We start from the raw sequence: 107,471 nt of genomic DNA, 5'->3' as shown, positions 1-107,471 counted from the left end.
CAATGAAGTTGAGAATGTGGCCAATTCCCCATCAACTGTCACCTGTATTAAATGAACTGCTATAGTCAGTCTTGACACAAAACCATGGCAATCTCATTAACATAATAGATAGCCAACACCAGCCCATTTTCTACAAAGGTTTGTAGCTTGAACGTTTTTACAATGATAAATTATTAAAACAACAATACCAATGGCAATCATTACTATTTACTATTATGCCTTACTATTTCTACTCTTTAATACAGCAGTAAAAAATCTCCCTCGGTTTCCAGAGTGTCACCTTCTAAGACACAGGAGTCCCAACTGGAACAATCGTCCTCACACAAGCTGTCCCGGAACAGCAGTTCTCATATAAGCTGCAACCGGGACAATAATAGTGCAGACGCTTCGCAGTGAATCATGAGATTCCATTGTTAGTTCAGTTGGCTAATCTGTGATGCAGGGCAATGGCAACAGTGGGTTCAATTCCTGTACAGGCTGAGGTTGTTCATGAGGACCTGCCTTGCCCCTTGCCTGAGGTGTGGTGATCCTCAGGTTAAATCACCACCAATCACCCTATGGTCATCAGGGTCTATGGTGACTTTACTTTTACCTGTGGATAATCAGTGATTTCCACTGGACAACAATGTGCTAGTGGGAGGGGTGCTGCAGTTATCTTTAGCAATCCTTCTTGAAAGGAAATAATGGCCAGGATACTCACTCCAGGTTATTCCCTAAACACCTCCGTCTGGATCATCGATGAAAATAGTAATTGGCTGGTGTCCCAACACCAGAGACTATGGGGCACCACTCCAAGTAAATTCATGTCTGTTAATTACTTTTTACCTTTAGCAAGCTCTTGAATAAGCAGAACAGATGACAATCCCACACGATTTGATCTTGTCCACCTCTTAGGTGGCAACTTATTAACACGATTCTGAAAGCTTAGGTGGACAATAGTTTAATCTGCTAACCTGTTCAAAAAATCCGATCAGATTGATTAGACATGACCTTCTTTTCTGAAATCCATGTTTAGTGTTTCTGATAGAGTCTTCTCTTTCTCTCAGTCTGTTTAAAGTTAAAGTCACAAGTAGGCTTACATTAACACTGCAATGAAGTTACTGTGAAAATCCCCTAAATCACCACACTCTGGCGCCATTTTGGGTGCACTGAGGGAGTGAATATATATTACATCCTCACAGTTTCCTCTCACTGAGGTTCAGCAAATGAGCCTATAATTGACAGGCTGTCCCTTGTACAATGAGTTGAAGATTGGGAATATTGCAGTGCAGCAGGCTAAGCTCTTTGAGGTACATTGAGGCTCTGCTCTCAGCTTCTCCCGTTGCCTGGTTACCGAGCACTTCCGGCCTGTGTGAATGAACTTCCGGTTAGCAGCTGGTTTCCAGGCAGCTCCCTTTCTACCCGTTTTAAAACTCTTGTGTAAGTCGCTGATTATTTTCCCTCTGATTTAACCCCTCAGAGGTTTCCGCTTGAATGTCTCTCTCGGAGCGGAGTTCGCCTCTGACGATGGAGGCCTCAAGCGCTTGTGGTTTGTGAACGTTATCGCCGCCAAGGAGCCGCGGCCTGGCCTGGCCTGGGCGCCGCGCCCCCTTTACAAAAACGTCCTGAAGCCTCAGTAATTAATCACTCGGGAGTCTTATTCAAATCTGCAGCCCCTCTTGTCCCATTCTCCTCCACCCCCTAATTGGTGACCCACAAAAATAACATTTTAATTCTTAAATGCTCGTTATCGAGACAAACTAACGATAAATATCGTCATTTTATATTCGCCCCGTTTAAGAATGGTTATTTTGAGTATCGCTCTTCACAGCAAATGCGTCCTTTGTGACAAATACAGGAGCCATTTCGGCTCCTTGAGCCATCTCTGCCTTTCAATTGCTTGCTGTACCTGCATGCTTGTTTTCAGTGACTAGTTTACTAGGGCCTTTGAATGTCAACGTTTCCCAGTCTATTACCATTTGAATAGTACTCTGCCATTCTGTTTCAGTGTCTGAAGTGGATAACCTCACATTTATCCACGTTGTACTGCATCTGCTGTGTATTTGTCCACTCGTTCAACTTGTGTAAATCACCTTGAAGCCTCTTAAAATCCTCCTCGCCAGTTACATTCCCACCAAGTTTCATGTCGTCAGCAAACTTGGAAATATTACTTTTGGTTCCCTCATCCAAATCAGTGGATGTGGTGGATTTGGATTTTTGGTCGTGAGTCTTTGGAATTCTCTTCCTCAGAAAAAGATGAAGGCAGAGTCATTGAATGTTCTCACAATCACAAGGGGAAATATCACATGATGCTGCCACCAACTGTAGAGATATTTTAATTTGTCCAGAAATAGTCTCTGAAGCCATTATATATTAATGATTTGGAGGAGGGAGCTGAATGTATTATCTCCAAGTTTGCAGATGATATAAAGTTGGGTGGGAGGGTGAGCTGTGAAGAGGATGCAGAGATGCTTCAGTGTGATTTGGACAGGCTGCATATGTCAGCATCTGCATGGTAGATGCAGTATAATGTGGATAAATGTGAGCTTATCCACTTTGGTAGCAATAATAAGAAAACAGGTTATTACTACTTGAAGGGGTGTAAATTGAGAGAGATAGATATTCAATGAGACCTTGGAGTCCTCATGCATCAGTCGCTGAAAATAAGCGCACAGATGCAGCAGGCAGTAAAGAAGGCAAATGGTATGTTGGCCTTCATAGCGAGAGGATTTGTGGATAGGGATGTTTTGCTGCAAATGTCTAGGGTGTTGGTGAGGCCACATTTGGAGTATTGTGTGCAGTTTTGGTGTCCTTAACTGAGGAAGGATGTCCTTGTTTTAGAGGGAGTACAGTGAAGGTTTACCACGACATCTGTCTCTGTATTTTGCATAAATCATAATAAAACACATTAAAAAAAACTAAATGTGAAATAAGTATCCTCTAAATGGCCTATAAGGAAGAGATATGTTTGGCACAACTTGTGGGGCCGAAGGGCCTGTTTTGTGCTGTAGTTTTTCTATGTTTCTATGTAAATAGGATTCTTTGGGAGGCAAGGGATGAGATTGCAGAGCCTTTGGCTTTGATCTTTGGGTCCTCGCTGTCCACGGGGATGGTGCCAGAGGACTGGAAAGTGGCGAATGTTGTTCCTCTGTTTAAGAAAGGGAATAGAAATGACCCTGGTAATTATAGACCGGTTAGTCTTACTTCGGTGGTTGGTAAATTGATGGAAAAGGTCCTTAGAGATGGGATTTACAACCATTTAGAAAGATGCGGATTAATCCGGGATAGTCAGCACGGATTCGTGAAGGGCAAGTTGTGCCTCACAAATTTGATAGAATTTTTTGAGGAGGTAACTAAGTGTGTTGATGAAGGTAGGGCAGTTGATGTCATATACATGGATTTTAGTAAGGCGTTTGATAAGGTCCCCCATGGTCGGCTTATGATGAAAGTGAGGAGGTGTGGGATAGAGGTAAAGTTGGCCGATTGGATAGGTAACTGGCTGTCTGATCGAAGACAGAGGGTGGTGGTCGATGGAAAATTTTCGGATTGGAGGCAGGTTGCTAGCGGAGTGCCGCAGGGATCAGTGCTTGGTCCTCTGCTCTTTGTGATTTTTATTAATGACTTAGAGGAGGGGGCTGAAGGGTGGATCAGTAAATTTGCTGATGACACCAAGATTGGTGGAGTAGTGGATGAGGTGGAGGGTTGTTGTAGGCTGCAAAGAGACATAGATAGGTTGCAAAGCTGGGCTGAAAAATGGCAAATGGAGTTTAACCCTGATAAATGTGAGGTGATTCATTTTGGTAGGACTAATTTAAATGTGGATTACAGGGTCAAATGTAGGGTTCTGAAGACTGTGGAGGAACAGAGAGATCTTGGGGTTCATATCCACAGATCTCTAAAGGTTGCCACTCAAGTGGATAGAGCTGTGAAGAAGGCCTATAGTGTGTTAGCTTTTATTAACAGGGGGTTGGAGTTTACGAGCCGTGCGGTTATGCTGCAACTGTACAGGACCTTGGTGAGACCACATTTGGAATATTGTGTGCAGTTCTGGTCACCTCACTATAAGAAGGATGTGGAAGCGCTGGAAAGAGTGCAGAGGAGATTTACCAGGATGCTGCCTGGTTTGGAGGGTAGGTCTTATGAGGAAAGGTTGCGGGAGCTAGGGCTGTTCTCTCTGGAGCGGAGGAGGCTGAGGGGAGACTTAATTGAGGTTTATAAAATGATGAAGGGGATAGATAGAGTGAACGTTCAAAGACTATTTCCTCGGGTGGATGGAGCTATTACAAGGGGGCATAACTATAGGGTTCGTGGTGGGAGATACAGGAAGGATATCAGAGGTAGCTTCTTTACGCAGAGAGTGGTTGGGGTGAGGAATGGACTGCCTGCAGTGATAGTGGAGTCAGACACTTTAGGAACGTTTAAGCGGTTATTGGATAGGCACATGGAGCACACCAGGATGATAGGGAGTGGGATAGCTTGATCTTGGTTTCAGATAAAGCTCGACACAACATCGTGGGCCGAAGGGCCTGTTCTGTGCTGTACTGTTCTATGTTCTAAATAGACAAAGATAGTTATATATTGATTCACTTAAACTGAATTCACTGAACTCATGCTTCCAACTGATTAAAGATAACATTTGCAGCACAGAAGTAGGTCATAACAGTTCCGCCAGTGATAATTCATTACAGCTTTCAATTCTAAACTAATTTTCTGGAAGCTTTTATCTTAATTTTCAATTTTCAGTTACTTAACCGCTTCATTTTAAATGATGTGATGAAGCTCTCGGAGTACATAAAAAATCATATCAATACATCTAACTTCCTCTGTTTACCGAGTTTATATTTCCTTCTATTTCTACCCCAAAGTACACTACTTGCATTTCAATACATTTAACAGCCTCTGTTTTCCATTTGCTCACTAGCTAACTTAAATCCTGAAATCTCTTGCATTCTTCCTCACAATTTGCCACACTGTGAAGTTTTCTAAAAAGCCGTTTCAAAATCAGAAAATGCAGTACCATGTGCAGATTACATAGCTTTGTTTTCTTTCAGAAAATAAAACACAAAAATGAGCGAACAGATCAAGTTCATTGTCGAACAGCTCAATAAAGAGCCCTTCAAGAAGACTTTCAACCTAATCACCTTTGACTCACTGGAGCCATTGCAGTTGCTGCAAGTGCTTAATGAGGTTCTGGCTGAGATTGATCCAAAGGTATGTAAGGTGTTGCTGCTGTATCTATTCTGAGTGTTTTAATTCTTAAATGTCTACTTTATTTGAGTGAAATTGTTATGAATACAGAATCTAGAACAGAATTTTATAAACCTTTCCTGTGGGGGCCACATTTCAAAATGTTTCTCTCTCAAGGGATTGGTGAGCAAATTTGGGAACGATAAAGTTTGGCACAACATTAATTACAAAAAAAAGGAAGATATTAAAAGACATGACCTGCTGAGCACAAAAAAAAGAGCAATAAACAAAGATGAATATTAGTACGTGTGTGTCTGGCTTGCTGCCAGTTTGTGGGTGCTCGCTCACTCACTCACCCGCTGATACAGTGGATATGAGTGCCTCGTGGTGTGTATGTGGGAAAGAACAGTACAGCACAGATAACAGGCCCTTCGGCCCTCCAAGCCATTCGTTCGTATCCCTCCATTCCCAGACTGCTCATGTGACTATTCAGGTAAGTCTTAAACGATGCCAGCGGGTCTGCCTCCACCACCCTACTTGGCAGCGCATTCCAGGCCCCCACCACCCTCTGTGTAAAAAACGTCCCTCTGATATCTGAGTTATACCTCGCCCCTCTCACCTTGAGCCCGTGACCCCTCGTGATCGTCACCTCCGACCTGGGAAAAAGCTTCCCACTGTTCACCCTATCTATACCCTTCATAATTTTGTACACCTCTATTAGGTCTCCCCTCATTCTCCATCTTTCCAGGGAGAACAAGCCCAGTTTACCCAATCTCTCCTCATAGCTAAGACCCTCCATACCAGGCAACATCCTGGTAAACCTTCTCTGCACTCTCTCTAAAGCCTCCACGTCTTTCTGGTAGTGCAGCGACCAGAACTGGACGCAGTACTCCAAATGTGGCCTAACCAGTGTTCTATACAGCTGCAACATCAGACTCCAGCTTTTATACTCTATACCCCATCCTATAAAGGCAAGCATACCATATGCCTTCTTCACCACCTTCTCTACCTGTGCTGCCACCTTCAAGGATTTGTGGACTTGCACACCTAGGTCCCTCTGTGTTTCTATACTCTTGATGGCTCTGCCATTTATTGTATAACACCCCCCTACATTAGTTCTTCCAAAATGCATCACTTTGCATTTATCTGGATTAAATTCCATCTGCCATTTCTCCGCCCAATTTTCCAGCCTATCTATATCCTGCTGTATTGTCCGACAATGTTCATCGCTATCCGCAAGTCCAGCCATCTTCGTGTCATCCGCAAACTTGCTAATAACACCAGTTACACCTTCCAAATCATTTATATATCACAAATAGCAGAGGTCCCAGAGGGTAAGGGTAAATGAGAACCCTGAACCCTGATAATGGGAGTTTGCCAGACTTATGGACACACTGTACCCCCACACACTCTCCCCTCACATTCTTTCATGGCAGATGGATGAAGTTTAGTAAGATTTTTTTGTTTAGAGTTCTGTGAACTCAGGGCATAGCCAGCAGGCAAGACTGGTTAATGTTTGAAAAGTGACTAAGAGACTGTGCCAGCTTTAGGTTTATGTAGTTTGTAGCTCTCAGGAAGTTGAAAGATAAAGCCAGACCTACACCTGAAGTAGAGTAAATGCAAAATCCACGGCACATTGGAAGCTGGTAGAGTAAGACAAAGTTGGAAAACAGGAAATAACTGTTTAGATGAAGGCTAAATTAAGAAATCTACAGTAAACCTTTTCAATTAAAGGCAGTTAACGTTTTTGCAATTGAAGTTCGAGAAGTAATCAACTTGGTTACAATTCAAAACCAAGGGTATTTCCTGAAGTTTTAAGCCACTGCTCAGGAGTCGCAGGGATCTCCATGTTTGGGCAGTGGAATCCAGAGCTGTACAGTTGATAAAGAAATTGGTGGATTTCTCAGCCAACAGCTAATGGAAGAACCTCATGAAATCTTCAACCCTAGCAAGTGGCTGGAACACTGAAGAGAAATCAGTGAATTCTGGAGAGCTGCCACATATCGTTTGAGTTTGTCCAAGGAAAAGTGAACGATTTCTGGCTTGGGTCACTGTCTTTGTGGAGTTTGCACATTCTCCCCGTGTCTGCATGTATTTCCTTTGGGTGCTCGGTTTTCTCCCACAGTCCAAAGATGTGCGGGTTAGGTGGATTGGCCATGCTAAATTTCCCCTTAGTGTCAGGGAAATCAGCTAGTGTAAATGCATGGGGTTATGGGGATAGGACCTGGGTGGGATTGTAGTTGTTGCAGACTTTGGGCCAAATGGCCTCCTTCTGCACTGTAGGATACTATGATTCTAAGTCTGTTCCATCATCCTCATTGTTTAGTGCATTTCCCAGTTTTGTATCATTGGCAAATTTTGAAATTATGGCTGGAGTTTTCCAGCTGTTCTCGCTGGCAGGATCTTCATGTGCCGCTGACAGCGAACCCCTGCTGCAGGTTTCCTGGTGGCAGGAGTGTGCATAGAACAGGAAATCCCATTAACAGTGGCAGGATCAGAATATCCTGCTGCTGAAAAATGACGAGCCACCTCTGCCTCTGCTGGGGAAGGGGGGAAAATCCAGCCCTATACCTTTTATACCTAAGTCCAGGTCATTAATACATGTCAACAAGTAGCATTGTTCTAACAGTGACCTCTAGCAAACATCAATGTATTCTTCCTCCACCCTGCAAAACAACCATTTACCTGAACTCTTTGTTTCCTGTCCCTTAACCACGGTCCCTTTGATCCCTTGAACTTTAAATTTTGTAACAAATCTATTACCTGGACTTGTAGCTTTTATTTGTGAAGAGTTCCCAATTATCGTACAAAACCATTTATTGCACAAATGTCATTTCACTTGTCAGAGCATTATACACTGTTTTGACAAAGACTAAAATCAGTGTTGAGAAAATTATTAAATTTGAATAACTTTTTTCCCTTCTCACATCTGTAAACATTGACTTCGATTCTATGATATTGATTGGCCCTCCAATTCTCTCATTCATGTGTGAGGCTAGACAGTTGAGTGTTGGCAGGTTATTCAACTTTAGGGATACGACAGATGAGCCTGAATCTGCCATTACTGGTGTCAACATGTATATCTTCTAACAGTTTTCACTGGGCAACAATCATGAATGGGACCCTGAGCTGATGTTTATCAGCTGGTTTGATCTTAGTCTGGGGCACTGTAGCCAATTGTAGAGCACCTATCAAAATCAATTAACTGACTGAACCAGGAGTGAAAGTTAGGATTTTCGATCCTGTTTGGCTCAGTTACATATTTTCTTTATTAGTTGAAGGAGTGATAATTATGGTTTTCATACTATTTTTACACCATGAAGTAGCCAATAAAGAGAATCGTAGAAAACCCTTAACTTCTCCCCCTTGCTTAATCCCTCCTGCCTCTCAATCCCCCTCCTCTTTTTAATAAGATTTCAGTTAGAGATGTTCTCTGCATTTCAACATTAACATGTAATAACATTAATAATATTCTCTTCTTTGCTGGTAGCATAATATTGACATAAGAGAGGAAGCACCAGATCAAACAACAAAGAGAATGTTCAGCCTTCTGGGAGTTCTCAAATACAAGCCACCTGGAAGTGCTTCGGATATGTGCGTAACATTTTACCTTTCACCTGGGAGTTGAAGAAAATTTATTCTACCACTTTTCTCTTTAGATTTATAATTTCTCTTTGCACTGTTTCCTGGCTGAGAGGTCAGACAAGTTACCTCCATCATTTACCTCTGCAATTGGATGTCTCCTGTACTGTTTAAGGCTATATATTGTATAATTGTTCATGTATTCAGCAGTGGGAGCTAGTCATTGAATAACATTCTAATTCATTCGGTAAAATCTGGCTTTGTAGTCAGTGTTTGTACTCATTGTTCCAGAGGAGCAGCTAGCGTGGTGGTTCAAGTGAGGAGAACTAGTAGGTAAGAGGTATTTTAACTTAGTCTTTTTTTTGGTGGGTTTTTTTTTCTCCAAGGCAGCCGGGAGTGTAAAACCGGAAGTAGGCCCCAGTGAATTTTTTGAGTCGGAGCAAGGGAGGCAGCGAGTGGAACGCGAGACTGCGCAGGCGCCTGATGTCAGCCAGTAGCGTGCGGAAGGTTTAAAAAGCAGGCCGCTCTATCCAGCGGGCAGTGTTGTGAGCGGGTGGCGGAGTGAGAGGGAGCAGAGTGGGATGGCTTTGGCTCAAACAGGCTTCGGCGTGAACAGGCAGAGGCGAGGGTAGGTCCCGGTAAGTTGTTTTTGTTTCTTCAGAGTAGAAAGAATGCCAGGCAGGATGTTGGAATGCTTCTCTTGCAGGATGTGGGAAATCGGGGAGACCTCCAGTCTCCCTGACAATGACACCTGCAGGAAGTGCATCCAGCTGCAGCCCCTAACAAACCGCATTAGGGAACTGGAGCAGGAGCTGGATGACCTCCGGCTCATTCGGGAGAATGAGGAGTTTATAGATAGTAGCTTCAGGGAGGCAGTTACACCAAAGGCACAGAGCACAGGCAATTGGGTTACCATCAAGCGAGGGAAAGGGCAGGCAGAGCAGGGTTCCCCTGTGGCCATTCCCCTCCACAACAGGTATACCGATTTGGATACTGTTGTGGGGGATGCCTTACCTGGGGCAAGCCAAGGAAGCCGGATCTCTGGCACTGAGTCTGGTTCTGCAGCACAGAAGGGAGGGTGGAAGAAGAGGAGAGCGGTAGTGATAGGGGACTCGATAGTCAGAGGTACAGACAGGAGGTTCTGTGGTCGTGACAGAGACTCCCGGATGGTTTGTTGCCTCCCGGGTGCCAGGTTCAGGGATGTCTCTGATCGCGTGCACAGCATTCTGAAGTGGGAGGGTGATCAGCCAGATGTCATGGTACACATCAGTACCAATGACGTAGGAAAGAAGAGTGAGGAGGTCCTGAAGAGTGAGTATAGAGAGCTTGGTAGGAAGTTAAAAAGGGTCGTAATCTCAGGATTGCTACCTGTGCTACGTGCCAGTGAGGGTAAGAGTAGGATGCTCGGGCGGATGAACACGTGGCTGAGGAACTGGTGTAAGGGGCAGGGTTTCAGATTTCTAGATCATTGGGACCTCTTCTGGGGCAGGTGGGACGTGTACAAGAGAGATGGGTTACACCTGAACTACCAGGGGACCAATATACTTGCAGGGAGGTTTGCTAGTGTTATTGGGGAGGGTTTAAACTAGATTTGCAGGGGGATGGGAACCAGAGTGCCAGAGCAGATAGTGCAGCGGGGGTGAAAATAAATGATGTTAATAGTTCATGCAAAATCACAAATAGAAGGGTTGTGTGTGTGGTAATAATCTTCTGAGGTGTGTCTATTTCAATGCCAGGAGTATTGTGGGGAAGGCAGATGAGCTGAGGGCGTGGATTGACACATGGAATTATGACATTATAGCCATTAGTGAAACTTGGCTACAGGAGGGGCAGGACTGGCAGCTCAATGTTCCAGGGTTCCGATGTTTCAGACGTGATAGAGGCAGAGGTTAGAGTTTGTAAAATGTGTTCAGGAAAATTTTCTAAATCAATATATAGAGGTACCAACTAGAGAGGATGCAATATTAGATCTCCTATTAGGAAACGAGTTAGGACAAGTGACGGAAGTGTGTGTAGGGGAACCCTTTGGTTCCAGTGATCATAACGCCATTAGTTTCAACTTGATCATGGATAAAGATAGATCTGATCCTCGAGTTGAGGTTCTAAATTGGAAAAAGGCCAAATTTGAAGAAATGAGAAAGGATCTAAAAAGCGTGGATTGGGATAGGCTGTTCTCTGGCAAGGATGTGATTGGTAAGTGGGAGGCCTTCAAAGGAGAAATTTTAGAGTGCAGAGTTTGTATGTTCCTGTCAGGATTAAAGGCAAAGTGAATAAGAATAAGGAACCTTGGTTCTCAAGGGATATTGGAACTCTGATAAAGAAGAAGAGAGAGATGTATGATATGTATAGGCAACAGGGAGCAAATAAGATGCTTGAGGAGTATAAAAAATGCAAGAAACTACTTAAGAAAGAAATCAGGAGGGCTAAAAGAAGACATGAGGTTGCTTTGGCAGACAAGGTGAAGGATAATCCTAAGAGTTTCTACAGGTCTATTAAGAGCAAAAGGATAGTAAGGGATAAAATTGGTCCTCTTGAAGATCAGAGTGGTCGGCTATGTATGGAACCAAAAGAAATGGGGGAGATATTAAATGGGTTTTTTGCATCCGTATTTACTAAGGAAACTGGCATGGAGTCTAAGGAAATAAGGCAAACAAGTAGGGAGGTCATGGAACCTATACAGATTAAAGGGGAGGAGGTGCTTGCAGTCTTGAGGCAAATCAGAGTAGATAAATCCCCAGGACCGGACAGGGTATTTCCTCGGACCTTGAAGGAGACTAGTGTTGAAATTGCAGGGGCCCTGGCAGATATATTTAAAATGTCGGTGTCCGCGGGTGAGGTCCCAGATGATTGGAGGATAGCTCATGTTGTTCCGTTGTTTAAAAAAGGCTCAAAAAGTAGTGCGGGAAATTATAGGCCGGTAAGTTTGACGTCAGTCGTAGGTAAATTATTGGAAGGAGTACTAAGAGATAGGATCTACAAATATTTGGATAGACAGGGACTTATTAGGGAGAGTCAACATGGCTTTGTGCGTGGTAGGTCATGTTTAACCAATCTATTAGAGTTTTTTGAGGAGGTTACCAGGAAAGTGGATGAAGGGAAGGCAGTGGACGTTGTCTACATGGACTTCAGTAAGGCCTTTGACAAGGTCCCGCATGGGAGGTTAGTTAGGAAGGTTCAGTCGCTAGGTATAGATGGAGAGGTAGTAAATTGGATTGGACATTGGCTCAATGGAAGAAGCCAGCGAGTGGTAGTGGAGGATTGCTTCTCTGAATGGAGGCCTGTGACTAGTGGTGTGCCACAGGGATCAGTGCTGGGTCCATTGTTGTTTGTCATCTATATCAATGATCTGGATGATAATGTGGTTAATTGGATCAGCAAATTTGCTGATGATACAAAGATTGGAGGTGTAGTGGACAGTGAGGAAGGTTTTCAAAGCTTGCAGAGGGATTTGGACCAGCTAGAAAAATGGGCTGAAAAATGGCAGATGGAGTTTAATGCAGACAAGTGTGAGGTATTGCACTTTGGAAGGACAAACCAAGGTAGAACATACAAGGTAAATGGTAGGACACTGAAGAGTGCAGTAGAACAGAGGGATCTGGGAATACAAATACATAATTCCCTAAAAGTGGCGTCACAGGTAGATCGGGTCGTAAAGAGTGCTTTTGGTACATTGGCCTTTATAAATCAAGAGTTGGAATGTTATGGTGAGGTTGTATAAGACATTGGTGAGGCCGAATTTAGAGTATTGTGTGCAGTTTTGGTCACCTAATTCCAGGAAGGATATTAATAAGGTTGAAAGAGTGCAGAGAAGGTTTACAGGGATGTTGCCGGGACTTGAGAAGCTGAGTTACAGAGAGAGATTGAATAGGTTGGGACTTTATTCCCTGGAGCGTAGAAGAATGAGGGGAGATTTGATAGAGGTGTATAAAATTATGATGGGTATAGATAGAGTGAATGCAAGCAGGCTTTTTCCACTGAGGCTAGGGAAGAAAAAAACTAGAGGACATGGGTTAAGGGTGAAGGGGGAAAAGTTTAAAGGGAATATTAGGGGGGGGGGCTTCTTCACCAGAGAGTGGTGGGAGTGTGGAATGAGCTGCCAGATGAAGTGGTGAATGTGGGCTCACTTTTAACATTTAAGAAAAACTTGGACGGGTACATGGATGAGAGGGGTGTGGAGGGGTATGGTCCAGGTGCAGGTCAGTGGGACTAGGCAAAAAATGGTTCGGCACAGCCAAGAAGGGCCAAAAGGCCTGTTTCTGTGCTGTAATGTTCTATGGTTCTCTTATCTTGGTAAGGAAAGAATGACGATCTAATCAGGAATCTTGGCAAACCACTTGTTTTCAAAACCCAGTTTCAGATATATTATCCCCTATTCATATGCTCTATTCATCGTTTGTCATGTACCAATCATCTACTGAGAAGTTGGGCACATGACTAGCTCTGCAAATGATTCCTTGAATTGTGTAAATTAGCCTTCTAGATTATTTTGTTTTGTTTCTTTTTCCTACCTGTAGGGAAGCACATGAGAGAAAACTTTACGACTATAATTAGGTGGCACACTTGAAAAATATTAGGAACATGAAATCACTGGACAGAAAATTACAGGCAATGTGGCTGCAGTTTTCAATTGATGCCGGCTGTACAGGAGATACTGCAAAGTCCATTGTATAATTTCCACTTGCCGCCTCTTCCTGACGTATAGGCTGGCATAAGGAATTGCAGGCACAAGCATTCTATCACTTTGTCTAACAGAGGATTTTTGGAAACTATGTTGAAAATGGTTCCATTTGTGTAATCGAATTCTACATCAATTAAATGTTAAAACGAACTTTTTTAAAAAGAAAATTGCCATTTATTTCTTAATGGATTATTTCTTAATCCATAATTCAGTGCTTGAATGGGCTGTCAGTTAGTTATTGTCAATTTTCTTGCAGAAAGGTCAAGTAAAATGTTGCCTTGCAAATGGGAATAAATACTGATTATAGGCAAGATTATGTTTAGATTATTCAAGGTAAATCATTAATTATTTTGAACTGTCTTGAAAACAAAGATAACAGTATCTTATCACATGTAAATTTGTGTAAAGACATTTAGTTTCCTCTTCAGGTAAATATTGCAACATGTAGGCACAAAGATAATTAAGATTGAGACTTTAATGTGTAGTTGATTGAGAAACTGATTGTCCTTTTGTGAAACTTCCCTCTAGGAGTGCCTTTCGACAGGGTCTGGTTACTGGGAGTAAGCCTATAATTCATCCCATTTTGCACTGGCTTCTACAGCGGACCAATGAGCTTAAAAAAAGAGCATACCTGGCTCGCTTTCTTGTCAAGGTGGAGATTCCTGCTGACTTTTTGCAGGATGATGTGGTGGCAGACACTTATCACCAGGTTTAGTAATTACACCTATAATTTAATTAACATAGATATTTATTTGACAAAGAATAACTTTTCTAAATTTAATATTTTAATCTGAAGCTTGTAAAACATACTGGACATTAACTGGACTTGAACAGTTTCAGATCTTGTTTAATTCTAGAAAATCCTGAAGTTTGGGCAGAAATGTTTTTAAGAATTGTTCTGGTTTTTGTTTGCAGTATGAAGAATTGGTGGAAGGGTTCAAAACTTTGCACAGGGAATGTGAACAGCTGAAGAATTGTGGTTTTTCAACTGCAGAAATAAGAAGGGTAAGTAGGAAATACATTTCTGCAAATGCATAAAGACTTATTTTGCAAAGGCATATGGTAACCTCTTGCATACAAGAGCCTTAAATGCAATTAAATTGAGAACATCAAAGGTAAATAATTCTATTAATATTTGAAGACTAGCTAAACAATTTTGTCATTATTTTCCCTTTAATGGAGCTACTTTGAGAGTGCTGTGACGTAAATTGTCACGGCAACCATTTTGTTCAAGAATGTATGTCTTTGAAGTCATTCTCTCAAGAATAACATTATTCTAGCTGCAGTTATTGAATATTCTTTGCATGGCTTGCCAACTCTTGATTGAAGGTATGATATACACCCATGACTGAAAAGAAAGGAGATATATGTAGTGTCAGCTTGGCTCAGATCGTAGCACTGTTGCCTCTGAGTCAAAAAGTTGTAGATTCTGGCCCCACTCCAGGACTTAATCAAATATTCTTCCCTTAGACTATGTACAAGCAGAAAATGTGGTCCGTGACAAGAATGATACTAATGCAAAACTGAAAAAGAACTGCATTATTGGAGATAACTGTCACAAGATAATTACAGATGAGGGAGGGTATTTATCCCACCTTGAATCATCCATTCAGAAGCTTCTTAAGTTTTGACCTGTTACAGCATTTACTAGTTTCTTAAATGATCCAAGAGATATTTTGTTTCCAGGCATGAAAGTTTATTTCGCCCTTTTAATCACATCTTGGATTTCCGAAAATTAGCATTGATTGTGTCATTTGGAAATGTTAAACTGAGGCTTCGTCTATTTGTCTGTAGACCTTAAAACGAGTAAAAAATTTTTTTTTTAAAGAGATGGCAGTTCTACTGGCTGGCATTACTCCTTCAACTGTTGTCAATGCAGAAAAAGATACATTGTCATTCTTCTGATTATTTGTGGGATCTTGCTGAGCATAAAACAACCATTGTTTTTGTCAATAAAACAATAATGACCGTAACACACAGTATCTAATTGCCTATGAAACACTTTGAGGCTTTGCTGAGATACAGTAAGCTGCAGTGACAAATGTAGTTTTTTTTTCTTTTTACTATCTATGAAATTGAGGGACAGCTAATTATTTTATGGAGGTTCCAGTATGGAAAACCCAGATCCCATTGTGTCTTTTTAACCTGAATATTTGATTTATTTCTCACACTTCTATTTTTATTATGTCATTCTCCTGGCATGTTTCAGACCATTCATATCTCTAAGTCCAGGAAATGGGAAGGCAGCTTATTCTTGGGCCTTTGTCAATGTTACACTCTTGTGTTCAAGGAAATTGAAATCTTCCTCTGCACAATTCTGAATGGAGTAAGAAGTTTAACAACACCAGGTTAAAGTCTGAATGGGCCAGTTAACATTTTTTTGCACCGAATTCATGATTGCATTTTTTAACTTGGTGAAAAATGTAAATCCAAAACTGGTAAAGTTAGATATATAACCAGTTTTAAGCAAGTGCAGAAGCAAGGAAGATCAGGGAGCAGGGGAGAACAAAAGTGAAGGTCGAGTGAGAAGTATGAGAAAGTAAATGATGTGGCATGGTGGTGCAAGGCAAAAGGCAGTGGTCATGGGATAAATAAAGGAGGGAAAATGTGAAAATGAATAGCAAAGTAATCACTAAAGTTGCCATCAGAGGTTACAATCTGAAATTGTTGAACTTCATTGTCCATCTACAACCCTTCTTTCCTGATCTTCCTTGTCTTCTTTTCTGATGATAGGCTATCCACTATAAGCTCTTGACATTTTTTTCTCTTTCTGCAGCTGCTGCTTGATCTGCTGTCTTTCCAGCATTTCTCTGTTTTATATTTTAGATTTCCAACATTCACAGTATTTTGCTTTTATTAATCACACTTAAAGGATAGTGGCGAGCAGCTGCATCCTGTATCTCCATGGTACAATTATTCTTGTGCTGAAATGGTGTGCTACTGCGAAAAGCAAATAGATACAGTAAAGTCCCACAGTATGCAGGGGTTATTTTGCTTCAGAACTTCGCAACGGTGAAATCACAAACAACAAACAAAGATCTATAAAATAATGAGAGGCATAGATCAGCTAGATAGTCAATATCTTTTCCCAAAGGTAGGGGAGTCTAAAACTAGAGGGCATAGGTTTAAGGTGAGAGGAGAGAGATACAAAAGGGTTCAGAGGGGCAATTTTCTCACACACAGGGTGGTGAGGGTCTGGAACAAGCTGCCAGAGGTAGTAGTAGAGGCGGGTACAATTTTGTCTTAAAAAGCGTTTAGACAGTTACATGGGTAAGATGGATATAGAGGGATATGGGCCAAATGCGGACAATTAGGACTAGCTTACGGGTTAAAAGAAGGGGCGGCATGGACAAGTTGGGCCAAAGGGCCTGTTTCCATTCTGTAAACCTCTCTGACTCTATAATAAACATACTTTACAACCAGAGTCAATTAGATAGGTTCCAGTCATCCTAAAATTTGACATGTATGATCAAAGGCAATAAAAACATGGTTTTAATAAATTTACTGGAGACATTGTTCTTGTTTTATTGCTTAATTAAACAATGTAAAATGTGTCCCATTTACAGTACTTTCATTGAGGGTGGATGGAGTGGCTAATGTGGATGTTGATGTGTATTAAAAAAAAGTTCTTTTTGACTTGTTTTACTTTTTCCTTTTCAATTTAGTTCTTGGTAAGAAGCAGTGTTAATCATCCTACAAAAGACAATGCTTCTTTTCATGTTTGTTTCATTGTCTGTCACCTGTTTTTGTAAAATCTTCAGCTGATTATAAGTTCTGCCATTACCTTGGGTGTAAAATGAGCTTTCTTTGACTTTTCTTCCTGCTCCTATTTAAATTCACTTAATTTCATCAATTCTAACAATTCTTCTATCGAGAGTTCCTCTGGCTGAGAGTGAAACAGCACCTCTACTTCATCTGCTGAAGGTCTTCAAATCCCTTCCCTTCAACTTGTTTTGCCAACTCAACAATCTTGGTTACCTCAGCATCCACACTAGTGAACCCTGTGAAATCATTCACAGCCTCAGCTGAACTTTTTTCCAGTAGGCATTTGTAGTTAATTGTCCAACCTCATTCCATGGGTCTTTGATTATCCTTAATGCTGTAAAGATGTTGAATTCCTTCCAGCAATTATGACTGGTCAAAGGATTTGCTTTCACAAGGTTGAGAATGTGGCTGAAACTTCTATGGATGTAGTAAGCTTTAAAGGATGCAATGACCCCCTGGTCCATTGGCTGGATAGGGTGGCATTTTATCTGGGGTAAAAACAAAATGTCAGTGCCTGGATGGCTGTCTTCAAGATGTGGATGCCCTGGTTCATCATCTAGGATGAGTAGGACCTTGGAGGACAAGTTATTTTCCCTCCAACAAGTCCTGACCTATGTAGAAAGCAATTCTCAAACCACTCTACAAATACTGCTGCTGTAACCCAGACATTATTGTTGGCCTTCCATAAAGTGGTATATGTGATGTATTTTTCCCTTCAAGGTTTCAAGGGTTTTCTCACCTATAAACGAATATTAGTTTACAATTAAAACCAACCACATTTGCACATAGGAAGAACGTTAAGCTGTCCTTAGCAGCTTTAAAACCAGGTCCTGACCTTTCAACTGGGGACCTCTGTTGTTGATGCTTTATTTACACATTTAGTAACTTCTCCATTTCTTCCAAGTATGGATCTCTCCTACTCACAAAGGTTAAGCTGGCAGTACAACTACCAGGGACATGAACATTGACTGATATTTTACCTTCAGACTGCCTAATGTACCTCATTGTAGATTTATGACACTGCATCCCTTGCCAGCATGGTAGCACTAGCACTATTTTCCAGTCTATCTAATATTCTCATTTGGGCAAGTACCATCACTCTTTTAGTACTTGGTTCTGACTCACTCATTTTAAATACAGTACTATACAGGCTTAAAGATACAGGCTTAAAAATTGCCCGGATACTGCACTGTGATCAGGAATTAAATCATTTAAAGTTTAAAATTGCAGCAACAAGGAAAGCCCACATTTGATTTTGATGTGACTTGTTATTGTCACATGTATTAACATATAGTGAAAAATATAGTTGCTTGTGCGCTATACAGACAAAACATATCGTTCATTGAGAAGGAAACGAGAGAGTGCAGAATGTAGTGTTACAGTCATAGCTAGGACGTAGAGAAAGATCATCTTAATGCAAGGGGAGTCCATTCAAAAGTCTGACAGCAGCAGGGAAGAAGCTGTTCTTGAGTCGGTTGGTACGTGACCTCAGACTTTTGTATCTTTTTCCTAATGGAAGAAGGTGGAAAAGAGAATGTCCGGGGTGTGTGGAGTCCTTAGTTATGCTGGCTGCTTTGCCAAGGCAGCGGGAAGTGTAGACAGTTAATTGATGGGAGGCTGTTTGCGTGATGGATTTGGCTACATTCACGATCTCTTGTAGTTCCTTGCAGTCTTGGGCAGAGCAGGAGCTGTACCAAGCTGTGATACAATCAGAAAGAATACTTTCTATGGTGCATCTGTAAAAGTTGGTGAGAGTCGTAGCTGACGTGCCAAATTTCCTTAGTCTTCTGAGAAAGTAGAGGCATTGGTGGGCTTTCTTAACTATAGTGTCGGCATGGGGGGACCAGGACAGGTTGTTGGTGATCTGGACACCTAAAAACTTGAAGCTCTCAACTCTTTCTACTTTGCCCCCTTCGATGTAGACAGATGCATGTTCTCCTTTACGCTTCCTGAAGTCGATGACAATCTCCTTCATTTTGTTGACATTGAGGGAGAGATTATTGTTGCCGCACCAGTTCACCAGATTCTCTATCTCATTCCTGTACCCTGTCTTGTCATTGTTTGAGATCCGACCCACTACAGTGGTGTCGTCAGCAAACTTGAAAATTGAATTGGAGGGGAATTTGGCCGCACAGTCATAGGTGTACAAGGAGTATAGTAGGGGGCTGAGAACACAGCCTTGTGGGGCACCGGTGTTGAGGATGATCATGGAGGAGGTGTTGTTGCCTATCCTTACTGATTGTGGTCTGTGAGTTAGGAAGTTCAGGATCCAGTCGCAATTGTATGTCTTTGTTTTCAAAATCATTTATTAGCTGCAAATAAAATAAATATATATTCTCAGAATTTTATTAATATGTCATATCATACAGATTATTGAACCTGATTTATATATGTAGATATTAATGCGTAGAGGTTTCAGTTTGGAAATTAATATGCTTAAGACCTAATGTGTTAGAATGCTTCAATTATATAGGTAATGCATGTTATAATCTTTGTTTTGGATTTACAGGATATAAATGCAATGGAGGAAGAGAAGGATCAACTCATTAAGCGTGTAGAACGTCTACAGAAAAGGGTATGATTCAGTGATCTTGTAAGGATATGGTTTCTTTGGCCACAGTTTGATGCATGTCATATGGAAAAACATAACCTGGATTGAAGCAACATGTTGCCTCCTTAAGGAAGGCATTGGATAACACATTTGAGTAAACTGAGACATGCTGGGAGAGTTGGCAATCTCTACAAGGAGTTGCACATTAAATGCAGGCATGTTGATTTAATTGGTGTGAATTCCATGCTGTCATCTGTAGCTATTTATTGAGGGTAGAAGGAAATATGAACTTGGTAAAAGCAATGTTTACACGTCTTCACTAGGTGGATACAGTATCAAATCATCAGCGGATGTTAGAGATGGCAAGACAGCTTCGAGTGGAGAAGGAGAGGGAAGAATCTTTAACGCAGCAAAAGCAGGAACAGAAAAATCAGGTAATTTATAATGCATATAATATATAAGACATATATGGAAATATGTACTTGATTTCAACTGGTTTCATATGACACTTTTTAATGCTCTAAAGGTGCTATATAAATAAATGTCCTACTGCAATTAGCAAAGGAACGTACAAGTATGAAGCAGCATCAGGTGATTGAAATCATGATTGGAGAGTTTTTCAGCCTTCTGCATGTGGAAAGACAGGTCATAAGGTTAATGTGCATAGGCTGAGTTTAAGTGCAAGATAAAACAGCTGCAGGTGAGAGTGAAAGTATGAGGGTTGTACAGAATGCCATAATTACAGCAGAAAGTACACGGCGTGTGTTATGCTTTGTGAGGTTGGAGAAGGAAGAAGGATTAGAGCTGTGGAGGGATTTTTAAACAAGGATTTTGAATTTAATGGGTTGACTAACAGGGTGCCAATGGAGGTTTTGGCCCAGATTTTGCTGGGGCTTTTGATGGCAAACTGTCAACGTTTGTTTTTGTTACCCTGCTGAAACTGACTGCAACATCAGGATTTAGTTCATGGGAAGATTAACATAGAAATCCTGAAGTCTGTTACTCATTGCTGTGTCATAGGCCCCAATAACAGATCCCGTCCCTGAGCCAGCAAACCGTCAAAATCAGTTGTGGCAAAAAGTTCCCTTTTCTGCTCTCACATCATTGTTAGAAATCCCGTAAAAGATTACATCTTGTACAATCAGGTGTAACTGGGTTTTATAATGGTGATCAGAGTAATAACTAATGCTGAATAACCCATCTGGCCCTGAATGTTTTTATATATTTGTGCAATATTAATAAATATCTTAATCATGATTAATTGCTAGATTTTTAAACTGCATTGTTCAATTTGTAGTTTCCCATGATATTGTAGATTCTACCGTCACCACATGTGTATGTAACAATTTTTATTTAGCTTTACGCAAAATTGTTAGTAAGTTAGTTGACTTTAGTCCTTTTCATTTCCTCGTTGGTTGTTTGTAAGAATTCTTTACTGTGATTGATTACTTGGTCAGTTCTTCAAACTGGAATCTCCCTTAAACTACACCACATCAGTTGCATGTCAAGAGAGTTAAAATTCTCACCACAGAGATCATTAGTTAGCAAGAATTTCAATGAGGTCAGCAGCAAATGTTCCTGTTCGCCACTGACTGTAGGAAATTTCAGTAAGAAGTTTAACAACACCAGGTTAAAGTCCAACAGGTTTATTTGGTAGCAAAAGCCACACAAGCTTTCGAGGCTCTGAGCCCCTTCTTCAGGTGAGTGGGAATTCTGTTCACAAACAGAACTTATAAGACACAGACTCAATTTACATGAATAATGGTTGGAATGCGAATACTTACAACTAATCCAGTCTTTAAGAAACAAAACAATGGGAGTGGAGAGAGCATCAAGACAGGCTAAAAAGATGTGTATTGTCTCCAGACAAGACAGCCAGTGAAACTCTGCAGGTCCACGCAACTGTGGGAGTTACATCCACATGTAGGAAATTTGTCAGGAGGGTATAATTTAACATGAGACATTTAATGTTTGCTGTAAGTGTAAGCCTTCAATCCTTTAACCTCTAATTTCTATTTGAGATCCTGAACAACTGGCTATTGGCTCTTCAAGAAGTAATAAATTGGTCAGCTATTTTCCTAGAATTATGGAATCATAGAATGGTTACACTACTGAAGGAGGCCATTTGGCCCACCATATCTGTGCTGGCTCTTTGAAGGAGACTGCCACTTAGTGTCATTCCGATGTCTTTGGCAAACCTGTCTTCACCACTCTCTCAGGCAGTGTATTCCAGATCAGATCCACTCATTGTGTGATCAGTTTTCCCTCATGTTGCCACTCCTGAATGCAAGCTTTGATTGGCCGAAGCCCGCAATATATTCCTTGTTTGTCTCTTGGCTATGGCAATTATATGACTTGAAGACAGCAGGAAAGTAATTTAAAGCACATTCATAACTTGTCAGAAATATGCCAACCAATTGTACACATGTTTATGTAAGTCATTAGTTGTAAGCTGTGCATATTATAACTTGTTCTAATATTAATTTCTATGATAATGTCCATGAAATATGCAAGTTGTGGAAATAAATCTTATCTGTTTTCAATCCATTTACTATAAAATGAATTTTTAACAATATTATGTTAGACTTCTACGTTATATGTTTTCTTCTGCAGTTATTCCATGAAGAACAAAGGCTGCAAAGAGCACAACAGCAGTTGAAGGACCTTCGACAGGCTTCAGCTGATGCAAAGCCTGAAAGTAAGTGCTATATGAAAGTCCAAATTTAGGAAGCGGTGTCAAAATGATTCCATAGATTTCTTCTGATTGAACCATGTAGATCGTAGAATGCTTGTTTAATAAATGTTCGGTAATTCAAGAGCAGCATAAGATAGAAGCTCTTCGAAGAACAATTAAAGTCCAGATTACCAATCTCCGGATAATGGAGTTAACAGAAAACAGCCTTTTTAAAGTATGCAGGTCGGTTTAGCTCAGTTGGCTGGACAGTTGGTCAGTGACGTAGAGCGATGCCAACAGCACGGGTTCAATTTCTGTATTGGCTGAGGTTATTCATGAAGGTCCACCTTCTCAACTTTACCCCTCACCTGAGGTGTGGTGATTCTCAGCCAGCTGGTGATCATCCTCAGCCTATGGTCATCTGTGACTTTTATGTAAAGTATGTTTTAAGTAATGCTCTTTACCATTAATCTGCCTGTGCAATGAAATAGATTGAACCAAAATTGTAAATGTTCTTTATTTTATCTGATTATATATACTTTACAGCCAATGCATACAGATTGGAAGCGTCTTTGGAGTTTGCCGCAGGGAATAGGATCAGACTACCTCACAAATTTGACATTATCCAGGTTCTCACATTAGAATCATAGAATCCTACAGTGCAGAAAGAGGCCATTCGGCCCATTGAGTCTGCACCAACCACAATCCCACCCAGGCCCTATCCCCATATATTTACCCACTAATCCCTCTAACCTATGCACCCGGGGACACTAAGGGGCAATTTAGAATGGCCAATCAACCTCGCCCGCACATCTTTGGACTGTGGGAGGAAACCGGAGCACCCGGAGGAAACCCACGCAGACACAGGGAGAATGTGCAAACTCCACACAGACAGTGACCCGAGCCGGGATTCGAACCCAGGTCCCTGGAGCTGTGAAGCAGCAGTGCTAACCACTGTGCTACCGTGCACCCTCAAAAAATCCACAATGGTTACACAGTCATCAGTAGACTTTTAATTCCAGATATGTTTTATTGAATTCAAATTCCACCATCTGCTGTGGTAAGATTCGAACCCGGGTCCCCAGAACATTAGTTGAGTTTCTGGGGGAGCTGATGGCCTAGTGGTATTGTCGCCAGACTATTAAACCAGAAACTCACATGAGAAACAGCCACTTGGAGGGCTGTGCACAGCATCAGGCATCAGAACATTGCAGCATTTAAACAGGCCAATTAGTCCACAATGCAAAAGCATTCTTCACTTAATCCAATCCCACTTTCCAAGGCGCCATGGCTCTGTCAGGTCCACTCCTTCTCAGATTTGGTGTAAAAAGCCAACATGACTTCCTAACAATATTTAATAATTGGCTCTGTTCAGACTTCAGGGCAGATAAAGGAAGACAGTATTTTGTGCAAACTAAGACAGATGTGATATTTTATTTCTGCATTGAATACTCAGTAATTTGTTCTCAGGATGTGGGTGATGCTGGCAATTGGTATTTATTGCCCATCCCTCATTATCCTGAAGAAAATGGACCTTGTTTTTTGTTCTGATGTGTTTAGGGTCGTGGTGGTAGAGTTCATGGCTAGATGGGACTGGCAAATTAAACTTGGTGATTTGCTGTAATTCATCCTGTAGTTAGTGCGCATCGCAATAGCTGTGCACCTGTGGTGGCAAGGATGGATATTGTAAGGCTCCCAGTTAAACAAACTGCTTTATCTTGATTTGATTTGATTTATTATTGTCACATGTATTAACATACAGTGAAAAGTATTGTTTCTTGCACGCTATACAGACAAAACATACCGTTCATAGAAAAGGAAACGAGAGAGTGCAGAATGTAGTGTTACAATCATGGCTAGGGTGTAGAGAAAGATCAACTTAATGCAAGGTAAGTCCATTCAAAAGTCTGACAACAGCAGGGAAGAAGCTGTTCTTGAGTCGGCTGGTACGTGACCTCAGATTTTTGTATCTTTTTCCGACGGAAGAAAGAATATCTGGGGCGCGTGGGGTCTTTAATTATGCTGGCTGCTTTGCCGAGGCAGCAGGAAGTGTAGACAGTGTCAATGGATGGGAGGCTGGTTGAACTCTGTTAAGCATCTTGAGTGTTGCTACAACTGCACTCATCCAGGCAGATGATGAGTGCTCCATGACATTCCTGACTTCATTCTTATAGATGATGAACTTTGTTTTTAATTTGTTTGTGAGATGTGAATATCAATGGAAAGTTACCATTCCTTTTTATCCTTTAGAAAGTGGTGGTGAAATATCTTCATGAATCATTGCAATCCATGCTGTGTAATGAAGGTGAACAATTAAATAACTTTGAAGGATCTTCGTTACAGAGCACTCAGTATCTGCCATGTTCATGTAGTCACATTGTGACTAAGTTGGTCCAGTTAAGCTTCTGGTCAGTGGTAATTTCTAAGATGTTGATGGGAGTGACTCCGTGAGGATCAGCGCTGTGCAAGGTCAAGAAACAATGGTTGTGTTTTTTTCTTGTTGGAGATTGTCATTGTGTAGCATGTATGTGGTTTGGATGTTACCTGCCACCTGACAGATAAAACATGGAAGTTGTCCAAGTCCAGTTGTAGGCTGACATGGGCTGCTTCATTGTTGGAATCATTATGAATGGAGAAGAACACTGTGTAGAATTTGTCAGCTAAAGCCCTGCAGAATTTTATAATGTCTAATCACTTTTAGTCAATACTCACTCCCATCTTACTTTGTGGTTAATGTTGTTTATTTCCTGAAAGCTAAGCAGAAAAGGGAGTTGCTTTTTATGTAAATGGAGTCCTGTGCTCAGCCAGCAGAAGGCACAATTGATTCATGTTGTGATAGAAAATTGTTCTATTTCTTTAACCAGTTGAAGAGATCTACCCAGCAGCCTGACTGAGGATTATTGAAATGTTTGCACATTGATAGGTGATGAATCTAAACATACCTGTGTTGCTGCTGAAACTTGTATCTGGTGAAGGCTCAAAAGTTGTAATTATGAGTAATACACTTCTGGACTTTTAGAAACCAAAAGTAAAAAGATTCCAAACAACAATCAGTAACTATCCAATGATGTGCATAGTTTTATTTGAGATTAAAATGTTTAACTCTTAATAGCTGAACTAACTATTCATTTCAGGTTTGATGAAGAGGCTGGATGAAGAAATAAAATTCAACACGTATATGGTTTCAGACAAGCTTCCCAAAGAATTGGAAAGTAAGAAGAAAACTGTTCATTACTTACAAAAAGTGGTAGCAGAACCAGCTATGGGTCACTCCGACCTCAGTGAGCTCGAAGCCAAGGTGAAGTGTGAAGATGATATTACATTTCTTCAAATGTTAATGACAGTATATGCAGCGTATGTGTATGTGCGTATGTACATCTTTTTCTCAGCCCTTTCCTAGATGAGGTGACAACCTTAGTGGCCCATTTGCCTCGGATGCATGTATTCATCACAGCTCAGGAAGCAATCATTCTCGGTCTGTAAGTTGAAAATAGTACATAATGAAAATGACATTTGTGCCACCAAACCTTTGGGAGAAAACCATAACTCATATTGTTGCTCTTGTCAATAATTGTGAAGTTACTATGGTTTTTAAAATTAATTATAGTGGTATTGTTTTTCAAGGAAGGAGAAATGGAAGTGAAAGACATGTAAGCAACTTTTTGTAGTTTCCCTGAGTGGTTAAACACACTATCCAGTTTCATTCTAGCCCATAAAAACAGGGCTGATTTCAGTATCTTGTGTATTAGTCTTTTGTGTTGCACCTCATTGAATGGAAATCTCAACTATATTACATCTACCGAGTCCCCTTATCTACCTACCAGTCACAGTCACATTCTCAAAAACTCTCATAAATTTTTCAAACAGGATTTCCCTTTTGTAAAATAATGTTGACTTGTTATAATCATGCTGTGCTTTTTTAAGTGTGTTATTAAGACTTCCTTGATAATAGATTCTTGCACTTTTCTGATGACTGATGTCAGGCTAATTTTTTGGTGGCCCTTCGTTACTTTCTAAAATATTCTCAATCCTTGGACTTCGTGTTATTGTTTATAACATTATGAACCTCTTTTAATTGAATGCTATTTTATCTTCCTTATTAAGCCCTGGATGAATCTTTCTTGCTGAGTTTTTGTTACTCAATGGAATTAATTTTTGCTGAACGTTGTTTCTTTAGATCTTTCCCACTGTTTATTTACTGCCATACCTTTAAGTCCATTTATGTGATCAATGTTAGCCAGTTGTCCCAAACAAATTGGCTTTATTTAGTTTAAGATTCCTGTTTGTGATTGAAGAATGTTGTTTTCAAACTTGATGTAGAATTCAGTTGTGTTGTTATAACTATTTCCCAGTGGATGTTTTACTGTGACGTTAATAATTAATCTTAACTCATTGGACAATGTCAGATTCATAATAACTATGTTGTGGATCTAACTAGGGATGTTTCTCTAGGATACTGACTCAAAAGCATCCTGCAAACTTATCTTCCAAACCACCTTTACCAATTTGACTAGTTCAACCTATATGAAGATTAAAGTGCCCCACACTATTACATTGTCTTTGTTATAAATTTCCATAATTTTTTAATGCTGTGTCCAACAGTATAATCACTGTTAGGAGATCTATAAACCACTCCCACCAATGTTTTTTTTAAAAATTACTATTCCTAATCTCCACCCATACTGATTCTACTTCCTGATTTTCTGAACCAAGATTCTTTCTCACTGATATTCTGATGTCACCTTATTATCAGGGTTTGCCCTTCTCCTTTCAATTCTGTCTGTCGTTTCAAAATGTTACGTACCCTGAATTTTCTACTTTTATTTCCTACTTTGGCTCTGTGTTGGTGATTAGATCTGAGCCATTCATCTCTATTTGTGCCACTAGTTCAACTGTCTTATTGTGGATACTCTGCACGCTCCACTAAAGTGACTTCAATTTTATTTCTTTACTACTACTCCTGCATGGACTTTACTCTCTGAAACGTTAATGCCATTAAACTCTCTGTCCCTCCTGTCCCACTCAGTCTGCCTTTACCCATAGTGATGTACCTTTCTATTGCCTCAAATTTTATCTTTGGAGTTCTCAATTTTCCTTCACCTGAACCTCCTCCCAATCTGTTAGCTAAAATCTATTTTTCCTTACTCTGTTTGCTAGTACACCCTTATGTTTGCACGCTCTTTCCCTTCTTGTCATGCACTGGTTACCATTTCCACGTTGCTACCCTGCACTATTGCCTTATCCTTTCTCTTTAACTTTTCACATCTTCCCTAATGAGCACCCTCTCCCTCCAATATTGAGTTTAAAGCACTCTCTACAGCCTTAGTTATACAACTGACCAGAACACTGGTTGAAACACAGTTCAGGGGAAATATATCCAACCAATAGATCTCCCTCTTAGTACTGGTGCCAGTGCCCCATGAGTTAAAGCCCATTTCTTCCACATCAATCTTTGAGCCAGACATTCAATTCTCTGATCTTATTTACCTTATGCCAATTTGCTCATGGCTCGGGTAGTAATTCTGAGATTATTACCCTTGTGGTCTTGCTTTTACCTTGCCCCTAGCTGCTCGTACTACCACAATAGAACCTCTTTCTTAATCCTACCTATGTCATTGGTAACCATGTGCACCATGACAAGTGAACCCTTTCCCTCCCACTCCTAGCCTGGAAGTGATGTTCTTAATCTTGCCACCTGGCAGGCAACACAGCTTTTGGGACTCTCACTCTGCTGCAAAGTACAGTATTTATCCCCCTAACTATTCTATCCCTTACTAACAATACATTCCTTTTTACTCCTCCACTTGAATGGCTGCCTGCACTATGGTGCCATGTTGAGTTTGCTCATCCACCTGCAGTCCCTGCTTTCAACCACACAAGCTGCAAGAACCTTGAGCCTGTTGAGCCATTGCAGAGGCTTAGGATCTTCCATTGCTACCTTCTGGATCTCCATACTTGCCTAACTTGGAGTCATACTCTTCTGTCCGTGACCACGGATCAGATTGGAAGTACCTAGCCTAAGGGGTGCGACTGTCTGCTGGAACAAAGTGTCACGGTAACTTTTTTTCCCTCCCTGATGCATTGCAGCGTCCAAAGCTTGGACTCTAGCTCATCAACTCTAAGCCAAGGTTCCTCAAGCTGCAGACACTTTCTGCAGATGTGGTTGCTGAGGATTGTACCGGTGTCCACATGCTATAGCTGCAACATGCCATCTGCCTCACCTTCTTTAGTGTGTTTTATTTGACTAATTATGTCTCAAATTTAGAAATGTCACTCAGCTGTTCTCTGTAGTTATATAAAATAGTTTAATGGTTGTTATATATTTAATGTAATACGTGCATCTCCCACTATTGGTTTGAACTCCAGCCTTTGTTTAGAGGGATAGAACCATAGAAAATTACAGCTCAGAAACAGGCCTTTTGGCCCTTCTTGTCTGTGCCGAACCATTTTATGCCTAGTCCCACTGACCTGCACTTGGACCATATCCCTCCACACCCCTCTCATCCATGAACCCGTCCAAGTTTTTCTTAAATGTTAAAAGTGACCCCGCATTTACCACTTTATCTGGCAGCTCATTCCACACTCCCACCACACTCTGCGTGAAGAAGCCCCCCCTAATATTCCCTTTAAACTTTTCTCCTTTCACCCTTAACCCATGCCCTCTGGTTTTTTTCTCCCCTAGCCTCAGCGGAAAAAGCCTGCTTGCATTCACTCTATCTATACCCATCAAAATCTTATACACCTCTATCAAATCTCCCCTCAATCTTCTACGCTCCAGGGAATAAAGTCCCAACCTATTCAATCTCTCTCTGTAACTCAGCTTCTCAAGTCCCAGCAACATCCTTGTGAACCTTCTCTGCACTCTTTCAATCTTATTTACATCCTTCCTGTAACTAGGTGACCAAAACTGTACACAATACTCCAAATTCGGCCTCACCAATGCCTTATATAACCTTACCATAACACTCCAACTTTTATACTCCATACTCCGATTTATAAAGGCCAATGTGCCAAAGGCACTCTTTACGACCCTATCCACCTGTGACGTCACTTTTAGGGAATTCTGTACCTGTATTCCCAGATCTCTCTGTTCAACTGCACTCTTCAGAGTCCTACCATTTACCCTGTACGTTCTACTTTGATTTGTCCTTCCAAAGTGCAATATCTCTCACTTGTCTGCGTTAAATTCCATTTGCCATTTTTCAGCCCATTTTTCTAGTTGGTCCAAATCCCTCTGCAAGCTTTGAAAACCTTCCTCACTGTCCACTACACCTTAGCATCTTAAGGTGCTAATACACTGTACACTGTCCACTACACCTTAGCATCTTAAGGTGCTTAAGATAGCATCTTAAAACTCACCAACCAATCACACACCTACTCACCGGATTAATGTCTTTGAACTCTCACCAACTACTGGAGGCTGGAAAAAAAGGTTAAAAAGCAGCACCTCCTTCCCACCGGCATCAGATTCCCAGCATTTGTTCTTCGTCACAATCGGGCCTCGTCATCTTCACTCTGTGCTCCCACTCATATAGTTCTATAATTATTCTTGTATGTCATAAGATCCTGTTGCCATATGAAGAAAAGTACTCCAGCTTTTAACAATCCTATTATTAAGCTTCAGATCTCTGTATTTGCTCTATGTTCAACAACCAGAAATAACCTGCTTAATTTCTGTAGTTAGCATTTTGGAATAAACATGTTTCTTTTGTACTGTTCCTTTTCCTACTGTCACACCTCTGAACTTGAAGCTGTATGTACATAGCACAATATTACTTTATAATTTTGGTACAAGAATTTGTGGGGGAAAGGTTGAATGGGTTGAGATTCACACCAGTGGAGTTATAGTGATTCTTGATTGTCAACAAGTAAAGAATTATTACATTTAAGTGATAATTAATAGAGAACAAATTGTTTTACCCTCTCCACTCTAAGTAAATTCCAGTGGCCAGTTCACTCCAGTCCCATCGATATGCAGCTTTCTAACTTATCTTGATCCTACACTCTCCCTGGACATGGTTCCTCATTTTCACACGATCATTTTCTTGCAAAAATGGTTCTACTATTCGAGCCTGAGAACAAAGAAACTGCACAGCAATAATCAGATTTCTCTGTGGCTGTTTACCCTTCTGGAGAATGAAGCACTATCGCAACACGTCCTGCGCTCAACCGTATAAGCTGTGGTTGTCAATCTTCCCTTTTTCATCTGTGTTCAACATATATTGGTCATTCTGTTTGTTTACTGCCAATCAATTTACTTTAGAAAATAAAAATAGAAGGCACAACAGCTCAGACACGTCTGTGGAGGGAGAAACAATGTATCACTCCACCCCGCTTTCCCTGCTCTTGTACTTGCTTAAAACATTAAGCCATCTGTAACTTTTCCATTTCTAATGAACGATCTTTAATCTGAAATGTCCACTTTTCTCTCCCTCTCCACAGATAAGACCTGATATACTGAGTATCTCCAACATTTTCTGATTTTTATTTCAGATCTCCAACATCTGCAGTATTTTGCTTTAGAATCAGTTTAAACTAGACATTCAAAGGAATATGAGATTCCTGAAACCCATCCCAGATGGTTAATTTTAATTTGTTGCTGGTTTACTGACCAGTTTATGCCCTTCTATTGTTAATCCAATCTCTGATATTAATGCCTCACAGAAGAACCTTGAATTCCTTCTATTCACAATGTAGAAAGTTGCTAAACTATTTGCCAGTTTCTGCTTTTCCACTGTCCTGACCAGTTTCCAATATTAGTGCATTGGTATTGGGCATTTCAATTTGTGATTAACTTCTGACTTGGATCAGAAGTTTTAAATTTGAACTTATCACTTCAAATGATTCATAATGCAGGATGGTTAATGTGACCAAGAAGACATGCCCATTTACTCCAATAGTCAATATTGTTACCATGCTAAGCATTTTGAAAAACAGTAAAGCTGAAAGAAATTAGAAGGAAATACAGTTCTTTGCTTAGCATTTAGTACTTTGTAGTGTCGTAGTTGCGAAATATGTATTTTAAAATGTGATTATTCTATGTAAATGAATTTTTGCAAACAGCATCATGTATAGAAGCTTTAAATGATACTGGAATTGCACAGTACGTAACATTTGTAATGTCTCTTTGTAGTCAAAATAAATTCAACATTTTAAGTACTTTTATTGAATAAAAATTGATTATTTAAAACCCAGCATTCTTAGAAACAGTTCATTATTTTGATATCACTGCTTTCAATTTTTAGATCCAGGAGATTAATACACAAATTAACCAACTAATTGAGAAGAGAATGATGAGAAATGATCCAACTGACGACAAACTTTTCCTTTTTCGGCAACAGGTAAGGATAATGTAAACATTATAATGGCAGATGAGCTCCAGGTTGATTCAATTTCTAAAAAAATGTAGTAATACGCATTTGTGTGCACTTATTTTTAGCTATATATGTCACACTTCAAAGCGTCACACATTTCAGATCCAGGCCATCTCAAAAATGGAGAAACCCAGCTGTTGATATGAGCCTGAAATTTGCCAACAGTTACAACTGACCTGTGATGACCCCATGTTTACAATTACCTGGATTTGCCTGTTGGGTCCAGTTACATTCAGGAAATTCTTGAGCAATGGCCTTTAGGGGGCAGGTCAGGTTAACAGATAAGCATCATATCCATGCTCTAGGTACCAGACTGGCCAGGTCCAATCTCGAAGGACAATTATGAATGAAGCTAAAAATTATGTCCATGAAGAAATAGTTGAACTAAGAACAGAAAATTTATAAAAGTTGTTCCCCACACTGAAGCAAATGACAAAATTAAACATCTACAGTAATCAACAACTTCCAAAGTAACATCTAATTTTCACCCAGGCATCGATCATCTCCCGAAAAAAAGAAGCTAAAGCTGAAGAGTTGCAGGAGGGGAAAGAGGAGTTGTCGAACATGGAGAAAGAATTGGCACAGAAAACAAACCAGGCTCGAGATTTTGATGGTACAGAAGTTCTGAAAGGTGATGAGGTAAGATAATTGAAACAAGTGACTATAAATATTTGCAGTGTCTTGGGTCTATTTAATGTTAATGACAAGTGTTGGCAGTATTTTTTCTCTTTATAATCTGTTGCTGAATGTTTAATGATAACTGTGTGTTTTAATTTGATAGATTTCTTGTTTCCTGATGTGGGTGAATCAAACCAACTTCAAGTCAATATTATAATAGGTCCTATAGTACATTTCATTGAGAGTATTTATTTGCTTTGAATGGCAGTGACCCAATCCTTGGTGGACTACTGGCTGTGTTGTGTGATGCTGCAGATTTGTAAAATATTCATTTGTGTCTGTTTATTCTACATTTTGAAATTCCAGTATGTGTAAAAGTGGTTTGAATGGCAGGAGGGAAAAAACAGTGGTAAAAAAATGGAAAATTGGAGGCCAGTCAAGCTGGACACCTCTTCTGGTTATTGATGAAAGTGACACTTGTTAGATGTGGCTGCTCATGTACCATTGCTGAGAGAATGGGTAACACTTTAGACTGGGCAGAAGAATGTTCACACCATTATTATTGGTGTTTGTATGGTTCTGATAGTTTGAAACTAATCAGGATTCACTGATTCAGCAAAATTAACATGTTTAGAATACATAGACCTGGCAAAATTGCCTAGGTTATTCTGTGTAACCTATGCCCTCCTTGTGCTGAGTCTGATGTCTGAAACAATTCGAGATCATTTTAGACTAGGAGGGGGGGATCTTTTAATTTTTCATTCCTAGGTTGTGGCCATGGCAGTCAAGATCAATATTTGTTGCTCACTCCTACCTGCCTTTAAAGGGATAACAGTAGACCTTCCTGATGAGCTGTTACAGTCCATCAAGTGAAGGTACTCCCACAATGCTGTTAAGTAGGAGTTCCAGGATTTTACCCAGTGATTGTGAAAAAATGATGATACATTTCCAAATCAGGATTGTGTGTAACGTGGAAGGGGATTTGGAGGTGATAGTGTTTCTCTGCACCCACTGCCCTTTTCTTTCTAGATAGTGGAGATTTGATATTTCAAAGGGACTGCCAAAGGGGCTACAGTGCTCCTTGAAGATGGGAAATACTGCAGCCATGGTGCACGAGTGCTCGAGGAGGTGGATGTTTATGCTAGTAAATGAAGTGCTGATCAAACAACCCACTTTGTCTTGGATGGTGTCATATTTTTTGAGTGTTCTTATAGGTTTACCCTACCAAGCAAGTGGAGAATATTGCATCACATTCTTGATTTCTGCTTTGTTGGTGGTGGGGAGGCTAAGGGGAGTAGGGAGTTTAGCCTGACAGTATATCCAGCCTTTATGTGCTGTAGTATAGTTGAATTTCTGGCTAATGACGACCATAGAATATCTTGCTGATGGGAAACTTGGGCATGCTTATCCCATTGTAAGTCAATGAATATGGTTAGGCTCTCTCTTGTTGGAGGTAGTCAATGCCTTGCACTTGTGTAACTTGCTGCTTATCAGCCCAAACCTGGACATTGTCCAGTTTTTACTCTGTTCATGTATATAGATGGCTTCAATATATGATGAATTGCAATTGAAACTGAACACTGTGCAATCATTTGCGAACAACCCCACTTCTGACTTTATGATGGAGCAGCTGAAGATGATTCTGCTAGGATTTGGGATTCTGCAGTCACGTTCTCGGGCTTAGGTTATTGGCCTCCAACAACTATAACCAATTTTCTTTGAACCAGGCATGACTCCAGCCTCTGATGCATTTTGATTCCTATTGAATTCACTTATACTATGGCTCCTTGATATCCCACTTGCTCAAATGCTGCCTTGATGTCAAAGATAGTCACTCTCACCTCACCACTGGAATTCAGCTTCTGTCTACTTTGGATCAAGACTGTATTGAGTGGAGCCGAGTGGCCCCGCAGGAACCTAAACTCAACATTGGTGAGCAGGTTATTGGTGAGTACGTGCCACTTGACCACTTGTGGAAGTTTGGGACTAGTAGGATAGCAATTGGGCGGGTTAAATTTTCCTGTTTTAAGACCTGGACTTAGTACTTATCTGGGCAATATTTCATATAGTTGGATAAATTCCATAATTTCAGTTTAGGAAGGGGATTCTTGAACATGTGTCATCAGCAGCACAGCCCACACATTGCTGAGGCCTAGCTCCTTTATTCTGTCAAATACACTTAGCCATTTCTTTACGTCATTTGGAGCGAATCACATTGACTAAGGAATGGAACCTACGATAGTGGGGACCTGAGGAGGAGGCAGAGAAGGATCATCTACTCAGCACTTCTGGCTGAAAATGGTTGCAAATGCTTCAGGCTTGTCTGAGTTCTGCCAGCATTATGGATGGGGATGGGAATGTTCAGAGATCCTCCTCCTGTTAGTTGCTTAATTATCCACTAGTTGCAGAGCTTTGACTTGGTATGTTGGTTGTGAAATCTGATGACAAAAATGCAATTTTATCAACCTGACTTGCATTGATCCAGCATTTCCACTCCTTGCCCACTCAGCACTCCAAGCTGTTTCATAACACCAATAACTTCAATTTATTAATTAAAATTTTGCAATCGAATTGGAGATCTGCAATAGCATCATTGTTCTGTGCCCAGATTTTTTTTTCCATAAGCCTGCTTCTCTTTTTACATTTCCCTTAAAAAATATGATTGTTTCGGCCTCAACTACCTTATCTCAAAATATTCCATGTTCCAACAACTTTGTTGAGAAATTTTTCCTCATCTCTCTCCCTCATCCTTGCTGACCACTTTGACTTGCTTGCTGTGGCTTTAATATCCCTTCTCTCATTGTATGCCTAAAATTGCGTACAATATTTTCACTGTGGCCTAAATATTGCCTTGTTTGCATTTATCATAGCCTCTTTTATCTTGTACTTCCCAATGTATAAAAAGTTGGCTTTTAAGATTTATAAACCTGCATTCACATTATCAAGGTACTATGTATTTACATTCCTAAATATTGTTTTTATGACAATTGGCATATGGCTATTGAATGTAAATGCATTCCCTTAATTTTCTCCATAAGAAGTCTCACAACATCAGGTTAAAGTCCAACAGGTTTATTTGGAATCGCGAGCTTTCACAGCGTCACTCAACTGATGAAGGAGCAGCGCTCCAAAAGCTCATGATTCCAAATAAACCTGTTGGACTTTAACCAGGTGTTGGGAGACGACTTATTGTGCCCACCCCAGTCAAATGCCAGCATCTCCCAAAGTGCGTCACCAGATACACAGCATAGAGTGGTGGTGACAGTTGTTTTCCTGCCCTGGAGAGAACTGTGATGTTCTCCAACGGTTGGTATCCGAACCCGTACCCTTTTTGATATATATTAATGACCTGGACTTGGGTATGTAGGGCATAATGCCAAAGTTTGCAAGTTACATGAAATTGGGAAATTAGGTTTAAAAAGTCTTCAGGAGCCTTAGATTGGTGAAATGGGCAAACATATGACAGATGAAATCTAATGCAAGAAAGTGTGAAAAGCTGCATTTTAGAAGAATGAGGAGAGTCAATATAATTTTAAATGGTACAGTTTTAAGGAGGATGTAGGAACAGAGAGATCTGGGAGATTGCATGCAATAACTTTTGAAGGTGGGAGGGCAATTCATACAGCTGCTTAAAAAGCTTACAGCAGTGGTTCCCAGACTTTTTTCACTGGGCCGCACTTTCGGAATAAAAATTTGCTCGCGCCACACCAAATTTTTTATTGATAAGAAATACATTTTAAAAAAAATAATTGTTCCAAAAGCCTTTCGAAATATTGAACATCCTTGTTTGGCAGATTTCCATGTTTTAACAACAGATGTCTTTTCATCTTGCTTGGGACCATATTGGAATTGGAAAGCTTCTCACCACAGATCAAACACATAGGCCGAGGTACGTTTTCATCTCCAGTCCATGTGAAACTGAGACTCAGATAGCTATCCATATATTGTCGACAAACTTTCTTTTTTGGAAGTTTGCTTGGGCTGGCTACTGGTGTAGAATTAAACGACACTTCTTCAGCACTCTGTTCGAACGGCGATTCTGGATCACAACGTGGACTCAGATCGTCCTCAGCATCACTTGATGCTCTTGCTCTCACTTTGGAAAAATATCTATCCATGTTTAAATGTTTCTTTGATTGTCCTTGAATCTTCCCGCCACACTTGCCATCCTCTCTCGCCGCACCAGTGTGGCGCGCCGCACCCTTTGGGAACCACTGGCTTACAGGATCCTTGGCTTTATAAGTGGTGGACTACTGTGCTCAATTCTGGGCATCATAATTTAGGAATGATGTCAAAACCTTGGAGAGGATGCTAAGGACATTTATCAGAATAGTGCCAGAGGTAAGGAACACCATGGAGATAATGGAAAAACTGGGATTGTTATCCTTAGAATAGAGAAGGTCAAGAGGAGATTTTATAGAGGTATTCAAAATCATGAAAACCTTTGGTAGAATAAATATGGAGTACACAAGTAAGGAATTCTTGCTGAAATTGTAGAGGACATTGGTGAGGCCACACCTTGACTACTATGTACAGTTTTAGCCTCCGTACCTAAAGAAGGATACATTTCACTATCGGGTAGAACAGAATATTACTAGATTGATTCCTGGGATGAGAGTCTGTCCTACGAGGAGAGATTGATTAGAAATGATCCTATGCTCTCTGGAGTTCAGAAGAATGAGGGGTGATTCCATTGAAGCATATAAGGTTCTGAGAGGTTGAGGTGGGGTAGATGCTGAGAGGCTATTTCCCTTGCTGAACTGGAAGGCATAGTCTCAGGAAAAGGGGACAACCATTTCAAACTAGATGAGGAGGAATTTCTTTACTCAAGAGGGTTGTGAATCTTGGAAATTCTCTACTCCACAGGGATGTGGCTGCTTAGTTGTTAAATATATACAAGGCTGAGATTGATAGATTTTTGGATTCTGAGGGTATGGGGGTAGGATGGGAAAGTGGAGTTGAGGTCAAGGACAGCCATGATCTCATTAAATGGCAGAGTAGGCTCAAGGGGTCATATGGCCTACACTAGCTTCTATTTCTTATGTAAAATGTTTTGAGTGGTACATGGCTCAGTAACCAAAGTACACAAACTTGAGGTCAATTAGTCAAAAATGAGAATTTTAAAAATTAATTATGATTTGGAATGCACTGCCTGAAAGAATAGTGGAAGCAATTGTAACTTTATAAATGAAATTGGGTAAATATTTTAAGGGGGATAAAAGCAGGAGCTTAGGACTAATTGTCAGTTCTTTGAAAGAGCTGGCAGAAGTATGATGGTCTGAATGGCCTATCTCTATGCTGTAAAATTCTTTGATTCTCTATATTAAGTTACATGTGCCACCTGTCTGCCCATTCTAGTAATTTGCCCATTTCCTTCTGAACTCCTTTACAATCATTACTGTTTGCCAGTCTTTAAAGTAATCAACACATTTCAGTGCTATGCTCCTTAGGCAATGTGCAAATCATTTGCATATATTTTGAACAAAAATGGACCCACCATTTACCCAAGGATATACCATCTCCAACCATTCTCCAATCTGAACAAAATCAATTACCCCTAAGTTTTCTGTCAGTGAATCAACTTTTCATCTAGGTTTTGTAGCATACACCAGAACCTTTAGAGTGAGCCTTTTGTTAAATACATTAATGAATACCTTATGAAAATCCATAAATGCTACATCCTTTTATTTGACACATAATATTGCAAATGCTGCTTTCTCCTTCTGAATTTGGATTCATTACCTCCTGTCAATTCTTATATTATAAGCAACTGCTACCCCTGAGTGGCATGTACTTGTGTGAGCAGTTTTATATTGCTTCGACATTATTGGCTTGTGGTGTTTTTAGCAAAGATGAAACAATGCTGTTAGCCATGGAGAATTGCATGTGTAGTATATTTATAGCCCATATGAACTTCTTTAAGTCTCCATTACACTAGTTGCGCCTAATGTTTGTGCCTATTGCACAGTGAGTATAACACTGGTATAATTCAAAGCGGAAAAAGTAATTTTTTGGTAGATGATATTTCTAAAAGTAAATGGACATTCCAGCTTAACGTATAATTACTATTTTCTTTTCAAATGGCACGAGATGGAGTTGCACACTTATTGTGTAGTCTGAGTCGGAAGGGGTGGGGGAATGCCTGTAACCTACTAAGTATGTAATGTCCCGGCTCTGATTACCAAACTATGATTATCATTTCTGGCTTGCCAAAAAACAGGTGGCGTTGACTTACGACAAACACATCACACATGCTGCATTCTTTTCACAATATTTGAATGAGATCCATAGATCTTTTGAAGATCCACAGTGCAATTAACACGCAATGTACAGTGATTCAACTGTTCAACTTTGTTAATTGATATATAAAATCAGAATTCACTTTTCGAATCGTATTTTTGGGTTATGCTCCTGTTACCAAGATGGCAGTTGGTTACAATTTTGTTTTTCCTATTATGCTTAACACTGGCATTCTGAATGTGTTTCAGGCAACCCCAACTTCAATTTGAACAGCGCATTTAACATAACAAAACATCCCTTTGTGCTTCACACCAGCATTGTATCACAAAGTATGACACTGAGCCACAGAAGGAGCTAATAGGTCAGATGAACAAAAGCTTGGTCGATTAGGGAGATTTTAAGGAGTGTCTTAAATAAGGAAAGTGAGGCAGAGAGGTGAAATGAGGGAATTCCAGAACTTGGGGCCCAGGCAACTGAAGGCATAGTGGCTAATAGTGGAGCAATTTAAAATCAGGGATACTCAAGAGTTCAGAATTAGATGAGCTCGGATATTTGAGTGTTGGAGAGTTGGAGGAAATTACAGAGCTAGGGAGGGGTGAGGCCTTGGAGGGATTTGAAACCACAGATGAGAATTTTAAAATCAACACTTTGTCTATGTAAGTCATTGAACACAGGGATGATAGAATTTTGTGTCTTAAGACATGGGCAGCAGAGTTTTGGACAATATCAAGTTAATGGAGAGTAGATTGTGGGAGACAAGCTAGGAATGCTTTGGAATAATCAAGTCTAGAGGTAAAAACAGGCATGAATGAGGGTTTCAGTAATAGATGAGCTGAGGTGGGCAAAGTCAGGTGATGTTATAGAGATTAAAATAGGTGGTTTTGTGATTTCTTGAGTATGTGGATGGAAGCTCAACCTAGGGTCAAATATGACACCAATATTGTGAACAAACTGGTTTGGCCTCAGAATATTGCCAGGGAAAAGGATGGAGTTAAAAACAAGCAGACTGAGTTTGGTGTGGGGGCCCAGAAACAATCGCTTCGGTCTTCCAAATGTTGAAATGAAGGAAATTTCTGCTTCTATAATTTTGGGTGTCAGATAAGCTGTCTAATAATTTGTCAACAATGGAGGAGCCGACAGAGGCAGTGTTGAGGTATAGCTGGGTGTTGTCAGTGTACAAATGAAAACTAATGCTGTGTTTTTGTTGGATAGAACATAGAACAGTACAGCACAGAACAGGCCCTTCGGCCCACGATGTTGTGCCGAGCTTTATCTGAAACTAAGATCAAGCTATCCCACTCCCTATCATCCTGGTGTGCTCCATGTGCCTATCCAATAACCGCTTAAATGTTCCTAAAGTGTCTGACTCCACTATCACTGCAGGCAGTCCATTCCACACCCCAACCACTCTCTGCGTAAAGAAGCTACCTCTGATAACCTTCCTATATCTCCCACCATGAACCCTATAGTTATGCCCCCTTGTAATAGCTCCATCCACCCGAGGAAATAGTCTTTGAATGTTCACTCTATCTATCCCCTTCATCATTTTATAAACCTCTATTAAGTCTCCCCTCAGCCTCCTCCGCTCCAGAGAGAACAGCCCTAGCTCCCTCAACCTTTCCTCATAAGACCTACCCTCCAAACCAGGCAGCATCCTGGTAAATCTCCTCTGCACTCTTTCCAGCGCTTCCACATCCTTCTTATAGTGAGGTGACCAGAACTGCACACAATATTCCAAATGTGGTCTCACCAAGCTCCTGTACAGTTGCAGCATAACCCCACGGCTCTTAAACTCCAACCCCCTGTTAATAAAAGCTAACACACTATTGGCCTTCTTCACAGCTCTATCCACTTGAGTGGCAACCTTTAGAGATCTGTGGATATGGACCCCAAGATCTCGCTGTTCCTCCACAGTCTTCAGAACCCTACCTTTGACCCTGTAATCCCCATTTAAATTAGTCCTACCAAAATGAATCACCTCACATTTATCAGGGTTAAACTCCATTTGCCATTTTTCAGCCCAGCTTTGCATCCTATCTATGTCTCTTTGTCGCCTACAACAGCCCTCCACCTCATCCACTACTCCACCAATCTTGGTGTCATCAGCAAATTTACTGATCCACCCTTCAGCCCCCTCCTCTAAGTCATTAATAAAAATCACAAAGAGCAGAGGACCAAGCAGTGATCCCTGTGGCACTCCACTAGCAACCTGCCTCCAGTTCGAAAATTTTCCATCCACCACCACCCTCTGTTTTCGATCAGATAGCCAGTTACTTATCCAATCGGCCAACTTTCCCTCTATCCCACACCTCCTTACTTTCATCATAAGCCGACCATGGGGGACCTTATCAAACGCCTTACTAAAATCCATGTATATGACATCAACTGCCCTACCTTCATCAACACACTTAGTTACCTCCTCAAAAAATTCAATCAAATTTGTGAGGCACGACTTGCCCTTCACGAATCCGTGCTGACTATCCTGGATTAATCCGCATCTTTCTAAATGGTCGTAAATCCCATCCCTAAGGACCTTTTCCATCAATTTACCAACCACCGAAGTAAGACTAACCAGTCTATAATTACCAGGGTCATTTCTATTCCCTTTCTTAAACAGAGGAACAACATTCGCCAGTCTCCAGTCCTCTGGCACCATCCCCGTGGACAGTGAGGACCCAAAGATCAAAGCCAAAGACTCTGCAATCTCATCCCTTGCCTCCCAAAGAATCCTAGGATATATTTCATCAGGCCCAGGGGACTTATCGACCTTCAGTTTATTCAAAACTGCCAGGACATCCTCCCTCCGAGCATCTATTTCCTCCAGCCTATTAGCCTGTAACACCTTCTCTTCCTCAAAAACATGGCCCCTCTCCTTGGTGAACACTGAAGAAAAGTATTCATTCATCACCTCGCCTATCTCTACTGACTCCATACACAAGTTCCCACTACTGTCCTTGACCGGCCCTAACCTCACCCTGGTCATTCTTTTATTCCTCACATAAGAGTAAAAAGCCTTGGGGTTTTCCTTGATCCGACCCGCCAAGGACTTCTCATGTCCCCTTCTAGCTCTCCTAAGCCCCTTTTTCAGCTCATTCCTTGCTAACTTGTAACCCTCAATCGAGCCATCTGAACCTTGTTTCCTCATCCCTACATGAGCTTCCCTCTTCCTTTTCACAAGACATTCCACCTCTTTCGTGAACCATGGTTCCCTCACTCGGCCATTTCCTCCCTGCCTGACAGGGACATACCTATCAAGGACACCCAGTATTTGTTCCTTGAAAAAGTTCCACTTTTCATTAGTGCCTTTCCCTGACAGTTTCTGTTCCCATCTTATGCCCCCTAATTCTTGCCTAATCGCATCATAATTACCTCTCCCCCAATTGTAAACCTTGCCCTGCCGTACGGCCCTATCCCTCTCCATTGCAATAACAAAAGACACCGAATTGTGGTCACTATCTCCAAAGTGCTCTCCCACAACCAAATCTAACACTTGGCCTGGTTCATTTCCCAGTACCAAATCCAATGTGGCCTCACCTCTTGTCGGCCTATCCACATATTGTGTCAGGAAACCCTCCTGCACACACTGCACAAAAACTGCCCCATCCGAACTATTTGACCTACAAAGGTTCCAATCAATATTTGGAAAGTTAAAGTCCCCCATGACAACTACCCTGTGACCCCCACACATATCCATAATCTGCTTAGCAATTTCTTCCTCCACATCTCTATTGCTATTTGGGGGCCTATAGTAAACTCCTAACAACGTGACCGCTCCTTTTCTATTTCTAACTTCAGCCCATATTACCTCAGTGTGCAGATCCCCCTTGAAGTGCCTTTCCGCAGCCGTTAAACTATCCTTGATTAACAATGCTACTCCTCCACCTCTTTTACCAGCTTCCCTACACTTACTGAAACATCTATACCCCGGAACATCCAACAACCATTCCTGTCCTTGTTCTACCCACGTCTCCGTAATGGCCACAACATCGTAGTCCCAAGTATCAATCCACGCCCCAAGTTCATCTACCTTGTTCCGGATGCTCCTTGCATTGAAGTAGACACACTTCAACCCACCTTCCTGTCTACTGTTACCCACCCTTGACCTTGATACCTTCCCCAATACCTCACCACCCTCAACACTGACTTCTGGACTACAACTCCTTTTCCCACTCCCCTGACAAATTAGTTTAAACCCCCCTGAAGAGCCGTATCAAATTTCCCTCCCAGGATATTTGTGCCCCTCTGGTTCAGGTGCACCCCGTCCTGTTTGTACAGGTCCCACCTTCCCCAGAATGTGTTCCAATTATCCACGTATCTGAAACCCTCCCTCCTACACCATCCCTGCAACCACATGTTTAACTGCACTCTCTCCGGATGTTGCTCGGGAGAAGGTGTAAATGAGAAAAAGGGAACAAAAGATGAGATATTAAGAAATATGAGTAGAAGAGAAAAGCAACACCTAAAGAGAGAGAACTATGAACAGCATCAGCTAACATGGGAACAGGTGGGGAGTTGGGTTGTCTGCAGCTTAGTGGGATGAGGGGTGAGTGAGCAGAAGGTGGCTCTCATGAACAACAATTGTTGGAGGAGACAGAGGGGAGGGGTATAAGAAGACTGCAGTGGAAAAAAGAAACTGGGTATTATCTTTGCATTCCAGGATAATCCGGCAATAGTGATCAGTCCTAGCAGACCTGAGCAGGACCTGATAGCGCTTCGTGTGGTCCACCCAGATTTGGCAATGGATGGATCAAGTCTTTATTCCTTAGAATTAAGGAAGCAGAGACGAGGGCCATATCAAGGGTAGTGGCCAGGATGGGACAGAGTGATGGTTTTATTGGGAGCAAGGACATCAAAGGTGGAGCTGAGGGTGTGGTTGAGCTAAAGGCAAGACAGTTTGGGATTTTGAAAGTGAGGTTTTAGAGTGGTTTAAGTTGAAGTTGTACACCAGTGCTTCCCAAACATTTTCCCACTGTGACCCCCATTTTGAGGCTTGAAAATTGCTGTGATTCCCCCAGGTGGAGCCATGGGGGGGAAAGATCAGTGAGAGTAGGGCTGGGGTGGGGGAATGGTGTTTAATTTTTTTAATTCATTCATGGGATGTGGGTGTTGCTGGTTAGGCCAGCATTTATTGTTCAACCTTCATTGCCCTGGAGAAAGCAGTGGGAAGCTGCCGCCTTCAACCATTACAGTCCATGTGATGAAGGTACTTAGAAAGAGATACTTAGAAAATTTAGAAAGATAAAACAATTTACCATATCCATCTTATATCTAATATTCTGGGTAAGTATGCAGTACATATGAATTAACAGGAAAATTGTGGTCAGACACACCACACTGTAATGTAAACTACAGATGTGATCAAAGCAGATTCTATGGATTTCTCAACAACCCACCATACTCTTGTCACACCATGAGCTAACCGGTTTCACTGAAACTCTTGTTTTTCTCATGAGGGTTTCCAATCTCCGCATTTGAAGAATTTGCCCTGGAATTGGATACAGGGTGATCTGATAAGATGGATTCATTATTGGCTTAGCAGTAGGAGACAGAGAGAGGTGACAGATGGCTGCTTTAGTAACTGGAGGCCAGTGACCAGTGCAGTACCACAGGAGTTCGTGCTGCGCCCCCTATGACATAGATGACTGGGGGGGGTTGGATCAGTACGTTTGTCAGTGACATAAAGATTGGCCGGGTGGTTAACAGTGAGGTTGAGTGTCTTGGGTTACAGGAAGATATCGACGAGATGGTCAAATGGGCGGATAAGTAGCAGATGGAATTTAACCCTGAAAAGTGTGAGGTGGCACACATTAAAGAAAGGACATGAATGCACTGGAGGGGGTGCCGAGGAGATTCACCAGGATGTTGCTTGGGATGGAACATTTAAGTTATAAAGAGAGGTTGGATAAGCTTGGGTTTTTTTCTCTGGAGCAGAGAAGACTGAGGGGTGACCTGATTGAGGTGCTGAAGATTATGAGGGGCATGGACAGAGTGGATAGGGAACAGCTGTTCCCCTTAGTTGAAGGATCAGTTGCAAGGGGACACAAGTTAAAAGTAAGGGGCAGGAGGTTTAGGGAGGATTTGAGGAAAAACCTTTTTACTCAGGGTGGTGACGGTCTGGAATGCACTGCCTGGGAGGGTGGTGGAGGACGGATGCCTCACATCCTTTAAAAAGTACCTGGATGAGTACTTGGCACACCATAACATTCAAGGCTATGGGCCAAGTGGGATTAGGTGGGCAGGTCAGGGCCTTTCATGCGTCAGTGCAGACTCGATGGGCCGAAGGACCTCTCCTGCACTGTAGGATTCTGTGAATTCTCTCTCAACGTTGTTCCTGCTTGGGCAGCTTCAACAAAGATCCACCTCCAGGATTTCAATCTTGCCTTCTGAGATAAACTTCCTCCGAATCTCTGTGTTCACTTGAGGTTCACCTTCCAAGCACAATTTCAGATCTTTGGCTGTGCCAAGCAGAACACCACTGCTCCAAAAGGTACCTTTGCCCTTATGGCTGCAGCATGGAGTCACCAATGTTCGGCTGCGCTCTTTGATCTTCTGGGCTTCTCTCAAGCCCACTTCAAGTGTGCTTTCCACACTCCTTTCCTTAACTTGGAGCCATTTCTTCTGCTCCTGTCGTTTATTCACAAATGTAAAAAATGCAATATGGTAAATGAGCAGATTTCCCATCGTGTTGCTGACAATGTGTTGGAGGTATTTTAATAATACAGAAAATAGAAGTAGGAGTAGGCCATTCGGCCTCTCAAGCCTGATCCACCATTCATTTTGATCATGGCTGATCATCAAATTAAAGACCTTGATTCCTCTTCTTCCCCCCCCCCCCCATATGCCTTGAACCCTTTAGCCCCAAGAGCTATATCTAATTCCTTCTTGAAATTGCACAATGTTTTGGCCTCAACTGCTTTCTGTGGTCATGAATTCCATAGATTCACCACTCTCTGTGTGAAAAAATTTCTCCTCGCCTCAGTCCTAAAAGGTTTACCCCTTATCCTTAAACTATCACCCCTAGTTCTGGACTCCCCCATCATTTGGAACGTGCTTTCTGAATCTACCCTGTCTAATCCTGTCAGAATTTTATAAGTTTCTATGAGATCCCGTTTCATTCCTCTAAATGGATATAATTCTAACCGACTTAGTCTTTCCTCATATAACAGACCTGCCATCCCAGGAATCAGCCTGGTAAACCTTCGCTGCACTCTCTTACTAGCAAGGACATCCTTCCTCAGGTAAGGATACTTGAGAGAAAGTTGGAATTTATTTAAATATATTAATGATGCAATTGTTAGGAATGCATGTAAACAATAGCATCAGCAAACATGTTTACTTTGTTTATGGTGAAATTTTTTTAAAAAATGTTTAAGGAGAATAGATTACTACTAATTGCTGTGAAAAAATCAACTGATACATGTCTCAAATAATGTTCTGAGTATTTTATTAAATTATTTTTATTTTTTAGGATTATCCAGTAGAACACCAAATCTTATACCTCTGCATTCCCAATGCATTCTGTGATTGCATATCAGAAAATTACATATCTCCAGCTTGTAATTTTCCATCCATTTAATTTTTACTTTGAGATGTGGCTCATTTAGATTGAAAGAAGGATTTACATTTCCACCTTGAACAACACCAGGCCATTACAAATGTTTTACAGCCGGCTTGTTCACAGCAAGCTCTCTCAAACAGCAATGTGATAATGTTGACATTGTTTTAGTGATGTCGGTTGAGGGATAAATAATTGCCCCAGTACACCAAAGAGAATTCTCTGCTTGTCTTTGCAATAATATCATGGGGTCTTTTCCATCCACCTGCGAGGAGCAGATGGCTGCCTTGATTTAATGTCTGAGGCAAAAGACATGATCTGACAATGAGGGAAAATAATGGAATGGGTATTTGAGGATGCAAAAAGAATTTCGGAGGTATTGAGGGAGATAACTGGCATTGACGGAGAACACAATGAGAGGGTTAAAAGGGTCAAGCTATGTAAAGATTTTAGGAATTAAATGGGACTAATCAAAATAAACTATTAGCATATGGCTGTGCTTGTTTTGCTTGGGACAGCTTTCAACAGAGGGCAGGTGCATTCCCATGCGTGTAGGAGGGGGACTAAACCAAAAAATATATTTCCTGCACAGCTGCTGGTTCAAAGTTTCATTGGTAGATCCTTGCGAAGATTCATCTGCTTGTTCTCTTAGTTATGTTTGTCTCAGGAAGAAAATGGGAGGGATCTGATACCCTACCATGCAAGAAAAATATTTCACTTATGAATTCTAAATTTAAAACTATCAAAATTAAAAATGAAAAAGATCATAGCAGACTTGCTTCAGTGTTTTCACATTTGATTTTAAACCAATCTGCTATCGTGCCTTTAGGAAGTTTTTACTGGGAAAACCAATTTGTGAGCTAATTTTGCATAATAAGCAAAGGTTGGTTGCCTTTCATTCGTTCTGTGAGTGTGGTTAATTTGAGACTGATTGGGAAGCACATGTCTACAATGCTTCATGCGCTAATCTTTGAAATACCTTTTAGGCATCCAATGAATAGGAATGATATCATGATATCCTATGTTCCATGTAGAAATCCCCTGTTTATTGTAAAGGGGCAGAGTGATCAGCAGGACTGTTATTTTTGCTGTTGGACTACATCTGATTTGGAAAAGCAATATTTATATGATCTCCTTTTACATTTGTGATACTATGCCCTTAAGAAATGTATTTTATCATGTTTCTTTTAAGGGGTATGTTTGAAAGTCAGCTCTCTTTTATGTGGTGCCAATTTGTCTTGGCAACAGGCAGCTCGCATGCTGCGAATGCAGGTGAATACAGGCTAATGATTGATTTTAGCTTGATGTGTTTGTTTTAATCTGAGTTAATGCATTTTTGTTTATTTGGTTTCTCCCCTGGAGTTTCAGAGTAGGGTTTTGATTAGGCTGATAGAGACAGTCATGTGCTTTAGGGAAGGAGCTAAGCTCACAGGAAAAAGCAGGCAGTTACTGCTGGGTTCTGAAATAAGCAAGAGGTTTCTCTATCTCTTTCTGTGGAGGCTGCTGTTTGGGCTGTCAAAGGCAGATGTCTCATGCCCTCTCGCACATGTGCGTCCTCTCTCTGTTAATAAGCACGTAAAGCTGTGTTGTTTGCTGACTGATTTTGAAGAGGGGTTGTAAGTAGGGGCAGCATGGGGGCACAGTGGTTAGCACTGCTGCCTCACAGTGCTAGGGACCCGGGTTCGATTCCCAGCTTGGGTCACTATTTATGTGGAGTTTGCACGTTCCCCCCCATGTCTGCGTGGGTTTCCTCTGGGTGCTCTGGTTTCCTCCCACATTCTGAAAGACGTGCTGGTTAGGTGAATTGACCCGAACAGGCACCAGAGTGTGGCGACTATGGGAATTTTACAGTAATTTCATTGCTGTGTTACTGTAAGCCTTACTTGTGACTAATAAATAAACTTTAAGTCTGTAAGAGGAATATTGCTTGAATTGGAACTAATAGAGATAAGTTAGCAGTTAAGAATTGTATCTTGTAGTGTCTAAGTATTGTTCAAATGTTAAATCTTAAACTAATTCATTTGTTATAGTTAAACTGTATTGTTAAATAAAGTTTTCTTTGATTAAAGAACAAAGAACAAGAACAAACAAAGAACAATACAGCACAGGAACAGGCCCTTCAGCCCTCCAAGCCTGTGCCGCTCCCTGGTCCAAACTAGACCATTCTTTTGTATCCCTCTATTCCCACTCCGTTCATATGGCTATCTAGATAAGTCTTAAACGCTCCCAGTGTGTCCGCCTCCACCACCTTGCCTGGCAGCGCATTCCAGGCCCCCACCACCCTCTGTGTAAAATATGTCCTTCTGATATCTGTGTTAAACCTCCCCCGCTTCACCTTGAACCTATGACCCCTCGTGAACGTCACCACCGACCTGGGGAAAAGCTTCCCACCGTTCACCCTATCTATGCCTTTCATAATTTTATACACCTCTATTAAGTCTCCCCTCATCCTCCGTCTTTCCAGGGAGAACAACCCCAGTTTACCCAATCTCTCCTCATAACTAAGCCCCTCCATACCAGGCAACATCCTGGTAAACCTCCTCTGTACTCTCTCCAAAGCCTCCACGTCCTTCTGGTAGTGTGGCGACCAGAACTGGACGCAGTATTCCAAATGCGGCCGAACCAACGTTCTATACATCTGCAACATCAGACCCCAACTTTTATACTCTATGCCCCGTCCTATAAAGGCAAGCATGCCATATGCCTTCTTCACCACCTTCTCCACCTGTGATGTCACCTTCAAGGATCTGTGGACTTGCACACCCAGGTCCCTCTGCGTATCTACACCCTTTATGGTTCTGCCATTTATCGTATAGCTCCTCCCTACATTATTTCTACCAAAATGCATCACTTCGCATTTATCAGGATTGAACTCCATCTGCCATTTCTTTGCCCAAATTTCCAGCCTATCTATATCCTTCTGTAGCTTCTGACAATGCTCCTCACTATCTGCAAGTCCTGCCAATTTTGTGTCGTCCGCAAACTTACTGATCGCCCCAGTTACACCTTCTTCCAGATCGTTTATATAAATCACAAACAGCAGAGGTCCCAATACAGAGCCCTGCGGAACACCACTAGTCACAGGCCTCCAGCCGGAAAAAGACCTTTCCACTACCACCCTCTGTCTTCTGTGACCAAGCCAGTTCTCCACCCATCTAGCCACCTCCCCCTTTATCCCATGAGATCCAACCTTTTTCACCAGCCTACCATGAGGGACTTTGTCAAACGCTTTACAAGTTTACAAGCTTCCAAGTTTGTCAATAGGAGGAGGAGAGGTAGAGGGAGGGACTTAAAGAGAGATGCCTGAGACCTAGATGCCTGAAGTGGGTTAAAGAAGGGGGAAGACAAAAGCTCAGAGTTGAATACTGAATATTCTAGGGGATCGGAGGGCTAGGAAACTAACCCAATGCAGATTAGCACAAATCTTCACTAAATTCTGGATCATTACCTCACATTGTGCCAATATTTCATCGAGTAAGGCTATGATGAAATACTTCTCGAAGATTTTGGAGTGTGTAAAAGTATGTCCTGAAGGAGATATTTTGAACTTCAGATATAATATTTATTGTTTTCCTATTATATATAATATCTAAATCTATTGCTGTTTTTGCCACTTCTATGTAATTACCTACTCATAATTAAATGGTAACTATTAGTTTTAGCCTGAATATAAGATAGTATAAGAGGTATTTACTACATTTTTGAGTAGATAAGAGTGCACGTTGGGTATCCTACATTGTCTCTTATGTGCTGTAGTAATTGTTCGATACTATCCCATTTCTGATGCACGATAATACAAGTTTAGGTTCTTGCAAGACAAGGGCTGTTTGTGGAACCTTTTTTCACTGAGAATACAAGCTCAAAGAATTGGAAAGAAGTCTGAATTATAAAAAGGGCTCCATGTAGAAATACATCAAAGAATGTTTTTCTTACACAATTTACATTTTGAACAATTAAATATTAATTAACAGACCACTTAATTGATATTTTTGTTAGAAATTTGCTGTTGCATTTGAAATTATACAGTATCATCACCCACAAGAAAAGTCAAAAGGTGATTAGGACATTGAAGCAGATGTACTTTTGTTGGCTCCCGGAGGAGAAAAATACTTTGGTATGCCAGATTAGTGAATGCTGTGTAACAGAGTTCCCATCACAGATCATAAGTTTGCATTTTAGAATCATTCTGCAGATGTAAATAAACTGAATTGTTGATTTATATATTTGTCCTTTGTATAAATGACCTTTATTTAACTTCTTGCATCTTGTAACTGTGGAAAATGTGGTGTAGGGTTTATTTGTAAGGAAAATATTTCAAACAAAATATTTTCATGAATTACTGTTTCAGTGGCAAACAAAGCCGGAAATTGCATAAAAAGCATTTCAGTATGCTTTAATAATATGGAAATTACCTTTTGTATTATAATATCTGCTGAACATATTTACATGCAAATGAGTACATAGTATAAAATTAAATGAGGGTAAATTTAAACAACTAACAAAATAGCAGAATATCTTGGTTTATTTGCTGACTTTACTCAATCAACTTGGTTACAAAATATCACGTACATTTATAAAGCATGAAACCTACATAACTTGCATATGAGTTATTTAATTAAAATGTTTGAACATTTCAATTTCCAAACTAATGGAGTTTATAAATGAACAATGAGATTGTTGAGAGGGAGTTCCGGATTTGATGATTTTGCACAGCAGCAGCAAGAATATTTTTGGCTTCCTGCCCAAGACACTTTTTTTTAATAGAAGATGGCCTGTTTTCTGAAAGATTGAGCCTCGTGTGGGTTTAGCATTGCCAGTCTGTCTTTTGTCCTGTAGGAACTGAGATTGCTGTCAGTTGTGAAATTATTAACATCTTTGATTTTATTATTTGTTGCGCTTTGGAAATTAGACTTACAAATCTATTTGTACCACTGATCATATTAACTTATTCCCCTTTAATTTCCACTATTTCTAGTTCAAACGCTATGTCAGCAAACTTCGTAGTAAGAGCACAGTTTATAAGAAGAAACGTCAAGAACTAGCAGAGCTAAGAACAGAATATGGTGTGCTGCAGAGAACAGAAGAAATTCTCAAACAGCGGCATGAAGCCATACAGCAACAGCTGGTAATATGCAATCCTGGCTTTCAATATACTTGCTGTCCAATTTGAGACCATTCTGAGATACAATAAAAAAATGTGAAATGGCACAACTTTCCATGAAACTATATCAGTCAATTCTGGAAGGACCCATGCCTTTAAATAACACTCTGCTGATTACCTAGAAAAGTACAAGTTGTTATCAGCTGGCATTTACAGTTTTTATCTTCAGCCATGTGGAGTGTTTTTCAGATAGCTGAGTATATAAATTTATCCATATTTACTCAATTTTGGTTGAACAGAGATTTGAATTATGCTGTGCCCATTTTAAAATTTAACCCATTACAAGGAATTAATATTGGTTTCAATCTATTTCTGTCCTTCTGTGGATTTAAAAAGAAACATCAATAACGTTGAGAAATCTGTTGTTAAACCAGAGTAGAATAAATTTAACTCAACATTCAAAGTAGAATCATATAATAACAACAGCAAAGCTTTGCCTTTGCAAATCCAGTATTTGAATGCAGAAGTTAAAACCTGGGGTTAGTCATCACTTGCTACAGAAATATTTCCAGAAACTGGCTTGCTACAAAATTCTTTAGGTTGCTCTGTTCTCTTGGAGCACTTGGATGGTATGTATTTGTAAAAGAGCTATCCTTGTTACAGTTATTTCCAGTTCTGTGATCTAAGATTATACTTAGAATAGAGTAGAACTTACTTGATAACTGAAACAGCCCAAGTTAGTAATAATCTGTTAATGCAGCTCCCTTAAAATAGTCAGGCTCATTAACTCCTCGAGGTAAAAGTCAGTAATCTATCAATTTGAATGCACTCAAAACTCTGCTGCTGATATCCTAACTCGCACCAAATCCCACTCATCTAGCACCTCTAAATCACAAACCTACATTGGCCCCTAATCCAGCAACAGATTGATTTTAAATGTCTTATTCTTGTTTCCAAACCCCTCCATGTTTTCACCCGTCCCTATTTCTGTACCCCCCTCTTACGCTATAACCCTAAAACATTTCTGCACTTTTCTAATTTTAGCTTCTTGTGTATCGTCAATTTCAGCAGATGTGCCTTCAGCTGCTTTGCCCTTTAATTCTGGAAATGGCCTAATTTTTCACATATGTCATGATTTCTTGCATTGTTTTATATCCACTGCTGCTTTTTCACTCAGTTGGCAGAAGAATGGACAAGGAGTCCCTGACAATTTTTCTTTTTCTTGTTTGCCCTCACTCCTGTGCTGGGTTATCAGGGGGCTCATTCCTCTACAAGGTGAAGCTGCATGTAGATGTAGACTGAATCTAGTAAGCAGAACAAATCACTCACATGGCAAAAATAGGCTATCTCTAATCTATGTATTTTAAAATATCTTAAGGAGTTTTTTCATGGTATATGCAGTGGCAACTCGTGAATCAATAGAGGTTATAACATTTCCACTGGAGTAGAAGAAAATGATTAATTTTAGATGCTGTATGTGCTAACCACATCAAATTGTTAAAATTTTCAGCAACCCATAAATAAATGTCCAAGCTCTTGACCTTGAACTGATGACACTTATAATTGTTAATGATATAAAAGGCCAGCTGAGTTCTTTATGTACCTAGTCTTTTCATAATTTTGTCAAACTGTGTTACAGCAAGCAGTCGAAGCTAAGCATGGTATTACTGGCTTCAGTGACACTCAGGAGGAGCTGGAGAGAGTATCTGCATTGAAGAGCGAGTTGGATGAAGTGAAGGGACGAACACTTGATGAGATGTCTGAAATGGTGATCCATCTTTTAATGAAACCCAAAATTCATTCAGTAGTTGCACATTTATGAAGGACTATGTTTGAATTGAAATTAAGAATTATTAAAATTATGATAGCGTATGCCTTTTCCACATTATGCCCAATACATAATATATTGCTAGTTGTTAGTCTATTAAATCAATTCATTGTATAATTCCCATACCCTCCCAATAATTTATTCATCTAGTCATTTTTTTTTTTACAAATTAGTTTGCATAAAGATAAACTACCAACCAAACTTTTGTCATTTCTTTGTCCCAACAAAACATTGGGATCTACATATTATTATTTCCTTCAGTTCAACCTATTAGTAGATGAAAATGCTTTATTCTTGCACAAACTACACTGAGCCATGTTATATTTTCTCATTTAGAGCCATATCCTTCCACATTTTCCAATCCCACTGCAAAGCATTAAATGAATGCTAGCAATCCCCTTAATCAATTGTGACATTGTTTTTTAAAAAAGGCACATTTCTCAGAAATTATTAATTATAATTACTTTATACTGACCTTAATGACAGATTGAAGATAAATCTGCATCTTCTGTAGTATCAGTAGACTCTAAGCTCCTCTGGATGGTTTGATTTTGAAAAATTCTTAATATGTGGAGGATTTGAAGTAGCAATAAAATATTGACCATTTGATGATATGGGAAAGAAAATTTTCACACTATGATCCTTTCCTATTCACAGTCCCATTAACTTTATAACCATCATATTGCAAAAAGACTGTCATGTTAAGTGCTTTTAAATATGTTAACGTAAGGCACTTTTTAAATACCGCTATTATTTATTTTCTGAAAAGTCCAAAATCCAGAAGACAACAATATTCTTGTTTCTCCTTCATGGTAACTGTTCTTGGTGTGAGTGAGGTCTTTAGATGCAAAGCTGAAATATCTTCCTTTTGAGTTATTTTCAAAATAAGACAAAATAGTTTTTTTTAAAATTTTAAGCACTTGTAATCTATTTCATACTTGAGTATTCAGTCATATAAAATTAAGGCTGGCAGTGCACATACAGGGGAACATATATAAAGCTTACCATTTGCCAATGGTGATCCTTAACTAAACATTTTGTTAGTGAGAATAAGGAGCAATGCTAAGGAATTTGATTTACTTTTTCCAGTAATATCTGTGAATATATTTGAATTTTCATTATAACACTTTACCGCTGGTGATAACAGCCTAGTTATGCTCAGGAAGTGGAAAACATCAACTCCTTAACTTATTTTTTAGCAGTAGATGAAATTAAGCAAATTTGGCCAATAAACTGAATATTAAAAAGATACGACATGCCTTTCAATGCTGCAGCCAGTGGCTCAGGAACAAGTTTTTTTGTATTATTTCTCAATGTAACAACATGAAATTCAGTTGCAATGAAATGAATGGTGAGTAGAATTCATTGAGAAAGGATTGGACTTTGGACAGATTTTCCCATTCATGATTTCACTTCAGATTAAAATAGCCTCAAGGTGAAGAAGGTTAGTCAGTGCTCTGGTGAAAATGCTGAGTTTGACTTGCATTGGTTTTGTGTTGAGCATAGAAAAGCCACACTTGGCTGATCTCAATCTGAAATGTACTTAAGAAAGGTTGAATTTTTTTGCATCAAAATGCTGTGCAAGAACTTGGATAGTTAAAAATTAAACAAGTTTACATCAGTGTGATCTATGTGACAGCATGTGAACAAATTGTGTGAGATCACTTCTATCGCTCAGGAGTGATCATTAAATTCTGGAGCAAACAAGTGGAATGCATTTTTTGCCAATTTCACAATCCTGTACAGTAGCTATCTATGACATGTCTATTTTAAATTGTCAGGGAAGATGCACAAACTTAATTTTGTATTTTTTTTACTTGTCAATTTCCTTCCCAGTCTTCCTAAAAATTGTTGTTCATCACAAGGGTACATTCCCCTAGCCATTAGGCATCTGACCCAAGCAGTATTGTTGAATTCACTTGCCCATCGTTCAATAATTTAGCCCTACTGTTTACAGAAAGTGTAATCATTTAAAACAAAGAAGGAAACTTTTAACACTTAATTGACTAAGCTAATTGAAATTTAAGTTGAATAAGAAAAATGCAACAATTTGTAAAATGGTTCAAAGCTAGATTAAGTTGTAACACTCTAGTGAACATAATTCTCTTATTCTAACATACTCTGTAACAACTTCATGAAAAATGTAGTCAGGTAATGATGTATTGCATTTTGATTTAAAAGAAGTATGGCATGTGTTTCCCTTGCAGCACTATTGCTGCCACTCAATTAGAGAGCTAGTTTGTTGCTTGAAAATTTAACAATTTATTAATAACAAAGAAAAAAACACTGTTGAGGTCATTCAGTACACATCCAAACTGGTTAAATTTCCATGTGCATTCATGATTCAAACAGAGTGTTTGTTTTGTTATGTTTTAGCATAACAAATTAAGATCTCACACTACTGTATTTCTTTCTTAGAAGTATGTGCCCTTTAAATCTAATGCCATGAGCCCTTTAAATGTTTTTTATTGGGCTGTGGCCTATTTGCTTTTAAAGGTATTTTTCTTCCCTGTTGTGATTGCTGGGGCCCATGTGTAACCGAGTGAAGTACAACATGCTTTCATGCAATTGGCAACAGAACTCTGAGGCTGACCACAAGGAAGTGGACAACAGCAGCCTTGGGAAGTTTTTTGGTCTGTTTGTTCACTTCATCAATGCCAGATGCTATTTTAAAAATTCAATTCATTATGTTTCATAGAATCATAGAAACCCTCCAATACAGAAAGAGGCCATTCGGCCCATCGAGTCTGCACCGACCACAGTCCCACCCAGGCCCTATCCCCATATCCCTACATATTTACCCACTAATCTCTCTAACCTACGCATCTCAGGACACTAAGGGCAATTATTAGCATGGCCAATCAATCTAACCCGCACATCTTTGGACTGTGGGAGGAAACCGGAGCACCCGGAGGAAACCCACGCAGACACGAGGAGAATGTGCAAACTCCACACAGACAGTGACCCAAGCCGGGAATTGAACTCGGGACCCTGGAGCTGTGAAGCAGCAGTGCTAACCACTGTGCTACATGCTGCCCCTGTTTGGCAAAATGAAGGATGTCAGTACTTGGAATGAACACGATTTCCACTTCTGTCCTGCAACATTAACCGTGCCTGGTCAGGAATAATAAACCAAATGAGGTTTTTGATTCCTTGGAAACGGATGTGTATCTGAGTTATAAAAATTCACAACAAAAAAAAAATGTTGGGTTCAAACTGCATTGCATTGGTGAAATTTTAATGTGTACACGTTAACTTCATACTTCTGATTGTGAAGAAAAAGAGACTTGGGCCGTAATCTTATCATCGTTCACACCGGTGGGATTTTCCCATTCTGCTACAGTGAACGGAGATTTGGCTGGCTGACAAATTCTCCGACCTCATTGCCGCGGGAGCGTAGTGGCAGGAATGATCTCACGCCCACGGAGTAGGTGAAAAAGAAATCCTCTAAGTGGCAATGTACAGACCTCAAATTGGCACTAATCTTTTGTTGTTGAAAACAATTCTGCAGGTAAAGAAACTTAATGCCCTTATTGCTGAAAAGAAGACCGCCTTGGCTCCTGTCATCAAAGAACTACGACCATTGCGACAAAAGTGTCAGGTAAGTCGTGGTCTTTAAACAACAAAGTGGGTAATGTTGAATATGTTACTACTTGCCCGTATGATTATCAGTTGCTTGCTAAATCAAAGCATTAAATCGGTTTACCAAATTGTATTGTTGCATTTGGCAGACAAATTGCAATTGCATACCAACCATAGAACAGCTATAATTGTACAGGGAAGTGCTGGAAGGAGTATTATATGGGGAATAATTGGCCTTAAACAAACAAAGCTCACATTTTTGGCATTCAATAGCAGATCAATTGTTAGACCCTAAATATAAAGTATTGCTATTTCATTCCATATCCAAGTGTTTGGTTTGGTGTACATCTGTTTGGATTACTTGAGCTAATAATTGTGAGTGTATTTGAAAATATTTGAAGTGTTTCTCTGGAGTAAAGGGAAATACAGTGTCATCAGGGAGGAAATTAGACGGGTAAATTGGAAGGAGGCATTCTTGGGGAAAAGTACCGAAGGAAAGTGGAGGATTTTCAAGGAATGTTTGTCTGGAGCTCTGCATGACAACGTTCCGATGAGACAGGGGGGTGTTGGTAGGGTACGGGAACCGTGGTGCACGAAGGTTGTGATGAACCTGGTGAATAAGAAAAGAGAGGCGTACAGAAGGTTCAGAGAGCTAGGAGGTGTTAAGGATTTAGAGGAGTATACGGGATGTAGGAAGGAGCTTAAGAAGGAAATTAGGAGAGCGAGAAGGGGTCATGAGAAGGCCTTGGCGGGTAAGATTAAGGAGAATCCCAAGGCTTTCTACAAATATGTCAAGAGTAAAAGGATGAGATGTGAAGGCATAGGACCCTTAAAAGGTGAAGGGGGAAAAGTTTGTGCGGAACCGTTAGAAATGGCGGAGCTGCTTAATGAATACTTTACCTCGGTATTCACGGTGGAAAGGGATCTGGGTGGTTGTACTGCTGGTTTGCGGTGGACAGAAAGGATCGAGCATGTGGACATAAAGAAAGAGGATGTGTTGGAACTATTGAATGGCATCAAGGTTGGTAAGTCGCCGGGACCGGATGGGATGTACCCCAGGTTACTGTGGGAGGCGAGGGAGGAGATTGCGGAGCCTTTGGCGATGATCTTTGCATCGTCGATGGAGACGGGAGAGGTTCCGGAGGATTGGAGGATTGCAGATGTGGTCCCTATATTCAAGAAAGGGAACAGGGACAGCCCGGGAAATTACCGACCGGTGAGTCTAACCTCAGTGGTTGGTAAGTTGATGGAGAGGATCCTGAGAGACAGGATTTATGATCATCTAGAGAAGTTTAGTATGATCAAAAGTAGTCAGCACGGCTTTGTCAAGGGCAGGTCGTGCCTTACGAGCCTGGTTGAGTTCTTTGAAAATGTGACCAAACACATTGACGAAGGAAGAGCGGTGGATGTGGTCTATATGGACTTCAGCAAGGCGTTCGATAAGGTCCCCCATGCAAGATTTCTTGAGAAAGTGAGAGGGCATGGGATCCAAGGGGCTGTTGCCTTGTGGATCCAGAACTGGCTTGCCTGCAGAAGGCAGAGAGTGGCTGTGGAGGGGTCTTTCTCTGCATGGAGGTCAGTGACCAGTGGAGTGCCCCAGGGATCTGTTCTGGGACCCTTGCTGTTTGTCATTTTCATAAATGACCTGGATGAGGAAGTGGAGGGATGGGTTGGTAAGTTTGCTGACGACACCAAGGTAGGTGGTGTTGTGGATAGTTTGGAGGGATGTCAGAAGTTGCAGCGAGACATAGATAGAATGCAAGACTGGGCGGAGAAGTGGCAGATGGACTTCAACCCGGATAAGTGTGTGGTGATCCATTTTGGCAGATCCAATGGGATGAAGCAGCAGTATAATATGAAGGGTACCATTCTTAGCAGTGTAGAGGATCAGAAGGACCTTGGGGTCCGGGTCCATAGGACTCTTAAATCGGCCTCGCAGGTGGAGGATGCGGTCAAGAAGGCGTACTGGCCTTCATTAATCGAGGGATTGAGTTTAGGAGTCGGGAGATAATGCTGCAGCTTTATAGGACCCTGGTTAGACCCCACTTGGAGTACTGCGCGCAGTTCTGGTCACCTCATTACAGGAAAGATGTTGAAGCCATTGAAAGGGTGCAGAGGAGATTTACAAGGATGTTGCCTGGATTGGGGGGCATGCCTTATGAGGATAGGTTGAGGGAGCTTGGTCTCTTCTCCCTGGAGAGACGAAGGATGAGAGGTGACCTGATAGAGGTTTACAAGATGTTGAGAGGTCTGGATAGGGTAGACTCTCAGAGGCTATTTCCAAGGGCTGAAATGGTTGCTACGAGAGGACACAGGTTTAAGGTGCTGGGGGGTAGGTACAGAGGAGATGTCAGGGGTAAGTTTTTCACTCAGAGGGTGGTGGGTGAGTGGAATCGGCTGACGTCGGTGGTGGTGGAGGCAAACTCGTTGGGGTCTTTTAAGAGACTTCTGGATGAGTACATGGGATTTAATGGGATTGAGGGCTATAGATAGGCCTAGAGGTGGGGATGTGATCGGCGCAACTTGTGGGCCGAAGGGCCTGTTTGTGCTGTGGCTTTCTATGTTCTATGTTAAAATACAAAGTCTTGACCTGTGATTGGCAAGGACACAGATTGTTTTAATGTCGCACAGTGCTAGCTCATTGTTTCATTTATGTGACGTTTTGCCATTTCACATTAGGAATTAACTCAAGAGTACGAAGAAAAAAAATCACTCTATGACAGTTGCGCAGCAGGATTGGAAAGTAATCGATCTAAGCTTGAACAGGTAGGAATAAGTCATGCATATTTCACTTATTTTCTCACCCCCTCCACTCCCTCCCAGAACCAGGATAGGGTCGCCCTTGACCTGATTTTTCACCCTGCCGGCCTCTGCAGTCAAAGGATCAGCCTCTGCCATTTCCGCTAACTCCAGCATGATGCCACTACTTCCCCCTTACTCCCCCTGTCAGTATACTGCAGGGACTGCTCTTTCTGGGACACCCTGATCCATTCCTCAATCACACCCAACACCTCACCCACTGCCAATGGCACTTTCCCATGCAATTGTAGAAGGTGCAACACCTGCCCCTTCACTTCCTCCTTGCTCACCACTCCAGGGCCCAAACACTCTTTTCAGGTGAAGCAGTGTTTCACATTCGCCTCCTTTAAACTGATCTGTTGCATTCGCTACTCCCAATGTGGTCTACTCTACATCTGAGAGACCAAACATAGACTAGGTGACCGCTTTACAGAACACCTTTTGTCCATCAACAAGCAGGACCCAGCCCTTTCCATCGCTTGCTATTTCAACACACCACCCTGCTCCCCTGTCCACGTATCCGTCCTTAGCTTTTTGCAGTGTTCCAGAGAATCCCAACGTAAACTGGAGGAACAGCACTTCATCTTCCAAATAGGCACTTTACATCCTTCTGGACTGGACATTGAGTTCAAAAACTTCAAAGCATGAACTCTGTTGTCTCCTTCCACTCCGTTTCCCTTTATTTCATTTTATTTCATTACTTCTTTTCATATTAATCCATTTTTATTACTTTATATTCTTATTTTCATTTTTCCACTTCTAAAATCTTGCTTTCCATCTTATTTCACCCCCTCCCCCCACTCGGGCCATCTGCCACATTCCTATACTCTGCACCTTTGTTCTCTCATTTATACATTTCGATCTCTTAATGGATGCTATCAGCACCATTCCTAGCCCTTATCATCACATTCCCTTTGTCTTTTTGTCCATGTCATCCCTATCAGTTACAGCACCCCCCACCACCACAATATACATCTTGTCTTATTTTCCTTTTCTTCAACTCTGACGAAGATTCATCCTGACTCAAAACATGAGCTCTATTCTCTATCCACAGACGCTGTCAGACCTGCTGAGATTTTCCAGCATTTTCTGTTTTTGTTTACTTAATTAGTAGCTACCGCTGGCAATGAGCTATACAGTTTAGTTACATTTAGGAAACTTACAAAATAACTACCTGAATCTCATGGAATCAGTACAGAAAACATGAGTGTGGAACTCGTTCTCAATATTATTATTCAAATGTGGAAGTAACCAGATTTGAGGATTTTCTTTTGCCTTTTCTGAAGGAAAGGACTCTTGCTGGTGAAGAGGTTCACAAAGTACCTTGCTGAAGAACAATGGCTGTTTTTTGTCTGGACACAATGTTGCATCCCAGTTGCAGTCCTTGCTAACTCAAACTGGGAATTTAGTCAGGGACCTTTTGTTTAGTATGACTCAATGCTGTTTGAAGCTGTTATAACAAGATAATCCTTCATTCATTTTTCAAAGGAGTTCCAAATTATGATAAAGCTGTTTTTAATGTTACATTGACAACAATGAATTAAATTACTTTCATGTTAAATTATTAGTTTTTGGATATGTAATCCTATTTGAAAATAGGATAGCATTGATGTATATGATTATATACTTGTAAAATAAATTGTCTATGAAGCAATTACTGCAAAAACTTGGCTCCTTAGCACCGATTACTTTAATGATATGTACACCGTTTTGGCTGGTGAAGCTGACAGGAAGTGGTGCTGCACATGGAAATTGCCTTGGTTTTGACTTCAAGGGTTCTGGTCAGACCACTTGTTTCCACTCATGGGTGCTGCAGTGATCATGCACCTTGTTTGCAGCATGAGAGGCAGATGGAGCAGAGGTAGCAGAGAAGAGGTCAATCTGCTCACCGAGAGGAAGGGAGGAGGGATGTCAGCAGGAGGCTTTATCCACCCAGGATCTTCCAGGAATACTTTTCCGATAACAGCCTAAGCCAGAATGGATATTTGCATCTACCCCATTTTATGAAGGAAGTGCTCACATAACCTACTTCCACTTGCAAGCAGACTCGCAACTCAGAACAGAGAAAGGATGGTACTGCCAGCTGTGACGGTGGCTGGAATCCTGAATTTCTGTGTTGGGATCTTTCCAGGCTAGAGCAGCAACATCTTTAACATCTCCCTGTTTGTTATTTCACTTACCCAAGGAAATGTACATTTAAGCGATTTACCAAGGTTTTATGATGAAACATTGCAACTAATGACTTTCTTCATTCATTCAAAGCTTTTGCGGAAGCTAAAAACTCATTATGTAGGTGATAACATATTAGTCCAGATAGAAGGTTGGCTAGCTGGCAGAAAACAAAGAGTATGTATAAATTGGCCTTTGTCTGATTGGCAGAACGTGATTAGTGGAGTCCTGCAGGGGTCTGCCGGGGCCTCAACCTTTTAGAATTTATATCAAGGTTTGGATGAGGGGAACAAAAATGTGGTAGCTAAATTTGCAGATGATACAAAAATAGCTAGGAAAGTATGTTATGAAGAAGCCAAGGAGTTTGGAGATGGATATAGATAGGTTGAGTGAATGGACAGATAACTGGCAAACAAACTATAATGTGGGAAAATGTGAAGCTATTCACTTTGGCAGGAAGAATAAAAGGGCAGAGTATTACTTAAATGGAGAATGACTGCAGAATTCCAAGATGCAGAGGGATCTAGGTGTTCTTGTACATGATTCACAAAAAGTTGTATGCAGGTAATGCATGTAATCAAGAAGACAAGTGGAATACTCTCCTTTATTACGAGAGGAATTGAACATAAAAATAAGGAAATTTAGCTTCCGTAATACAGGCATTGGTGAGACCACATCTTGAATACTGTTTGTAGTTTTGTTGTCTCATTTAAGGAAGGATGCAAGTGTGTTGAAGACAGTTCAAAGGAGGCTTACTAGATTGATACCTGAAATGAATGGGCTTCTTCAGAGGATAGGTTGCATAGGCTGGGCATGTTTCCACTGGATTGATGAGTGACTTGATTAAAGTATACAAGATCCTGAATGGTCTTGGAAAAGATGTTTCCTCTTGCGAGTGAGTCCAGAAGTAGAGGACACTCTTAAAATTAGGGGTCGCCCTTATAGGATAGAGATGAGGAGAATTTTTTCTGAGGGTTGTGCAACTATGGAGCAGTGGAAGTGGGGTCACTGAATATTTTTTAAGGCAGAAGTAGATTCTTGTTAGGGAATCAAAGTTGGATAAATCAGCAGGACCAGATGGATTGTATCCCAGGCTGTTGAAGGAAGCCGGGGAGGAAATATGGATATTCTGATGATCATTTTCCAATCCTTATTAGATACAGATGAGGTCCCAGAGGATTGGAGGTCTGAGAACATTGTATCATTGTTTAAAAAGTGTTCAAGGAATAGGGCAGAAAATTATAGGCTGATTAGTCTGACTTCAGAGGTGGATAGATTATTGGAAACAATTCTGAGAGACAGGATAAACTGTCAGTTGGGCACAGATTAATCAGGGATAGTCATAGAACATAGAACAGTACAGCACAGAACAGGCCCTTCGGCCCACGATGTTGTGCCGAGCTTTATCTGAAACCAAAATCAAGCTATCCCACTCCCTATCATCCTGGTGTGCTCCATGTGCCTATCCAATAACCGCTTAAATGTTCCTAAAGTGTCTGACTCCACTATCACTGCAGGCAGTCCATTCCACACCCCAACCACTCTCTGCGTAAAGAAGCTACCTCTGATAACCTTCCTATATCTCCCACCATGAACCCTATAGTTGTGCCCCCTTGTAATAGCTCCATCCACCCGAGGAAATAGTCTTTGAAATAGTCAGCATGGTTTTGTTCGGGGAAGTTCGTGCCTTACTAACTTGGAATTTTTTGAGGAAGTGACAAGGAGGATTGATGAGGGTAGTGCAGTGGATAGTGTCTACATGGATTTCAGTAAGGCATTTTGACAAGGTTCCACATGGAAGGTTGGTCAGAAAAGGGATACAGGAGAAGGTGGCTGATTGGATCCAAAATTAGTTCAGTGACAGGAAACAAATAGTAATCGTTGATGGATTTCTTTGCGAATGAGAATTGGTTTCCAGTGGTGTTCCACCGAGCTCTATGTTGGGGCCCTTGCTGTTTTCTGTATATATTAATGATTTAGACTTAAATGTGGGAGCATGATTAGGAAATTTGCAGATGACACAAAAAAACGACCATGTAGTTGATAGTGAAGAGAATAGCGCTAGACCCCAGCATTATATCAATTATTTGGTTGAGTGGGTGGAGAAGTGGCAAAAGAAATTCTGGAAAAGTGAGGTAATGCATTTGAGAAGGACAAACAAACCAAGTCACACTCAATTATTGGGAGGATATAGAGAGGAGTTGAGGAAGTGAGACACCATGGAGTGCATGTGCACAGTCTTTGAGGGATGGCAGGACAGGTGGACAAGGTGGTCAAACAAAATATGGAATGCTATCCTTTATTGGGCGAGGTATTGAATACAAAAGCAGGGATGCCATGATGGAACTGTATAAAATGCTGATTAGGCCACAGATGGAATTTTGTGTACAGTTCTGGTCACCACGTTACACGAAGGACATAATTGCTCTGGAGAGAATGCAGAGGAGATTTACAAGAATGTGGCCAAGCCTTGAAAATTGCAGTTATGAGGAGAAATTGGATCGGCTAGGGTTGTTTTCCTTGGACCAGAAGAAGATAAGGGGTGACCTAATTGAGGTGTACAAAATTATAAAAGGCCTAGACTAGGTAGACAGGAAAGACTTGTTTCCCCGAGCTAAGAGGTAATTTACCAAGGGCACAGATTTAAGGTAATTGGTAGAAAGATTAGAGGGGACATAAGAAAAAACTGTTTAACCAAAGGGTGATGGGTGTCTGGGATTCACTGCCTAAGTTGGTGGTTGAGGCTGAAATGCTCAAATCATTTAAAAGATACCTGGATCTTAATCTGAAGTGCTGTAAACTGCAAGGCTATGGACCAGGTGCTGGAAAGTGGGGTTAAAATAACCCCACTTTCCAGCACCTTTGTTTAATAAATGCATGACCTCTTTCTGCATTATAACATTTCTCTGGTTCTATGATTATTGGGGGTAGATGGGAATATGGAATTGGAAACACAAACATATCAGCTATTATCTTGTTGAATGGCAGTGCAGGCTTTGTATCAGTTGGGAGAACCGTTCACTGATGCTCTCTGTTCACTTCCATGCAAAAGACCAGATCATGCAAGTTTTTCTTCCTTTTAAAGTTGAGGCTGAGAAAAGTAAATTTAATTTTTAGAGTTATAAACCAGTAAAGTAGTTCTTATCAAGGATCAGCTTTAGAAGATTCAGCTGCTAGTAGAGACAGTAATTCTGCTTTCTGAAGGACCAGTGATTATTTTTACATATTTTCATTACAAAATACATTTTTCTGTATGCATAGGCCTCATTATGTAAATAGGTTTTGTTTAGAAAAAGGTGCTTTGATTTTTAAAAGAAGTACTATAAGCTAATTTTAATGATGGTGAATTGTAGCCAAAAATCATTTCAGTTAACATGCAAGTTTCCTTTCATACATTATTCAAAGAAAAGTAGGGTGGGTATATGTTAGAATTTTTATCCTGCCAAGTGATTCTTAAATTGGAAACATTTGCAGGAAGTCCAAGGGCTTAGAGAAGAATGTGGACAGGAGGAAACTAGATACCATTACATCAACTGCTTGAAAAAGGTAACTGCCCATATGGGTAAATTACTATTTATTAATACTGATTTTAAATATTCTGGGGAGAAAAAAAAAGATTTGCAGATGTTTGAATTGTCTTCTATTGAACAGATTACTGAAAGACAGATACAACGAGCTGCTGATGAAATGAAACTATACGTTTCTGCAGATCCACAAGAAAGAAGAAAAGCCTTAAGGTAAATGTACAAATGCTAAAATGTGAGTTTTTGCATTTGTCTTTACATTTTTGAGCCTGTTGTTTTGTAGATGTTCATGTTAGGACTCTTGAGCCATGGATCAGTTTCTTTTTTTTCACTTACCAAAACCTGGCACCTTTTGAATTCTTCCTCAAGGAATCTGCCCTACATAGCTACACCCCATTGCATTTCTTACCTAAGCATGATAGTAAGAGCATGTCTTACCTCTGGGTCCATTTCAATATGCCGTTTTACTCCTGTGCCACTTTTTGCTTGTTTGAACATCTGACCTTTCACCATCTTTTGTTTTCAAGTCCTTGTTGTCTACTTCACTTGCCCAAATTTCCTGGCAACTTCCTCACTAAAATATTTTTCTTGCTCTTCAACTTAGCTTCTGCACTAATTCACCATTAGGAATGCTATGAAAATCCATTAATAGAAGCCGTGATATTGTTCTGTACTAGTTGTTAGAGTTTATATTGCTATTTATCAAATCCAGGGCTATTCCACCTGGAGTTTTCATGAAGGATACTTTGTTTAAGTCCTTGGTATTGCATGCACCTTGTAGTTTATGTCAAGATCTCAGAGTTTTGTACAACTGTCTTGAAACAGGATTTTCCATTTTTCCATCTTATTCTTTCCCTACTTGGACAAAAATGGATTTATTGTACGTTACAAAGTTATTTTCCTTTTGGCAATCTACTTGCATAAGATTAATACATTGTACCATAGGGTGTACTATTTTCTCAGTAATTTGCCACACTATAACTACATTGTGGAGGAAAATACATTGTGGATGAAGATGATCCCTCTGGAAGAATTTTATTCAAATTTAGTGTCTTAGTAGCCATGTCAGAATGTGTGAATAAATGACTTGGAATGGGTGAGAGTAGGGTACAAGACGTATGCATTGGAGGAGAACAGCTCCTGAAAGGAGTATAAAAAGAACTCCCCAGTAATAAGGGATGATCCTTTGCTCACTGTGAAAGTGCATACATTAAATTAGTGGTACAAAATGCTTCCTATTTGGGAGGCTGTAAGAACCCCAATATAACCAAACTATACTTGGTGCAAAAATGCTTGTTAATATAGTTGCTTATTTGAAAAGATAATTCTCGAGGAGATATCTTTGAAAAAATTTGGCTTCCAAGATAATATTGCTTCTCATACTTTCAGACAGAAGGAAGCATTTTAAAGTCATCCATCATTGAAGTTGTTTTTCAGACTTCAGGAAATAACGATCATACAATACCTGCCAAAATAATTGTTAACTAAGTATAGGTCTGATACTCAGATATTCTAGTACAAATTGCTGATTCTATATTGCTGTGTTGTTATGTAACTGCAGAAGAAACTGTTCGTAATTCCAGTTGAGTAATTAGCAAAATCCATGCAACCGGTATTGATTGAGTAATTATTTTATATTTTTAGGGAGCAGTATAATCGTAATATCCTGGAGCAAGAAAATCTGGGAAAGGTGAGTCTCTTTCAGTGCAATAGGCCATGTAAGGATTGATACTGTACTTTGTGAAAATCTATCTTGGCTAACTCATTGCCTTCTAGCAGACAATGAAGGATCCAGCCAGCTGTCCAGAGGTCCTGGCACAGTTATACTCGAAAGAAAACTTTGTAGCTGTTGTCATCTGTAACTAATCTCTTGAGAAGAGGCAACATCAGCAATTGTGAATTCAAGCATGAACTGTAGCAGAAGGAAGGGAAGCTTGTCATTTATAACAACACCACATTCCTTTTCAAATAGTTGCAAAAGAAACTTGGACAGTGGTCGTAAATAAATTAAGTCGTATGTTGCATATTAACTTAAATTTTAAAATCTGTTGACCTATCATCAGGATTGAAGAACACTAATTTGTAGCAAGCAGCTGGACTGAGTTGCATTTGTTTAGGGTTGCATGTGATTATTCCCAGATGACATTGATGCTGACGCAGATTCACATATTCTTGGACCTGGGACTAAGGTTTCTTCAATTTCTTGCTTATTTTATTTTTCCCATATATGGTTGGAAATTAGATTGTTTGAGTTGCCTAAAAATAATTTGGCTGTCCACTAAAAGTCTGAAATTCTGATCCATATGGATAAAGGTTCCTTGAATATTAAAACGGGAAGAGATGTTTTGCATTCAGTTTGAGAATTTCTTTTTACCTTTCTTTGCTCTAATTTTATCAACTGCTTGGTGCTGCAGTTCCACATTAAAGTTCGAGGGTGGGAGTTAGATGCTTTGTTAGATTACTGGGTCAAAATAATGCAGTTTAATTTTTTAATTTACTTGAACAAGGTATATGTGAGTTTAAGATAGCTATCTAAATAAGAGACTCTACAAAGCTTGCCAGTGGTATGAGATGACAATATCAAATTTTCCATTAATCTACTGCCCCTAGGGAACTACCAAACTTGTACTCAATGACGACAGACAAGGCTGAACAATGGGGAGCACTGCTTTTTAAATCTGCAACCATTGCATTGAGAGGCAGGTGCTGTACTTGTGTTACTGAACCAACATAGATACCTCTTAATCTAGTAAAAATTGTGTTGGAATATTTAAGATAATTGACCATTTAACCACAAAATTGGCCAGGGGTAATTTTCCTCTTTAAACCCCAGATTTTCTGACCGAGATCAGGGACTGTGGGGGCAAGCATGCATTCTATTGCTCCGTATTCAACACATTGTGCTGTGCAACTTCAGCAATGCTTATAGTAGCGGTTGAACCACATAAACCAAAGTTAATCTGTAACCCATACCCCAAAGAAGCTGGGAATATACCAAATTGTCATTCAGTATTCTAATCTGGGCAGCACGGTGGCACAGTGGTCAGCACTGCTGCCTCACAGTGCAGGGGACCAGGTTCAATTCCCAGCTTGGGTCACTGTCTGTGTGGAATTTGCACGTTCTCGCTGTGTCTACGTGGGTTTCCTCTGGGTGCTCCGGTTTCCTCCCACAGTCCAAAAAATGTGCTGGTTAGGTGGATTGGCCGTGCTAAATTCTCCTTCAGCGTACTCGAACAAGCGCCGGAGTGTGGCGACTAGGGGATTTTCACAGTAACTTCATTGCAGTGTTAATGTAAGGCTATTTGTGACACTAATAAATAAACTTTATAAACTAACGCTTCATTATAGAGCATATCCTGACCTTACCTGACAGAACATGCTGCAACGATTTATGTTGGATTTTTAACTCCATGCTGTTAGGGCAACATGTCAACTATGATGTAACTGCAACCAATGCATGACCTTATTTTTAAACTTGAGCTTTTTTAAACATTAAAATAGGCATACGGTGGTGCTGGTCAATTATAACCTATCAGATTTTTTCTATCATTAAAAATCTCACCGGCATACACAGACCAAAAAACATTGTTCCACACATGTATTTGGTAATCACTTGCAGAGTTTTGGCTTGTGTGGTGTGCGGTCAGGATCCTGACATCAAGATCAAATGTAAATCCTGACCCCAACAGAAAATCCAGCCCAAAGCATCAATAAATTATCGTATTACTGGAATCTCACTTCAACTGATAAAGAAGTCTGTTTGGACAATACTGCTTATCGTCACTTGGTGATACTTAATTTGAGTATTACTGGAAAAAGAGACACGCTGTTGAAGCTTTTCATCCTGCACTCATCAAACCAGATGTAGGAATGCCACACTTCAAAGAGATTGACCATCTTCAGCTGCTTCATCAATTATTTTCCTTCCATCATAAGATCAGAAGTGGGGGTGTTTGCTGATGATTACACAATGTTCAGCACCCTTCATGACTGAAGCAGTCCATGTCCAAATGCAGCAAGACCTGGACAATATCCAGGCTTGGACTGACAAGTTACAAGTAACATTTGTGCCACACAAGTGCCAGGCAGTCATCTCCAACAAAAGAAAATCTAATCATCACCCCTCGACATTCAGTGGCATTATCATCGCTGAATCTCCTGCTGCCTACACCCTGGGGGGTTACCATTGGCCAATAACTGAACAGCACTAGCCATATGAATACCATGGCTACAAGAGGAGTCATGATGTGGAGATGCCGGCGTTGGACTGGGGTAAACACAGTAAGAAGTTTAACAACACCAGGTTAAAGTCCAACAGGTTTATTTGGTAGCAAAAGCCACACAAGCTTTCGGAGCTGCAAGCCCCTTCTTCAGGTGAGTGGGAATTCTGTTCACAAACAGAGCACATAAAGACACAGACTTAATTTACATGAACCAGGAGCGCCTCGTCACAATGGATGTCTCGGCACTCTACACCAGCATCCCCCATGACGATGGCATTGCTGCAACGGCCTCAGTGCTCAGCGCCAACAACTGCCAGTTTCCAGATGCAATTTTACATCTCATCCGCTTCATCCTGGACCACAATATCTTCACCTTCAACAACCAGTTCTTCATCCAGACACACGGAACAGCCATGGGGACCAAATTCGCACCTCAATATGCCAACATCTTCATGCACAGGTTCAAACAAGACTTCTTCACCGCACGGGACCTTCAACCGATGCTATACACTAGATACATCGATGACATTTTCTTCCTTTGGACTCATGGTGAACAATCACTGAAACAACTCTATGATGACATCAACAAGTTCCATCCCACCATCAGACTCACCATAGACTACTCTCCGGAATCGGCTGCATTCTTGGACACACGCATCTCCATTAAGGACGGTCACCTCAGCACCTCACTGTACCGCAAGCCCACGGATAACCTCACGATGCTCCACTTCTCCAGCTTCCACCCTAAACATGTTAAAGAAGCCATCCCCTACGGACAAGCCCTCCGTATACACAGGATCTGCTCGGATGAGGAGGATCGCAACAGACACCTCCAGACGCTGAAAGATGCCCTCATAAGAACAGGATATGGCGCTCGACTCATTGATCAACAGTTCCAACGCGCCACAGCGAAAAACCGCACCGACCTCCTCAGAAGACAAACACGGGACACAGTGGACAGAGTACCCTTCGTTGTCCAGTACTTCCCCGGAGCGGAAAAGCTACGGCATCTCCTCAGGAGCCTTCAACATGTCATTGATGAAGACGAACATCTCGCCAAGGCCATCCCCACACCCCCACTTCTTGCCTTCAAACAACCGCACAACCTCAAACAGACCATTGTCCGCAGCAAATTACCCAGCCTTCAGGAGAACAGTGACCACTAGCAATTAACCTGGGCACTGCAAATTAACTGTTGAATGTCTAAATTTTCACTCCTTGAGGTATCAATTGAGGAGAATTTAAAATATATTTTTATAAATGTTTTCACTTTACCTTTCTGTTGATCTTTTTCTTTGTCCAATTTTTCTTCCTCTCTCTTTATTTCTCCTGTTCTTGGTTTGACACTCAACTTATCCACTCTAGTTTGCACTTCTCCATTGCTCCTCAGTTTATTCACATTCCTTCGATCTGCTTGATTAGTGAGATGCACAGTTGCTTACTTCATTCACTCAGGTCCCAGATCATCTTTTCCCCAAGCTAGAATATTATTCAGTATAATAATAAAAGCAATGCATTGCAGATGCTGAAAATCTGAAATTTAAAAAAAATACTTGAAATACTCAGGATCTGTTAGCACCTGAGGAGAGAGAAAATAGATAAATTGTTTCAGGGTGATGACCTTTCATCAGAACTGGGACAAATTGGAGCTGTAATCGATTTTAAGTAGGTCAAATTGGCACAGTGAAAAAAGAACAGAAGGGAAGATCTCTGATGGGGCGGAAGACATAAAATGATGGAAGAATTGGTGGGGCAAAACCAAAGGGAGTAGTAATGGGACAAGTAAAGAAACAAAAGATATGTCCAGAGGAGGCATGAATGGTAGAATACTGCACAGCTGCCGACTGAAAGCAAAACCACAAAAAAAGCAAGTACAAAGAATGGTGGTGGATTATGGTCTGAGATTGTTGAACTCTATGTTGAGCCCCAAGGCTGTAAAGTACCTAAATGAAAGATGAGGTGCTGTTTCTCACACTTGTGTTGAACTTCATTGGAACACTGCAGTCAGCCAAGGATCGACGTCAGCGTGAGAACAAGGTAGATAATTAAAATAGGGAATGCTTGGGGTGGTGCTTGCACACTGAATGAAGGTGTTCACAAAGTCACCCACTTGACATTTCAGCAACTCGCCATGCATAAAACGCAAACGTCCAAATGTGCATGGGCAAGTCTCACCAGCTGAAGTTGCTGTTAGATGTTGGCCACAGCTGTCAGGCCCGTTTTGGTTTGAATACCCCATCTGAACAATGAAATGACGGGCGTGATCTTACCACCTCATCCTGCCCATCGATCAGTGTGATGAGTTGGGAAGATTGCGTGTGATGCTAAGAATCAGGTTCGCACCCGGCTCCAAATGGTTTGGTATCCTCCGTTTTCATGGCGAGAACCACTTTGCACCCAAAATGGCAATCAGGGTTCTGGCACAGCTGCTGGGAATGGAGGACCGCAGACTCGGTGGGCCGAAGGGCCTCTCTTGCTCAGAACGACGTTCTGAGCCTCGATGCGCATGGTCAGAATAGGGTCATCCCTGTGAGAGCCAGATCACAGACAGATTAGTCACAGCTGTGGGGTGCAATAACATTTATTAGTGATCTTCTAATTGACATTTAACAGAACTCTAACTAGTATATGCCTTCACCTGTGCCCTCTTGGTGACTGTACAACTTCTTAATCCTACATGCCTATTGCTATGTCTAGGTGCCACCTGGGATGCACATCAGAGATGGAGGCGGTGAGCTGTGCTCCACGCCCCGTGGCCTATGATACACTTGATGGGCAGTTTCAGGTGTCACAGATGTAGCCATGCACCCTGTTCATCCCACTATCTGGGAGATGCATCGTGTCAGAAAGGGGAGATTCCGAAGGGCTGGAGAATGCCAGAGTCTCCTGAGTGGAAGGCCTCAACATGGGCTCCAGCCCCTCCTCCTTCCTTAGGGTGTCTGTGGGCCCCTGGAACACTCCATGGGATGGGGGCAGCTGGAGTGAGCTCTAGAGGCCGTAGCGTCACCTAGCTCTGCCAGTCCTGGAGGACCAACTGCATCTGCACCATGGTGCGCAAGCCCTCGGCGATGGCCCCTTGAGTCTGGACCAAGCTCTGGATCCTTTCAGTGATAGACATCTGAAACAGGCTGGAGCCAGCTATTTCCTCGACTCCGGCAGACCTCCACATTGCCCAGGTCCTTGGAGGTTTCCGCCTCTACCTGATTGCATCAATGGCTGTGTGGTGCTCACCAGAAAGTATGCCAGAAGTCTCACCACTAACATGTCCCCACCAAGGTGACCATATCTGTGCTGGTGGATGGTGCCTGTGATGTCGATGTTGACGGTTGTGTGGTTTCCTTATTGGGGTTGTCCCCTGCAAAACAAGACACATGGGTAAGTGCAAGGAAGGACACATATCTGGGCAGATTGCAACTAACTTGAGATAGGCCATATTAATGAAGGCTTTGTGGCTCCTCACTTCTGTGGTGCACCTGACCTGGCTGTTGGTCACAGATCTATCATCTGACTCCCCCAACAGTTCCACCGCATGCTCCTCGAATGCATTAACAATGCGCAAAACTAGTATCCACTGGGAGGCCACGGGGTGTCAGGGAGTGGCCCGACATAGACATTCCAGGTGCGACAGATGGGGCCTATGCCAGGAGTAGATGGACACTCACCCTTGCTGCCTGAATGAGGTCATTCATTTTCTTGTGGCACTGCCTGCCAATCCATGCCAGTGCATGTTGCTCACTGCCACCGCTTCCCAGGCTGCAATGCTGGCCCAACCCCTGGGCCCCTGACCGTCTCGCGGGGGGAAGGGGGTAGAAGATGACCCTCCTCTCCTCTATTGCATCCAGAAGCATAGAGTCATAGAGGTTTACAGCATGGAAACAGGCCTTTTGGCCCAACTTATCCATGCCACCCTTTTTTAAAACCCCTAAGCTAGTCCCAATTGCCCGCATTTGGCCCAAATCCCTCTATACCCATCATACCCATGTAACTATCTAAATGCTTTTTAAAAGACAAAATTGTACCTGCCTCTACTACTACCTCTGGCAGCTTGTTCCTGACACTCACCACTCTGTGTGTGAAAAAATTGCCCCTCTGGACACTTTTGTATCTCTCCTCTCTCCCCTTAAACCTATGCCCTCTATAAGAACATAAGAAATAGGAGCAGGAGTAGGCCATCTAGTCCCTTGAGCCTGCCCCGCCATTCAATAAGATCATGGCTGATCTGAAGTGGATCAGTTCCACTTACCCGTCTGATCCCTATAACCCCTAATTCCCTTAGAATCCCTCAGGAATCCATCTATCCGTGATTTAAACATATTCAACGAGGTAGCCTCCACCACTTCAGTGGGCAGAGAATTCCAGAGATTCACCACCCTCTGAGAGAAGAAGTTCCTCCTCAACTCTGTCCTAAACTGACCCCCCTTTATTTTGAGGCTGTGCCCTCTAGTTCTAGCTTCCTTTCCAAGTGGAAAGAATCTCTCCACCTCTGCCCTATCCAGCCCCTTCATTATCTTATAGGTCTCTATAAGATCCCCCCTCAGCCTTCTAAATTCCAACGAGTACAACCCAATCTGCTCAGTCTCTCCTCATAATCAACACCCCTCATCTCTGGTATCAACCTGGTGAACCTTCTCTGCACTCCCTCCAAGGCCAATATATCCTTCCACAAATAAGGGGACCAATACTGCACACAGTATTCCAGCTGCGGCCCCACCAATGCCCTGTACAGATGCAGCAAGACATCTCTGCTTTTATATTCTATCCTCCTTGCGATATAGGCCAACATCCCATTTGCCTTCTTGATCACCTGTTGCACCTGCAGACTGGGTTTTTGCGTCTCATGCACAAGGACCCCCAGGTCCCTTTGCACAGTAGCATGTTGTAATTTTTTTCCATTTAGATAATCCAATTTGCTATTATTTCCTCCAAAGTGAATAACCTCGCATTTGTCAACATTATACTCCATCTGCCAGATCATCGCCCACTCACTCAGCCTGTCCAAATCTCTCTGCAGACCTTCTACGCCCTCCACACGATTCACTTTTCCACTTATCTTTGTGTCGTCTGCAAACTTTGTTACCCTACACTCAGTCCCCTCCTCCAGATCGTCTATATAAATGGTAAATAGTTGAGGCCCCAGTACCAATCCCTGTGGAACGCCACTAGTTACCATCTGCCAACCAGAAAAGCACCCATTTATTCCGACTCTCTGCTTCCTGTCGGATAGCCAATCCCCAATCCACGCTAACACCCTACCCCCAACTCCGTGTGACCCAATCTTCTTCAGCAACCTTTTGTGAGGCACCTTATCAAACGCCTTTTGGAAATCCAAAAATACTGCATCCACCGGTCCCCCTCCGTCAACCGCACTAGTCACATCTTCATAAAAATCCAACAAGTTCATCAAGCACGACTTTCCCCTCATGAATCCATGCTGCGTCTGCTTAATCAAACCATTCTTATCCAGATGGCCTGCTATTTCTTCTTTAATGATGGATTCCAGCATTTTCCCAACTACAGACGTTAAGCTAACCGGCCTGTAGTTACCCGCCTTTTGTCTATTTCCTTTTTTAAACAGCGGCGTAACATTAGCCATTTTCCAATCCGCCGGCACTACTCCAGAATCCAACGAATTTTGATAAATAACCACTAACGCATCCGCTATTACCTCTGACATTACTTTCAGTACCCTGGGATGCATTCCATCCGGACCCGGGGACTTGTCCACCTTCAGTCCCGTTAGTCTACCAAGCACTGCCTCCCTGGTAATATTAATTGTATTGAGAACCTCTCCTCCTACCAACCCTCTATCGTTAATATTCGGTCAACTATTTGTGTCTTCCACCGTGAAGACCGACACAAAAAACTTATTTAAAGTTTCAGCCATTTCCTCATTTCCCACTATTAAATCCCCCTTCACGTCCTCCAAGGGTCCAACATTCACTCTTGCCACTCTATTCCTTTTTATATATTTGTAAAAGCTTTTACTATCATTTTTTATATTTAAAGCTAGCCTAGCTTCAAAACCTATCTTTCCTTTCTTTATCGCTTTCTTAGTCATTCTTTGTTGTTTCTTAACGTTTTCCCAATCTTCCGAATCTCCACTATTTATGGCCACTCTGTACGCATCGGTCTTTAATTTAATACTCTCCTTAATTTCCTTCGTTATCCACGGCTGGTTATCCTTTTTCTTACAGTCCTTCTTTATCACCAGGATATATTGTTGCTGAGTACTGAAAAGGATCTCCTTAAAAGTCCTCCACTGTTCCTCAGCTGTCCTACCTACCAGTCTGCTCTCCCAGTCCACCTTAGCCAATTCAGCCCTCATCCTATCGTACTTCCCTCTGTTCAAACAGAGGACACTGGTATGGGACCCTACTTTCTCCTCTTCCATTTGTATCAGAAATTCGACCATAGTTTTAGTTTTATACTCTCCTACCTTTGGGAAAAGATATTGACTATCTAGCTGATCTGTGCCCCTTATTATTTTATAGGCCTCTATGAGGTCACCCCTCAGCCTCCTACTCTCCAGAGAAAAAAGTCCCAGTCTATCCAACTTCTCCTTATAACTCAATCCATCAAGTCCCGGTAGCATCCTAGTAAATCTTTTCTGCACTCCTACTAGTTTAATAATATCCTTTCTATAATAGGGTGACCAGAATTGCACACAGTATTCCAAGTGTGGCCTTACCAATGTCTTGTACAACTTCAACAAGACATCCCAACTCCTGTATTCAATGTTCTGACCGATGAAACCAAGCATGCCGAATGCCTTCTTCACCACTCTGTCCACCTGTGACTCCACTTTCAAGGAGCTATGAACATGTACCCCTAGATCTCTTTGTTCTGTAACTCTCCCCAATGCCCTACCATTAACTGAGTAAGTCCTGCCCTGGTTCAATCTACCAAAATGCATCACCTCGCATTTGTCTAAATTAAACTCCATCTGCCTTTCATCAGCCCACTGGCCCAATTGATCAAGATCCCATTGCAATTGGAGATAACTTTCTTCACTGTCCACGATGCCACCAATCTTGGTGTCATCTGCAAACTTACTAACCATGCCTCCTATATTCTCATAAGCAGTCGCAGCTTCCCCTTTGTGAACCGTGGAGCTGCTCTATGTGGTGCCATCTTCCTGGTGTGTCTTTGTGTGCAACATTAGCTCTTAAATGCAGCTCCTCCTGCTTAACAGCATACAGCTGCAGTCACTTTGGGAGAGTTATGTGCTTGGAGCCTCCATGCCAGTGTGAATCACATGGCTCTTTCATTGCATTAAGTGTCAGAAGATTGCAGTACTGACCGCGCCCAAAAGACCGGTATGGAACAGTCCTTTTTACAGACTTTCTTGACACTTTGAATTTGTGGGGAAGATTCCACCTGATGTGTTCAATGACTCAATAGTTATTTAAAAAATAGTAAATTTTGATCTTTGAGGGATACCCTGGGTGGAATCGTAGCGGGCAGGACACAGACAATACAAAGGTCTGTTGACCTTGAGCGGGATTTTCCAGCCTTGGGGCGAGCACAGCCGGAAAATTCCGCCCCGTTTCTTAAATGACAAATTAAACTCTTTGAGAGACAGTGATCTGCAACTACTGCACCATGAATTTAAATTATTTTTATTTGTTTCCCTAAAATCCGTGTTTTTCACTCATTTGCAATGACAACAGTACAAAATGCCATTTGAAGCTGGCACTGTTTTTATGGTCAGTACAAAGATGTGGATTGACAAGAAAAGCTCAAAAGTACCAACTTTGAAAGCCATGTAGCTGAACAATGATTTTGCAGTTGCTGAGAAATAATTTTTAAAAAGCTTGAAAAACCATCTTCATCACTTCCCAGATTGTCTTTCTTAGATTGTAGGCATTAGATCAAGTACAAATTTACCAGATTTTATGATAAAATTGTTTATAAGAAGTGCAGATAAGTTTAGCAAGAACTTCCGGACAAAAATAATTCATTGCATGTTCAAGTGGGTCTTGGGAAATATGCTTGGCAGCTGTTAATCAGCACCTGGAATTGCAGGAATGCATCCTGTATTCGAACACATATCTCCACTCAATTGTACAGTCAGAATAGATGAAAACTAATCTCAGAGCATAGCAGGATAGGCACTAACTGGTATTGGAAATTCACATAGTCTTGGCATACACTATTATGCAAATGCTAATCAGACCCATAATTAATATCTATACCATATAAGATTTAGCTGAAAGTTATTTACATAGTACTAAAGTGGATATAGTTATGAACATAGTTATCCCTTCTAATATCCTAGTTCAGGGTTTCCGTAGCTTATTTGAGCCATGGGGGAACCCCGAGTGACCTCCCAAGTGAATCGGGGAACTTCAAGCATTCTCAATGTCTACGCCCCATTTTTCCTCAAAGTCAGTGCGAATGCAGAAAATAAATGTAAATAAGTCTTCTCTAGCTATATCTATGGACATATATTAGGAATTAGGAAGAAACGCACAGTCACAAATAGGTTCACTAGCTACATGGCTCTCTCACATTAACCCCTGGGCAAGTCACCCACTCTTGGCCCCTTAACATTAATCCCTTGAAGTAGTACCCACTTTAGGAGTGGAGAATCTAAAAAGTTCTCTTATTTTTAAAAAAATTACGTCTTTTGTCATTTTTAATGAGAGGAGTGCTGCTGAAAAGTTGATCTCATATCATACACATGCACCTCCCTCTCACGCGCACACACACATCTTCCCTTCTCTCTCAAAAACGCACTCATGTCTCCCTCTCTTACAAACGCACACACTCGCCCCTCTCGCGCGCACACTCACCACTTCTCAGCCTCTCAGACTCGCACACCCCCCACACACAATCATTCCCCCTCACAATCCCCCCGCTCACTTGCACACTTTCTCCCCTTTTTATGACTCAACTTTTACAGATGCACCATAGAAAGTATTCTTTCTGGTTGTATCACAGCTTGGTATGGATCCTGCTCTGCCCAAGACTGCAAGAAACTACAAAAGGTCGTGAACGTAGCCCAATCCATTACGCAAACCAGCCTCCCATCCATTGACTCTGTCTATACTTCCCGCTGCCTCGGCAAAGCAGCCAGCATAGTTAAGGACCCCACGCATCCCGAACATTCTCTCTTCCACCTTCTTCCGTCAGAAAAAAGATACAAAAATCTGAGGTCACGTACCAACTGACTCAAGAACAGCTTCTTCTCTGCTGCCGTCAGACTTTTGAATGGACCTACCTCGCATTAAGTTGATCTTTCTCTGCACCCTACCTATGACTGTAACATTACATTCTGCACTCTCTCGTTTCCTTCTCTATGAATGGTATGCTTTGTCTTTATAGTGTGCAAGAAACAATACTTTTCACTGTATACTAATGCATGTGACAATAAATCAAATCAAAAAATCAAATTATGTGAGGGTGTAGTTCTGCAGCCACCAGCATCTATCTGGTTACCTCTGGTGGCAAGTGACTCTAAGTCTGAGTTGCTGTGCCAAGATACACTGTCCCATGTATGTTGTAGTCTGGAGCCAAGAATAGTGATGGTAGAGGTGTCAACTTTATTTCCATCACATAGGTAAGCAGGAATCTCTCCCATTCTTACTGCCTGCCATTTATGTGTGTTGGGAAGACTTGAAAGTTCATAATCAACTCATTCAGCCATGTAATGAATGCACCTTCATTGGGCATTAAGTACTGGGGTGGGACTCGAACCTGGAGCTGCTAACTCACAGGCAGGGATGTTACTATACCACAAGTAAGAAGTCTCACAACACCAGGTTAAACACTATACCACAAGGCCACACCTAGTCAGATATTTGCCACAATTGCATCTTCAGGTTTCTTCACTGTGGAACTAGGCACTAGGAGGGGAACTAGAAAATGAGAATAGAAATCCAGCTTGACTTTTTTTAAAAAACCTCTCCGAGGAAACCCTGAAAATAATTGTATTTTCCTAACTGCCATTGGCTAAGTGCAAACGCAGCAAAAACCGAGGATTAAAACTTAAAATCTCCGCGTATCTGTAGTTCTGTTCCATAAAGGCTAATTTACTTAGCAATCCATCTGTTACTAATTCAATTAACATTGAGGATGTTGACAATTAAAAAGGCAAACATTCAAAATAAGAAATGTGTTTTAGTGTCAACATTGCAAGATAATTAGATGAGTTTAAATTGAATTGTGACCATTGAACACCAAGGAAGTGTGAACAACCAAAGACCCACAGCTGTCTTCAAAATTCTCCTTGTTTTTAAAGTCTTGCTGCACTATTAAGCTTATTGTTGGGATGGTGACAAGCATTTCTATTTATTTGGCGTGCTGCTTTTGATGATATTTCTCAGGACACAAAATCCCGATCTAAGGCACCATCAGAAATGTGTCATTTTGTGTCATTCAGTGGCAGAAACATTAAGTACATCTGTGTGGAAAAAGATAGGTTGATTGGGATAAAGTATTACTTATTACAAGGCTGATTGCAAGGCTACAAGTTGACTTTTTATTAGGTTGGCTTTACTAGATTCATTCAAGTGAAGACTTACTGTTGGACAAGGTTTTAAGACTTGAGAATTCCCTAATAAAATTATCTATTGTTCATTCATCTAATAGATAAATGAGGTAAAAAGGAAGTTCTTTATATCATTGAACTACACCATCCCCAGGTACCCACCTTTGAGGCATTCTCAAAAAAAACATCAGAAGTAGGGATGATTAGATTTTATAATGGAATGTTATCTGGGCAGATTATTAATTTTACCATGCAACAATGCATTTTAAACAATGACAGTAGACATACAGCTTATTTCTAATGGATGGTTACTGTGAGGCACAACTTAAAAACAAATAGCAGTGTAAAATCAGGGCAATCTGTTTCCTGGCCAGAAAATTGAGATGAAGTGCATTTCCACCCCAAAATCTATCCATCCAAATTTCTAAATGCAATCTGGCCCTTTCCATAAACCCAAATGCAGCTAATTTAAATATATTTAATTGCGAATCAGTGGCATTGAAACCCTGAATCTCTGAGACTTATGTTCTCAATGCACTAAGATGGTAAGCTAGAATGCAAAGTAAAGAGTTCAGCTGTTTCCAGAATCAACTGAAACTGATCGATGTGAAGAATATTTGAACTGAAGTGTGTGGAGTGTTAGAGTAATGATTTCTGCAGATAGGATTGACTTTTTGACTGTTGCAATGAGCATCAACAGTCCTGGTCTTGCATCTGGCTGCCTTGGGGAATGAGAGACAATTAGGAGATTTTGCCTCCACAGTCTCACAAGTAGTGAAGGCTATGGACATAACTTTATATTTTGTTATCATGCAAGAAGAGGATCAGGAAAGTTTGGGAGAAAAGGATTTAGAGACCACATTTAAAGAGAATGCATCACAGAAGAAATGAAGAATTTAGGAGAGAGCTGTTAAAAAGTGTGCACTTAGCAAAGAGGCAGAACGACAGCTGTGCAAGCTTCTGCATCAGTTTTGACAGTCAGTCTTCTGGCGACACTGCTCTATTTGTGGCTATTGGGTGATGAACACACACAACTTTTATGGTACTAGATCATTTCAGGCAGCCACAGGGGATCTTTAATATCAGTATGGGCATGTATTCAGCAGGTGAGAGGAGCTGGGGAATGCATCCAGTTTGGCACCACACCAAGCAAGCAATAAAAAAAGGCCTTACAATTTTATGCGGTTGCTCCCAAGGTTCAGGATATTTAGAGGCCATCCATATTGATTTTGGAACTCACACAGTTAATCTCGTTACTTTCTCTACAGGAACGATTTCCACTTCAGGAACTTGGATTGTACTTCACAACAAGCATATAGTCCTGCACATATAGGGTTGCCAACTGTGATTAAATATATTCCTGGAGGTTTCATCACATGACTTGCCCCTGCGGTCTTGCCATTAGTCGGCCAACACCTCCATTCTTGTGATGTATTGCCTTCCAATGCCAATTGGAAAACAAAAAGGCCCATTACCCAATTGGATGATGCTTGACTGTTAGCTAAACAGCCTTTTTGTTTTCATTTTCAATATTTTTACATGTAATGAAAAATGTTCAAAGAAAATGACAAAAAATTTTTTTTTAACGTCCCAATGATTTTTCTCCATGGTTGCACACAGCCAAGTCCTGGAGATTGATTTTCAATTCCTGGGGACTCCAGGCCAGCCTTAGAGGGTTAACAACCCTGCATGTAGAGGCAACATTTGGGAAATACATACGACCTTTGGAATTCAGGCCTCTGTAAATTATGTCGACAAATAGCTTGCAGGTGACTTGGTGTACCCTGTGCTCCCAAGAATAATAACTGCTGCAAGACCTACAACAAGATCAGCAGTACTACAAGCAAAGTATGAATCTCTGCTTGAGTGACCATAAATAGGATTATCATGGTCTTAAAGAGGAAATTTAATGGCCGTAACAGGTCAAGAGGTGTTCTGCAGTATGCACAACTTCATGTGTCCCATATAAATACAGTTTGCTGTATCCTGCACAGCAGTGCCATATAAAAAAAGCTTGGATTTGGACATTACTGAGGAGATGGCCCTAGCTGTTGGAGGCTGAAGTACCTGAAAGGGAACATCTGGATGACTATCACTTAGAAGATTCTTCTGTGACTGCTGCAAGATTATAAGAGTGTGAGAGGTCAGCAACACCTCTCTTATTTAACACAGTCACTGAATAATCCATCCACCTTTTTATACTTTCATGTCGGTCACACTCAGGAACTCATCCAGTTCTCTCTTTAATGCTTTCTGTCAATCTCTACAAGTCAGCAACTTATTCCAAAGTTTAATGACTCTTTGTGAAAAGCAAATCATCTTGATATAAAAACATAAGATATGGGAGCAGGTGTAGGCCATTTGGCCCTTCAAACTATCTCTGTCATTCAATATGATGATTATGGACCTTAACTCCATCTTCCTGCACTATTTCCCATATCTCTTAGTTCTCTAGTGGCCAAATATCTTTTGACCTCTGTATGGAAAATGCTCAATGACTGAAATCCACAGCACTCTGGGTCAAGGGTTTCAAAAATACACGACCCTCTGACAGTCTTCATATTAAGACTTTCAGAACTCCACTAGTAATCAGACTCCATACAGAACACACCCATTAACAGCGATCTTTCACTGATACAAGGAGACTGCAAACAAATTGTTACCCAATTTGCGATCTGCCCTCCAATTAATCAATTCTATAAAGTAGCTTAATGTGGGAGAAGCAAAGTTATCCACATGTACTCACTATCTATCGCCATTCCACACTGTGATTTACAGGATTAATTTCCTGGCTATCTTTTTAAAAAAATTATGAGTAACATAAATTAGAGGTTTATGCACAAAGTAGGCACAGCACCATACTTACCTATCAGGGGTGAAACCATGATCAGGCAGGGGATGCGGCTAAGCCCATTGCACTTGGGGGTGTGCTGGCGCCTGCGATCATGGTTTGTCTGTGCTCGGGTCGACCAAGTGATCAGGATAGCCAATGAAGTTGAACCGAGGCTTTACCTGATGCAATTTTTCAAAGTCAACTCGGCCTTTTGGCTAAGATGAAGCTCAGATTGAGTCTGGGAGGGGATGTAATGCCTCATCCTGTCAGCTTGGATCTTGTTTGAGCAAGCCCAAGATGGGATATATATTCTTGTCTTGTCAGCTTGGATCTGGTTTGTCCCTCATGTGGGGACTTTGATTGGACTTGATTGGCTTTTTTGATTAGGAATAAAGTACCAAAAGGTACAAGAAAAAAAAGTGAGGTGGTGATGCCAGCGTTGGATTGGGGTGGGCGCAGTAAGAAGTCTCAACATCAGGTTAAAGTGCAACAGGTTTATTTGGAATCACGAACTTTTGGAGCGCTACTCCTTCATCAGATGAGTGAAAAAAGTAGGCATAGCATCAATATGTCCCATAGTAATTGCCTCACAGCAGAGACAAAATGTGAGAATTTGGATAAGCTGTTTGTGTTCTTATGATGTTGTAATCTAAGCTATGATAGTACTTCAGCTGAACCAGTTTAAAGGAAGATACACTCCCTGCTGTGCCCAAATTACTGTGATTTGCTGGCAGTTTCAGCCTCCAGAAATCAACTTGAGGCAGCCACAGAAAGCCCACATTCTCCATGTTCTCGTTCCCATTTCATCTATTGGTTAAGCCCTATATTTGGATCCTGCCCAACTATAAAGTAATTTAAATTTGAAAAAACGTCATTTGGGAATGTCTGCCACATCTCTTTCTATTCCATATCTTCTGTCTCTGCATCTGGGCGGTATGGTGGCACAGTGGTTAGCACTGCTGCCTTACAGCGCCAGGGACCCGGGTTCGATTCCCGGCTTGGGTGACTGTCTGTGTGGAGTTTGCACATTCTCCCCATGTCTACGTGGGTTTCCCCCGGGTGCTCTGGTTTCTTCCCACAGTCCATAGATGTGCAGGTTAGGTGGATTGGCCATGCTAAAATTGCCCCTTAGTGTCAGGGGGACTAGCTAGAGTTAATGCATGCAGTTATGGGGATAGGGCCTGGGTGTGATTGTGGTCGGGGCAGACTCGATGGGCCGAATGGCCTCCTTCTCTACTGTAGGATTCTATCTGCAGTTGAAACTGTGGACTGTGTTACATATTATACACTACTGTTTCATTCCTTTCTAATAATGAGCCTGATGGATTAAAGACCATTTTGTTACTCATTTAAGAAAACAAAATACTATGATTCGTGGCTGTCTCATGAGGCTGTTGTGACGAAAGATGCATGACAGAAAAGCCAAGAATATATTGGGCTTGATCTGATTGCCTCCAGAGGCCACACATGCACATTCAATGTAGCCCATAGCCTAATTAATTAGTTAAAAATTTAATGTCCTGTTTGCAATCTACTTTACAGCAAATGCATTCAGTAGATCACTTTTGCATATGATATATGATGCTGCATGATTAGGATTAACTGATTGTGATTGGCTTTTGCTTGATGTACAAGAACAAAGCGAATGCATTATGAATGTTTTAGGTAGCATTCTGCAGATGTGTTCATAGTTTTCCCTTCAGATCCAATTTGTTTTTATCACTAAAATGGAAGGTAGTTGCCAAAACTCATGCACCTTAATTCAATTGGAGCAAGTGACATCATACTATAATAATGATGACAATTATTTAACATCTTAATGTCTGGTAGTAGATATGCCACACAATTGAGCATTTTTCATTCAGTAGGCTTGACATTCTGGAGAGAAAGTAATTTACAAAAATTGACAGAACATTTACTTCAAAGATAATGGAGGTGATTCTCCCATCCCGCTGCGCTGATTTTTTAGCATAGCGAGCTGGGAGATTTAAGCGGGGCCAAATTAGCACGATCCACGCTGGGCACTAGCCCCAAGCACATCTCCCAGTGCCGGATTTCCAGCGCCGTCAGCTCTGCGGTAGAAATAGGCGCGGAGCTGCATTACATATGTAGGGATTGATTTAAATATAATTAGCAAGCCTGAGATTGAAGTCTCTAGGCCTGCTAACCTCCCCTCCCCCAGGAGTATTTCATTCCAGTGGGGTTTACAGTTCTTTCCTACTTTCAGGGAGCTAGTGGCCCAACCTCCCTGGAGTGAAGAGGGGGCAATTGGGGCCCCTCAGAGGGTCAGGTGCTGGGGGGGGTGCCCCCGGGCATTGGCATTTTTGGGAGTGCCTCAAGGGGGCACAGTGCCAATGCCTGGGGACACCTTGGCACTCCCTATTGGGCATGGGGCAGTGCCAAAGGGTGGGACCTTATGGGGGTGAAGCCTAATGGGGGCGGGACCCAATGGGGTGATCAATGGGGGTGGGGCGGTTTCGCTGCCAGTCTGCAGTCGGGATCGGTGGGGGAGAGAGTCCAGTGATCAGGGCTGTCTGTGGTGATGGTTGGGGAGTGGGGAGGTGTAGGGGATCTGAGCAGCAGTGGAGGGGGCCGAACATAGAACATTACAGCGCAGTACAGGCCCTTCGGCCCTCGATGTTGCGCCGACCTGTGAAACCAATCTAAAGCCCATCTAACCTACACTATTCCAATATCATCCCTATGTTTATCCAATGACCATTTAAATGTCCTTAATGTTGGCGAGTCCACTACTGTTGCAGGCAGGGCATTCCACGCCCTTACTACTCTCTGAGTAAAGAACCTACCTCTGACATCTGTCCTATATCTATCACCCCTCAATTTAAAGCTATGTCCTCTCGTGCTAGCCATCACCATCAGAGGAAAAAGGCTCTCACTGTCCACCCTATCTAATCCTCTGATCATCTTGTATGCCTCTATTAAGTCACCTCTTAACCTTCTTCTCTCTAACGAAAACAGCCTCAAGTCCCGCAGCCTTTTCTCATAAGACCTTCCCACCATACCAGGATGTTGTGGGAGAGTGTCAAGGCTAGGCTCGGGGGGGGGGGGGGGGGGGGGGGGGGGGGCAGCCATTAGGCTCTGGCGTGGGTGAGAGGGCTGGGGATGCGGGGCTAGCCAACAATTGAGCTGGCCAGCAATTGGTAGGCTGACAGACAGGGTCCACTGCGATGCACCGATCTCACTGAATGCCCACTGAATTTCAGTGTGATTCATGCTGAGGCACTCCACAGTGCACAGAGTGTGGGAGATTCTTCTCCAAACTCCCACTGAAAAAAGTGATTTACTCCAGTTTTCACGCAAATTAGACACTTAGAATTTTTTCTGGAGAATCGCCCCTAATAATCTTTGTTATTAATTGGGTACTTTTGAAGTTATGGACCTGACTCCAACAGTGAGGTTGAGGTCAACTAATGAGCCCAAATATTTAATCAGGTAGCCTAGTAATGATTTCTACCTCATGGTCTGACTTTGAATCCTTCCTAGTTAATGAAGTTTACTCACTTTTCCTCTGAACACTGGGATTTGTCAGTCTCACAGCAGTCTTGTGGAAAGGAAAAACTGATTGGGAGGTATCATCCATTTTGTGTCCATAGAAGTGGCTATTTGGGCTAGAGTTAGGGTTGATTAACACATTACCAAAAACAATAACTTTATACCATGATTAATATAGTGAAATTTCCCAAGACAATTCACATGAATAATTAATTACCTGGCAAAATTTGACCATGCCACATAAGGTGATATTAGGACAATTGGTTACCTCGGTAGATTTTAAGGAGCATCTTAAGAAGAAGGAGAGAGAGGTGGAGAGATCTAGAGAGAGCATTCAAGAGGTTAGGCCTGAGGCAACTGAAGGCACAGTGGCTAGTGGTGCAATAAAGAAAATCAGAAATGCAAGAGGTCAGAATTGGAAGAACACTAAAGCATGGATGAGGGTTTTAGCAGCAGCAGGTGAGCTGAGGTAAGGACAGAGAAGAGCAATGTTACGGAGGTGGAATGAGGCAGTCGGTAATGGAGAGATTATGGGCTTGGAAGCTAAGCTCAGGGACAAATAGGACAACAAGATATATTGTTTGGATCCACGAAAATGTTCAGAAACGAGGCAATCTAGCCTTTAATTGAGGAGGGTCATGCTATCAAGAGGAGCAATTTATAAATCCTTTCTAAAAGAATTCCATTAAATAATTTCAGAATTTTTAATATTGTACTTAAAGATCATTGCCAGCTATGATTCTTTTGCCATATATGTTACAGACAAACAACATCTTACAGAAAGATGAATGCAGTTTGTAAAGCTTAGAATCAATGAACCAATATTGAAAGTATACGGGATATAAAGATGCAACTCAGCCCACCCTGTCTGCACTTTGCCATGTGTTGACTCTTAGGCCTTGTATAGAAACATAGAACATAGAAAACTACAGCACAAAACAGACCCTTCGGCCGAACATATCCCTACCTTTTAGGCCTACCTATAACCCTCCATCCTATTAAGTCCCATGTACTCATCCAGGAGTCTCTTAAAAGACCCTATTGAGTTCGCCTCCACCACCACTGACAGCAGCCGATTCCACTCGCCCACCACCCTCTGTGTGAAAAACTTACCCCTAACATTTCCCCTGTACCTACCCCCCAGCACCTTAAACCTGTGTCCTCTCGTAGCAGCCATTTCCACCCTGGGAAAAAGCCTCTGAGAGTCCACCTGACCTATGCCTCTCAACATCTTATACACCTCTATTAGGTCTCCCCTCATCCTACGTCTCTCCAAGGAGAAAAGACCGAGCTCCCTCAGCCTATCCTTATAAGGCATGCCACTCAATCCAGGCAACATCCTTGTAAATATCCTCTGCACCCTTTCAAACTTTTCCACATCCTTCCTGTAATGAGGCGACCAGAACTGAGCACAGTACTCCAAGTGGGGTCTGACGAGGGTCTTATATAGTTGCATCATTATCCCCGGACTCCTAAACTCAGTCCCTCGATTGATAAAGGCCAGCACACCATACGCCTTCTTAACCACCTCCTCCACCTGCGGGGCCGATTTTAGAGTCCTATGGACCCGGACCCCAAGGTCCTTCTGATCCTCTACCGTACCAAGAGTCTTTCCCTTTATATTGTACTCCCTCATCCCATTTGACCTGCCAAAATGGACCACTACGCATTTATCTGGGTTGAAGTCCATCTGCCACTTCTCCGCACAGTCTTGCATCCTATCTATGTCCCTCTGTATCTTCCTCTCATTTAAATATTCATCCCATTTTCTCTCAGAGGTTGCTCTGGCCTTTGCCTCAGCCACTTCCAGTAATAAAATGTTCAATTTTCCAAGAACCTTCTGAGTAAAGAAATTTACTTTCTAAACTCTGTCCTCTCTCAGCAATGATTTTGAAGTAATGTTTCTTTATTACTCTCTTTCTCCCACCTCCCCCACAACCATGGAAAACAAACTTTTCTCATTCACCCTATCTTCAATTTTTTCATAATTGTTTAAACATCTATTAAATCTCCACTTATCTTTCTCTGCTCAAGTAAAATTTATCCCATCTTCCCATGTCTTTCTTTGCAACTACAGTTTCCCATCCTGGTGAGCTTGATTTTGATTATCTGTAAATTTGAAGACTTTGTTCCTATACCCAAGTCCAAATCATAGATATATAATGAAGAGAAGGTTTTGCTAGCACTGACCCCCTTGAAGTCTACCACTCCAGTGCAAATAACACCCAATTATTCGTATCAGTTTCCTCTTAGGCAAACAATATTCTATCCACACTGCTACATGTCCTGTGTCATACAGTATACATATCATACACTAGAATATTTCTGAGGAACCTCTCATGAAATATTTTTCTGAGACCCCATACACTACATCCACTGAATTCCCTTTATCTATGTAATTGGTTACCTTCAAAAGCTTTAATATTTGTCAAATTCAACTATTGTTTAAAAAATCTATGCTGATTTTCATTGATTAACTCATGCATTTTTAAATGATTGCTAATTTTAGTTCAAATTATGGATTCTAAGATTTTATGTTGGACTAATGTTGGGATCGCTAGCCTACTGTTAGCGAATTTGCCTTTCTCTCCTTTTTTGAACAATAGTATCATATAAACAACTCTTCAGTCTTATGGCACAATTTACATTTTTAAGAAGAATTGAAAAATTGTGGCACAAGCTTGTTATCGCTTTTAGATTTCTTCCAGCAGTGGAGGAACATGCATCAGGACTCACTGATTTCTTCATCTTCGGTTCTTTATGCCTCTTGGAAAAATATTTTTGCTGTTAGCTGTAACCATTGTTCCATATCTTCCTCCACTCCAGCTATGTTCTTACTCCCACAATTAGACACCTTTCTTTATCCCTGAGTGGGCCTATGGTATTATTTAATTATTCCTTTAACTTTTGATATGTGTGTTAACAGGCTTCATCATTATTTCTTTTCATATAGAATCCCTACGGTGTACAAGGAGGCCATTCGGTCTATTGAGTCTGCACTGATCCTCCGAAGAGCATCCCACCCTTCTGCTCGTCTTTTTATATTCTTTATTTGTCTTTCTAATATCCAAACTATATTTTGTATTATCTTCATGACTACCTTTAGTATTGTTACCTGTAATTTTAGCTTAACTGTCTTTTACATTTTAGTTTAGGTTTAACCATTCTATTTATCCTTAGAACTCTGTATTTTGCTGCATCTGCATTTTTATATGCTCAGAATTTTTTTGTACTCAATGCAACTCGTATTTCCTCCTGATTCATCAGTAAAACATCAGATTATAAGAAAAAGGAGCAACAGTAGCCCATTCGGACCTTTAAGTCTATTCTGCCATTTAATATGATATTCTATGATATGGGCAGCATGGTGGCACGGTGGTTAGCACTGCTGCCTCATAGTGCCAGAGACCTGTGTTCAATTCTGGCCTCAGGTCATTGTCTGTGTGGAGTTTGCACATTCTCCCCATGTCTGCGTGGGTTCCCTCTGGGTGCTCCAGTTTCCCCCCACACTCCAAAGATGTGCAGATTAGGTGGATTGGCTATGGCTAAATTGCCCCTTAGTGTCAGGGGGATTAGCAGGGTAAATACTTGGGGTTACGGGAATAGGGCCTGGGTGGGACTGTTGTCAGTGTAGGCTTGACGGGCCGAATGGCTTCCTTCAGCATTGTAAGGATTCTATGATTCTACTTCAACTCCATCTTCCCAACCATATCATTTAATTCTCTTGGATTTAATGTTTCTTGGATTTAAAAAAATCTTAAATGCAATAATGGAAGCATGCAGAGTATTATTCTTAAAGCACGTGCATGTTACCTTTATTCCAGTTGTTCTGGTAAGCTTGAAATTGCTCTGTTGTTCCCATGTGTTTATCTAAAATGCCTGCAGGTCTTCATCCTTATCTCAATGCACAGCAAAATTATAGCATTTTCCTTCCTATTTTATTATCCAAATTTATTTTGTCTTAATGTGACCCCGTAAATCATCCTTGTGTTTCTAACTAACATTAACAACTTGTCTAGGATGGGATCTCAGACAGAGTAAGAAGTCTCACAACACCAGGTTAAAGTCCAACAGGTTTATTTGGTAGCAAATACCATAAGCTTTCGGAGCACAGCTCCTTCGTCAGATGGAGTGGATATCTGTTCTCCAACAGTGCACAGACACAGAAATCCGAAATCCAACGGGATGTTGGATTTATGTCACATTATCAGTAACCCCCACAGCTTGCCTCCTGGGCTTGTAGAATCTCACTAGCTGTTCTGTCTGGAGACAATACACATCTCTTTAACCTGTGTTGAATGCTCCCTCCACCCACATTATCTGTACCTTTAAGACCTGGCTGGCTGTAGAGATTTGCATTCTAATTAGTATTCTGTAACTTGATTTCTGTGTCTGTGCACTGTTGGAGAACTGATATCCACTCCATCTGACGAAGGAGCTGTGCTCCGAAAGCTTATGGTATTTGCTACCAAATAAACCTGTTGGACTTTAATCTGGTGTTGTGAGACTTCTTACTGTGCTTACCCCAGTCCAACGCCGGCATCTCCACATCATCTCGGACAGAGACAGTAGTGTAGGGTTGAGCGAGGAGGTGGTAAGATATATCTGGGTGATGTTACTGAGGAGCAGCATGTAGATGAGTGATAGGAGTGACAAAGTCATGGGGTGAGGGGTAAACTCCAGAGGTAACAAGACAGATATGGGGGGAGAAGTCATTATAGCAGATTCTCTAAATAAGAGTGGAACCAGGCAATGCCAGTTCCATTCAACTGATCAACAAAGGAGAGTTAGAACATAGAACATACAACAGGCCCTTTGGCCCACGATGTTGTGCCGAGCTTTATCTGAAACCAAGATCAAGCTATCCCACTCCCTATCATCCTGGTGTGCTCCATGTGCCTATCCAATAACCGCTTAAATGTTCCTAAAGTGTCTGACTCCACTATCACTGCAGGCAGTCCATTCCACACCCCAACCACTCTCTGCGTAAAGAACCTACCTCTGATATCCTTCCTGTATCTCCCACCACGAACCCTATAGTTATGCCCCCTTGTAATAGCTCCATCCACCCAAGGAAATAGTCTTTGAACGTTCACTCTATCTATCCCCTTCATCATTTTATAAACCTCTATTAAGTCTCCCCTCAGCCTCCTCCGCTCCAGAGAGAACAGCCCTAGCTCCCTCAACCTTTCCTCATAAGACCTACCCTCCAAACCAGGCAGCATCCTGGTAAATCTCCTCTGCACTCTTTCCAGCGCTTCCACATCCTTCTTATAGTGAGGTTACCAGAACTGCACACAATATTCCAAATGTGGTCTCAAGTTGAAGGAGGATGGTGTGGTTCACTTTGTCAGTAGCTGTAGGCAGGTTGAAAAGGATGACGAAAGAAAATGCATCTCGTTCACAGATGCAAATAATTTGTTTGTGTCTTTGATTAGCTTCTGTGATGTGTCAGAGGAGGAAGCCGAGACAAATTTCCTGTCAGCTAGGTACTGGTGTCAAAGCTGAGCTGGAACAGCTTAGCTAGAGATTGCTTTGTACTTTAAAGCAATTTGTTTTTATAAGTGAATAGCTTAATAGGCCACTTCAAAGGTCATTAAGATCAGTCATGTAGTCTTGAATCATGTGTAAGCCAGACTGAAGAGGGATGGTGGCGTTCCTTCCCTGCAGCACGTTAGTGAACAATTTGTGGTTTTATGACAATATGGTAGCTTTCCTGATCATTTTTCCTTAGAGGTGATGGCATATAAATTGTGATTGAGACAAGTTTTAAAAATGTCATGCTATAATTTTGCTCCAAAAAAGTAAGGGGGAGGGATGCGTGCATATCGATATATTTACAGAGGTGGAGAATGGGTTATTGCATGTATTTTCCTTAAAGGAACAAACTTGAATAATTTGTCTTAAAACACTGTCACTCTATCTATCCCCTTCTATCCCTGAGGGGAGGGGTCACTGTCTGTGTGGAGTTTGCACATTCTCCTCGTGTCTGCGTGGGTTTCCTCCGGGTGCTCCGGTTTCCTCCCACAGTCCAAAGATGTGCGGGTTAGGTTGATTGGCCAGGTTAAAAATTGCCCCTTAGAGTCCTCAGATGCGTAGGTTAGTGGGATTAGCGGGTAAATATGTGGGGGTAGGGCCTGGGTGGGATTGTGGTCGGTGCAGACTCGATGGGCCGAATGGCCTCCTTCTGCACTGTAGGGTTTCTATGATTCTATGACAATGCTATCGACTGGTATTATTTAATTACTTCGCCAGGAGAAAAGATGTATGTATACATGTGCATGTGTGTAAAAATATGGACTTAAAGATTGCCATATGATGCTTAGCCTACTTTAGAGGAAATTACTAAATAACAGTTTTCTGTTTCGAGCAGTGCATGATTTTGGACTAAATTAAATCATTTAAAACAACTATTTTTTCATTAAATTTATTACTTGCTCCTAAAAAGAAATGATTCTGAAAGTATTGCCCAGTGGTGCATACTTTAGAGACACTCTGACAATCACAAGAATGATATTTTATTAGCACATTGAACTAATGTTACAGCATGTTTAATCTTGTGTCTTGAATTAATGTGGTAAAAATCCACTTATAATATATCACTTGTTTAGTGACTGAAATTCACTAAAATTATGGATGGTAATGCAAAAGGTTAATCCTCCTGATACCAGATCAAAAATGTAATGTGCTAAATGTAGTGAGATTTAATCATCGGAATCAACTGCTACATAGCTGAGCGGATACTGACGAAGATGTCTTTCAGCGAATTAAAACCTGCCATGTGGCCCCAGATTGAATCATTGTGGAAATTGCAAAAATAATGCCCTGTACTATATTTACCCATTTTCCGTACAAGGCAGTCAATGGGTAGATAAATATAACACGTGAATTAATTCAGAATACATGAGCTAGATTGTGGGACACTATTGTGGGGGAAAAAAACTAATAAAACAGTTAATTAGTGGCATTTAAAACAATAATTTCTGATTAAGTAAGCAATAATAAGTAGAATATGTAAAACATATCATTATACTCATGATTACTACAATTAATATACTGTAGCTTGTCAAGTGTACATACAGTAGCTTCAAAGAATCATTGCCAGTCCGTGGTTTTAGAAAGAAGCAAGAAGCAGGCAAATTGCAGAAGCAGGATGAATTTGAATTTTTCAAAATGTATTGCTTTTTAAAAAAAATGGAACTGCAGAACACTAATACTCAAATTGGTATCCCCAAGGTCATAACATAAAATTTGAGTTTTTTTCAATGCATCAGTGAGTCCTTCAGAATCACCATTCCTTACATAGATCCCAGAAGACAATTGGAAAAATCTGTGTTATGACCATGTAAATGAGATGTCATTTATCACTGTCACTGGACACTGTCCATGTCACCAACTGTGTGACGTCACAGTACATTGTTGTTCTCTCTCAGTCGAATCAGAAAGCATTTCAATAGCAGCAGTGGCATGGAACATTTCTTAAAATGTGCAGATGGTGATGATGTGTAAGCGGAGGTACAGCAAACATAGAAGTCCTTGCTTGGAAAGAATTTCCATTGTAATGAATTGTCCCTTTGAAATAAGCACCACCATTTGCCTGCTTTGATACCAATAGTATTCTGAAGTACCTTACGTCATCCGTCTTGTGATTCACTTCAAAGATTTAATGAATCCCCCAAAACATTCTGAATGTGCCAACAAACTAGTGGACCTTTTAAAGCTTAAACTTAGTAGCTCCACCCACCAGAGGAAAAGCATCAATTCCATCACCATTACTGCAGAGAAGTATCTCGGCATCTTCTGCATCTTTTTGCGGGGCACGTTAACAAGCAATGATTCTGTTGCTGGTGAGTTATTCCTGCATTATTACTTTTGGTTTGCTGACTGTCTTTTAGCACCTTAGGAAAGGGGTTTGTAGGAATAGGAATTAATTTGAATCCTCTTATTGACTGTTATATAACATATCTATGACTTTTTTAAAAAAAAACATTTTGCGCATACATTTTGTCCAACTCTTGCTGGTTCCAATTCAGGAATTTTGTATCAAAACCTCCTCCCTAATTCCTCAATGAGTGATCAAACAAGCACCAATACACTCCAGCCTATTAGTTATTAGAAATAATTCATCTTGTACTATTCAATGCCATTTAACAAAATTATAAAATTTTCTTGGAAGGTTGCAAAGCATCAATCGTTAGTATCAGTTCTGAAATCCTGTTCCATAGGTTGATAACCCTTTGGGAAAAGTGAAACTTCTAAGCATCCAACTTTACTTCTATTTTCTCAATTTAAATGGATGACTCCTAGTTCAACACAACTGTTACCTCAAACAAGCCATCTCTTTACATGTTATCGATGCCCTTACTAGTTTAAAGTGCCTGTTGAATATCGTCCTGCAATTAATGCAGAAATTTGTTAAAATTCTTTTACTCTTTCTTCTCTAGTGTTCTGAAGTTCTTTTCATTTCTACTTGGTCCACACATGGCACACTCCAGTTAAAATTATTCGGACTGTTTTGCTCTTAAACCAAACCTGTATGTGTCTTAATTGGTGTTTTCAGTTGCCTTCCAGTTTATTGATCTCACCTGTGTTGGATATCTCATAAACTTATGTGAGGAGCTGTCAAGCATTCTTATACTTTATAATGCAGCCCATCTGTGCACTATGAGCAAGCTGAAATATTTTTTCTTTTCCCCAATAGAAACTACGTGAGAAGCAGAAAGCTGTCCGGGAGAGCCATGGGCCAAACATGAAGCAGGTTAAAATGTGGCGGGATTTTGAGCAACTGATGGAATGCAAGAAACTATGCTTTCAAAAACAGCAAAACCAGAATTCTGTTGGTCAGGTGATTCAGGAAAGCGGGGAGGACAGACTAATCTTGTAAATTCTGTAACTCATTTCTGTTACTGCACATAGAAAACAGCATTATAATAGTTTTTGCCATTTTCAGCAGTTTTTAGTTTTAATTATACAATTAATTATAAATTTAATGTGCAATTAATTGTTTAGTAACTTTTACATTTTGTATGCAATAGCACATACAAGTCTCATTTGCAACAGTGGGTTAGACAATCCTTCTGTTGCAACATTGCGTTCCCGTGAGGTAAAGCAGAGATAGGTATTTTTTGTTTTTTCACCAGGCTACTTCACTGTGGAGTATTAAATATCCAGAATGAGAAACAACCAGTAGGTAACCTTTTATACCCTATGTAGTCTTTCATCAGCTAATAAAAGCCAGCATTGAAAAGCAAATGTAAAGAGCAATGCAGCTCAGATAAACTGGGAAAAAAGCTATGACCAGAGCATGGGTGAAAATGAAATGTTTTAGTGAGAAATATGGAAAGTGCACTATGATGTGGAGCATGATAGACACGTTCCAGGTTTGACCTCTGCACTATATGCTGGATTGGCTGAAGGGTAATGATGGCAACACTTAGGATTAGCTTTGTTCCAAAACTAAAAAGGGAAATGTTGGCAACTGTTCTGATCATCATTAAAAAAGTTTTACTAAAAAGTGTCCAAATGTGGGCAGGATTGCTGTTGGCTATGTATCCTCTGCACAGGCAAATAATTTACTGGCGCTTATTGTCTAGGGTCTGGACTTGAGAATGAAGAATTACCAATTGAACACGGTGCAAGTGGACTGTCAGTGTCTTGATGTTATACTGTAGCACGCAATATTGTCTTCATGGGGAGGAATTTAAGGTTTATAGCATAATCTAAATCCTTAGTGTAGTTACTGCCTTGCAAACAATCCCAAAATTTATTACCAATGTAGAAGATGAGCTTGAATTCTATTTGAATATTTTAATCAAAATGGTAGGGGTTACTTATCCTTAAACAACTGTATTCTACTTCAGTTCATCCAAAGTGCAAACAGTACTAATATTCTAATGCTGTAGAATTTTTTTCTGCATTATTGAATATAAAAGATGATTGCATTTTATCAAAATGCAGGATATAATGATTGTTAAGCAAGTAAAGACATGATAAATCACCAATTAGCTCCTTGATGACAGAGCCTTTTATTATTAGATTTAATGGTTTAAGAAGGGCCAGTTGCTAAGTTCTGTAAGGTTTCTTAGCAGCTGAAAATAAGTCAATGAACTGGGACTGCAGTCATCTTTTGGAGTAATTTTTAGACTGAGCCTATTATTGAGTGCAGATGTCACTGCCAATTATTCTTCAGATAAAAAGAACTCTCTCAGGAAATATACTGGATTCAGCATCCAACTAATTTCACTGAATTTTCTGATATTTCCAATGGTAACTTGATAAAAACCCCAGATCCATTCTCTATTATAAATTGTACACATCAACTTGAAAATCGGTAGCTGTTCCTCATGCACAAATTTTGTCACCAATGAATGCATTAACAAAATAAGGTGACGGAGACTGGAAGAATGATATTGCGTCCTATCCTCCTCCACAAGTTCAAAGTGAGATTCACTTTTCTTCATAAGCACCATTATTCTATCCCAAACATTATTGCCCACCACGAGTATTTTTTTAAAGGTGTTTGTAAAAATTTTGTAAATGAGACTTTGTGCTTCCCTTTGAAAGAAGAGAAGTAAATATGATGGAGTGACACAGCATCAATATAAGTGGGAACTAAGAAGCTGCAGATTGAACCGCTTGAATCTGGTATTGTAATTATTTGTCATCTAATAAGTTATTGTTATGCCTGATATTTTAAGCAAGTTATGATTAGATTAAAACTATTGTAATGATAAAGTTGTCAGCATGTAATGTGTTGCGACCAGTAAAAACACTAGGATGTTGTTGATGCTATCACAATAAAAAAAAATCTAGTGTATAAACATGTATGAAAGTAAGTATTTATAAGATTATTTCCTCTGTACTTTTTAACTGTCTGGTCTGTGGATATAGCACATACTGTTCCTAGTGGAAGGTATGTGCAACAATTTAAATCAAAATGCATCGGCTTTTGTCAACCTTAGCAGTATGATTGTGAATTGATCAACTTTGGCAATGTTAATGTATTGACAATAAACTGATCCATTTCTATCTTAATGGGCTGAATTTTCATTCTGGTGTCCCGATTTCACTGCAGGGTGAAATGTGGGCTGGAAATCCGCAAATGCTAATGGCAGGCTGTGAGTGAACTTAAAGAAAGCAGACAGACAGGCTTCAGAACCTGGAGTAGTCTCAGCCACCTGTTCGACATGGAACTACTGAAGTATGACTTCAGTTTGACTTCAGTGTTTAGGGAACTTCTGGAAACCATAGTTTGGGACAAAATCAGTAGTCACAAGTGCAGGATATAATTAAGGAACGCCAGCATGGATTCATTATGGAAAAATCATGTTTAACTAACTTTCAGGAGTTTTTTTGAGAAGGTTGATAAGGGCAATGCTGGTGATGTGTATATAGATTTTCAAAGGGTATTTGATACAGTGCCACACAACAGACTTGAGGAAAATTCTAGCTCATGAAATAAAAGGGAAAGTCAGCACTTGGATAAGAAATCAGCTAAGTGACAGGAAACAGAGAGTAATGATAAATGGTTGTTTTTCAGATTAGAAGAAGGCTTGTAGTGGAGTTCCTCAGGGGTCAGTGCTGGGATCCTTGCTCTTCATGATATATATTAATGATCCAAACTGTGCATTCAGGGCATGATTTCAAAATTTGCAGATGAAGCACAGATTGGAAATGTAGTCGATTGTAGTGAACGTAGTCTTGAACTTCAAAAGGAAATAGGCATGTTAGTGGATTGGACAGACAAGTGGCAGATGAAGTTCAGCTCAGAGAAGTGTGGGGTGATTCATTTTGGAGAGACAGCAAAAAATAAAGGGACAAACTCAAAAGGAGGTGCAGGAACAGAGAAACCCCGTTGTATATGTACATAAGCCATTGAAGATAACAGGGCATGTCAAGACAGCAGTTAATAAAGCATATAGTATCTTCAGCTTTAATAGTAGGGGCATTAAGTTCAAGAACTTATAGAAGACACTAATGAGGCCTCATCTAGAGTACTGTGTCTAGTTCTGGGCAGTATACTTGAGGAATGAAGGCACTGGAGAGAGTACAAAGGAGATTCACAAGAATGATTCAAGGGATAGAGAACTGTAGTTAAGAGGATAGATTGGAGACACTGGGACTGTTTTGATTGGAGCAAAGGAGGTTAGGAAGAGACTTTATATGAAAAAATGCTCCCACTCAAAAGAATCAAGAATTGGAGGATAAAGATTCAAAAAAATTGGCAAAAAGTGATGAGAGGAAAACTTTTTTTCACCCAGAGGGCATTTGGAGTCTGAAACAAACTTCCTCAGAGGGTGTTGGAGGCAGGTTTGATGGAGGGCATTGGATTGCTACATGAAAAGAAAGAATGTGCGAGGTTACAGGGCTAAGGCAGGGAGTGGGACTAGATAGAATGTTCTTGCAGAGAACCAGTGCAGACTGGATGGACCGAATGGCCTTCTGCGGAGATTCTGTGATCTAATGTAGCATTATTCTCCGGCTTTCCACAGAGAAGGAGGTTCCTTTACCAACATAGCATGCAGGCAGTTGATGAAATCATCCGTAAAGAATTTCGTGCTTGTTTCCCAGGCACATCCAAGAAATTTACCTCTTATGTTGAAGCATATCAAAATGCTCCCTAGGACATGGGGAACAAGGGATCACCTCTGAGATTAGTCTGAATCTTAAGATTCAAAATTTCTCGCGTAATTAAGGTAAAAAATGTGCAGAAACATAACAGTAGTTATAGCATAGGTGAGGTAGAATATTACAGACTAACAAGAAAAATTCTAAAACAAAAGAAGTAATAACTAGCTATAGTAGTTAGAAATACCTACAAGGTTTCAAAAATGCATAGACAGGGAAATAGAATTTGTCTAGTAGGCTGAAAAAGAAAGCAAATGATTGTGCTCGAGTCCAAGGCTGTGAAGAGTAGAATAGAATCATCACAAATGTGAGGTTAAAGAAAAGGAGACACAGTATGAACATGTCCTTGAATAATGACTAAGAGTAATTGACATCGAATTCTGTAAGAGAACATTTAGCTCATAACTCTGAAAATAGTTCCATTAAACCCAATTTGATAGCAAAGGAGGAAAGCAAGGTAGAAAGTCAGAGAGGTGTAGGAGGGTATTCTAGAGTTTGGAACCTAGGCAGTTGAAGTTATGGCCACCAATGGTGGAGGGAGCAATTAAACAATTGTTGCACAAGTATGTCCGGGTGGGTAATTGCATCACTTAACAGTGAGGCAGTTGTAGTATTAGGCAAGTTACAGAATCCTTTCATGTAACTTGATTTTGTGTCTCTGTGCCCTGTTTGAGAGCAGATTTCCACTCCATCTGACGAAGGAGCAGCGCTCCAAAAGCTAATGGTATTTACTACCAAATAAACCTGTTGGACTTTAACCTGGTGTTGTTAAAACTCTTACTGTACTTTCCTTAATCAAGCCATATTTGTCCACGCGATGATCAATTTAGTCCCAAATTATTGTTTCTAGAAGTTCCAAACTACTGAAGTTAAGCCGACTGACCTGTTGTTGCTGCTGGACTTTTTTTACACCCTTTTTTTGAACAAGAGCGTAAAGTTTACCTCTGGGAGCAACCCCTAAGCTTAAGGACGAGCAAAAATTTATGGTCAGTTCCTCTGCAATTTCCACTCTCACTTCCCTCTGTATCCTTGAACGTATCTCACCCGGTGTGATTTGTAAAGTTTTCATCCAACTTTTCTCAGCATACCTGAGGTATAATTTTTTCTATTCAGATAATTACCCCATTCCCTTTTGAAAGCCATGATTTTATCTGCCTCACCACATGCTCAGGCAGTGCATTCTAAATTCCAACCATTCGCTGTATCAAGTGTTTACTCGCATCAATTCTGTTTATCTTGCCAATCGCTTTAATTTGGTATCTTCTGGTTCTTGACCCTGTATCAATGGGACCAATTTCTCCCTGCCTACTGTGTCCAGACCTGTGATGAATTTGAACATCTCTGTCAAATCTCCTCCCACCCTTCTTTAAGATGAACAGCCCCAGCTTCTCCAGTCTACCCACATAAATTAAGTCCCTTATCAAACATACAAATTATCCCCGGTCCATTCTTGTTAGTCTTTTCTGAATCATTTCTAATGCCTTCACATCTTTGCTAAAGTACAGTGTCCAGAATTGGACACAATATTCCAGTTGAGGTTGAATCAGTGTTTTATAATGGTTCACCATAACCACTTTGTTTTCGTAATCTAAACCTCTATTTATAAAGCCCAGGATCATGATTCCTTATCAACCACCTTCTCAAACTGCCCTGTAATTTCCAGTGGTTTGTGCACATATACCCAGAAGTCCCTCTGCTCCTGCTTCCCCGTTAGAATGTACGCTTTATTTTATATTGCTGCTGCTTGTTTTTACTTCCAGAAAATTTCACTTTGGTGCATTAAATTTAATCTGACGAGAGTCTGCTCATTCCACCATCATTGTCCTTTTGAAGTATATCACTATCCTCTTCACTCACAATGTTTTCAAATTTTGCGTTATTCACAAATTTTGAAATTATGTCCTGCACACCCAAGTCAAGGATCACTAATGTAGATCAAGAAAAGCAGTGGTCCCAGTACTAACTCCTGAGAAACCCCACTGTATACCTTCCTTCGGTTGGAAAAACAACTATTCACCACTACTTTGTTTCCCGTCATTTAGCCAACTTTATATCCTTGCTGCCAAGGTCCTTTGAATTCCATCGGTTTTAAATTTGCTGACAAGCCTGTTATGTGGCACTTTTACCACGAATACCAGATCGACCACATTACTATCATCAAAATACTTGATCAACTTAGTTAAATGTGATTTGCCTTTAACAAACTTTCCTTAATTAATCCACATTTGTCCAGGTGACTGTTAATTTTATCTCAGATTATCATTTCCAAAAGCTTTCCCACTACTGAGGTTAAACTGATTGGCTGGGCTTCTCTTTATACTTCAGGCACTGCCCCTGTATCTAAGAAGAATTGTAGGATTATGGCCAGTACCTCTGCAATTTTGACCCTTACTTCCCTCACTATCCTCGGCTGCATTTGATCCGATTCTGGTGACTTATTGACAGTACAGCCAACCTGCCTAATACCTCCTCTTTATCAATTTTTAGCCCATCCTGTATCTCAACTACCTCTTCTTTCACTATAACTTTGGCTGCATCATCTTCCTTGGTAAAGACCGATCCAAAGTACTAAATTTTAATCTCGGCCATGCCCATTGCCTCAATGTGATCATTCAATTTTTGGTACCTAATCAGCCACACGCTTTTTACCACCCTTTTACAATTCATATGCCAATAGAAGGCTTGGATTTGCTTTTATGTTAGCTGCCAATCTCTTCTCAGACTCTCGCTCAGCCTCTAATTTCTCTCTTCACTTCCCCTCCCCTCTGAAGTTTCTATATTCAGCAGGGTTCTCACTTGCATAATCAACATGTATTCATCAATTAGATAACCCCCAGAGCATTCAGAACTTGTTACACTTCACTGACTACACAATGCTTACTTGGAATCTGGCATTTACCGTCATTCCTGCTTTTCTGGTTTTCCTTCATATATTTATATATCATCCTTTAATTTAAGTATATGTTTCGATTCCAAACTTATGTAGGTTAGGTGGCTAGCCATGGTAAATGCGCGGGGTTATGGGGATGGGGCGTGAGGTGGGGAAGGGCGGCCTCGGTGAACCGAATGGCCACCTCTTGCACTATAGGAATTCAATAGTTTGGTCCTTATCAGTGATTTTTGCTGTGTTTCTGATTCTGCCAACAGCCCGTGCCATACACACCTTTTGTATTTCATCTTACTCGCTATCTCTTTTGTCATTCAAGGAGAGCTTGCTTTGTTTGACCTAAAATTGGAGCATACATGTAAGGTAGAAACTGAAATATCTCGAATGAACTTTTAAAAAATAATTATTTAAAACATCTAGTACTTAATGCTAATTTAGATATTTAACAATGTTCCACCAAAGAAAATATTTTTTAAGGCCCACATCAATTGTTAGCAATAGTTATTACTCTGATCACGATTAAAAACTCTGGCATCTCATGAAACAAGACTTAACTTTTTATGGTGTTTCTCATCGCAATATGAGAACGAAAAAGGGAATGTCTTACTAATTCATTGATTTTGCCATTTGCCAGCTCTGTGGGGTCATCCACAGCACAGCCTGTGGCAAAGCAGTGAATAATAGGTGAGATTTCAAAATTTCTGTGAATCTGGACATGCACTATAATCCTAAAGATATAGTCAGATTCAGATGGCTAACTGTTTACTGTCATAATGTCTGCAAATTCCAGGCCACTTTTGCATACAAAGGGAGAATGCTAAGAAGCTACAGAGCGCATGATCTATTGACGCTAATCGGAGAGACATAGTCAGCAAAAATCACTGATGAGGACTGAAACTTATACTTAAATTACAGGATGATATAACTAGGTTGGTAGAACATATGCAGGGAAACCAGAAGGTATGACGGTAATGTCAGGTTCCAAGTAAGCCAGCATTGTGCTGTCAGTGAAGCGTAACAAATTATGGACCCACTGGCTGGGTCCATATATAGGCACAGTGAGGTGGATTATGTAATTGAGACATAGTTGACTATGTAACAGAGTCTTCTGCATAACTATACTAAAATTGTACCTCATCTGCAAAGAAGTAGCCCAATGTTGTGCACTCACCCCCGAGAAGGGAGGGAAATGTGACCCTTATTCCCTCCTTGTGGGAGAGATGTAAACAAAAAGTGTTAAATTCCTTTCTATATATTGTTTCGTTCTTTTATTGCAAGTTGTCTTGTGACACATCCAACTGTGATTACCTAGTTTGGGTTTTACATCTCTCAAATTATAATGCAGTTATAAACAGGTATTTAATATACTTAATTGTGTTACTTAACAAGCTGCTGATTTATAGTAATATTGAGGCTTTGAGTCTTATGCAGAGGCAAGCAACTAGATGAACTCTCAGCTTGAAGTATTTTCATTATTAAAGTAAGGTAAAATAGCTTGGATTTTACACTTTCAAGAACTGTAGACATTAGTGTGATGTGTTCATGGTTGATAAGACAATGAAGGAAATAGATTGTGTTCTTTTCTATAATTCTGTTCAAGGCAACAGTTAAATTAGGTCAAGGGGATCCAGTGTAACCATTCAAATATGTACTGGACCAGATCAAGATTAAATGTGAGGAATTAAGTTATTTGCCCAAAGAATAGTGGACTTCTGATGGGTCGGAGATGCTGATTTGCTGAATTTCTTCAAGTGAGAGCTGGACCTTTTCTGGTGGCACAGTGGTTAGCACTGCTGCTTCACAGCGCCAGGGACCCGGGTTCAATTCCGACTTGGGTCACTGTCTGTGCGGAGTCTGCATGTTCTCCCCGAGGCAGGGCAGGGGTAAGTTGGTGGAGAATTCTAGAACCAGAGGGACATAGATTCAAGATAAGCGGCATTAGGTATAGAGGGGACATGAGGAAGAACCTTTGGGGTGGCACAGTGGTTAGCACTGCTGCCTCACAGCGCCAGAGACCTGGGTTCGATTCCTGGCTTGGGTCACTGTCTATGTGGAGGTTGCATGTTCTCCCCATGTCTGCGTGGGTTCCCTCCGGGTGCTCTGGTTTCCTCCCACATTCCAAAGATGTGTGGGTTAGGTGGATTGGCCATGGTGTCACGGGAACTAGCTAAGGTAAATTCATGGGATTATGGGGATAGGGCCTGGGTGAGATTGTGGTTGGTGCAGACTCAATGGGCTGAATGGCCTCCTTCTGCACTGTAGGATTCTATGATCTATGGCTGGAGCAGAGATCACCTCTTAGAAATGGTAGGTACTGCATAGAATTTATCAAGACTGGAGTGATATCTTGGACTAACTTTTATCACCTGCTTAAGGTTTGTAGAGGTGTTCCCAGATTTTTCTTCCCAAATTAGCATGCGTTTTAAATCTTTTTTAGTCTCTCATTGGAAATTATATAGATTTGGATGGGGTGACATTTGTATGTATTGTAATATACAAGGTATCACAATTGTGTGGGACAAAATGGACCGACCAGATGGTATTTTTCTGTCCACCACAGTTCATATAGTATTAACTAAAAAGACCAATTTATTCCTATGTTGGTCTCTCTGCTTTTCCTTCTACACATTGCTGTCTAGGTGAGAAAAGACTTGAAGATGGCTATAAGTGGAAAGAGGCTCTATATATAGTGTAGAAAAATGGAGGAAGCCATTTGGCACTGTCTGAAAAAGGCCTCAAAGGGATGGGGATCCCTAGTGATCTCCCGGTTGTTATGTTGACCTTATTGTTGGTATGTGCAGAGTGAGTTAAAGAATGAGGAATACTACCATCAAGTTACCTTACTACATTTACTTTTTTTTTTAAATGTCCAATAGAAACTATGTTAAATGCCCAAAGCTTTGTGATTTCACTTTATTCTTGTACAAATAAAGGAATGTATATATCCATGACAGTTGTTACTGAGAAGTGTAGACAATTACAATGTGTTCAAAGCATTATGTATTAAGTTAGAAGTATGTTGGCTTACTTTAAGTGTTCTACTTGTTAATAAGTCATGCAAACATTTGCCAATATACTTGTTATTAATCATCAACATCTTAATAAAGTTCTCAAATAATGTCAGATTATTGTTTATTGTGTGTTCAAGTGTAATGTAAAAAATTATTTTTTTAACAAATTCGCATTTAGTATAGTTTTTCAGAGGTCTAAAACGAAGGCAAGAAAATATTTGTGCTACGTAAAAAGTATAATTTATTGCCAGTAACATTGTTCCATATGCAATAAAAAAAATGGGATCTAATTCCATCAACCTAAAGTATTTTCTTGAAACTATACACCCTCTACATATAACATTCAATAAAGTACTCGAGTTACATTTGTATCAATGTATTTTTGGAAACAACAAGGAAAATGACCTTGGTCAGAGCAGCTTTGCCAGTTTAGGACGTAATTTGGCTGTCGTGACACTTCATGTCAGATATAAACTGTAATTTACCCCAATAGTTCTTGCATAAGTGAAGAGGGGGGAGCAGGCACACTGAGAACAAATTCAAACAAAAAGCACACAATGACTACATCCAATGTTATATAGATAAGCCTAGTTAATTGCAAAAATATTTCTTTTCTGTGAAATAGTATATCTGCTAGAAGCTGCATGTGAGACTAGGGCTTTCTTTTAGACATGTTTATTAGGTGAAACCTGCATTTTACATTTAGCAATTTATGGTGATCCAATTATTCAACTTTATGAAAAACATGATTCTCCATTTGTACTTGAAGAAATGTAGTTTGTGGCGCCATTATGAAAAAAAATATTTTCACAAGTTAAATTATATATCAGTTTGAAGCATATACCAACAATGCTTAAAAGCAGTTTAAAATTACCTTAATGTTGTTTACATTTATCTTGTTCCTTATTTCTTGGTCTGGCCTTTGCCATCTTCAATTCTCACAAGCATACAATCTCTTTCCATCTCCCGTCCACAAAACTGGCTGATTAAAGTTACATGAAAACCTCATTGTTCACCCTTTATAGTTTGCACCTTACAACACAGCTGTGGTTCTGAACTTGCCCTGTTGAAACGTAGCAGCCACAGACTGGGATTTGCAGTGGAAACCTCCACCGCCTGAAATAATTGTAAGCCCGCCCCGCGGATGATGGAATTTGGCAGGTAAGTGAAAGCCCTCAAATTTTTGGTTCATGACTAAATTATGGGAAATGAAGAGAAGTTCAATAAAAAGAAAGTGAACTGGGTTCGATCTTTCTTGGACTGTGAATTTGATTTATATCATACACAAAGGGACATTGGCAGGCTGAGCAATAAACAACAGCTACGCATGGTTTTGTTTCATGAAACTTTTGGTGGATAAGGGGGATGTTGGATCACTTCAGTGTAAATAATGGGTATTTTATTTTTATCACTTTGATTTGATTTATTATTGTCACATGCATTAGTGTACGGTGAAAAGTATTGTTTCACTTAAAGTCGTGATTTTCAGGAATGCAACCACAACTTTAAGTGAGGACTTTACTGTATCCAATTTGGTGGATGGAGAAGATGATGATTTGTTGTGGAGGGATGATTCTAAAACTAAAATCTGATCCAGAATGGGATCTGTTATGAAGATGCCATAGCCAGTTACTCAGAATGAATTTGCTGAGCTCTGCATCGGATGCCATGGACAATTAATTTGACGGTTTAAAAATACTTTGTGGCTAAAGGTACCTTTGTACAATTCATTCATTCAATAGACCATGCCACACTAACTTACCAGCATTATTTTATTGCACATGTCAAACTAGTGACCACCCACAACAGCAGCAGCTCATATTTTATACCCGATGCATAAAATGACCCCCATTTTTGGAGGCTCAACTTGTACCTAGCAATCTATGGTATACTGTTTTATCCAAATTAAATCTATATTTGTAGTTTAGAATGTTGCTACTTCAGATCCAATATTTGAACAGTAATAGTGAATTGAGTATCCAACATTTTGCTAAACATTTTCAAAGTTAATTGATTTTTTTATACTCTTTTGCACGCCTTCCTTTTTAATGTCTTTCCTTTATTATAGAGATTGCTGTAGCATCATTTCACACACTAATCCAGGGGAAAAACATAAATTGAGGAATCCATTTTCTTTCTGGACTGGGACTACTTGTATTATTCATCAAATGCTCCTTGATTAACAGATTCCTTCATTCCCATACTTTAGGCCTGACACCAAAATGTGAGGGCTTTCCAATTCCATCATCCGCAGGGTTGGCCTTCCATTGTTCCAGTTTATGGCGGTTACTGCTGAAAATGTGGTTGTTATATTTCACAAGACAACTTCAGAGCCACAGCTGTGCTGTAAGCTGGAAACTTTAAAGGGTGAACTCTGAGGCTTTCGTGTACCTCTAAGCAGCCAGACTTAGTTCCTTCACATCACAAACAGATCATTTATCACAACAACTGTTTGCTTCCTATTTTTATGGTGATACTTAGTAACTCAAGGGATATATATTACAAGTAATGAAGTACAATTGGAATGCACCTTTATTTGAAGCTTGTTTCATAAGATTAATATGTTATCCTTTTTTGAAGTTTTGCAGTTTAATGAACTATAGGGTCCGCCCCCCCCCCCCCCCCTAGTGTTTGATGTACCAAATATTGCTCCTTTTATATAACAATTCTTTATTATTT

At 40.8% G+C, this 107,471-nt stretch overlaps 1 protein-coding gene across 1 annotated transcript; it reads left to right on the top strand.

Moving 5' to 3' along the window:
• Positions 1–1,338: 1,338 nt before the first annotated feature.
• ift81 (intraflagellar transport 81 homolog) lies at positions 1,339–97,299 on the top strand. The gene is made up of 19 exons (XM_078227463.1): positions 1,339–1,419; positions 5,031–5,190; positions 8,657–8,760; positions 13,955–14,135; positions 14,342–14,431; positions 19,701–19,766; positions 20,066–20,176; positions 22,356–22,440; positions 25,551–25,714; positions 31,662–31,757; positions 32,283–32,429; positions 51,179–51,328; positions 52,944–53,072; positions 56,644–56,733; positions 59,394–59,480; positions 65,157–65,228; positions 65,334–65,419; positions 66,851–66,896; positions 94,969–97,299. Exons 2-19 carry the CDS (start codon positions 5,047–5,049, stop codon positions 95,149–95,151), a joined length of 2,031 nt encoding a protein of 676 aa, XP_078083589.1. The 5' UTR covers positions 1,339–1,419; positions 5,031–5,046; the 3' UTR covers positions 95,152–97,299.
• Positions 97,300–107,471: the final 10,172 nt, after the last annotated feature.

Source organism: Mustelus asterias, chromosome 13 (assembly GCF_964213995.1).
Source record: "Mustelus asterias chromosome 13, sMusAst1.hap1.1, whole genome shotgun sequence".
Lineage (NCBI taxonomy): Eukaryota > Metazoa > Chordata > Chondrichthyes > Carcharhiniformes > Triakidae > Mustelus > Mustelus asterias.
This window is presented reverse-complemented; position numbering and strand designations above follow the sequence as displayed.

Excerpts from the sequence above, each read along its gene's own strand:
- ift81 (XM_078227463.1), top strand. The coding sequence starts at position 5,047 with ATGAGCGAACAGATCAAGTTCATTGTCGAACAGCTCAATAAAGAGCCC. Across the intron at positions 20,177-22,355 it reads AGCAGGAACAGAAAAATCAG|TTATTCCATGAAGAACAAAG; the intron begins GTAATTTATAAT and ends TTTCTTCTGCAG. Across the intron at positions 59,481-65,156 it reads ATCGATCTAAGCTTGAACAG|GAAGTCCAAGGGCTTAGAGA; the intron begins GTAGGAATAAGT and ends AAACATTTGCAG.